The sequence below is a fragment of the Delphinus delphis genome, chromosome 12 (genome assembly GCF_949987515.2).
Source record: "Delphinus delphis chromosome 12, mDelDel1.2, whole genome shotgun sequence".
NCBI classification, from domain to species: domain Eukaryota; kingdom Metazoa; phylum Chordata; class Mammalia; order Artiodactyla; family Delphinidae; genus Delphinus; species Delphinus delphis.
In genome coordinates, this window is record NC_082694.2 from 35,648,430 (window position 1) to 35,792,608 (window position 144,179).

At 46.0% G+C, this 144,179-nt stretch overlaps 1 protein-coding gene and 1 long non-coding RNA gene across 4 annotated transcripts; both read right to left on the reverse strand.

Moving 5' to 3' along the window:
- Window positions 1-7,459: 7,459 nt before the first annotated feature.
- LOC132434854 (uncharacterized) lies at window positions 7,460-11,837 on the reverse strand. The gene is made up of 3 exons (XR_009521434.1): window positions 11,160-11,837; window positions 9,325-10,365; window positions 7,460-7,932 (listed from the first exon to the last, which is right to left on the reverse strand). It is a non-coding gene; the product is annotated as an uncharacterized lncRNA (long non-coding RNA).
- Window positions 11,838-14,933: 3,096 nt separating this feature from the next.
- Window positions 14,934-105,128, reverse strand: SLC1A4 (solute carrier family 1 member 4). 3 transcript variants are annotated; one of them, XM_060026487.1, is made up of 9 exons: window positions 104,983-105,128; window positions 42,483-42,588; window positions 28,010-28,052; window positions 25,990-26,052; window positions 24,228-24,394; window positions 21,746-21,979; window positions 20,021-20,215; window positions 19,584-19,718; window positions 14,934-17,768 (listed from the first exon to the last, which is right to left on the reverse strand). In XM_060026487.1, exons 5-9 carry the CDS (start codon window positions 24,365-24,367, stop codon window positions 17,540-17,542), a joined length of 933 nt encoding a protein of 310 aa, XP_059882470.1. In that variant the 5' UTR covers window positions 24,368-24,394; window positions 25,990-26,052; window positions 28,010-28,052; window positions 42,483-42,588; window positions 104,983-105,128; the 3' UTR covers window positions 14,934-17,539. The 3 variants fall into 3 exon arrangements, with proteins under 3 accessions (XP_059882470.1, XP_059882469.1, XP_059882468.1); XM_060026486.1 differs by lacking the exon at window positions 104,983-105,128 and adding an exon at window positions 103,090-103,419; XM_060026485.1 differs by lacking the exons at window positions 42,483-42,588; window positions 104,983-105,128 and adding an exon at window positions 38,135-38,946.
- Window positions 105,129-144,179: the final 39,051 nt, after the last annotated feature.

The following is a 144,179-nucleotide window of genomic DNA, read 5'->3' on the forward strand; positions in this document are numbered from 1 at the left end:
TTCCATTCTGGGTGCAGAGAGGAGCCACCGAAGGATTTGAAGCAGGGGTGGGCCTTACTCCAATTCACATCTTAAGATCACTCGAGAAAAAGGGGCACTAATTTGGAACTTGCTGCAATTGTCCAGGTGAAAGATGGCAGAGACCCAGACAGGTGCCAACCGTGGGATGGAGAAACCGAGCAAATCTGAGACCTATTTTAGAGGTAGAATCAGCAATGATCGATTTACCGATGGGTGGGAAGCGGGTGAGTAGGAGGTGAGAGAAGAAGAAAAGTAGAGGGACTCCTCAGTTGCTGGCCTGAATACTGAGTTGTGGTGATGGGGGTGAGAATCAGGAGTGTCCAGCAAAGGCCGCTCCACATCTCAGGTCCTAACCACAAAGTCTGGCAAGAGTCTGATTGGCTCCCTTTGGGTCAAGTGCCCCGCCCTGGTCCACTAGCTACGCTGAGATGGGGGAAGGTATACGGGAATGAGTGTATGAGGGACTGCTTAAATTTGCTAACAATTTTTCCAAAAGGTGAAAATAAGCATACAAATAACTAGGATACAAAGCATTGTAAGGCCTGAGACAGATACCATGTGGGGTATCTTTGCACCCCACCAGCCATTCATTCCCCTTTCTCTACAGTCTGGCCCACCTGCCCTTGGGTAGAGGCCAACTACAGCTGATGGCAGAAAGAGACTCTCCTATGAGAAAACAAAGAACAACAGTAAAATGAAGAACGAGGTGCAGCATGTCTGTAGACACATCTCTGGTTTTATGTCCAAAGAATTGACAGTTCCAAGATGACTTTTGTCTACTTTGATTTCTCGCTGATTCCAAGTTACCTCATTATTTATATATATATTAATCTACACAGTAGGCTGCTCTTTTTCACATGCCAGGATAACTTTAAAAAATGATTTTCAAGTTATTTTATGGGTCTATTTAAATTTTCTGCCTGCTTTCTGCTCTGCATCCATGGAAACTTCTCCATGAATCCTTGTTTACAAACGATTCAGGACTCCTGAGTATTCTGGGGCACTGATGTCTACCAATTCACTGGTATAAATGGTTTCTCTAACTCTATGTTTTACTAGAGAGAAAGAAATACATGTATAATGTAGGCCTAAAATTTACCCATTTCCTGTTTCTATCTTAAAAGATTATTCACCGCTTTTCAGCTGGGTGACCTTGGACAAATCACTTAACCTTCAATTTTTTGTTTGTAAAATGGCAATAGTGCCAAACTCACTGGGCTGTTCTGAGGATTAAATGGGATAATCTCTGTAAGCCACTTAGCACAGTGCCTGGCACATGGTAAACTAAGCACTCAGTCACAGTTGACAGCTCTCCACATGAAAGGAATAAAGAATATCTCTAAATGCTACCATGGTGTGGTCTCCAGCATGTATTGTGAAGTGAGAAAAGCAAGGTGGAGAAAAGTGTACAACCGTATTAAATATATAAAATATTAAATATATATACCTATAATTATGCATATACTTATATTTAAAAACCAAATAATGGGAGAATAATCAATAAAATTAAAAAATGGTTACCTATGGGGACAGAGGGAACAGGGTCATGTGGGAGGAGAAAGAGAAGCCAGGCTTCTCTGAACATAACTTCATTTGTAGATATGACTTTGGAGCCATGTAAATAACTTACATAAATATAAAATAACATTCTAGGGCTTCCCTGGTGGCGCAGTGGTTGAGAGTCCGCCTGCCGATGCAGGGGACATGGGTTCGTGCCCCGGTCCAGGAAGATCCCACATGCCGCGGAGCGGCTGGGCCCGTGAGCCATGGCCGATGAGCCTGTGCATCCGGAGCCTGTGCTCCACAACGGGAGAGGCCACAACAGTGAGAGGCCCGCGTACAGCAAAAAAAAAACCAAAAAAAAAACAAAAAAAAACCAAAATAACATTCTAAAATTTTAAAGTCATCCCTAAAAGTAAAAACTAAATCAGTTTTGGGGATAACTACCCAGAGAAGGAACTCTACTAAGTGTAAAACACAGTAACCTTAAGTGTATATCCCCGGTCCAATATACCCTGAGGACAAAAAAGAACGGCCAAAATGAAAGTATAAGATGTGTAAAGTAATCATGTTTTTGCTAGCAGAAGTATTATTCTCAGATTGTTGTGTTTGTTGCGGTATGATAAAGCAATACAATATGTGACATTGCAACTCTGTCACTCCCAGAGTAAATGAGAGCCAGAATTCTCCGTGTGGGAGAAAGGTGATATGGGTATAAGGCAGAAGAGGTCAAGTAAAATCCCTGTGGTCCTGAATTTGAATAGGAACTATTGGGATGAATTCAGAATGTATTTCTTAGCTCTGTCCATGGAAAAGACCTAGAAATAATGACCAACCCATACCAATAATGAGCACTCCTAGCCTCCAGATTGTGGCATCATGTGTTAAAAGGTACCCATTTTATATTAATATTATGATATTATATTAATATTAGGATATTAATTTATGGAGGTGACTGAGCGATGACACAGAGAGGTAATGCCATTAAAAGAATTTATTACTAACATTTTCCAAGAGCAGAGCATGCCACACCACACTGGGCCATATGGGGAAGCACCAGGTTTCGACAGAAGGCATAAGGAGTGAGGAGACAGCATGGTCCAGAGCCTTTACTGTGTTTTCTGTGTGAAAGGCAGGGCAGAGCAGGATAAACAGTTTAGGACTGAATAGTCTGCATAATGTTGGTGGGCTCTGGGATGGTCTCTAGCTGTCCAGTACCTGGCCCTGGGTTGATTTGGGGCCAGGGAAATATTGGCTTGGTGTGTGAGAGTTAGATAAAGGCTGTGGTTGGGAGTATGGACTAAGGGTTTGTTGGTTTGCGTATGAAAGGTGCAGTGCAGGTGAGTTGTTTATTATTTTAGGAATTAGCTAGCTCTGCGAGAGGCAGTGTCCTTCCAGTCAGCAAGGCTCCCCAAGATGTCAAAACATCATAGGGGCTTCCCTGGTGGCACAGTGGTTGAGAATCTGCCTGCCTAATGCAGGGGACACGGGTTCGTGCCCTGGTCTGGGAGGATCCCACATGCTGCGGAGCAACTAGGCCCGTGAGCCACAACTACTGAGCCTGCACGTCTGGAGCCTGTGCTCCGCAACAAGAGAGGCCGTGATAGTGAGAGACTCACGCACCGCGATGAAGAGTAGCCCCCGCTTGCCACAACTAGAGAAAGCCCTCGCACAGAAACGAAGACCCAACACAGCAAAAAATAAGTAAATAAATAAATAAATAAGATTAAAAAAAAAACAAACATCATAAATTTAAAACATGATTAATACATCTCAAAATACCATTTCCCCCGAAAAGAACCAGTCGTCCTTGGAGAAATTGTTGGCTCCAGGAAATATATGAGATGAGCCTGGAAGGTCTTGTCATACCAGAAAGTAAGGAAGCTTTCAAAGATGACTTGAGTCATCCCAAAAGGACTCAATAGCCAACTTGAGATGCCTCCCACTGGCCAAAGATGGGATGATTTCAGCCTCAATAAAGATAAAAACTGCAATGGATTAAAAAACGGCACATATATTTAAAGCTACAAGTTAACAATGCTACTAAAAAGAAGTGTATTGTTCCTGATTGGAGGATGCTAGGAAGTCAACTCAGTGTTTTGAAACCAGTAAATAAAGAAAAAGAATCAAGCATTTATCCTGTTTTTCTGAACTGTGCCACTGGGTAACCAAATAGTAAATGAAGGGTGTTTTCTTTGTTTCAGTGCTATATAAGGAATGGTGGAATTAGACTATCACCATTTGATAAGCCCTAATATATTAAAGGATCTAAGTATTGAGTGTCAACACCTCTTGTCAGAACAAAAAGAGACAGCCAGACAGCCTCCTGCTAGAGTATACTACTACTTAGGAAGCCGTTTTACAAAAACATTGAACCTGAATCTGAACGAGCCTACAACCAATTTATAAGAAATTCAAAGGCGAGGTGAAACACAATATATGATGCCACCTCAGAGTTGTAATCAGCAAAATCCAGACTATGGGAAATTCTCCAGGCCAAAAGCCCTGTTGTATTCAACAAATTCATTTCAATGAAAAAGTATTAAATGGGGCAGAGGCGAGGGGGGTGAGGATACCTATCAATCGGTATCAGTGCAGACCTGATACAGATCCTAATTCAAATAAACCTTTTAAAAGTTATAATTTTATAAAGTGATTGGAAATTTGATCTCTGACTAGAAATTTGATTACATTAAAGAATTATTGTTAATTTTTTAGATACAGTAATAGAATTTGGGGGACTTTTTTCAGAGTCCTTACTTGCTAGAAATGTATACTGAAACATTTATGGCTAATTATATAATGTCTGGTATTTGCTTCAAAATAATGCAGGAGGGAGATGTGGATGGGTATAGATAAAATGGAATTGGTCAGTGGGTAATGAGCACATGAAGGTTCTTTATGCTATTCTGTTACTTTTGTGTGTATTTAAAATTTTCCATAATAAAAAGGCTTTAAAGGAAAGAACACAAGGTGACAACAACAAGTTAGTGATTACCCTCTCTATTCCCAGACCTACACCTCTGGCTAGCCTGTAGCCCATTAATGTGAAAAGATCCAAAGACTAGACATCTATTGATATTTGGCCAGTCAAGATCTCAGTTTTCAAATTTTTCCTTAATAGAACTTTACAGGCACATTTGTAATAACATCTTATTAATTCTTTTTTTTTGGTAATAAATTTATTTATTTATTTATTTATTTTTGGCTGCGTTGGGTCTTTGCTGCTGCGCTCGGGCTTTTCTCTAGTTGCGGTGAGGGGGGGTTACTCTTCGTTGTGCTGCACGGGCTTCTCATTGGGGTAGTTTCTCTCGTTGCAGAGCACGGGCTCTAGGTGTGTGGGCTTCAGTAGTTGCAGCATGTGGGCTCAGCAGTTGCGGTGCACGGGCTTAGTTGCTCTGCGGCATGTGGGATCTTCCTGGACCAGGGCTCAAACCCTTGTCCCCTGCATTGGCAGGTGGATTCTTTTTTTTTTTTTTTTTTTTTTGCAGTATGGGGGCCTCTCACTGTTGTGGCCTCTCCCGTTGCGGAGCACAGGCTCCGGACACTAAGGCTCAGCGGCCATGGCTCACGGGCCCAGCCGCTCCGCAGCATGTGGGATCTTCCTGGACCGGGGCACGAACCCGTGTCCTCTGCATCGGCAGGCGGACTCTCAACCACTGTACCACCAGGGAAGCCCCCCTATTGATTCTTATGAAAGCTAGATAGATTTAATTAATCATTCAGGCGACTAAAAAATAACTCCTTTATGTTAAATGCTAATTATTTTGATTATACTTTTTTAATGTCTTGTATCACTGCCTGTCACAGGAAATTGAGTCACTAACAACTTTTTAAAAAACATTTTATGACTCAGAATCATTGTTAGGAAACCTCAGGCACTGAGCTTAGCTGGCTGTAATCTAGCCTAAGGGGCTATGTAATTACCTGCTGTTATTAGTGTTAATTCAAAAGCCCTGAGACTTTGCTTCTCTTCTAGATGGTGATCTTCCGTTTCCTCCTCCTTGCTGCAGTCAGCATATCTGCTCCCCACGTCCCCACCTTGTAACTGTAGTCTGTTCTCTATCCCTCTTACACTCCTCATAGCAGCCGAATAGGGGCCCTGCTCACAGTAAGCACCCAATAACCATTTACTGAATTGGATTAAACCTGGGAAGAATGGAAGTCTGCCAAAGGAAATCAAATGATTAAGCTTACTAAATCATTAACTTTAATTTTAGACACATCCCTTAAGCCGCTGAGTGAGGTTTGGGAATTCATACCTGAGTTCCAAATGGCTGAGGTAGCCAGGAGTCTGGCTACGGAATTAAATGGGGGATGCGGCTCTAGTATGCATCAAAATGTATGTTTGCGGATACACGTAACTGCTGCTGATTTGTACCGCAGGAAGAACAACAGTAGCAAATTGATAAAGGAGTTCTAGTTCCACTTCTAATATGAAGAACAGCCCTTGATTACCTTAAGTACAGCCCCTACCTTCATTGTAGATACCAGTGTACGAAAGTATTGTCTGAAATTCCAGGCTACTTGTTGAAATTAAAACACTTTTTTATAAAAGATGATGAAATATTTTGACTAAAACAAAGAATTAGGTAAATTGTGTGGAAGGAAAAACCATAATCTCCAGTTTGTCTTTCCTCCTAAAACGTTTGATCTTTAACTATGAGATATACCTTAAGTGTATCTTTAGTAGGCACCTTATTTCTCACTAAACATAGTTTTGTTCAGGCACAAAACCTTAGAGTCATCCTAGATTTCCCTTGGTCTCATCTCACATCCAATCCATCTGTAAATCCTGCTGACCCTACCTTCAAAATCCATCCAGGATTGAGCTGACACCTCTGCCACTACACCCCAGTCCAGGTCACCTCCTCTCTCCCTCTCCTGAGTTTTGTTTTAGCTCCTTATCTGTCCCCTACTTCCACCACTGTCTGTTCTCTATCTATACCTGGAGTGATTGTTTATGAGAAGACAGTCTTATCCTGTCTCTTCCCGGCTCTGTACTCTCCAGTGGCTCCCATGACACACCACGTCTCATCATGGTCGACTGTCTACACAGCCAGCCCCTGCCTGCCTCTCCAAACTCATTTCTTCCACTCTCCCTGTTGGCGGCTCTGCTCCCATCACATGAGCTTTCTTGCTGCTCTTTAAACATGTCATAAATCTGTGTTGAATGAATGAAATCCAATAGTTGCTGAATGCATGAATTAGTGAATTAAATTCTATAATAATTGTAATCAATATAACAATTAGTACAAGCTGTTACGCTAGCCCGGCCCAGGGAGATGCTTTTTTTTAATCCAACTGGTCTAAACTGGTGGTTCTCAGACTTTACCTGGCATCAGAATCACCTGAAGGGCTTGTTAAAACTCAGGGGATTGGCTCCACCCCTAGAGGGGTTTCAGATTCAGTAGATCTGGGGTGGGTCTAAAAATCTGCATTTCTAATAACTTCCCAGGTGATGCTGATGATTCCGACCCAGGCACATACTTGGGCTTAAATATTCCAGCCTGGAAGGTCAATTGAACATTCTGAGCAGGATTTTGGCAAATTTTGTCCTGGTGTTTGGGCGTGGGGAAAAAAAAAAACCCGGACCTCATTTTTTTTAATACTAAGCCACAAGGTGGCCCCCTAGCTCCGGTAATGACTCCACTGGCCCCCAATTAAACCAGCTTTTGTTATCTGGAGAAGTTCCCAACCATTTCTTTTGTTTCTTTTCCTTCCTTCCTTCCTCCCTCCCTCCCTCCCTTCCTTCCTCCCTTCCTTCCTTTTTTTTTGGTGAATTTAGCTGTAGGGCCAGTCGTTTGCTGTTCACAAAAGGCTGTCTCATGGGGGGGCATGCTGGTGGCCTCCTCAGCAATGTAAGCTTCTGTGCTCTGTTAGAAATCACCACTGTCCTTCACATGGAAATGACACAGGGGAAAATAGGTGTGTAAGTGTGAGAAGACACTGTATCAGAAAATGAAAGGAGATTTCACTGGAGCCTACAAGGAAGGAAACACACACAGGACAGGCATCCAGCTCTGTGTAGCCCAAGGCGCCCTGCACGCAGTAGACGCCGCATAGGCTGATCAGCCTCTCAACCCCTCACACCCCTCCACCTACCTCCTTACTGTGGGTGAGGATGGGCGCCTTTCCTTCAGCGGCCACCTGCCCTTCCCCGGCGTCTTCACTTCACTCCCAGCCAGCCAACGGGGCCCTGGACCAGCAGGAGTCGGAGAAAAGGACGGAGGATTGAGAACAGGGCTTATCGCTTTCCTGGGCGAGGTCTTGGTACCAGCGGAGGGGCTGGGCTGGCAGCTGATGGGCCAAAGTGGAGAGTGCTGGGCGGGGCAGCATGCAAGGACTCAGTGTACGGCTCTCCCTCTTCTCCCGTGCACACCTGTTCTCTTGCTTCTCTTTCTTTGTAGACTGAAACATACATACATTTCATACATTCATGGAGCCTGGAAAATGCAGCCAAGTGATAATGTGCAAAAGTTAAAAACAGCCTTCCTGACATATATACACTAATATGTATAAAATGGGTAACTAATAAGAATCTGCTGTATAAACAAATAAAATTCAAAAAATTAAATTACAAAAACTTATAATTAAATAACTTATATTTTTATAAATTAATTTTTATGTATAATATATAATTTAGAATTATACAGTATTATCTAAATAAATACTCAGAACTCCAAAAAAACCCCGCAAAACCAAAAAACAGCCTTCCACATTACAAGGGGGTTTCCATTCCCAGAAAGGATGTGTTCTTTATATGTTGATCTTTTTGTCACATAAAAGGGTCTCACTGAGGCTATAGGTGGACCTCTTTGGGGACTCCTGGTAATCTTTAGTCTTTGTTTCAGTTTTACTAAATTTATGAGAACTTTGTTTCTTACCACAAATATCATGACTCTCATATCTCTGTTTTCTACTCATTTGAGAGAAAAAAGAACAAGGGGAAGTAAAGTTTCAAATAGCTGTAAAACAGATATTGCTGAACGAAGATGGTGACACCACAGAGACAGACCCACTGGCTAGTGGGCAGCAGCATCACGAGAGGGTTTGCGGTATTTGTTCACTTATGGAGATCTGCAGGCGTCATAATGCAGGCATTTAGGGGAATCCAGACCTTGTCTGGAGTAGCGAGATATATCCTGTAAATGGGAGCTGTAGCAGACCCAGCCCACTGGCCCCTCAAGTCTCAATGTAACTCCCTCAGGAGTAAAGCCTGAAAACCTAGAAACCCCTTTCCCAGACTCCTTCGAAGCTCTTCCGAGCAGAGGCCCCTGTGTGAAACTTAAAAGGTGCACCTGGGAAGGTGCAAGTGAGGAATACAGGGTAGAGCTATACGGGGACGTCGAGATGCAGTAGCTGGGGACGGGGTTCTACTGCCTGGTTCCTTGTATCCAAGGTGTGGGGCAGTGGGCAGTGCCAGCAATGGAACTTCTGTTAGAACAGTTCTTCTAGAACTCAGAACTCTTAGCTGCATTGTTCCTGGCTACTGGCTATTAGTAACCTGTTTCCCTATTATTCTCAGAAATTCTGCTTCTTACTAATACCCGGTAATCAATGCTTCTTATAACGAGAATGGATTCTGTTGTCTGTAACTCGGAACTCTTACCAATAGGTTCCTCTGTCTAAATCAAAGCTATTCAGACTGGCTCAAGGAAATGTGACATCATTCTCTTTAAATCCCCTGAAGTTGTAACAAATCTCCTGTTACCCTTTCTTCTGGTTCCTGTTCACAGTTTGGATCTCTTCCTCCCATGCGCTCTGATGCGTATCAGTCAGGGAGGTTCTAGCACTCCCTACCTGACTGCAGATTCTGCTGTTTCCTCATCCAGTTCCCTGAAGGTGTTCGTTTTGAAAACCAGCTGACACTCTTCCTTGGCACTTTCGTGGCACCTCCAGTACTGTCACTTGGATGTTTTTTGACAGCTGTTACCATGAGAACATAAACACCACGGAGAAGTGAACACATTGACTTTCATGACTCAAAATGAAGAAACACAGCAAAGTGCTCATTGATCAGGGCTTACAGTACAGGATGCCATGACAGCTCTCGGCCGAGGGCGTATAATACTCCATCTACTTGCTAATGGGTATTGTTAACAAATATATAGATGTTAACCCTAGTCTTCAAAACTGTAATTCCTCATGTGAATGGCACTATCAGCTTTGCATAGAACAATGCTAAACGTAGTATACTTTTATTGTACAAAGACACACGGCAGGAAAATCGAATATAGGGACTGAAGGCCGCCTAGAGACGTTTCATGTCAATAGCACTGACTAGACACTGAGAGAAGGCACCTGTGCTAAGAAAGGACTAAAGTGGCTAGCTCCAACTCTAACAACAAATCCCAGTGTGCAGGTGGGAGGGGGGCTGGGTTTCTCACACCACCAATCAATTCTCCAACACCATCTGGGCGTCCTAAAATTCAGCTCAATTCTGACACTAGCCACCAGGAGAGAACATCAGATTCCACAGGTTAAGGGCTCACTCCCACAAGACTGCCCCCACTTCAGATGCCAATCGCAAGTCCAGGTTGTCACCTGTGCTTCTGACTGATTGGTTATAAATCAGGGGTCCCCTTTGTCCCCTCCTTGGGTTTGATTAATTTGCTAGGGCTCACAGAAAGTACTTACCAGATTACAGGTTTATTATAAAAGGATATAATTCAGGAACAGCCAGATGAAAGATGCATAGAGCAAGATATGTGGGAAGGGGCGTGGAGCTTCTGTGCTCTCTGAACGTGCCATTCTCCCCCAAAATCTCCATGTGTTCACCAATCCGGAGGCTCTCCGAACCCTGTCCTTTTGGGTTTTCATAGAGGCTTCATCACAGACTACCTAGCCAGATATGATTTTTGTAGAGGAAGACGTTTAGATTTCATTAACACCTTTACTGTGATACTGACATACAACAAATGGCATTTATTTAAAGAAAAATGATTAAATCATTGGCCACTGGTGATCAATTCAACCTCCAGCCCATCTCCCCTCCTTGAAGTTAGGGGGTGGGATTGAAATTTCCAACCTCTAATACCGGTTGATTCCCCTGGCAACCAGCTCCCATCCTTAGGTGCTTTCCAAAAGTCACCTCATTAACATAAACCAAGTTGTAGAAAGGGGCTGGTTATGAACAACAGGACGTTCATTTCCCCCTTATGGCTCTGAAGCAACTTCAGGAACTGAGCACAAGAGATCAAATACTGTGACAAAATATGCTGCCGTGCTCCTAGCACTCAGGGAATTCCAAGCATTTGGGGAGCTGTGAGCCAGGAACTGCGGATGAAGACCAACTCTGTATGAGAAGTAGATTTTGGTCACCTGAATGACCAAATCTATATTTATTATAAATCACTAGCTCAGCAGTTCACAGCCTTGGCTGCACATTAGAATCACCTGGGACTTAAAAAATGAAAATTATTCAGGTCCAAACCTAGACCAATCGAATCAGACTCTTTGAGGGTGGGGCTTAAGCAGTTATCAAGCTCAGGTGATTCTAATGAGAACCCCTGGGTAGGACTTTCTACTTCGCCTCATTTATCCTCATGAATGTGGCTTTTTTCTCCTCTCACTATAGGCATCTGAGGATTTAAGTTTTTCTAGTAAGTAGCATTTGTGGCTGGAGGCCAACTTACGGTTAGAAGACTCGTTCGCAGATGAGGCCTACTTGGTGTGGATGGGAGCTCCACCAGGGCATGAATACTCGCAGACAGGGATTGCTGGGGGCCGTCTTGGAGTGTCCCGGAGATACGTGCCTTTGTTTGTCTTCCAGCTAGTAAAACCTGCAACCAGCCAACCAACAAGCCTCAGGCCATTGTCCTAGGGTTGGGGTGGCTGGGCCCTCTTTCCTGGGCTGAACACTACAGCACAGTTTACATGACTTTCCAATTTCCACCAAACCATACCAGTGGCAAATCGGTCAGGAGAGAGGGAACATATTTTCCTCAGAGCAGGGGTTGACAAACTTTTTCCATAAAGGACCAGATGGTAAGTTATTTAGGCTTTCTGGGAGAAAAGCCAAATAGAGGATATAGTGTAGGTTCTTATATAACAGAAGAGAAAATTCCTGCCCTGCTCCATCCTACGCCATTTGCCTGGGGTGGGCCATTCCCAGGAGTGGATACCTTGACGCCCAGGTGGCATCATCTTGGAGACGTTTTCAGGACAGAGAGCCACTGGCCTGATGGGGAGAGGCTTGATAGATGGGGCGGGAGGCTGGGCTGCCACAGTCTGTTTCATTCTGCCAGTGTCACCTGAGCCTTAGAGCATAAGTCCAGTCATCTCAGCTTGGGCCACTGGCCAGAGGGAGGCAGTTTGCCAAGCTGCCAACACCTGGACTGGGCTTCTACTGCCTGGTCCCCAGCATTTGCCAACAGTGAAGTCCCCAACATGCAGGTGGTGACCAGTGTGGACCCTGGGCAGGGGTAAGATGCAGCCACCAACCAGGGATGCTGGTGCTGGGAGTGGAGGGAGGAACGGGGAGCAGGGCCACACATGCCTTTCTGTCACATGGACCCTTCCACCATAAGCACGTATTAAAGATTATATTTTAGAGCTGTGATTATATTTTATAAACACAAATATAATCCAGGATGGGCTATATGCTTTCCTTCTGATTTTAAAATAAATTATCTTTGTGGGCTCCTACACATATTGTGGGTCCTAGGCCCTGTGTGTACTGTGCCTAATGGGTGAGTTGGCCCCGACCCAGTGGATGGGGCCACTCAAGCTTGGTCTCCACGGCTCACAATGCTTGTCTGTTGGAGCAGTGCCTGAGGGCCACGCGAAAGCAAGAAGCAGGCTGGATTTGACGTGGGGGCCGGTTGGCTGAACCCCTGCTCTAGATGACCAAGATGCAATTAGCTGAGAGCATTTCCCGTGGGCCACAGGACAGCTAAGAAAAGACATGGTCACCCAAAGTAACTGGGACCCCCTACAGAGAGCTGGATCTCCTGTTGGGTCCTGCTACCCACCCCTATTCTTTTTCCTAATGAAGTATTACTCACTTATGGAAAAGTATATAAAATATATGGGGTCAACTTAATTCATTATCACAGAGCAAACACCCGTCCAGGTCAAGAACATAGCCAGCACTTCTGGAGGCCTCTCTAGTCCCCCTCTAATCACCACCCCCTCTCTCCACATGAACAGGCTACTCAACTGACTTCTAACTCTGTAGGTCAGTTTTGTTGGTGTAAATGGAATAACACCACACAGAGCATTGCACGCTTTGGTGTCTGGCCTCTTTCAGTCCTGGCCATTGTTGCTCTTGTGTCTCTGGAAGGACGGAGTGGAGTGGGCCACCACTCACAAGATCCTTTTGTCATGAGATTGCTTCTCTTACATGGGCTTGGCTGGAGGTCAGGAGGGCCTGTGAGCAGCCCAGCCAGCTCAGGGTGCTCTGTGGCCTAGAGATAAAATGTACATTCATGCTACAAAGTAGCTGGCAACAAACCCTTATGACAGGCACGCTAACAGGAAAACCAACCTGACCAGGGAAGTTGATTAAGGATGTTCCTCTTAACTTCAGCCTCATTGCCTCTGAGACTCATTAACCACTACTTATTAAAAGGAAAAAAAAATATTTTTACAGGGCAGACATATTCCACATGCTTTATGTTTGAGCGTGAGTCAAATCTTTTAACTGCAACTCACCTCCCGAGTTCAGGGCTGCCATGTATAACCATGAAGTCTGCACACTCCCTAACTCCAGGGGGCATCGTTGACAAAGAATATGATGTGCCTGGTGCTGGGCACGGAACCACACAGTGCAGGGAGCAGAATGTTAGCAGACTCAGTTGCCTGGATCCAGACCACATCGTAACTTAACATGTGGTCTGGGTACCTAGACCTTTATCAGTTATACATTTGGGGAAAAGTTCTTCAAATTAGTTGTGTTCTGGTTAATCCATTATTATTAATTAATTAATTACTTTATTTATTTTTGGCTGTGTTGGGTCTTCTTTGCTGTGTGCAGGTTTTCTCTAGTTGTGGCGAGCAGGGGCTACTCTTTGTTGTGGTGCACGGGCTTCTCATTGCGGTGGCTTCTCTTGTTGCAGAGCACGGGCTCTAGGCGCACGGGCTCAGCAGTTGTGGCGCGCGGGCTCAGTAGTTGCGGCGCACGGGCTTAGTGGCTCCGCGGCATGGGGGATCTTCCCAGACCAGGGCTTGAACCCATGTCGAGCATTGGCAGGCTGATTCTTAACGACTGTGCCACCAGGGAAGTCCGTTAATCCATTATTAATCCAGGAATCCAACCCCCCCCTTTTTTTTGCCCCAATAGGCTAAAATGATTGAATCTGTATTTGATGATTAACAAGATCTTACAGGCTCTCCTGTGGGTGTGTGGGGGGAGAATGGAAGTAGTGGGAAGGTGGGCAGTGTTTACATTTTGAACACCAATTCTCTTTATCTGGGATGTATCTATAAAAGAAGCATTTTGTATCTACATATACAAAACGTCCAGAATAGGCAAATCCAGAGACAGAAAGTAGGTAAGTGGTTGTCAGAGGTCCTGGGTTTATTTTCTGGGCTGATGAAAATCTGGAATTAGATTGTTGATGGTTATACAGCTCTGTGAATATACTAAAAACCACTGAATTGTATACTTTGAAGGGGTGAATTTTATGGTGTGTGGATTATATCTCAATAAAGGTATTATTTTTTTCAAAAGTGAAGAGACACTGAATCTCTACTGACCTCAGGACACTAGCTGAAAAAATTTTTTCAAAGAAGGAACACTTCTGAGATTGATGTATGGTTTTCTTTTCCCTCTAAAGGTGGAGCTATATTATAGGAAGGGCTGCAAATGTCCAGGTAAGACCAGAGATCTCTTCCTTCAGAGGCCCCAGGGTCTGGAAACTAAGGCTGCTAGTGGGAGCTTGTAGGATAATCGTATTATAAGAGGTTTCTAAGTTCCCTAATTGTGCTGGAATGCGGTGTCACTGAAAATGAGATGATATAAAAGAATGGGCTGGGTGTGGTGGCAAGGATGGTAGGCATGGGCAACTGTTTTAGGCAGGGACTTTCTCAGTAATTCTACAGATGGGGCATTCTTTCAGCTTGGCTCTAGGTTTACAGTAGATGGTCAATTAAGGCCTGTTGACCTACTTGTCCTAACGAGACTTGACTATGGAGGTATGCCGCAAAACCACTCACTGTTTCAAGATCCCTGCTAGTGCTGAGTGGGAGGTGCCCAGGAGCCTGGACGCTCACCACCGCAAGTCACATCAGTGACTGTCCTGCAGCAGCTCTGACACCTGAGTGGCCTGCCAGGCTTCAGGGGGTCGTGCTGGCTAAACGCTACTAGAAAAAATAATCAATTCAGTCACCCCCAGGCCCTCCCCTAGAAGAGCTCCAGCAGTAAATACCACTTCAAAACACAAGGAGGGAATAAAGGAACATGCAGATCCTAGTAGAAAGCCTGTATTCATTTCTGAGGACTGCTATGTTTTAAGGCAAGTGTCACACATACAAAACAGTCAGAGATGAACAGTATTTACGACAACATGTTAGAAGCGCAGCGGAGACATCTTCAGACAATGAGAAAGTGGCATTTTCCCCAGCCGGGTCACTCCTGGTCTGATTCTTGTTGCAGACAGAAAAACAGGGAGAAAGCCAAGGGAAGGGGAGCAATCACCATCTGGATTTTACAAGGAAGCACCCTGCCCCAGGCACGGCGCTCCCCTCACCGCAATCCCAGGTCCAGGATAGAGGATGCGCAGTCCCTGAGTCTGATTGTCCAGCTCTACTGTCCATGTTTTGTAAAATTCACCTTTAGAAACAGGAAAATCAGGATGCCAAAGACATGCAACTTGCAGTTAGTCCACCTCTGTCCAAATTCAAACTTGCCCGGACTGGAGCTAAAATATACACACACACATACATATAGATGTTACCCGCATGTATACCTCCCACATACATGCTGCATATATGTATGTGTACGTACATAGCCATGTATATATGTGGAAGAAGGAAAGATGAGATCTAATGACACCTGAAAAATAGTGAATGTTTGGGATTTGCAGTTTGGGATCCATCAGTGTGATTGTTTCCCCTTTGAAAACAGAAGGCATCAGCAACAAGCCAGAGGGTTGAGGCTTCCAGGCTCCTCTCAGCCCAGCTCCTGGTCACTCCTGCTTCACAGGAGACGGGAGTGACTTAGCTGGTTTAAAGAGGGCTGAAGGGAAAAGGGCCAGGTCTGCTCCGTGCCCCTTGGTTCTTCCCCGCCCATTCCGCTCAGGCCCATGCCCCACAGTCTTAATACAGGGGAGCTTCACTCTCTGTCCCCCCTTCCCCCCATTCCAGTTGTGACAAGGGAATGAGCGAGGCTGAAAGTTTGGGAGTTTTAATGGCCAGTGTGCGGTGGCAGAAATGGTGCCTGGGTCTGGGAGTCGCGGGGAGCTCAGGTACCCAGAAGTGTGCTGGGAGGTGGGGTAGTTAATTCACAAAAAGATGAAGGACATCAGGAAGAGGCTGCATTTGATGCTAACAAGAAACTACTAAGAGAACAAGTGACGTGATAACAGTTGCTCCTGCACACAGAACAAAGCCCTGCTCGTAAAAGCTGTCCTCCCCAGAAGAAGGAGCCTCCTGGAGAACTTCGGTATCACTTAGGTAACGGTAAGGAGGGTACGAGGGTGTTCGCACTTGCTATCCAAGAAGCAAAATGTGAAATGGTCGTTTTTCGCGGATTCACTCAGTTTGCCTCACCAAATCCCTCTGAGGTAGGTAAGAGGCAGGTGACATCAGCCCCATTGTACTAATGGGGTAAAGTGAGGCTCCAGGACTTGCTGCAGGTTACCCCACAGATACACACCAACAGCCACAGAGAAATAGCAGTCTAGTGCCTTTTAGGTTTTCCTTCCCTATCCCGGGCAATGCTTGTTCTCTCCGTAAAGCCCCCTCCCCTAGGTTCAGCTCAAGTCAGTAAGTAGCAGGTGGACCATTTAGCTTATAATTTTAAACTGATGTCCTGGAGGGAAAGGAAACCAAGTCTATGGAAATCAGCCAAAGCTAGGGCATCTGGGAACAGTGGTACCTCACTCCAATAAAGGGGTGGGTTTGTGGGGTTTTTAAAATTTTGTTTTTGCTGCAATGCAGCATTTTAGGGAGGGTCTAGTTGGATTAAAATCTGTTGCTAGACCAGCCAGGGTCCTGAATGTGATGACCACATGACACCTCCCCAGAGGAGGGGGGCCCCTCTCTGGCCTGTTGCCAAATCAGAGTAGATGGGTATAGAGCCACAGTGTTGACATAGGCCCAGGTCATGAAAACAGAAAACCTCCCCAGGGCTGGGGCCAGAATGGGGACATTAGTGTGTGTGTGTCCTGGCCTGATCAGGCTGCTTCCCTTCCCCCTGCAGCCTGTACTCCCCCTCCTTTCTTTGACTTCAGAATATAATTGTTTACTTAGTGCCACTGACCAGAGACCCTAGCAGTGCTAACACCATGGAGTATTTCTAACTCGACAACGTGCAGCGCCTCCAGCCTAGTGACCCAGAAGCCAGTCAGGCCGATGTGTAGACTCTCGACACCTGAGGCCCAGCTCAGTGAATTCCAGCCGCGGCTATGAATTTGGGAATTCTTCCAATTACTATGGCTCACGAGGCAATGCGACAGATGGCTGCCACCCGTCCAGGTCTGCCCGGAAAGCACCCAAGGCTGAGCTTTCCTGGGTGCAGTGAAGCAACATGTGCATTTTCCAAGCTTTAACCACCAGGTCCTGTGAGCCTGTTACTCCCCCCGCCCGGCAGCTCGAGGGTGTGTTTCCAAACAGAGCTGGGGTGTACACAGTTGCACCTAGACATGGTAAGCCAAATGGCAGAGTGTCCTGGTCCTTGGGAACCAGGTCCCGCTGGGAAGCCCAATGCCTGTGCTGAGAAGTAATCCTCAAACCAGTGACTGGGCCAAAGCATTGCACGGGAGGCTAGAAGTCAGTGAAGGCGGTGCCCGGGTCTGCCGACCGGACCGATGGGGCGGGCATCCCCCGCAGGCAAGCTGGAAGCCCAGCCCCCTCACAGAACTGACTCCTTGGACTCGGGGGTGCTGGCCGCAAGGCCGGTGGGGTTTGGGTGTGTCACCAGGGGTGACGTCTCCTCCTCCGACTTGCAGTTGGGGACGGCCTCCACTTTGACCTCACTCAGCTCCTGCTCGCCTCTCTTCGTCGCCTTCTGATTCAGGTGGTGGAGGATGCCTGCACCCAGGGCATCGCCCTCCACGTTCACCACGGTGGTGGTGCGGTCCCTGGGGGGAAGAGAACAGGCAGGCATTACAGCCACCAGGGGGCGGATGTCACCTTGGGCTGAGCCACCAGGAAGCTGTGACACTGAGGGAGAGCAAGCTAGTAAGGGCACAGGGCCTCACTTGATGCTAAAGTGATTTTCTCCAAATACTTTTTATGAAACTAACAGATCCTCAAGAAAACTTGGGAAAAAGAAAAGTACAAAGGAGAAAACAAAAGTCACCCCGCCCCCCCATACTCCGCAACCCTGAGTGAACCAGTATTGACCTCTGGATCTGTTTCCTTCCAGAAATCTTTCAATGTACGCATTTCACGTGTGAGACACCATCGTATAAAAGTTACAGACAGCTGGGATGATCGCACAGATTCCGTCCTGGGTCCAGCTTCTCTCCCACTCACGGTTGCGCTGTGGGAACCTGCCTTCTTGCTCTCACTTTGACACTGCATCTCTACTGAATTGTAACCTCCACATGCTTTCCCTGGCTGGTGGCAAACACCATCTCACAGAGAACAGCGCTGTCCCTTCCAGAAGCTTGTCTTCCCAGACCCCCATAACCATCCCCCATCCCTGGGGCTCAGAGGAAGTATTGTGCCCATTCTGAAGAAAGGGGGAAAATGTGATCTTGCCTGCGGCATTGGAGAAGCTGAGGGCTGTGGAATCAGAGGTCACGGTGGTACAGGGCTCCTGTGACTGCAGGTCTCGCCTGGGCAGCCCGCTTGGCGCCCTGCGTCTCTCGTCCTGGCTAAGTGCCCCTTCGTGCCTGCACTCCCCACGTAGAGGAAACAGCGGGGTGAGGAAGGAGGCAGGGCCTCTGACACGCAGCTCTGGTCCCGTCCAGCTCACCGCAACGTACCATCGCAGGGACTGAGTTCCCTCCCAAGTGCTCTCTAGACAAGGCGGGTCTCCAAGGCACATGTCACATTTCACCCCCGAGGAGCTGTAGGGATTCTGAGAAGCCCCTTCAAGTCTCCAGGGCTTGAAGATTTCCAAACACAAAATTTCCAACCACCATGGGTTGAGCCACGAGCCCAGGGCCAGGCTCCAGTGTTTAGGGTATCCCATGCCCAGCTCTGACTAGCCTGGCCAGGGGCGTCTTTCTTCCCCAGTGTTGACCGAATGCTCTTCCTGCATGTGCCTGGAACCCTTCTACGTGCTGTGCACGTGTTAACGCATTTAGTCTCCACCATAACTCTGGTGTAGGTTCTGTTCTTATCCCCATTTGACGGATGGGCAGACCAAAGCACAGATGGTTCATATCATACAACTAGTAAATGGCAAAGCTGGGATTTGAGCCCAGGTACCTGGGCTCCAGTGTTCATTTTCTTATTCACATGCTCTACTGTCCAACATCAGTACCTCAGCGGACCTTCCCTATAAAACAGGTATTGTTTGTATCTGAGAAAGGTATCATGGGACTCAAGGAAGCAACACTCAGAAACTGTTCTGTGTCTTTATGGGAGCCCAGGTAATGGTCATCTGGATCACAGCTCCTTCCGAACTCCGCTCCTGAGCCCAAGCCATGACATTCGCATTAGCTGGGCTCATCTTTCCTCCCCTTGCAGAAATCACTCCTTGGACATTCCAGGCCAAGGATGATCATTCCCGAAGGCTCGCTGCTCCAATGGCTATGACCCCTATGCAGCCACCAATCTCCATAGACCCTTGGGCCCCTGGCTTTCCTGAATGTTCTGAGCAAGTTCTCAGTAATGACATGTTTTAAGTTTCTCTGCATGCCCCAGGCCAGAGTAGTGCCAAGCTTCTAGGGAGCTCATTACAGACCTTCTTTTATTCGGTGCCCTTAGGACTTGCTACTTACACAATCCAGTCCACAGCCAGGATCAGAGAGAGGTCATGAGTGGGCAGCCCGATGGCCTCCAGGATAATGGCGATGGTGAGGACCCCTCCAGCTGGCACGCCTGCTGCTCCCACACTGGATGCTGTGGCTGTCACTCTAGGGGATGGGACAGCAGGATCAGCCATTAGCCCAGAGGATGAGGGGGCACAGAAACATGCAGAACATGGCAGCCATGGCTTGGAAACTGAAGACCACACAACCCTAGAGTCTGTCAGCTGTGCCCTTCACAGAGGTTCCACTCTCTTCAAGTAATGAATTCACGCTGTTCTCAGTTTACAAATGAGACACCCGAACCATGGTGAGATTGGTATTCATGAAGTTTTTCAAAGGAAATCACAAGAAAAAGACCTCACGTTTTGTACCAGACCTGATGATGAAGGAAAGACTACAGAACTTACAGAATGGTGAAAATCTGGCCTGCTTTCAGCTCCACATTGTTGAGCTGGGCAATGAACACTGCGGCCACACACTGGAAGATGGCTGCGCCGTCCATGTTCACCGTGGCCCCGATGGGGAGGATGAACCTGCCGATCCTCTTGTCTACACCGTTGTTTTCTTCGATGCACTTAATCATAGAGGGAAGGGTTGCAGAGCTGGAAACGCAAACAACCAACCATGAGAATAGTCCTTGCTGCCCAGGCTAACACAGTACTCAGCTCAGACCTGGGAACAGAGCAGTTGGCACCATCCTAGTTTATGGCACTCTCCCCTTGAAATAAGAGAAATATCAGAATTGTTGCAAAGTTTCTGTCACACGTGGGGTTTTGTTAACTCCCAAAGTATTCAAAATTGGACTTCTTAGATTTACCTGTTTTTTTTTTTTTTACCTGGATACCCCTGTTCCAAATTTCTCAAGAACCACACCTTGTCTCATGGCACAAAATGTGCGTCTCCTCTCTTGAATATTTTTCCTCCCAAAAAGTAAAAGGCAAACTATGATTTTTTTTTTTTTTTTTCTCTTAGACCAAGAAGCCGAGATGGCTCTGAGAGTTTGGAAAGAGTAACTGTATTCCTAGATTACAAAGAATAAGACCCGCTCTCTCCAGTGGGCTCTGCAGCTTCTGCAGGGTGTGGCTGGCACAGCCAAGAGTAGGCTTGTTTCTGCCTAAGCTGGAGAAACTTACCTCCTTCATTCTTTCCCCCCACGACCTTGTCATATACATAGCCAGTCAGGATGGAGGAAACATGCAGTAGGGAGGCAAAAACTAAATGTGTGAGTGAAACGATGTGCTGCCATCCTTTGAAAGTTTCCTTTAGTGTATTTGGAAAGCCCAATTTTTTTGTGAAGGATTTCTAATAATGACAAGGTGAGATAATCCCACAATACTGTGGACTCCTAGAGAGCTGAGCATGCATCCCTCACCAAGATGACTTGGTCTTATTTAGGAAATAATTCACCCATCCAAAGGGAGAAAGAATTGGGCAGGTATCATTCTAGAAACTTCCCTGCAATGATTTTTTCTTTTTTTAAACATCTTTATTGTAGTATAATTGCTTTACAATGGTGTGTTAGTTTCTGCTTTATAACAAAGTGCATCAGTTATACATATACATATGTCCCCATATCTCTTCCCTCTTGCATCTCCCTCCCTCCCACCCTGCCTATCCCACCCCTCTAGGTGGTCACAAAGCATCGAGCTGATCTCCCTGTGCTATGCGGCTGCTTCCCACTAGCTATCTATTTTACGTTTGGTAGTGTATATATGTCCATGCCACTCTCTCTCACTTTGTCACAGCTTACCCTTCCCACTCCCCGTGTCCTCAAGTCCATTCTCTAGTAGGTCTGCATCTTTATTCCCATGCAATGTGTTTTAAGTAGCTGCTTTCTTTCACTTAGGCAGAGGTCTAATTAGGGTGAAGACCCACAGTTGGACTAAGTAATGGTCCAGTTGACCTCTAAGCAGCAAGAAGAAGGGAACGAGGCAATCCCTCATTCTGGCAATCCTAAAAATCCACTTCCAAAGAGCTGTGGGGCTGGTAGTACAAAAAAATCAGATGACACCAATTTAGAGTCTTCAAGAAATTAAAATATGTCAAGGTGATGGTTGTGCATCCACCACAGGCTCATCTGGTTCCATATTAATACAGCTCAGGGCAGCCAAGGGCACCTGAAACCCACTCACCTGGAGCAGGTGGCAAATGCTGTTGCAAATGGTGTGAGGAGGCCCAGGAGGAACCTGAATGGGTTTTTTCTCGTGAAGACAAAATAAATAAGTGGCAGAACAATTCCTCCGTGAATAAAATGGCCCAATATGGATGTGAAGATATATTTCCCCAGGCTGGTCACCAGCACGATGATGTCCTTCATTTCCACAATCTTGCTTCCAACCAGGAACATGATGCCCACAGGTACGTACCTAGGACATGAGCAAAGGGCACTGGTCAGTAAGGGTGGTGATGCTGGGGCTGAGAGATGTAGGCCTTTCCTGTCACAGAACGCAGGGACTCTCAACTAGGTGGTCTTCACCTCTCCCTAGGATGACCCTAAGGAACAGAAAAGGATGGGGGTATACCGTGCCCATTTTACAGGCCGTGAAACTGAGTAAAATTAACATGATTGCTCATTGTGGGTGACGGAGTCAGGACTAGGACACAGACTTCTTTCCCCTTGGATATTGTATGTTCTTAACAGCTGGATGCAACCAACCATATGGGCTCCCAAGTGGAAAGGCAAGGAACTCTTCAAGAGCAAAGCCTCTGGGGCTGTGAGCTTGACTTTCAGCTTTGCTCAGGATTGTTCTCAGAACTTAGAAACACAAAAGACACCTATTTTGCAGAATTGCTGTGATACAGAATTGAGCCAAAGCTGGGCCTTTTGTGAAGTTTTAAATTCTTTGTGGTTTGGAAAACATGATTCTGTGGGAAAAAGTCATTAACAATGACCCTCTGGGAACACTCTTGGAGCGTGAAGATTTTTTTAATGGCAGGATGGCAGGAAGAAGGAAGGGAAGAAATGAACTATGGGCGCTACAAAGAACAAAAGTCTGCTGTTTTGCATTTAATATAAATTGAGGAAGAATTTTTATAACTATCAACTTTGTTTGTAAATTTTAATTATATACATAATAATGTCACATGGTTCAAATTTTAAAGGGTACAAAAGGGTGAAGTCTGCCTCCCACCTCTGTACCCAAGCACCCATCTTCCTTCCAAGGAGACAGCCAATGTCACTGGTTTCTTGAGTTTTCTTCCCAGAGATATTCTAAGCAGTATTATTATTTTAAAATCCCATAGTAATACATGAAAACATTCTCCTTTCAAAAGAATTAAAACATTATAGATTAGGCCAAAATCTTTAGGGACCATCCTCAAGCCAGCCCCATCCTCTGATAACCACTCCTACTTCCTATGCCTGCATAGGCACTTTTCAGGCAACAGATCTCTCACTGCGGTTAAGACACTCAGCTGGGTCTGCCCTTCCAAATATCTGCTTCTGTAACTAATACATCACATTGAAGGAATGACTGTAAATTGGTTTCCAGATTGAAAACAAATGTCTTAACATACGAACGTCACTTTCTTCCACAGTTTCCTTTAATCCAACCTTTGGGAGGATTTTAGACTAAAAAAATAAGCCAGGAAAAGAACTCGATGTGATGAAAACATGTTTTCCTTTCTGAAAATATTTTTCTCCCTTGAACAACAGCAGTCATATGAAGTGTCATGTTTACAATATAGAGTCAGACTCTGGAATTTTGGGGTGAGCAAGAAAATTTGGTTAAGCAAGATAAACATCACCAGGGGAGGCTCCGAACTTGGCTTCCCACCGAATCTCAAACTTTCTTACCAAATGCCAGGCTTCTCTCCTAAAATCAGTGCAGCTGCCATCCCAATGCCATCTAAGAGAGAGACGTTCTGGGATATTTAAGGGTTGACAATAAGGAAGATGCTTTGTGCACAAAAGGAGAAACTAGTTTCTCAGCAACGAATGGGTAGAAGCTAAAACCCACAAAGTTTGGCTTGAGTAAAACAGCAGGATAAAGCTTACGAGGCATTGGCACTGAAATCGGTATGATTTCTGAGAAGTTACTTTGAGAGATCTTGTCAACTTTCCCCTTGTTAGCCAGAAATCAATCTGATGGTTTTTATTAAACAATTGCCCTTGCATTGATATTACATAAAGAAACATTCACATAAAGGAGAGACCATTCCAAGTTCACATATATGTATGGAGTGAAGATGGATTTTCCCTCCATGTTGTAAAATACTATAGGAAGGGGCCCTTCTGAAGCTTGAAGTCTATCCTTCAAAGTGAAATGAGCCTTATTTTATACAGCAGATAGCAAATTTATGGAATCCGTTGCCCCACAAGATGATATGGGCATCTCATGGGATATGGGATGGTGGTGGGACTCATAGATAAATCCCCAATGATAAAACCCAGGGGTCATTGTGGGTGATGAGGAAGTGATTGGTAACCATGACACATGCCTGTTTCTCTGAGGTCCTTCACCCCTTGTACCAAGACTGGCCTGTGGTACATCAACCACATGCAGAGCACGGGTCCAGGTGGTCCCATAGGGGTGACCTAGAACAGCTAAGTCAGGTTCTTTTCTGGATGGCAGGAGAAATGAGAGAGAGAGCAGGTGGCAGGGTGACACTCACCACATAATCCACGACACCAGCACCATCGTCGCCTCATTGAGGGCATTGAAAAAACGAATGAGCTCTTCTCCTTCAGAGCCGAGTTTCTTCAGGGCCACTCCTAACACCAGGGCAAAAAGGACCAATCCTAAAATGTTCATACCTTCAATTTCGGTGCCAATGGGGATCTGTAGGATCAGAGGGGACAAAGGGTCTAAGTTTACAACAGATGAGTGAGAATTAAAGAATGCATTTGCTCCTTTGTCTCTGCCAGACTGAAACACTGTGCCCGGAAGGAGGAAAGGCTCAGATTTTCTTTAACCCGCAGTGATTTCACAAATCAAGGGGCAGGAAACTCAAGGGGAGATGGAGTCTGAGGATATGGAAGTCAACAAACAAAATCTTCACCTAGTTGTTAACTCTGAAAGCTGTTCAAAACGGGCATAGGTTGAAGCAGAAAGTAGCGAGCTCATCATCACTGGATAAATTCAGCTAGAGGTTGGACAATCACTTCAAAGGGTTGCTTTTAGAAGAAGAGCTGATTGGTGAAAAGGTCCTTCAGATCAAGAGTCAGTGATTGGAACTCTGCCTCCTAAATGTCAACAAATTCTTTGTTGCTAGGCTCTTACCATAGTCTCCTCACTGACGAATTTCAAAAAAGATGTTCAGAATCAACGTGGGTATTTTCAGGATATTCTTTCTTAAATCACTGACTTAAAATGTACAGGTATAATGTATTCTTTTTTTCCAGCAGTGCTGAATCTCACTACTCTAAGCATATGTTAGAGGAACATTTTATTCCATCACAACACATTATGAAACTCTGAACAGGAAACATGTCAGCGTGGTAAAAACCGAAAGAGCATTTTTACCACTGTTCTAGTCTGAACCCTAGTCCCAGCTCTGATACTGAATAACTTCTCTGAGCTTCAGGTGCTTCATCTGCAAGATGAAGTGAAATAGACTAAACTAATAGCTTTTGACTTTTTTTTAAAAAGTAGAACTTTTCCTTCAATCAAAGAAAGGCTGGTAGGGCTTCCCTGGTGGTGCAGTGGTTGAGAGTCCGCCTGCCGATGCAAGGGACACGGGTTCGTGCCCCGGTCTGGGAAGATCCCATTTGCCGCGGGGCGGCTGGGCCCGTGAGCCATGGCTGCCGAGCCTGCGCGTCCAGAGCCTGTGCTCCGCAACGGGAGAGGCCACAACAGTGAGAGGCCCGTGTGCCGCAAAAAAAAAAAAAAGAAAGGCTGGTAGAACTCAGAGCCACTCAAGCCCTAAGGAGGTGTACTATGGGGTGGGGAAGGGCAAAGTCCCTCCTTCTCCCCATGGCAGCTCCATGGCTGGACTGAATAATTCTTGAGGTCCCTTGTCCCTTCCAGCTACATAGCATGAAGGCTGGGACCTAGCTCAGTGTCTGGTAAACAACAGGTACTCAAAAATACTTGTGAATGAATGATGGTTATAGTGAATTAAACCCCCAAGACCAATTCTATGTGCAGGGGTAGGTTAAATCACCTATTAATTATATTTCAGAATAGCAGAAGGGGTGTTATAAAATTATTTTTTCTAAGAAAGGGGGCAGTAGTTCCAATTCAATGAAATGGATCCACTAAACATGGTAAATGGCCAAAGGAGCAAACCTAACCCGTGTGTTTCAAACAGCCCATTCAAACCCCAAAGTCTTCAGTCCGGCTGAGAAAAACACGCATCGTGTATGCTCCCTCAGTTATGAAGCATTATTTGTGTTATAAGTATTTGCCACAAGTGATCTCACAAGAAGTTTTACCTTTTCACGGGTTATGTTTCCAGTGCTTGTGTTGTGGGTCACCTCTCTATAGTCGGTTGCATACTGTGAACAAGAGAAAGCAAAACTCCCGTCAGTTCACAGCTGAAGACCACCTGGAGGAACCGAGAGGACTGCTGGGCCTCTGGCTACTCTGTCCTTCTTCATTCCAGGTCTTCTGGGCACTCCTCACTTGGCTGGCCCGACAAGGGCCTCTGAGGACTGTACAAAAGTTACTTAAGACCAAGGCAGCATGCACTCCAGACTTCTGGTTTTTTAGGAAGCCAAGGAAATGGGGAGAATTTCCTATGTCCCCTGGTCGCTGGTTTGGAGAAGGTCTGCACACTTTCAAGCTGATGGTTTGATATCTCCAACAGCTCAGAGTTCACCTTATTTGGGGAAACTTGGAATTCGTTCCACGATGCCGAAGTACACTTTTCGATGTGTTATTTTATGTTCATTCATTTATTTATGCTCCACTATGTTCCAGAACTTATTTGAGCCTGACTGCTTTTCAGCATCTGTTTCTAATCTGCCTTCAGCCTCCACTCCCCAGAGCAAAGGCTGGAAGGCAAGACAGCATTTTCGGGCTGAGTCTTCTGGGAGACCACTCATCAGAGGTGAAACGTCCCTCCAACTTTGGTCCTGCCAGTTGACTTCACACACTTCTGCCCAACGCACACAGTTGTCTCCCTGGGGCAGTATGCATTATCGTTGAGGGGACTCTGTTATAAGACACCCTTCCTGACCCTTCTAAGGACACCTGGCTTCTGAACTGTTAAGAGGAGCCCCTTAGAGGGTTCAGACCCAGAGGCTTGCTTTGAACCGGCCTTTAAAGAGCTCTGGTCTCTCTCAGCTTTGATTATCAAGCTTTCAGACGGGCAGAGATGTTCAGCTGTCCCATGATTAAGGATGGCAGGGCAAACAAAACCCACCCCACACCTTCTGTGCCAGGCACTGAAAGCCCCGCAAACCTTGTATTTTTCTCCTAGCTCACGTTATACATACAAGCCACAGCTATGTTTATATGCAGGGTTTTTTGTTGTTGTTGTTTGTTTGTTTGTATGTTTGTTTTAAAGAGAGGCTGTAAGTAGAAACAGAATAGTCTTGGCTTGAAAAAGGCAATCAGTTTAGTCCATCTATCTAGACCTTTATATTCTTTCTCTATATAAAGCATGGCTGCAGGGGAGTTACTTGAAGAATTGCTAAAATTAGGGAAAAACTGGAAACCACCATCAACAAGGGACTGGTTGAGTAAAATTATGATACTCTCATACAGTGGAATACAGCCAATAACTTATGCAGAAGGATATTTACCAACATGAGAAAATGTTAACAATAAGAGCAGGTTACAGAACAATATGTGTAGCACGGGTACATACTAACAATGTTATGTAGTATAATTATTTTAAAATCATGTGAGTGTGCACATGTATAGAAAAAACATACTGGAAGGATGTATACCAAAATGTTAATGGGTAGCTCTAGGTAGTGATTATGGGTGATTTTTATTTTCTTCTACTTTTTTCCACTTTATTTTTATTTTTTGCAAGGAGCATACGTTATCCTTATAATCAGAAAAAAAGATTAAAATGTATTTTTTAAAAATTCTAGGGAATTCCTTGGTAGTCCAGTGGTTAGGATTTGGTGCTTCCACTGCAGGGGGCACAAGTTCAATCCCTGGTCAAGGATCTAAGGTCCCACAAGCCACACAGTACAGCCAAAAAAAAAAAAAAAAAAAAAAACCTAAAATATTTAAAAGCTCCCAAAAATGTGATTTGAGGGTATTAGGTGATATGAAAAGATACTGGAACTAGTGGGATATTTCGGAAAAATTTTTGGTTTCTTGTTGTTTTGTTTGTTTTCGCTCCAGGGGTATATCTATAAATTTTAGGCCAATGATACTAAGTGTTGTTAACAACACAACCCTCCCTGTTCCACCTTACCTAACTCTATAGCAGTAATTTATACGTAACCCACCCCTCCCCAAAGTTTCATATTTTTAGCAAAGCATCAAGCTTACCGTACGGAAAGCTGCAACCACAAGATTTGAGGGAAACAGGTTTCTGTTGGAAAAGAAAGCATTTTGTCAGTATTCTTAAAATTCAGCATTCAAAGTGTCCACTTTAAGATGCCCATTCCTGACAGCCTGACACACAGGGTTCCCTCTTTCCCCACGTCCAGCATTTACTGCCATCTTCTGCTTGATCCAAGCACCCAACTGTGCTTCAGCTGCGGGGCCCCAATAGATACTTTGAGTGCACTGATCTTTATCCTCATCTCCCTCGTGGTGCCCCTGGATATTGAGGTAAGCTGTGTCCAAGGAAACCGGAATAATTGCATCACTTTCCTTTCCCCTAGAGGCTAAGCCCTAGTGCAGTGGTTTTCAACGGGGAGTGGCACTGCCCCCTAGTGAAATCCAAAGGAGTGTTTTGTTGTTGTAATAACTGGGGGGCATTCCTGGAACTGGGGGAGTGTGTTCAGGGAGAAGTGCCAGGGCCCAGCCATTTGTTCTGCTAAATGTCTGAATGTAAAGCTGTCCCATTAATGGTGACTCTAAACCCGGAAGCAAGCACCTAACCATTTTGGTTTAGAGCATTCACATCCTGACATTATTTTTATTATAAATTACTCTCCTTTAGTATTTTTTCTTTTTTAAAATCTTATAGAATACTTACATTTTTATTTCTAATTTTAAAAATATATAATATCCCCTTCTACTTATTTCTCCCACTCTCCACCCCCGCCTCTGGCAACCACCAAGCTGGTGGGTTTTTTTATATTACAGTCAATTCATATTGATGTTTGAAATTATGTGTGTAGGTAAATTCTATTTATGGATTTCATTTCAGGATGAAGGATAGTACAAAATATTTGTTATAAAAGGAGAGCAGTAGAACTGATCCAGTTAAGCTAGATTTTGAAAGCAAAATCTATTCACGCACACAGTTTTTATTGAGGGCCTCCTTTGGGTCATATATTGTACAGATGCTAGTCATGATATACAAGAAAATCCCACTGATAATCCGTTTGTTCTACCCACTTCCTATAAGAATAAGTCTAGAAGAGTAAAAGACCATCTTTTACAATTTGTGCCAATCTTATCCACTCATTCTTACTTCTGTGGTTGAGTTGTTCATAGCACTAGAATCTCTAGGCAACTATTTGCATGCATTCGGTTTCAGAGGTAGGCAGGTCTGACTGTAGCCCAGCTTGGCGAGCAGAGTCTAAGAGGCCTCCTGGTAGTCACACCTTTGTGTAATACCCTCCCCTTCAGTGTGTGTGTCATGGGGGTGGGGGATGGGTATGACTTGCTTCTAGCCAACAGAATACACCAAAGGTGATGGGATGTCACTTTTGTGATTTGGTTCCATAAACTTGTGGCTTCCATCTTGCTAGAAGACACTCTTTATTGCTTTCTGGGCTTGCATATTTGATGAAACAAGCTGCCATATTGGAAAGCCCCGTATGACAAGACATGGAGGGTGGCCTCTGGCCAACAGCCAACTAGGAACTGAGGCTCCCAGTCTGAACCTCAAGGAACCGAATTCTGCCAACAACCACGAGTCCTCAGAAGTGACTCCTTCCCCAGTCAAGCCTTCAGATGAGACCCTAGCTGCAGCCAACACTTTGATTGCAGCCTGATAAGAGACTCTGAAGCAGAAGACCCAGCTAAGCCGTGCCAGGATTCCTGATACCACAGATACTATGGGATAATAAATATGTGTGATTTTAAGCTGCTAAATTGGTGGTAATTTGTTAAACAACAATAGATAATGAACACACCCACCAAAAGGGTTAATGAGACACAAAAATGACTTCATTAGAACACTCAGGAAGCTTCCATAGACAGCCAGCATCTAGAGACTGCAACTCAGCCTTTCCCACCTTGCTTGTCTATGAAACCTGAATTGCTTTTAACATACTTAGAGAATACCCAAAAGTACACGTCTGTATTTAAACAGACAAAATGTGATCTTCTGTTGAATTAACCATTGCAAAACGGTGATCTGAAGTTTGATTCCTATTACAAGCATATTTACATTAAAAGAAAGGCAGAAACAGACTAGGCATTTGTATTGACTATTCTTTAGTGTGTAGATGAATAGCAACTTACATTTGCCTCTTATTTCCATTACAAAGCACCCTTCTCAGTCTTGTAGGAGTACGTTTGGTATCTCATTTCCATTTGCTACACTAGTTAGAAGCAGAAACAGGCCCTGAGCCAAGGTTTCGCCCATTCTGCATCTACCACAGTAGTTCTCAGACTGAGCTGGCCACCTGCTTCTCCCCCTAAGAAGACAGGGAAGTTAAGGAAAGAGCTGGGTTAGAAGCCCTCTGTCTTCTCCATGGGTGACGATTTCCCCTGCAAATACTTCGTATCCTTCAGGAATGAGCTGTTGACCTGCCTGGTGTCTTTAGCATAAGCAATAACCCAATACTGTCTCACCCAGAACGGACCCTAACCCAGAACTTCTAGACCAAACGGCCACCGTTTGGTCAACCTGTTTTCAGACAGTCTACAATATCTAGTCTACAAAATCCAATGGGAACAGAGGGGTATATTCAATACTAGAGTCAAAACAGTGACTCCTGCCAAAAAATCAAGTTCCTAAGATCATGATGTGTTCTGACAGTTTCTTATAAAGTTAAACATACACTTACCATATGAACCAGCAATTCTACTCCTAGACATTTACCCAAGAGAAATGAAAATATATGTCTGCAAAAAGGACCTGTATGAATAACAGCATTATTCATAATAGCTCAAAACTGAATTGTCCATCAACTGATGAGTGGACAAATAACATTATGATAAATCCATACAATGGAATCCTACCTGGCAATAAAAAGGAATCAACCGCTAATATACACAACGTGGATTATCTCAACACCATCGTGCTGAGCAAAAGAAGCCAGACAAAGAAAAGTACATGCTGAGTGATTCCATCACTATGAAACTCTAGAAAAAGCAAAACTAATCCATAGTGATAGAAAGCAAAACTTTCTATCCAAAACCGCCTGAGGCCAGGGATGAAGAGTGGGAATTGCTGAGAAGGGTCATGGGAGACAAAAATGTTCAGTGTCTGGATTGTGGTAGTGATTAAATGGTTTATCTATTTGTCAGAACTCATTGAACTGTACCCCTGAAATGGATGCATCTTTTGTATGTAAATCATATCTCAAAATTGCTTAAAAAGTTAGGACAAAAGATACAGTGCTAACTGCAAAGGAGATCTGACAACCAAAAAAAATACGTACATTCAATGGGATGACTGAACTCTTTTTAGATTACATAACTCAGCTCTCAAATATTGATCCTTTGGAAGGAATCGCCTGCAGGCAGTGAGTTGAACCCACAGAATCATACTCCTTTCCTTCAGTTCCCCTGGTTGCCACAGGCCAGGAGCAGGGGCAGGAGCATGCCCCTGCCCCCACCAAGGGGCAAGGATGCGAGGCTGCAGGAGTAAGGCAAAACATTTTTCTCTACTCTTCATAGTTTGTGCCTTTGGTGTTGTATTTAAAAAGTCATTGCCATACCAGAGGTCATTTTATGTTATCTTTCAGGAGTTTTACAGTTTCGTGTTTTACATTTAGATCTTTGATCCACTTTTTTTTCTTTTTGAAGAAGTATTTTTTTTTAATTTATTATTTTTGGCTGCATTGGGTCTTCGTTGCTGCGCGGGGGCTTTCTCTAGTTGCGGCAAGCGGGCTTTCTGAGTTGCGGTGCACAGGCTTCTCATTGCCGTGGCTTCTCTTGTTGTGGAGCACGGGCTCTAGGCGTGTGGGCTTCAGTAGTTGTGGCACACGGGCTCAGCGGTTGTGGCTCTTGGGCTCTAGAGCGCAGGCTCAGTAGTTGTGGCACATGGGCTTCGTTGCTCCGTGGCATGTGGCGTTTTCCCAGACCAGGGATCCAACCCATGCCCCCTGCACTGGCAGGCGGATTCTCATCCACTGCACCACCGGGGAAGTCCCTGAATTTTTAATTTTATTTACATTTAAACTAGTTAAATTTAAACAGCCACTTGTGGCTTGTGTCTATCATATTAGATAGTAGAGATCTGGAGTTGTGAGATCCACAGTCTGGAAATCAGAAGGATCAAATGGTCTTCTCAAGCTTACCTCTGCACAGCACTCAATTTCACTGGGTATTAGGCTGCTTCTAACCATTGAGGCTCTTCATTTTATTTAAATTCTCAAATATGTCATTTTTCTGTTATTTGACCCCGAGAAATTTCCTTGAATTACATAATACCAGGCATACATTAGACCAAAGTTTTTCAAACATTAGTTGGCCATGGAATCAATTTCCTGGCTCTAACCAGCATTTTATAAAAGATGTAATACATTAGACAGAGTAGAAAAGATCAGCATGTATCACACTTAAAATGTTGTTTTGTAGGACTTGTGTTTCAGATTGTATATGTGGGAGTGAAGGTGTCTGTATGTGGATATGCCATTATTTAAAATGTATTTCTCATAGTGGGTCTAAGTCAAAAACGTTTGCAAAAAATGCCAAGACTGTACTACTAAATCCAGAGACCCAAGTCAGACCAAATTGGGAGAGAATGAATGGACGAGCCTTTCCGGTGCTTTAGGAACCTTTGGACACATTACTTAAAGCAAGCAGAAAAACTGGTATGACAGAGTGAAGTAAGTCAGAAAGAGAGAGACAAATACCGTATGCTAACACATATATATGGAATTTAAGAAAAAAAAATGTCATGAAAAACCTAGGGGTGAAACAGGAATAAAGACACAGACTTACTAGAGAATGGACTTGAGGCTATGGGGAGGGGGAAGGGTAAACGGTGACAAAGCGATAAAGAGGCATGGACATATATACACTACCAAATGTAAGGTAGATAGCTAGTGGGAAGCAGCCGCATAGCACAGGGAGATCAGCTCGGTGCTTTGTGACCGCCTGGAGGGGTGGGATAGGGAGGGTGGGAGGGAGGGAGACGCAAGCGGGAAGAGATATGGGAACATATGTATATATATAACTGATAAAAAAATAAATTAAAAAAAAAACTGGTATGAGCTCAGGCTGAAGTTTTGAAAGCAGAACTTCTGTTAGTAGTACTGTACAGACTCGTGCAGCTCACACCATGAAAAACTTCAGAAATGTTCCTTCTTCATACATCTGGTGCTATTTGTTCTTCTGATCCTATTGTCAAGGGTGGTATGCATTTCCCTGTTCCATATGAGAAGACTGTAAAACAATTTACTTTGGCTTGGTATATTTTTTCTGTTCCAAAAGTATTTCCTTTCATTTAAGTTCAAAAATTCTTTACCGAATTTATGAAAATTTCAAAGACCCTTCGGAACAGGATACGACACTCTACGTACACCTGATAAATATTTATTATCCCTAGTGCTTATTGTTACAGGTTCAGTTAACAGGGATGTGCCCCTTCAGATCTTGGTACCCCCTACAAGGCTGGGAGCGGAGGAAGGGCTGGGGGTGACGGGCTCACACTATGGAGACAGTGGGGGGTAGGGGAGTAACCTATCCTCTTTCTGAGGCCCACATCCAGTTTTAGATTCCAGCCTGAAAGGCTAAGGCTGGGACCCTGGGGTGGGGGACGTTTGAGGAAATAAGGCTACGAGCAGTACTCATTCTCTGTATCAAGTAGCCCTCAGCTGTCCCTGAGAGGCTGGGACACACTAGAATATCAGCAACACACTCAAATATTAACTCATTTAATCCTCGTAACAAGTCTAGGTAGTAGCTAAACTATTATTAACCTCATTTTACAGATAAGGCAACTGAGGTACAGAGAGGCTACATGACTTGTCCCTACAACTAGTAAGTGGTAGAGCTGGATTCAAAACCGGGTAGCTGATTTCAGTGTCTGTTCTTCATCACTATCCACACTACCTCTCTGGGTTTATGTTCTTTTCCGAACTATTCAGGCATGGTGTCGAGCTAAAGAATTTTTTTTTTAATATCCTAAGCTGTCATTGTTAGTGACTAGTTAGGCTGAGAAACCTCCATTAATTTGGATCCACGTTAGATTCGCTAAGAGTCTTCATCTTGCCTACAGGTTTCTTCGCACCGACTGAAGAAATGTGTTCTTTGCAGCCTGAGACGCGTCATATTCACCCAGTTCTCGGGAAGGAAGGTAAGTCCCTAGCACCACCCTGTGTGAAAGGAAAGGCTCCAAGCACTGTCCACTGTTGAGAAAGTGAGCGCAAGAAAAGCAATAAAGCCTAGAAAACTGGGCGACAGGCAAAATCTCAATTGCCTTTACCAGGCACGTGGTAGCCCCTTCTGTAAGACAGTGGCCCAGGATCATTTTTCTGGCTGCTAGGGCAGACAGTGTCCCGGGCCCAGGAGCTACCTGCCTCGTTGGCAGATAAGCCTCTGGTTTTCCATTTGAAAACCACAAATATTATCACTCAGAGGAATGTCTGAGGTCAGTCGCCTGAATCCTTTCCATTGACAGGTGAAGAAAACCGAGGTCAACTTTGGAGACCAGACACGTGTCATGCAGGGGAAAAAGAAACTGAGATGTTGGGGAGAATATGTGAGGATTTCTGCCCCATTTCAGAATGGAAGGCTCTTCTGTGTTTAGTTTTGATTTTCTCTGTTTTCCAAATCTCCTACAGTGTTGATTATATTAGTCCAAAACATAGTCACTGTTCACCTTTTCTCCAGGCTCCATGTGATTCCCAATATACCTAAAGGCTACACTAGCTTCAAGTCATCTTGAGGTCCCAAACATCCTTTTCTTCCCACTCACTCTCATTTATTTCAGACTATGAAGAGAGAACCATCCCCATTAACTCACGTGAACCAAAAAAACACAGTTGTTCTGTAACCTTGCCCCATTTATAACACGAGCAAGCCTCTATTGGGTCAGCCCTATTCTTAGATCTTTACAGACATAACTCATTTAACGCTCACCACGATCCTGGGAGGCAGGCACTCTCATGATCCCCATTATAAAGATGAGGAAGCCAAGGCACAGAAAGGTATGGACATGTCCTAGGACCCACAGTCAGTAAACATTGTTAGGGACCAAGAAGTTCCACAATGACTGGGTTCCTGAAGACCTGCTTAGAAGTCACTTTGGGTCACACCCAGTACTGAGTCCCGTACTCTTCCAGGTTCCAAAGCATGGCGCTTGGGCTGCTCAAGAGGAGACCATGACTTTCCCACCTGCCAGCTGCTGTCCACTGTCCTTTCTCAGCTCTCAAAGGGCCTGCTCTAGCCTCACCCCCATGCCCCAGTCTGCTATGCTATTTCTAATACATTGTGTTGGGAGATCAAACCACTTGGCAACGGCATTCTGAATTTCCTAAAAGGCATAATCAGTGTCTATTAGCTTCATTTCTCTCTGACTTGTAGTTCCATCTTGAAAAACTAAATTAGAAAACATGGCAGAGAGATGCAGTGGGAGTTTGGGGGCACTCCACGGTCTGGAAAGGTCGTGGACTTGAGCAAAGCCTTGGCGGCAGCTGCAATCACTCACCTGAGACTTTCCCCACTCCTTCCAGGCGTTTAGGTTCTAGGCAGTTACCAGGGGCAGGCCTGCGGGATCATCGAGGTGTTTGCCCACAGAATCTCATATTCACTCACTTGCCCACAGGCAGAAAGGACTGCGCCCTGCCTTTGCCAGGGAACATGCCTGGAGTCACATAAAACTGGCATCCGTAAAATTGAAAATTGGCATCCATAAAATTTTATGAAACCATAAAATTGGTTTCTTTGACGGAAGCAATTTTAAAATGTTTACCCAGAGAGTCCCCAGACTCAGGAAGCATTTCCATGTGGCTCAGGACTCCATTTCCCCTCAAAAGCTGCTCAATGAGAGTCCAATCCAACCTGCACGTTCGCTTTCCTTCACTGAAGAGGCTCGACTCCTCTGCTTACAAGAAGTGAGCGTCTGCCCTGAGCCGACTATACCCTTACCTGGTACACTTATATGCGCATCAGAACAAACACTTCTGAGATGGGACTAGGCCCGCCAGCATGGCCTCATTTCTATGGCATGTTGACTTGGGGAAGGGAAGAGTGGGAGAAATAGAGCCCTGAACCAGGGGGCATGAGACCCATAGTTCTTCTAATCTCTCTTTTGACAAACCACTCTGTGTCCTTGAGCAAATCACTTAATCTCTGTCTCAGTTTCCTCATACCACCTGCCCTACCTTTATCCATGACCTGCTGGATTAAATAAGCTTGGCCTTTGGAAGCATTATGAAACACTACCCCCAACAAGCTACGACAAATGTTCTCTGGGTCCTTCCCTGTATTTGTGGCCCGAGTCACCGAAAGTCTGTACTTACACTGACCGCTAAGCCATAAGGATGGGTCATTCACTTCAGAAGCAGGAGCTGAAGGGGCTTGTATCTAAAACTAGAAAACCATGATCAGGAAATAAGTCCCTTCTGGGGCTGGTGGAATAAGGTAACCCCTCCTTCACCCCCACCCCCTGCCCCCTGTTTCTCGGCCATTGCCTCTCTCGGAGATAAAAGAATGCTACTAGCGTCTCTATGGGGTACCACCAGCAGGTCAGAGCATCCACACTCCGAGCCACTAATCCCTGCAAAAAAGACTCCCTTAACCCCACAACCTCCCTCCCTGACTGATACGCTGAAGGTAATAAGCCAAAGGTACTCTCACCCTCAGTAGACTTTTTCAGTACCCACTTAAAAGTTAGTCCTCCAACCTTAAGGATCTTTAAAGACTCCAAATATCAAGCTGCTAAGACATTAGACAAACGCTGTAGCTCATCAAAGTTCTAATAGGCCACCTTCACCTGCCATTTTGGTAAGAAGTTTTGGTAAGAACTTTTTGGTCCCCCTCATCAGAGAGGTTTGGCTTTTTGATTTTTTCAGTGTAAATTCCTTTGGGTTTTTTGTTGTTGTTGTTGTTGTAATTTTATTTATTTATTTATTTAGCTGCACCACACAGCATGTGGGATCTTAGTTCCCCGACCAGGAATTGAACCTGTGCCCCCTGCAGTGGAAGCGCACAGCCCTAACCACTGGACTGCCAGGGAATTCCTGTTGTAATTAAATGAACACTCGCAATCTTAAGTGGCAGACAGTCATCACATTTTCCAGAAGGAGAAATCGAAACAGCAGGGAGTCAAGTCACTTTGCCCAGAGTTTGCTGTTTTTCACAGCCTCAGCAATGAGGAGCTTTGCTTCGGTGACTCAAGACAAAACATATGTCCAAGGCTCTGAATCCAGAATTATTGGAAATCTGGAGGGGGAGCCAGCTGAGGTCCTCACTCAGCTGAACCTGGCCATGTCAGTAAATACCTCTAGGCTGCAGTTTTCCCACCTGTGAACTCTGGGCTAATGGAGAAACCAAAAGAGGCTGAGGCTTTGGCCAATCCACAAAGACTACACTACAACTCAAGGGATGAAATGCAACTTCTAAGAGTCACAAAAAACAGGCAAAGCTAAGTGAAGATGCTTCTTTCTCTCTCCTCTCTAGAATTCACATCTTCCCACAAATAAAGTCCCTTAAAACTCATAATACTCTACAATGTTCCTGACTATGGGGATTGACAGCAATCCGTCCCAAGTTCCCAGGAGAGGCATGTTTCTGGGCAATGAGCCCTGCACAACTACCTCCAGCCTTGTTATCCTTGGGTCCACTGACAACTCTTCAAAAAACTGCCAGCTTCCTACCAGCCAAAGGGCTGAAACAGAGGCCACAGATTACAGGCGAGAATGGTCCAACAGGCAAAATTTAACCAATGCTCCCAGAAGCTTTTGGGCACCGTTGGCGGAGAAAATTGGGTGAGGATATTGGGGCGTGGTTGGAAAGTTTTCCCTAGTGTGGGCAGCCAGAGAGTGTAAGGAGTAAAGTACAGGTGAGACCGCTGCCTCTTCCCTAACACACTCCCACCTAATGGTAGGACTGGTTCTTCCTAAAAGATGCAGTAACGATCCTTGAGAATGTCAGGTGTGCCCCCGGCTGACGTCTGCAAAGGTGTGGTCAACATGCAAAGCCTCCAGACGTTATTTTGATATTTAAAAAATGTTAAGAGCCACCAGCAGCCAATTAAGAATGAACTCTTAGGAGTATATGAGGGTGTATGAGTATGAACTAGAGTGCATTAGAGAGCTGGAGTCTCCCACTGAGCACTCGGCGAGGTGTTGGCTGGCGGGGAAGGGAGGACGTTACCTGGCCAGGTCGAGGAATGAGTCCACTGTCTCTTTGGGGACCGGTGGGGGCCCCGTCTCCTCCAGACCCAGGTCGCTGGACTGAAGGGTCTGCGCGCCAGATCCAGGCTTGATGATGAACGCCAAAGCGACTGCGAGAGCCGAGGCGCCTAGTGTGGTGAGGCCGAAGTAGGCTATGGCGATGCCGCCCAGGCGCCCGAGAGAGCTGGCATCAAGGGAGGCGGCGCCCGATACCAGGCTGCAGACCACCAGCGGCAGGATGATCATGCGCAGCATGCGGAGCAGCATCTCTCCAGGAAAGGCCAGGTAGATGACCTGTGTGCGGTTCAGCTTGAGCCCACGCAGCGCCGCGCCCAGGCCGGCGCCCGCCACCACTCCGGACACTGTGAGCAGCACCAGCGCGTGGCGCCGTAGGAAGCCAGCGCAGCGCCGCGCGCGTCCGGCCGTGCTCCCCCGCGCGCCAGGCCCCGCTGCAGGCCCCGCCTGGGCGCTGTCTAGGTAGCCGTTGGTCTCGCTGCTCTTCTCCATGGCGCTACCCGCGGCTCCGAGCCGGGGACTGGGGCTCCGGGAAAATACGCGGCTCTCAATGAATGGATCAGGCGGAGCTGCCGAGGTCCGCTAGCTGTGCCTAGCGGGTTCTGGGAGCTAGCCCGCGGGGCTCTCCCGGTCTTGGCCCTGGAGCAGGTGCGGGGAGGGCCAGGAGAGACGCGGGAGAGCGGGCTGGAGCCCCGGGGTGAGTGGATCGCGCCGCGCCCAGTCCTGCACGGCGGCTACGGTCCGAAGATGATGTAATGAGGGAGCTCGCAGTTGCGGAGGAGAGGGGGAGCTCTGAGAGACCTGGGCCGGCCCCCTTCACACCCACCGCCCCGCCCCCTCGGCTCTGGCCAATCAGCGCCCGAGAGTCTCCTCCGCGAGCCCCTCGCCCGGCTCCTGGCCACCGGCGCGGGGGGAGGGGCGGCCCGGCCCGGGACGCCTACTGAGGCCGCTGGGGTGCGGGTGTAGCCGGCCAGTCCCGGCGCCCGCAGCCTAGGAGGCCCCGCTAACCGAGGCCCGCTCCCAGCGACCGCGGGGGTGGCGGGGCCTGAGGGACAGCCAGGGCTCGTTGGCACCTGCCGGGGCCGCTCGGGCCGGCCGGGGTCTGGGCCCTCGGGGTCAGAGGGTCGGGGAGAACGTGGAACGCGGTGACGTTCCTTGTCCTGGGGGTTGGGGGAGGGGAGGGGTTGCCAACAAGGTTGGTGCTGTCGCCCCCGCGCGGCCCGTTTTCCGCCGGAGAGCCTGCCCGCCTCTCCTAGGAAGGGTCCTCGCGTGAGGGGATCCTGGGCGCGCTCCTAGGCGCGTGGCTTCGGGCCGCCGGGATAGGCCCTGGGTCGCCAGGCAGCTGTCAGCTGTATGTGAGCTGAAGACCAAAACTCTTCGAGAAGAAACAGAGCTCTTACCACCACCACTTCCAGTCGCGTTTCTACCTTGTAACCTCAGCTGAAACACACAAGCCACTGGGTTTTAACCTTTTCCATACCCTGGGCCCCAGGATCGTATGAAAATAGTGCAGACAGCAGTTTAGCCAGGCTGAACAGATGGTTCCTTAGAAAATTCCCTGACGGTCCAGCGGTTAGGACTCCGAGCTTTCACTGCTGAGGGCTTGGGTTTGGTCGGGGAGCTAAGATCCCACAAGCCGCGTGTCTTGGCCAAAAAAAGAAAAAAAAAAAGTTCCTTAATGTTCACATTAGATTCGTTTACTTTTTATTTCAAATTTTATTTATTTTAACAGCTGCTCTGGTCACAGCAGATATGAGAAAAACCTCTGCAGAGTCGTTTTACTGTCACATTTATTAGATTTTCATATTTTTTCATTCTGCTTTTGAAAGGAATTGTTCTTTTAAGACTTTTGTGAAAGGGAAGCCTTCTTATGTGTGGCCAACCTGAATTAAGGAGGAAGACAATTTACTATAGATCTCTTGCTGAAAAGGAGTCATCTTAAAACATGCCAGCACAGATATTTATGCAAATCAATACGCCTTAGTAAAGAACTTTAAGGAGATGTCCACATTTTGAGACAGTGAGGATTTCATGGCTTGAAGCCAGCCAGCCAGCTGCTGACTGGAGTTTGTAGGGTTTTTTTTGAGGGAGGGGGGTACAAATCAGGTGAAGAGCTTACATATTTTTATCTGGTTTTGCAGAGCAAAAGTTTATTTCTGTGTGCACTGAAGAAAGAGGAATTTCTACAGACACACTCTCTGTTTTGCCAACCAGCCCCTCCCTTCATTTTGACTACCACTTTTATGCAAAGGATTTGCCATTTCCAACTGCCTGCTTTACATCTCCACCTGGGTATCCTGCAGGCGTCCCAACTCAACATGTGCAAGACTGAACTCCTGGGGGCCTTCCTCATGCCTGCTCATCCTGCTGATTCCCCTATTTTTGTTACCAGCATCATTGACTTCCCAGTCAACTCTGCTTGAAACCTCAGAATGACCTTTGATTCTTCCTGGTGTCTCCTCTCACCTGACCAATTCCCAAGTCCCACAGACACTCCTTGCGCAATATTTATCCCATACTCCCCTCCCATCCGTTCCCAAAGCTGCCATACTGGCTCAGTTCTTATTTCCACACTTCTTACCTCAACTATCAAGATCTTCCCACCTCCAGTGCTCATCCTATATTTTGCCTTGCCCCAGGCCTATCTTCCTAATGAATAATATGCTTGTTAGGATTAGGTTGGGCTTCCATCCAGCAGGGAAAAAAAAAGGCGCAGTGCCTTCTCCCTTTGAGAACACTTCTTAAAAGTGGCACACACTATTTCCTTTCTATCTCATTCACCAGAATTCAGTCACATGACCACACCTAGCTGCAAGAGAAGTTAGGAAAGCTAATCTTAATTTGCACAGGCATGAACCTGGTTAAAAACTGGGGCTTCTGTTACCACAGAAGTAGGAAAGAATGATATTGGAGGACAGCTTCAGATCACTTCTTTTTTTAAAAAATTAATTAATTAATTAATTAATTTTTGGCTGTGTTGGGTCTTTGTTGATTGGCTCGGGCTTTCTTCAGTTGCTGTGAGCGGGGGCTACTGTTTGTTGCGGTGCACGGGCTTCTCATTGCGGTGGCTTCTCTTGTTGCGGAGCTCGGGCTCTAGGTGCATGGGCTTCAGTAGTTGTGGCTCGCAGCCTTTAGTAGTTGTGCCTCGCGGGCTCTAGAGCGCAGGCTCAGTAGTTGTGGCGCACGGGCTTAGTTGCTCTGCGGCATGTGGGATCTTCCAGCACCAGGGCTCGAACCTATGTCCCCTGCACTGGCAAGCGGATTCTCAACCACTGCGCCACCAGGGAAGCCCCAGATCACTTCTTGTTCAAAAGTTCTCAGGGTTCCCACTGAACTAAAAATATGCTCTTCAACCTGGCATTCAACATTTACCATGATCAGCTCACTCTCCAGCCTTGTGCCCTCTATACATGCAACAAAAATGAGACTGTGCTGCTTCCACATTTTCTGGCCTCTGCATCCAGTTCCAGTTCAGATACTACTTCTCTCCCAAAGCCTTTCTTAACGCCTCTTTGCTCTAACTCTGCCTGCTGCCCATAGCTTTTTGGGCTGGTCCCACACACTTCACAGCTGCGTTAATAGTTAACCCTCAACTGGGAGTAGGGAACTCCCTGCACTGCTGGTGCTTTCATTGGCTATAAGTATGGTGCTGAGTGGGAGAGCAGTGTTTGGAGGTGCCTTATGCCATGCCAGATGCATCTGTCATTGAATTAGCAAAACCTCTCCTTAAGGAGGAGCTGGTCTCTTGGGACTTCTTTCAGGGACTGGCTGCCCTGTAGCAGTTCCGCCTACATATGAGGCAAACCAAGAAACAGGTGTCTGCTCCTGGCCTCCCCAACAGCTGGTAAAGGGTTTCATTTTCTGCCTTCTTTTTCTCTTTCTTTTTTTTAATCCCTCTCCTTTTGTTCTATTACATTTTCTTTGTCTTTTCATAATTTTACATGCCTCCTGCTTGTAGGGATTTAGTATCAATAAATCATATAAACTGACAAATAATATTTATATTATTAATAGAAACATTATTTATAACATAATAAATAAAATAAATAATTATTGATTCCTATATTTAGACACCTTCCCCCACTACACTCACAAGTGTTCTCTCTGGGTTCTAGATGTATAAGTACCAAATTACAGAAATACCTTAAAACTGGGCCAGTCTGACACCACTCACTATCACCACCACCATCATCTGATGCTTGAATCTCTCAATAGGTTGGGGTACTGTTCAGCGAGTATCTCCTTTCTTCTTCCTCCCATTTGGATGGGCGTGTACTTACCCCTTTGACTCTGAGCTTGACCATGTGACCTACCTGGCCAATAAAATAAGCAGAGGAGTAAAATGTTTTTGCAGAGTTGCACTTGGATTCCTGAATATCCATCACCCAGCGTGCCCCAGGTAGATGCTCCACCTTCATCCTGGCACCAGAACAGAGAGGAGTGTGTCTCAGACCAGCCCACAGAGGTTTGCCTTGCCCAGCCCCCTCACAGCCCAGACAACGCACAGCCCCATGAGTCAGAAAAATAAATACTGTTGTTGAAACCCACTGAGTTTTGGAGTCATGCATTATTGTGGCAATAGCCAAGTAATACAAGTCCTCTCTTCGACATCTATCCCAGTTATCTATTACCATAACAAACCACTCCAAATGTTGTGGCATAAAATAACAACCAGTTTCTTATGATCATATATATATTTTAAATTTAATTAATTAATTAATTAATTATTTTTTGGGTGTATTGGGTCTTCGTTGCTACGTGCAGGCTTTCTCTAGTTGCGGTGAGTGGGGCCTACTCTTTGTTGCGGTGCGCGGGCTTCTCGTTGCAGTGTCTTCTCTTGTTGCGGAGCACGGGCTCTGGGCGCGCGAGCTTCAGTAGTTGTGGCTTGCGGTCTCTAGAGCGCAGGCTCAGTAGTTGTGGCGCATGGGCTTAGTTGCTCTGTAGCATGTGGGATCTTCCTGGACCAGGGCTTGAACCCATGTCCCCTGCATTGGCAGGTGGATCCCTAACCACGGTGCCACCAGGGAAGCCCTGTGATCGTAATTTTGTAGGCCAGAAATTCAGAGAGAACACAGCAGAGGTTCCCATCTCTGCTGCATGCTGCCTGCAGCCCAGCTGGGGTGGCTTAATGCCTGGAGGTGCCTGGGATGGCTCAGCTGGGGCCATATTCACTGTGATCCTTGGTTCTTTTACACATTGCAACTAATGAGGCTGGACTGTCCAAAATGACTCATTCACACTCCTGACACCTAGGCTAGTGTGGTTAGAACAGCTGGGGCTGGCTGGATATCTCATTCATCGTGAAGAAGAATCAGTTTCCCTCATTAAAGCAATGATATGGATTTTTTACTTACGCGGTGATAAGAATGGTGTTTTTCCTACCTTGTCAAAGTGACTGTTTATCACTCCCAATATACTCGTGTATCGATGGATATTATACATGAAACTGAGCAGGACCCTGTGAGGCTCCTGGGCAAAAAAGCCTTTCTGTGTCCCCCATTTCTTGATAACAGGAAATAGGCTTCCTTCAGCCTCCATGACCTTCCCTGTGTTCCAACGGGCAGGTTTAAACAGTTGCTAATTAGGTAAGGGAGGGGATGTGGAGACAAGGCAGGAATAGTCAAGAAACTATAGAGTAGCCTTGGGGCAGGGTCCCGGTTCCCCCTCAAGGGATACACATAACAATATCTTTGAGCTGCTTTACAGATACTGAAACCTCCACCAGGCGGGAAAAGTTAACAGTATGCTGCCCACAAGCAGGTAGACTCCAGACTGGTTGGAACCAGAAGGTTGATGTTGGCTGACTCCCACTTACCTCACCACCAACCAATCAGAATGTCCACGAGCTGATCACGCCCTCTTTGAGCCATGACTATAAAACTCCTCACTACCCCCTCCAGGTCGGGACTCACAGTTTTGAGGGCATTAGCCTGCTGCGGCCCCCTTTGCCTGGCAAAGTAATAAACCTATTCTTTTCTACTTCACCCAAAACTCTGTCTCCAAGATTTAACTCAGTGTCGGGGTACAGAGGCTGGATTCGGCATCATACACACATGCTGGCTTCTTCTGGTAAAGAGATTATCTCTGTTCTAACTTTATATCTGATGACAGTTTCGTATTTTCCACATTATTTCACTAGAATTGCTAGTGGCATCAAGCATCTGGCAAGAATTATTTTCCGCCAATGAATGGGCTGAAAAAGGAAAATTGTGTCCTTCATCACAGGCAAATTTGGATTCTAGAGTGCTTCTTTACCTTCACTAAGAGACACCAGATATTTTAACTAACGACTATATTAAAAAGGTTAAACTTCAGCTTAACTCTTTCCATGTTAGCAAAACACAGCTTTGCAGAAAATGCAATGTGATTTTCAAAAAAAGAATATTTGCTTTTCACATAGATTACCTAGCAGAGCAAGCAAGGTGAAATTCCAAAATAATAAACAGGTTCTTTTTCTCCCATGATGGACAACTTAGTTCAAAGTGGCATACTGGAATCAAAGTGTGGGTGACTTTACAATCTGTAATCCTCTGGGCTCCCCTCCATATCATCTCTACCCACCAAAAAGAAAAAAGAAAAAAGGGGCCATAAAGATGTCACTAGAACCGAAAGGTCAGGCACAGACTCAGATAAACAATTTGAGTCAACACTAAAAGGGAATTTGGTCAGAGTGGGAGTAAAAGGCAGGGTGAGGCAGAAATAAGATGCCTGTTTCTATGGTTTTAGAGAAAAGCTAAGGCTCTGTGAAGGACATTTTCTACTGAGAGAATTGGTCAAATAGGAGCATTGAAAGAGATGAGTTAAAAGACGGGAAGAAAAGTTCTTTTGCTGTCTGTTTTGTGGGCAAGGGTTCTAAGCATAGAGGTTTATTTCAATGACACAACCAGAGGCTTACTGAGTTGCTTACTAAGAGTAAATCACCCTGAAAGGCCCTTAGAATGAAATACAAAAAAAGGGAGTACGGACTACTTAGGGAGCTGACTAAAATGCACATTCCTGAGCCCAGAGGAGGGCCTAGAAATCTGCATTTCAACAAGCCAATCCTTCCCTCCCACATCCCCCTACCCCCACCCCAGATTATTCAATTCAAAAGTATTTATGAGGTCATTAACAGAATTTGGAATTAAAGAGAAGTCCAAGATAAAGTCTAGGACTGGGCCTTCAAAACCTGCCACTCAAGTTCTTCTGAGTATAATGTTAAGGGGTAAGAAGCAGGTGGGATTAGAGGGGAGGGGCAATGGTTAGGGTACAATTAGAATGAGTTAGAGTTCTCCCAGCAATTTATTACTCCTGGCACAAGAATTCCCTGAAATCTGTTTGGGAAAACAGCCATAGACAGGTGAAAAGATAATTAACCTTCCAGGTAGAACTCAGTGATCCCCAAACGTGACTCTCATCAGAGTCATCAGAAACAGTTTTAAAAGGATAGATTCCTGGGCTCCAACCCTGGAAATTCTGTTTTTTGTAGCTCTAGGGTAAGACCCAGGCATCTATTTTTTATTCTTCCTGTTAATAGATTAATGAGATAGAACAACTAAATGCAATGGGATCTGGATTAAAAGATAATTTTCAGACAGTTAGGCAAATTTCATGTAAACTGTATGTTGAACTTAATGTTGAGTTTGTCAGGTGTGACAACAGTGTTCTCAGTACTAGGACAATGGCCTCCTTCTTGGGAAAGGATGGAGAATTATTTAGGGGTGAAGTGCCAGGGTGCCTGCCCACCACTCTTGGATGGCTTGGTAGAGAGGAAACGTGTATATAAAGAGAGAATGTATCGATAGTGTGGGAGGCAAGAGGTTAACAGCTGGTAAAACTAGGTGAGGAGCACATGGGTGCTCACTGTTTTGTTCCTGAAACTTTTCTATAGGCTCAAATTTTTTTCAAATTTACGAAACGTTAATTTTTTTTTTTTTTTTGCAAGAGAGAATAAACAACGGAAAGGAAAGCCTCCATCCTTCACTTTGTTGCACAACAGATTGAGCAACCTTAGTAGGAAGGCATGGGTTACAGGGGCTTGGAGCAGAGAGGTCACTGTGGGCTAGCACTGTGGTTCTCCACTCATTCTCTGCGGCCATATACATGACAAGTGATGCTTACACACAATGCCCACAGCCACAGGTGCACCTCGACTTTGATGTAGTTCCTGGCTACCAACTTGTAACACAACAGATTTTCCTGCTTAAGAAAGAATGCAAGTAAGTGATATTATCCTAGGGATAATTTTGAATTACTCAAATTTATTTTAAAAATAATGTCTGAACTTCTCTACTTTTGTGTGGAAGGTGTTTGAAAATTCAATAAATCACTCTGAAGTACAAAGAAAATGTAGGTTATTTGCTATCTATAACTGATCTAATCTTTGTCATGGGCAGTCACAGCATTGGGTCATTGCAGGGAGGAGAAAATGGCTTTAACTTGACAATGAATGTAATGGAAACCTTAACCAGTTTAAATAGCCTTGTGTGGATAACTCAGAGTCTTTTGGTAAATACTCAGAAATTTCAGGCTTCCTTTCTACCAGTAAATGACTCTACCATGATGTGATTATTTTAAGAGGGGTTACAATTTTTAAAAAAAACTGAAGAGTGGTACTTCATTAATAAGAAAAATGCACGGACACTGTGGTAGATTACAAAAATAGTCCCATTCTTCACCTCTCCTTGTATCCCGACCCTTTGTCACATTACTTTTCAGGGTCGTACAACTCCATCTGGGCTCAACTACATGATTTTCTTTAACCAGTGGGTATAGCTGACCCTAGGCAAGCACAAATTTGAAATAGGTTTATACATTGGGCTTTTCTCTTGTGCCTGTGCCCTTGCCATCAGAACATACCTGGGCTAGCCTGCTGGAGGATGAGAGATGTGTGGAGTCCAGCTGAGTCCCAAGTCATCATAGGGGAGGTCATCCTAGATCAACTACCAGCCCGTCAACCCCGGATATGGGAGCAAGCCCAGCCAAGGTCAGCAGAGCCGTCTGGTTAGCAGCCCCGAACCCTGCCCCCAGAAGCACAAACAATAAACTCCTACCGTTGTGTGCCATGGGGGTTTTGTGGTTCTTTGTTACTATGTTACTCCAAGTCCTCTAAGAAGCATATGCCAAGCTAGGATAAAATGTACAAGGATTTTATTGTGGAGACACTTCTGAGAGAAAACAGAGAGGGAGCGGAACTAGCAGAGCTGTCAGAGGGCAATGCAAGTCTGACCCCAAGTGAAGGAAAGAGGGAAGGAAGGTTGGGTGGAAACATCCTAGCCTCTCGTGCAGCCAAGAAAGGTCAGCAAGGCTACCAGGGAACCTCAAGGCAAAGTCAGCTGTGAGAGGAGTCTCAAGCCTTCCAGGAACAGGTTGGCCTTAGTATCCCACTGTGCCCAGCCATTGGCTGGAGAAACCTGTGGGACACATGGCCTTGGCATAAACTTGGCAGTGGATTTCAGAGCACACTAATTGGCCAAATAGTCCAATAAGTCTGCAAGGTTTTTTTCCTTGTGCTTGCCACGGTTACACAGCTTTATTGGTTGACTTTAATAGAGACACAGAGACTCTAGTTACTTATAGAGCAGCAGTTCTTTTTTTTTTTTTTAACATCTTTATTGGAGTATAATTGCTTTACAATGGTGTGTTAGTTTCTGCTTTATAACAAAGTGAATCAACTATACATATACATATATCTCCATATCTCCTCCCTCTTGCGTCTCCCTCCCAGCCTCTCAATCCCACCCCTCTAGGTGGTCATAAAGCACGGAGCTGATCTCCCTGTGCTATGCGGCTGCTTCCCACTAGCTATCTATTTTACGTTTGGTAGTGTATATATGTCCATGCCACTCTCTCACTTTGTCCCAGCTTATCCTTCCCCCTCCCCGTGTCCTCAAGTCCATTCTCTATGTCTGCATCTTTATTCCTGTCCTGCCCCTAGGTTCTTCAGAACCCTTTTTTTTTTTAAGATTCCATATATATGTGTTAGCATACGGTATTTGTTTTACTCTTTCTGACTTCACTCTGTATGACAGTCTCTAGGTCCATCCACCTCACTACAAATAACTCAATTTCGTTTCTTTTTATGGCTGAGTAATATTCCATTGTATACATATGCCATATCTTCATTATCCATTCATCTGCTGATGGACACCTAAGTTAGAGCAGCAGTTCTTAATGTGTGTGGTGCTGCCTCCTAGAGGACATTTAGGAAACGTCTAGGGGCATTCCTTGACTGTCCTCATGACTGAGCAGGTACTACTGGCATTTAGTGGCATGGGCTAAAGATGCTAGATGTCTTGCAAATCACTGGACCATCCTGCATGACAAATCATCCCGTGTGTTCTTCACCAATTTCAATGCTCTATATGGGGAATAATCTGTTTAAAATGATCTGAGCCGGGGCTTCCCTGGTGGCGCAGTGGTTGAGAATCCGCCTGCCGATGCAGGGGACACGGGTTCGAGCCCTGGTCCGGGAAGATCCTACATGCCGCAGAGCAACTGGGCCCGTGCGCCACAGCAGCTGAGCCTGCGCTCGAGAGCCCACGAGCCACAACTGCTGGGCCCCGCGCACCTGGAGCCCATACTCTGTAACGGGAGAGGTCACCGCAATGAGAAGCCCGCGTGCTGCAACGAAGAAAAACCCCCGCTCGCTGCAACTAGAGAAAGCCCATGTGCAGCAACAAAGACCCAATGCGGCCAAAAATAAATAAAATAAATTAACACCCCCCCCAAAAAATGAATAAAAGGAAAAATATTTAAAAAAAAAGATCTGAGCCAAGAACCTAATTCTTTTTTACATAGAAACATCAATTATTCTTTGTCCAACATAAATATGCACTGCCTTTCTAAGATTACAATTGCCATGACATTGAAAAAAGTTGCTTTGTTTCAAACTTTACTGTGTTGGTTACCCATATTACGAAATCATGCCACCAAGCAACGCTGCTTGTGGTACTCAAATCTCCAATGCCATGCTCCTGAGACATTGAACGTTCGTGGCTGTGTCCACCGCGAGCAACGTGCAAGCATATGACTATTTTGTTATGTGCTCTGTGTGATTGTTCTCAGGTATTTACTCACAATGAAATAGATACTTTATTATATTGATTTTCCTTAAATTATCTGGTAGACAGGCTATATTACTTACAAACTTCATTTTAGAATGAGAGAAAGTGCTAGGTCTGACATGTTAAGAGCCACTCCTATAGAATGAGGGTCTATAAAAAGATTACGAAAGAGGAGGGAAACGTACCCCCATGTTCATAGCAGTATTACTCACAATAGCCAAAAAGGAGGAAGCGACCGATGTCCACTGACAAATGAATGGATAAACAAAATGCTGTGGGTGTGTATACATATATATATAACAGAATATTAGAAAGCCTTAAAAAGGAAGGAAATTCTGACCTGTGCTATGACATGGATGAACGCTGAAGACATTATGCTAAGTGAAATAAGCCGTTCACAAAAGGACAAATATTGTATGATTCCACTTCTATGAGGCACCTACGGTAGGCAAATTTGGAAAGACAGAAAGTAGAAGGGTGGTTTCCAGGGGCTGGGAGGAGGGGGGATTGTGAATTATTGTTTAGAGAGTACAGAGTTTCAGTTTTGCAAGCTGAAAAGAGTTCTGGAGATTGGTTGCACAACAGTGCGAATATACCTAACACTATTGAAGTGTACACTTAAAAATGGTTAAGACGGTAAATTTTATTTATTTTTTAAATTAATTAATTAATTTATTTATTTTGGCTGCGCCGGGTCTTAGTTGTGGCATGCGGACTCTTAGTTGCGTCATGCATGCGGGATCTAGTTCTCCCACCAGGGATAGAACCTGGGGCCCCTGCATTGGGAGCACGGAGTCTTACCCACTGGACCGCCAGGGAAGTCCCAACATGGTAAATTTTATATTATGTACATTTTATCATAATAAAAGAGAGAGAGAGAGAGAGAGAGAGAGGAAGGGAATGTAATTCCAGCCTAGGTCAGACTCTGAGTAAAATATAAATGGATACTAGTAAGTAATAGTGTCCATTAATGTTATATTGATATTTAAGTACATAGGTTTATATGACAGTATGTATATATTTGATATATTAAAATTGATAAGAAATGATATGAAATTTGAAGAAACTAGTAACTCAGAAAATATTTTATACTAAAACAAGACTCTTTTTTGAGAAAAGAGGACTTAAAGAAGTTGGAGTTTACACAGATATAGAAAACAAACTTATGGTTACCAAAGGGGAAAGGGGTGAGTGGGAGGGATAAATTAGGAGCTTGGGATTAACAGATACACATTACTATATATAAAATAGATTATAGCACAAGGAACTATATTCAATATCTTGTAATAAAGCATAATGTAAAAGAATATGAAAAAGAATATATCTGAATCACTTTGCTATATGCCAGAAACTAACACAACATTGTAAATCAACTATAATTCAATTTAAAAAAAAAGAAGTTGGAGTTTAATTGGAAGGTCCGGGTGACCTCATGACCTTTGTGCTGGTTATCCACTATTGTGCCCCAGTCCAGGCCACCGTCCTCTCTGTGATGTTCGGGCTGAGCCACCCTTCCCAGTTTCCCTGGCCAGCCGGCTTCCTGTGGTTCTAGTGGGGACTGGGAGGGTGGAAGAAAGGAAAAGAAGGCTGTTTTCTTGTTCCTGCCTCCTGTCGGGAGATGGCTAGCGGTCCTGGACAGCTCCAGCTCCGCTTCTAGCTTCCTTCCGCCGTCCCAGCCCCAGTCTCGCGCAGCCCCTTGGAGGTGCCCCCGTCAGCGGGGCCACGTCTTCCTCATCACTCGGAGTCCCACCCACCTGCCTCTTCATCCAGGACCCAGCGCACACCTGTGGGCAGAGGCCTGGGTGTCAGGCCTGCCCAGCCCTCCTCTGCAATTCTGGTTTCTGGTAACACCACCCCTTCCCTTCTGATCCCCAGCCCAGTGGCAGTTGTGCCCTCAGTTATTAATCTCTGGTTTACCTCAGCATGCCTTGTTTGCTTTTTCCCCCCAGCTACCTAACACTTTTGTAATTAATCGTCTATCTTATGTCTCTCCTACTGGAAATTCCTAGTGTGATTTCTGTTTTCCTGACTGGATGCTGACTAATGAAATCTTTTAAAGATACACCAAATCTACCTGTCAATAAAGTGGTCTAGTAGTGATGCTGTCTCCACCTGTGTTCCTAGGGAGCAATCTGGTATCCATCCCTAAAGCACCCAGATTATGGTCTCTAGTATGACTTTCTGCTAAAAGGAACCAGGGCTCCTTGGAGAGCAGCTGAGTCTATTATTCTATGTTTGGGGCAGAGAAAGCAGAAGTGGGTTAGAAAATCCTACTGTTTTGAAAAAGCACAAATGCTTGCAAAGATCTCTGGGACTCCCATCGGTCAGATTGTGACAACCTGAACATTGAAAAGGAAAAACAAAATTCTATGCAAAACATGAGTACATAATGACACTTAAAAGGAGCAACTAAAGTATAGTACATTCAAAGAAAGGCAGTTAGGAGTTTCAGGTAGTGTTTGCAGAAAAAGCTCTTTATGCTAATGCAAACATACACACGCCACAGTCAGATTTAGTTAGCACCTAAGTAGTACCAGTAAAATCCAGGAAGTTAACAATTTAGCTCAGCCAAAAAATGCTTGGACAAGATTATCCTGGAAAAAGAACTCTGATCCTGTGTTCCAGTCCCAAACAGTAATTCATATATTTAGTATTTGACCGATTATTTTAATAAACATTTATTGGGTGCCTGTTATGTGCACCATGCCAGGAACCTGGGGTACAGCAGTGAAAACAACACAAAAATATCTGTCCTCAGGAAGTTTTACGTTTTAGGTGAGCGAGATCCGTATGCAATAAGCCTAATAAAAAAATAGACTACATAATAGGTTAGAGGGTGGGAAATGCTACGGATAAAAGAAAAAGAACAGGGTAAAAAGAATGAGGAGACCCTGAGGTGGGCAGTTTGCAGGATGAAACAGGTAGGCCTCACTGTGAAAGTGAGATATGATAAAAACTTGGAGGAGATGAGATGGGGAAAGAATATTCTGGGCCAGGAGAATAGCTAGAGCAGAAGCCCTAACTTGGAAATTTACCTAGTGTGTTCAAGGAACAGCAAGGAGGCCAGTGTGGCTGGAGTGAAATGAATAAAGGGGAGACTGATGGAAGCTGTGTTCAGAGAGGTGTGGAAAGAATCACACTGAGTAGGGCCCGGCAGGTCATTATAAAGACCCCGGCTTTTATCTTGAGTGAAATGGAGCGCTGCTGCAGGGTCTGGGGCATGATTTGAATCGTTTAAAATGATCTGCTGCGTTAAGAATAAGACTGTAAGGTGGACTTCCCTGGTGGTCCAGTGGTAAAGAATCTGCCTTCCAATGCAAGGGACGCGGGTGCGATACCTGGTCGGGGAACTAAGATCCCACATGCCACGGGGCAACAAAGCCCACGCGTCATAACTACTGAGCTCACGCTCCTCAACTAGAGAGTCGTGTGCCGCAAACTACAGAGCCCACGCACCCCGGAACCCACGCCACAACTAGAGAAGAGAAAACCCGCATGCCACAACTAGAGAGAAGGCCGTGCACCGCAACGAAAAGCCTGCGTGCCGCAACGAATAATCCCACATGCCGCAACGAAGATCCTGCGTGCTGCAACAAAAGACCCAATGCAGCCAAATAAATAAATAAATATTAAAAAAAAGAAAAGAAAAGACTGTAAGGACGCGCTAGAATAGAAGAGGCGAGACCTGTTGGGAGGCTGTTGTAATTATCCAAGTTGAGAGGTGATGGTGACTTAGGTCAGGGTGGTGGCACAGGAGGTGATGAGAAATGGTTCAGTTCTGAATATACTTTGAAGGTAGGGCCGAAGGTGTTTGCTAATGAATTGGACATAGGATGTGAGAGAAAGAGAAGAGACAAGGATAGCTCTGAGGTTTCTGGCCTAAGCAACTAGAAGGACAGAACTGACCTCCCCCTGAGGTGGGGAACGCTGAGTGCAGCACGGTTTTTAGGGGGGAAGTTAAGAAATTCAGTTGTGGGCTTATTAGGTTTGAAATATCTGTCTTGACATCCCAGTGGAGCTGTTGAGTCAGTATCTGGAATCTGTGTCTGGCATTCAGGAGACAGGTGTGGGCTGATAAATATTAGGATGGGCAAGGCTAGGCTGCAGTAACAAAACTCCAAAATCTCACTGGATCAACTCAACAAAAGTTGATGTCTTATGTGTAGGGCTCTGCCCCATGTCATTTTCACTCTGAAAGTCAGACTGATAGAGGCTCTACTTCCTCTTGCTGTGGCAAGAGGAAGAAAAGAGCTGCAGAGTCTCACAGCAGCAATGAAATGCTTCTGCCTTGAAGTGGCCCATAACTCCACTCACATTTCCTTGGCCAAGGCAAGTCCCATAGCCACAGTTAACCTCAAGTTGAGGGTAAGGAAGTACAATTTTCCTGTGTTTCTAGAAAGAGAAGAACCAGAAATAATGAGTGAGCAACATTAATGCCTACCAGAGCTCGAGAAGTACAATAGGGAGTCATCAGCATGTAGATGGCAGTCAAAGCCACAGGACTGGATGAGATGACAAGTAAGTGAGTGCAGAGAGAGAAAATGAGAAGTCCCAGCGCTGAGCCCTGGGGACCTCCAACATCCAGAGTCCATGACCTCAGTTGCTATAACAAGTCTAAGATGGCAATTGTTTTCGCCTTCGTTATGTGAGTAATCTGTAACTCCAGGGTGAAGTAATGAATCAACAGCATTGATACCTTAGTGTCCAACTGTGCTTAAGTACAGCAGCAAGTTTTAAAGATCTTGTGCTGCTTGTTCTTTACGATGCTCTAAGTGATTAAGTTAATCTGATTTATTTATTAAATTTGTAAATCTATTTTGATTTACAAGAGTAACTTGAGTCATTATGAAGATTTTACTTTTAAAATGTATAAGTCTGCCGCTTGATGTTTGAAGTTGTTGAGAGAATCAGATATGTCATGTTGGTGACTGTGGTTTGAAATCTGTAAATGAATTTAATTAGTCAAGTTTGTAAATGTTTAGGGAGAAAGTAATGTCAAACGTATAAGCTTACTGAGATTAAATCAAACAGAAAGAGAAAGTAAGTGTTCCTGGGCATATCCAGAGAAAACTCTAATTTGAAAAGATACATGCACCCCAATATTCATAGCAGCACTATTTACAATAGCCAAAACATGGAAGCAACCTAAATGTCCATCATCAGATGAATGGATAAAGAAGATGTGGGGTATATATATGTGATGATTAGCCATAAAAAAAGGATGAAATAATGCCATATTCGACAACATAGGTGGACCTAGAGATTATCATATTAAGTGAAGTATTAATGAGTCAGGGAAAGGCAAATAGCACATGATACCACTTATATATGGAATCTAAGATACGACACAAATGAATTTATTTACAAAACAGAAGCAGACTCACAGACAGAAAGCCAATTTACGGTTACCAAAGGGGAAAGGAGGGGAGGGATAAATTAGGAGTTTGGGATTAGCAGATACAAAGTACTATATATAAAATAGATAAATAACGAAGATTGTATAGCACAGAGAACTATATTCAATATCTTGTAATAAACTATAATGAAAAAGAATATATATATATACACATATGTGTATGTATACATACATATATATAACTGAATCATCTTGCTGTACACTAATGCAACATTGTAAATAATAAAAAATTTTAAAGAGAGTATTTTTATTTCAACACAAAAATTGCTAGATTTGTAAATAAATAAAATCTGTATGTTGAGCTTAGAGGCTTTAGGAAAAATACAGGCTCACAGGTTTATAAGCTAAAACAATATTAATGAAAACATGAGTAACAGCTGGTGTTCTTTTCCACACACAATAATACTCTGGGGATGCTGAAAACCTAATCAACCCTCCTCCTCCTTCTAGCGTTCCTCATGATGGCACTGAGGGGCTCCTAGGTGACTGAGAGCACCCAAAGGGCCCCTGCTTCTCCGTCTCTGGGGGTTGTCTCAAGGCTAATGTCCAGCCCATCCCAGCCCCTCCACAACTGACAGTGTTCTGTCTGGCCTGTCCTCCATCATGATGGGTGTATGTATTTTCTGATGGGCTGGCACTGAACTAATTTTCGACATTTTGAATACTGTTAGTTATTTGGGATCATGGTCATGTTCCATGCCATTTCCTTTGGTCCCCAAATCATCACATGCTGAAATTCTGTATCCTGATTTGAGGTCTCCTCTAGATAGCCAACTCTTCTAGTACTACAGAGTTGGCTCGTGGGCATGTGGGAACTTCTGGATCCCCTGCACTTCTGGGGATAAGTGGACCAACAGTGAGATCCTTTTGGCCAGGACCCTGTTTTATTCATCTTCCTACTCTTGGCACTTCGCAAGTTGCTGGGAGCATTGTAGACACTACTGTATAGTATAGGGGCTTGCTGAGCAGGGTAGCGGTAGAGTGGGTGGTTAGTTGAACAGTATAGCAGTGGTGTAGCTGTTTTTGAATAGTATAGTAATATCGTGTAGTGATTTGTTCAACTGTGTAGCAGTACGGAGTGAGAAGTCAGGCTGTATTTATAACCTTCCTGGTCACTTATTAGCTGTGTGATCTTGGGCAAGTTACTTAACTTTTCTGTGTCTCATTTTATCCTCTAGAAAATAGGGCTAACAAACTCATCAGGTTGCTGAGAATTAAATGAGGTATGTACATAAAATAATTAGCACAATTCCTGATGCATTGTAAAATGCTTAATAAACATTAACTAAAATAATAGTTATATAACATACTTTTATTATTTTGTAAAATAATAGTTATATAACATACTTTTATTATATTTTGTGTGATCTAGTTCAGTTACTTGAACTAGTTAATGTGTCAGAATAAAGAGGGGGAAGACAAACAATGCTCCAAATCCTATCTGTACCAATGAAAAACAATTTGATGATACTATATATCGAAAACCCTAAAGACTCCACACAAAAACTACTAGAACTGATAAAGGTATTCAGCAAGGTAGCAGGATACAAGATTAACATACAGAAATCGGTTGCATTTCTTTACACTAACAATGGAATATCAGAAAGGGAATGTAAACAAACAATCCCTTTTAAAATAAAATAAAATAAAATAAAATAAAATAAAAGTTAGAATAAACCTCACCAAGGAGGTGAAAGAATTATATCCTGAGAACTACAAAACATTAATAAAGGAAATTGAAGAAATGGAAAGATATCCCATGCTCTTGGATTGGAAGAATTAATATTGTTAAAATGGCCATGCTACCCAAAGCAAGAGACAGATTTATGGTGATCCCTATCAAATTACCCATGACATTTTTCACAGAACTAAAACAAATAATCCTAAAATATATATGGAACCGTAAAAGACCCAGAATTGCCAAAGCAATCCTGAGGAAAAAGAACAAAGCAAGAGGCATAACCATCCCAGACTTCAGACAATACTACAAAGCTACAGTATTCAAAACAGCATGGTATTGGCACAAACACAGACATATGGATCAATGGAACAGAATAGAGAGCCCAGAAGTAAACCCACATGATTATGGTCAATTAATCTTCAACAAAGGAGACAAGAATATATGACGGGGAAAAGATAGTCTCTTCAGCAAGTAGTGTTTGGAAAGTTGGACAGCCACATGCAAATCAATGAAGTTAGAACACACCCTCTCACCACACACAAAAGTAAACTCAAAATGGCTTAAAGACTTAAATATAAGACATGACACCATAAAACTCCCAGAAGAGAACATAGGCAAAACATTCTCTGACATAAACAGTACCAATGTTTTCTTAGGTCAGTTTTCCAAGGCAATAGAAATAAAGCAAAAATAAATGAATGGGACCTAATCAAACTTACAAGCTTTTGCACAGCAAAGGAAACCATAAACAAAACAAAAAGACAACCTATGGACTGGGGGAAAATATTTGCAAAAGATGCGACAGACAAGGGCTTAATTTCCAAAATATACAAACAGCTCATACAACTCAGTAACAAAAAAAACCCCAAACAACCCAATCAAAAAATGGGCAGAAGACCTAAATAGACATTTCTCCAAAGAAGACACACAGATGGCCAATAGGCACATAAAAAGTTGCTCAACATCACTAATTATTAGAGACATGCAAATCAAAACTACAATAAGGTACCACCTCACACCAGTCAGAATAGCCATCATTAAAAAGTCTACAAATAACAAATGCTGGAGAGGGTGTAGAGAAGAGGCACCCTCCTACACTGTTGGTGAGAATGTAAATTGGTGCAGCCACTATGGAAAACAGTATGACAGTTCCTCAAAAAACTAAAAATAGAGTCGCCATATGATCCAGCAATCCCACTCCTGGGCACATATCCAGACTCTAATTCAAAAAGATACACACACCCCTATGTTCATAGCAGCACTATTTACAATAGCCAAGACATGAAAACAACCTAAATGTTCATTGACAGATGAATGGATAAAGAAGATGTGGTATCTATATACAATGGAATATTACTCAGCCGTAAAAAAGAATGAAACAATGCCATTTGCAGCAACGTGGATGGACCTAGAGATTATCATACTAAGTGAAGTAAGACAGAGAAAGACAAAATACCATATTGATATCACTTATGTGTGGAATCTAAAAGACAACACAAATGAACATATCTTCAAGGCAGAAACCAACTCACAGACATAGAGAACAGACTTGTGGTTGCCAAGGGGGGTAGGGAGGGAAGAAATGGGAGTTTGGTATTAGCAGATGCACACTATTATATATAGGATAGATAAACAACAAGGTCCTACTGTATAGCACAGGGAACTATATACAATATTCCATGATAAACCATAATGGAAAAAAATATGAAAAAGAGTTTCCGTATAACTGAATCACTCTGCAGTAGAGAAGAAACTAACACATTGTAAATCAACTATACTTCAATAAAATTTTTTAAACAAGAATTTATAAAGTGGGAAAAAAAGAGTTTAAATTCTTGTTCATGTTATGCTTGAATAATGTAAGGAAGAGTCCAGCAAAACTACCCAGTGTAACAGAGGGGCAGGTTAGACATTTTCTGGTGAACTTGTCAGATCTAATTCCTTTTGTTCTTTCCTCTTCCCTTCGCATTCTGGCCCAGCTTTTCTGGCCCCTTACTGCCTCTGAGAGTGCTGGGGGGTGAGTCACCACCCACAGAAGGCACTTGCAGAAGCTGCACCGTGAAAGGTCAACATTGGTGGATAGGAAAAGGACTGGGCACTTGGCGCTACTTGGCAGCTGACCTTGGCCCTTGGCAAGCCTCCCTGGTGGGTTTGGCATGTTGTTGAAGCGGGCAGGTCATCCTGAATCCTCTCCACCCTGCACCCTCCTCCCATACTCAGGGCCAGTGTGAAGGTCACATGTTTCTCTTTTGAATCATTTCAGTGTTTAGGTTGCCCAAGTCCAAGCTAACTGCGGACACTGTTACGAACTGGAATCAGATCCCCATCTTGATGTGAAAGGCAGAGGGATTCCATTTGGCCGTATGTGGGGGATGGTTAAATCTGCAAAGCAGCCAAGGTTAATATCAACAGCAATAAGTCATATGGATGATACATACCCTTAATGTGATGTGATGAGGATGACACTTTACTTCTATGGTTCTCCTCTCAAAAACTCACAAACCTGTCTAGTCATGAGAAGAACGTCAGACAAATTCCAATAGAGGGGTATTCTACAAAACACCTGATCAGCACTCCTCAACACTGCCAAGATCATCAAAAACTAGCAAAGCCTGAGAAATTGTCACTGCCGAGAGGGACCTAAAGAGACAGGATGACTAAATGTTGTGTGGTGTCCTGGATGGGATCCTGACCAGAAAAGGACGTTAGGTAAAAACTAAGGAAATCTGAATAAAGTGTCAATATTGGTTTATTAATTGTGACAAATGTACCATACTAGAGTAAGATGTTAAAAACAGGGGAAAGTGGGTGTGTGTATATAGAAACTCTCTGTATTATCTTCACGATTTTTCTGTAAATCTGAGACTATTCTAAAATTAAAGGTTTATTTTTAAAACTTTGTGTAGGAAAGGTCTGCAGGACAACACCTTAGCCTGTTAACCATGGAAAGGGGTGCTGAACCCCTACTGTGTGCAGGGTTAGGGCCTGGAGAGACTGGGGTAGATGAAACGGGCATGACTCTCCCCACAGAGTCTACAGTCCACCAGGGAAGGACTTTGTGCACTTCCATACAATTAGAATTTCTCTCAACGGATGTGACCTACTTTCATAACCTGCTTTGTTATGAATTAAAAAAATACAACAGGACGCTGAATAAAATTAATAAGTAGTGGGCTCTCTTTACAAGGGTTAACCTGGATTTCCTAGGCCACATCAACTCCTCAACTTCTTGGACTATGATTTTTAAACCTTTTTTTGGTGAGATTAGAGGGATAGTGTTTCCCAAACTTACTTAACTTTGACCATGGAATCCATTAAAAATGATAGTGTATTGACAGAACACTAGCAGGCGTGTATTTGCTACAACGAAAGCTGGTTTGAAAGAAGACGGGGTAAAGGGTCTCACAGATGAACTTCCTTCAGAAAAAAAATTAAAGCAAAACATCTTTTTACTTTACCTGTTCTTATAAAACTTTTAAAGCAGTTTGCACGTATTTCATATCTTTTGTATATTTGTTTTAAAATTTTTGTATATTTTATGTCTTTCAGATATTTGTGTTTTAAATATTTTTGTGTCTTTTAAAAATCCGGGCTTCCCCGGTGGCGCAGTGGTTGAGAGTCCGCCTGCCGATGCAGGGGACACGGGTTCGTGCCCCAGTCCGGGAAGATCCCACGTGCCGCGGAGCGGCTGGGCCCGTGAGCCATGGCCGCTGAGCCTGCGCGTCCGGAGCCTGTGCTCCGCAACGGGAGAGGCCACAACAGTGAGAGGCCCGCGTACCGCAAAAAACAAACAAACAAAAAACCAAGATGTCGCCATTTCATTGAAATATGGGAATAGGATAGAATGGAATGCCAGGGTATTGGTTAAGTTAGAAAATGATAACTGGTGGGTGGCAACAAAGGAGGACACAGTAAAATGATCAGAAGCATAAACAAAGGAAAAGGATGTCTGAACCAACACTGCTCTGGGGCCATTTCATGTATGGGAGATAGTTTAATAATCTCACCTCCTGTATTGATGGCATGGATGTTCAAGGTGATGATGCATCCCCATCAACAAGAAACTGAATAAGTTTCTTGTGGCGTGTTTAAGATGGCAAGGAAATAGGCGAGACATTTTAGGGGGAAAAATTCATCCAAAATGACTGGATCTTCTTTTTAAGCTTTAGGGCTTTGTGGGGAGTAAACGTGATCATCCAAATTGCATCTCACATCACATCCCCCTCCAGATGAGGGGCAAATGAGGTGGTGGTGCTGGGGAGGGGGTTTGGTTCAGCACATCAGTGAATTCAGACTCGTTTGGGGTTCAAGGCTTATCAAGTTCTTGCTTCAGCCCCAGTGCTCTGTGCTCTGTGGGCCTTCCCTATGCGTGTGTGGCTTCCTGGTTCAGGCAAATGAAGCCTGCCCAGTGATGGGGGGCTTTGTGCAGGAATGGAGAGAAACCTTCCTGTTTTGTGCCTTTTACATAGAGCGTTATCATAATATCAGACTCTCAGATGAGGGGATGTGATTCCAAGTGGAGTGTTATGCTGACCAGGACTTACTTATATTTCCTTACTCAGCAGCTGATGGCATTTTTAGCCAATACGTTTCTGAATTCCACCGTTGACGTTTTGGTTCTTAGCCCCTCTGAGGAATCTCTACTGAACCATTTCTTAAATATTTTTCAACTATTATCCAATTAGTATCCATCATAGTTTTAAGAAGATTTGAATAAAGATCCATCTTAACCTATTTTTCTTTGTTACTTAGTTATCTTACCACATTTGTTATTTCATATTGACATGGTATGCCATAAAACAGCAAACCTTTAAACCCTTAACCATTTTTCCAACATGGCCCACATATCGAAGCTATGAATAATGATGACTAGCTTTCACCAGGTCCTTACAATGTACGAGGGATCAAGTTTTATACGACTTAATTTTCTCAACAATCCTATGTGATAGACACCTTTATGATCATCCTGTTACAGGTGAGAAAATTGAGCCTTGAAGAGATTAATTAACTTGCTCAAATCACAGCAAACAAAGCCCATGGGCCAAATCTAGTCCTCACCAGTGGAGACTGCTAGAGCCAGCTAGCACTGCATCCCCATCTGTTCCTCTCCCCCGTCTACTCCCAGAGCCTGCCTCCCTGGCTGGTGGTCATACCTTGCTGCTCTGGGGTCTGCTGATTACCATCTATATATACTGGGGACTCTACTGCTGGTAACCGCTGGACAACAAGCAGTAGAATTTCAGTTCAGAAGGCAGTGGCTCAGCAAGTTGTCTCATCTCCAGTGTGGTGCCCCCAGGGGACACAGCCAGGCTCTCTGGGAGGCAGGGATGGGGTCAGAGTGAAACTGACAGGGCAGCAGCCCTGCACTCCTTGCCCGAGGCCAGCAGCTCTCCTTCCCTAGAATGTCTCTGCTCACCACTGAGATGGCTCACCCCAGGCAAACCAGGAGGGGTGCGACAGGAATTTGCTCTCTTGTTATATAAGTACCTACATAATATACTCAATTTTGCTTCTTCGTCCCCAAAGCTTAAATATTTACTATCTGGCCCTTTACAAAAAAGTGTGCCTATCCCTGCTTTAAATCATATCAAGGAAGTTCTGCCATTTCACCTTATTGATTGTGGGCAACATTTTGGTCCAGGTTTCAGTCAACTAACAAAGCAAACTGTTAAAACTATTTCTAGCCCCTTGAGCTAACATTGAATCTAGAATCTCTATATACTGAGCCCCTATCAATAAATTCAACCACATCCAATTGGCAAAATCATGCAGTTCTGTTGGTGTTTATCACCCCTCCCCATGGATCATAATTTCACCTTCTGGGGCTTTGTTTTGTTTTCTGTTTTTTTTGCGGTACGTGGGCCTCTCACTGCTGTGGCCTCTCCCGTTGTGGAGCACAGCCTCCGGACGCGCAGGCTCAGCGGCCATGGCTCACGGGCCCAGCCGCTCCGCGGCATGTGGGATCTTCTCGGACCGGGGCACGAACCCGTGTCCCCTGCCATGCTGGGGAGAGTCCGCCATCGGCAGGCGAACTCTCAACCACTGCGCCACCAGGGAAGCCTCCTTCTGGGGCTTTGGAGACTTGAGTTTAGTTATAGATCTAAGATGGAGTGGTGATGGGGGTTAGGCCTTTTGGAGGCTCACTACAAGATCTTCAGGCAAGAGGAGAGTAACCTCTCAGATGGTGAAAAGCCTTCTTCTATGGCAAAGAAGGCTCTGCAGAATATGGGGTTCAAGGTCCCCAGCTTCACTGGAATCTGCTCGTATACCCCCATCCCAGTTGTCAGGGCCCCATTCCATCCCAATCAATGCCTAACTTTAACAAAAGAGGTACTACACTATTGGGGATACAATTTGTGTTGTAATTCAGCCACCCACAGGATTAGACCTTGGTTTTAGTTTCCTGGCGATAGGAGATTAGGACTTCTTTAAGGGCAGTCATTGGAGCTTCCAGGTTCTTTAATGTGGACCTTGGAGCTGGGAATTTGAAGTCCAAGCCCATCATTTTCTTTTCCTATGTTCTCCAACCCAATTAGAAGAATTATACTCCTTATTTCATTAAAAATACTCTATGGCATCAGATACTGCATCACCCAGAGCCTTGCCTTCTATAGACACCTTTTTTTTAATTTAATTTTTTTTAATTGAAGTATAGCTGATTTACACCTTCTATGGATATTTGATTGCAGGTATCTAAAGGTAATAATTTTACATAACTGTCTTGCCACTGCAGGCCATGGAGTATCAGTGCCCAGGGTGACTGAGTGTTACCAGGCCTTCTCCCTGTTTACTCTCCTTCCCCAGAACACCCTGAGTTCCTGCTCTAGACTTTGACGAAGTAGTTAAGTCTAAATTCTACCAAATATTGGGTTCTGGGAACATCATTCTTTGTGGGAACATTTTTTAAGCCCAAAGCGTTATAGGTGGTGCTGGAATAATCTCCCATGTCTTATTAACTTCTAAGGTCCATCCTTGGGAGGGACATCTGAGTCTGGAGTGACTAAGGCCCCAACTTTATCCAGGCATCAAAGACCTCTTTGAATGACCCTGAGCAGAATCTAAAAGTGAGGAGGGATTTATCTGAACTTTGGTTTCATTTCAGGATTTTGGACTTTAATTCACAAGGCCATAATGATTTGGTTTTAGACTCTAATTCCTTTAGAATTTAACTTAATTTTGGACTTAGGTTCACTGGACCGAATTAAGTGAATTAATTTTTAAGAGAATTATTTTTACCCAAGAAATTGATAATGCCAGGAATGTTTAGTTCAAATTTGGGCCCTCTCTATTTTTTGGCATGTAATTATTGCAGCATCTTTTTGTGATTATTTAATCTCATTGCAGAAACAAGGATAGACAGTATTAGAGAGCATGGCTGGACATAATTTTAGAGGGGAAATGGAATAAAGAGTGAATTTTCAAGCCGTGGGTACAACTTGACTTTGGAGCATGTAGCAGATTATATTTTATAAAAATGACCCCACAGTGAAGTAAGCCAAATACAAAAGGAAAAATATTGTATGATTCCACCTACACGAGGTACTGAGAATAGTTAAATTTACAGACTAGAGGTTACCAGGGGCTGAAGGAGGAGGGCATGGAGAGTTATTGTTCAAAGTGTGCAGAGTTTCAATTTGGAAAAGATGAAAAAGTTCTGAATATGGATGGTAGTTATGGTTCCACAACAATGTGGATGTACTTAATGCTGCTAACTGGAAACTTGAAAGTGGTCAAAAAGATAAATTTTATGTTATGTATGTTTAACCACAATAAAAATAAAAAAAAAAGGGGGAAAGAAAATGGTCCCGTAACACTATTTCCAGTCCCACGTGCTCTTTCAGAACCTTGCTACTCTCCCATTAAGAGGCGGAGTTTATACGTGCCATGCCCTTGAACTTTTTGTGTTCTGCCTCGTGACTGCTCTTTTGACTGCCTTGGCCAGAGGACAGCAGAAGTGATGCTGTGCAACTGCCGAGACTCAGTCATAAAAGAGGTTACAGCCTCTGCCCAGTTCTCTGTGTATTTCAACCTGCACCTTTGGAGCCCTAAGTGTTGCCGAAGCCACCCTGCAGGGGAGACCACGTTGTGAGTCACACACAGATAGAAAGAGATGCCCAAGAAGCCCCAGCTGTGTGAGTCTTCCCAGCATAGATGCCAGACACATGAGTGAGGAAGGCTTTGAGATGACTCTGGCCCCAACTATTGCCTGAGAGGGACCCCAAATAAGCACTGCCTGCCAAGCCTCATCAACTCAGAACTGTGGGAGAGAATAGTACTAGATTGCTGGGTTTCGACACTAAATTTGGAATGGTTTATCAGGCAGCAACAGATGACTGGAATATGGTTGACTTAACGTATTCATCTGACCCATCCCAGAGCATTTGGGGGTAAAATGTACACTGCCTGTCAGCAGTCCTGGGAGGATGCTCAGAGGACCGTGAAGTATCAGAGGTGGGGCATCTAGCTAGTTTGCTGTTTCTTCTTTCCTGCATAAGAAGGGGGTTGTCGGGCTTCCCTGGTGGCGCAGTGGTTGAGAGTCCGCCTGCCGATGCAGGGGACACGGGTTCGTGCCCCGGTCCGGGAAGATCCCACATGCCGCGGAGCGGCTGGGTCCGTGAGCCCGCTGAGCCTGCGCGTCCAGAGCCTGTGCTCCACAATGGGAGAGGCCACAACAGTGAGAGGCCCGCGTACCGCAAAAAAAAAAAAAGGGGGGTTGTCACATCCCTAGTTGATGGCAGACTTGATAGAGAAACCCAAAGCATTGGCAGAACAGAGAGCCAGATCTTATTATGGGGGCTTCCAAGTTTCCTGTGCAAGCGTCTACCCAGAGCCACACTCCCGGCCTTTCTTCCTCCCACAGTCTTCCTCTCACAAGTGACATCTGGTAGGTGGCTCTGAGAGAAAGCTCTGGGTGTGCTGGCCCCTTCCCTTCCTCTTTTCGGAGACGACTGTGTTCTGGCCGACATCTCTGCTGTGCAGCGTAAAACATTCACCCAGCTGGGTCCCAGACTGGGGAACACGTCTAATTCAGAGGTTAAGCCTTCGTAAACCCACTTGGCCAAAGACCTTAGCCATGTTATCTTAGTGGCTTTATGGATGATAAGAGTGATATTTTCATTTCCATCTGCCAGACTCCTGTGTGTGTATCTCAAATAGTTTAAAACTCAAGTCTAATAGGGAGAAAAGAGGGATATTATTTCTTTGACTTCCTAAAACCCTAATGATCCCTATCTACATGTCAAAGTTTTCTCCATCCTGTAAGGGCCAGACCAAATGCCATCCCTACAACCCCTCCCCCTGAAAGTAGACACGAGCTGACCTTGCTCCAGCCTCTTGCTGTCCTTCCTTGTCTCCCTTTCAGTTACTTGTCAAATTCGGCTTTAGAGTTAGCTGTGTACTTATTATACCTCACTACCTAGCATAGGTTGTTCTCAACATCAATGGTTGGGTTTTAAAATACCTAAACTCTTTTCACATGCTAACTGACACTCCCAAACTGAGGTTTATATGCCAAATTCAGACCCTCCTGCATCAGCTGATAAAAACAAACATTTCCAGCTATCACACGGCAGAGTTGCTTCCCAGCCAATTGTTCTGTTCTGCAGTTTCATCATTTTTGTCAGCATGGCAGTTTGGGGACAATTACTTCAATATTTTATTATATTTGCAGTGTTTATTTTATAAAACTAATATAAAGAGTGGGAAAATGAAAATGTTCATCCTGCTGATAAAAAAATAAAGAGCTCAAACTTGATTCAGTTAAGGCAAAGATGGAGATTGTCAGGTATACTGAATGCTAGGAAGAGTTAACCTTGCTGTAGATATTTGTTATTTCTGGTAGTTGACTGTTGTGTTAAACTATGAAGGAAAAGAGAAAAAATGAAAAAAAAAAGTTTAACATGGTATATTAGTCAGCATTCTCCAGAGAAACAGAACCAATGGGATGTATGCATATACATAAAGAGAGATTTATTTTAAGGAATGGCTCATGAGATTATGGAGACTGGCAAATCCAAAATCTGCCATTCAGATGTGAAGGCCATCTGCTGACAGGATTTATTCTTGCTCAAGGAAGTTCAATCATTTGTTCTATTCAGGTCTTCAACTGATTGGATGAGGCCCACTTATATTAGGAAGAGCAATCTGCTTTACTTAACAACCACAGATTTCAATATTAATCTCATCCAACAATACCCTCACAGAAATATCCAGAATAATGTTGTCCACATATCTGGGCACATGGCCCAGCCAAGTTGACACATAACATTAACTATCACACATGGTGGGTATATATCCTCAAAATTATGTTCGAAAGACAAGGGATATTATACTTCTCAAACCTCTGAGAATATTTAAATATTATTTTTGTATAGTATTTTGAAATTCCTGGAAATATACACATTTTGTATATTTTAGCATAGTTTTAAGGAGAAAAAAATTAAGGAACTGCCTATAAACTCTTTGTTATATAAAATGGGGATCATTTGGGTGTAGATCTAGGTGTAAAACTGTTTGTGATGTTTAGCAAAAGGCTATTAAATCAAAGTGATTGTTAATGAATTTTATCAACAACAAAATTTTTTTAATGAGCACTGGGTTAACCGGAACCTTCAAGTAACCACAATTTTTTTTCTAAACTCTAAAATTATGGGAAAAAGCAAGTCACCTGACAATAAACTCAATTAGGAATATAACTAAAACAAATGAACCCCAAAGCCAACTCACAGTGCTGGTGTACGTCACCACCTCAGCCTGTGCTCCTCAACTGCGATGATCAACACTTACATCATAAGGACCCTGATTAAGAAAAGGCAAGAAGTTCTGGAGACGTATGGTGGAGATGATTGTAGAACAGTGTGAATGCACTTAATGCTATAGAACTGTACACTTAAAAATGGCTAAAATGGGGGCTTCCCTGGTGGCGCAGTGGTTGAGAGTCCGCCTGCCAATGCAGGGGACACGGGTTCGTGCCCCGGTCTGGGAAGATCCCACATGCCGCGGAGCGGCTAGGCCTGTGAGCTATGGCCGCTGAGCCTGCGCGTCCGGAGCCTGTGCTCCGCAACGGGAGAGGCCACAACAGTGAGAGGCCCGCGTACCGCAAAAAAAAAAAAAAAAAAAAAAAAAAGAAAAAAAATGGCTAAAATGATAAATTTTATGTTATGTATATTTGACCACAATTTTAAAAAAAAGAATATGGTGAGTCACTGACTTTCTTGGCTTGGTATGTATTATTCCTGTTTGTTAGTTAAGACTCCTTGGTTGTAAGCTACAGAACCAGTAACAGCTAGCTTGAGGAAAAAAAGGAGAATTGCAAGGATGCAGGGGGTATATCTCAGAACCCAAGGGCAGGAATACTAAGAGATCTTGGAGGACTAGAGTCAGGAACTGGAAGGCCATTGGGACTCTTCCTTGTCTCTGCTTTTCTCCATGATTCTACTTCATCCTCATTCTCTCAATAACCTGGTTTCTCTGTCTCTCTGGCTTATAGGATGGAATATGCTCACTGCCTTCCTCTCTCCATGACTCCCAAGTTGACTTGACCTGTTATACTCCTGTGTTGAGAATACCTTGCAGTCTCTCACTCCTAATTCCCTATTCCCAAGAAAGGGAAGCTGATTGGCACATCCTAGGTCAGGTGACCTCCCCTGGTCCAACCAGCCCTGGTCAAGGGGTGATGTAAACATGGCCAGTTCTGAGAGAGTAGCTGCTGAGCATATACCTCAAACAGTGTCTTAACATTTGGGAATAACCATCCCACTAAACCAGATCAAGCTCTTCCCTCAAGCTCTTGGCACACAGTTACATTCAGTTTAGTGAACATAGAAGAATCTACAGTGGTATGAATTACATGGTTGGGAGATGTGTCAGGGTCACTTCCTCCTCTACAGCCAAATCCTCCATCTTGGGAGAGCCTGTTACCTCACTCACCATGGCCAAAGACATGGATGGTCTTGGGATGTTCTGTTTCCATCCCAGTCTTCTGTCAAGCTCCAGCCCTGAGGGAGCACAGCAGATGCTCCGTGTTTGACCCTCATGTTCTAAGTCATTGGTCCACAGCCCTGACCGCTTGCCCTACTTTCTCTGAATCTCACAGACCACACACGGCACTGACAGACTTTCCTGTGGTAAAGGGCATCCTTTCCATTTTGCCTGTTCCCAGGGTGTGTCCCTCTTTGTTCCCAGCCAAGGAGAGAGTCTCTTTGCCTCCTCTGAGGGGTTTGTTCTCTGAGTCTCTGCAGGCTCCTTCCCTGTGGCCCTTCCCGCAATGCCTCTGAGTTGCCAGGAAGTTACAGGGTCACATTTATCTATGGTCAAGTCTAATAGGTGTATGTATGGATACCAAGGGGGAAAAGGGAAGGTGGGGTGGGAGGAATTGGGAGATTGGGATTGACACATATACACTCTTGATACTACGTATAAAATAGATAACTAATGAGAACATACTGTATAGCACAGGGGACTCTACTTAATGCACCGTAGTGACCTGAATGGGAAGGAAATCCAAAAAAATGGGGATATATGTGTATGTATAGCTGATTCATTTTGCTGTACAGTAGAAACTAACACAACATTGTAAAGCAACTATACTCCAATAAAAATTAATTAAAAAGGGGTTTCCCTGGTGGCGCAGTGGTTGGGAGTCCACCTGCCGATGCAGGGGGCGCGGGTTCGTGCCCCGGTCCGGGAGGATCCCGCATGCAGCGGAGTGGCTGGGCCCGTGAGCCGTGGCCGCTGGGCCTGCGCGTCCGGAGCCTGTGCTCCGTGGCGGGAGAGGCCACAGCAGTGAGAGGCCCACGTACCGCAAAAAACAAACAACAACAGCAAAAGAAATTAATTAAAAAAACAAACAATACTGTATTGCATATTTGAAAGTTGCTAAGAGAGTAGACCTTAAAAGTTCTCACCACAAACATATACAAATGTAACTATGTGAAGTGATAAATGTGTTAACTAACCTTACTGTGGTAATAATTTTGCCATACATATGTATATTAAATCATTACATTGTGCACCTTAAACTTACAAAATGTTATATCTCAATAAAGTTGGGAGAAAAAAAAGTCTCATAGGTATAAATTTTCTTCACAACACTCCAGTGTGAAAACATCATATTTCTTCTTTTTTAAAAAATCCAATTAATCCATCCAGCTGTGAGACCTGCCTGCCAACTGATGAGAAGCCCAATGTAGCCATTACTGGAGCTGGCCCCCGTCTCCATGGGACCAGATGGAGATCCTGGAGCTTATGTGATGCCAAGAAGCTGTGAGGACCCTGATCCTTGGTCCAGGGGAAAGGTCGGCAGTACAGTTACCCACTTTGCTGCAGGACACAGCTGCCAAGCTGGTCCCACCCTTGCTAACCTGAGTAGGCTCAGAGAAACTCTTTAGGACTTAACGGGGCTCACAAGGAACCTCCTGCAGGTCTCAAGGCCCTCAGGGCTTTGGAGAGGGTGTATGCAGGCCTCAGTGCTGTGGCACCCCTACTTCCCCCCTGGTCCTCCATCTCCAGAGCACTTGTCTCTCCTCTGTTCAGGTCAAATCCACCCTGTAAGCTTTGTAGCCTCACCTCACCCCCCTGTGACCCGAACCTGAGCTTTAGAAAACAAAGGCCTATTAATTGTTTCACAAGGCAAGAGAAGCTTCTAGTTTCAGGATGTAGGCATAGGGGTGTGGGCAGGCAGAAATGTGGGTACGATTTATTCTTCGATGAGTCTTGGAAACTGGACACTATTGATTTCTTCATCAAGAGAAGCTACCAAGAAACGTGCCACTCATCTGCACAGCCTCACAGTTCTCCCACCCTAGAAAGGAGAGAAAGGCGTCCACCCAGATCACAGACGGGTGACTGGGAGGAGGAGACCCCCTCACAGAGTACCTCACCTGCAGCAATCACCGGACAGCATCAGTGTCAGGGTGAGGACCCCCTCACCATGCAGCTTCCTACACGAAGTGGTGAGCATGGGAGTTATTTTTGGACAAAGTGTCCTAAGTATGCAGTGCATTCTTTATAATCATTGTCTATGATGGTTAAGTATTAAATCGTAGTTAGTACTTGTTTCAACCCATAATAAATGAGAGGTATTACATGGTGCATACAACCTTCCCCAGGACGCAAAAGACTTGAGTTTTCAAAATTTCTATTCCAACTCCTCTAAACTGTAAGCCCACAAAAGTCAGCATTCCCAGTCTTAATCACCTCTGTCCTCCCACACTCAGACACCACTATAGGACTCTGTAATGACTCAGTGAATTGACTTCTTTCATTTAAGCACCCAAGTGAAGATAAAAGATAAAACCCTTGCCCACCATTTCCCTGTGGACCTGTGGGGAGGATGCACCTGTGATGTTTGTGTCTGAAATGAGGACGGAGGACACACTGCCAGGAGAATTCCATGAACAAGTGGTTGGGGAGTGTCTGTAATCCTTCCAGGGAGTAAAGAGTTAGCTCCTGAAATGAGCCCACTGGACACGGGCAGGTCCAGAATTGAGGCCAGTATCCATCTATCCAATGGAGATGATTTCCTCAAAGAGGGAGACCCATCGTTTCTCTCCACCCTGAGATATCCATCACCATCTGAACTCTCACTCTCCTAGTGTTTGCTATAAAGACTTGGCAACATTTTTACTCAAAATTCACTATCTGAATCAAAAATCATCCCATTATAGAAAAGAATTTGAAAAAGAACATACATAACCGAATGATGAAATATAGACACTCGCTACCCTAAAATCTCCAGCATATTTTTAGAACAGAATACATTCAGATAATCCACGATGCCTGTGCTGCCAACTTGCAGCCTCCTGGGGAATTTGTTGGGAGCTACCTTCTTGCCCAGCAGGCCCACATTTGGGACCGGACACTTTCTGCTGGGTGATCTGGGCTGGGAGAGAACAGCAGCCTGAAAGGGACTCCACAGCCCTGCAAGGAAAAGATTGAAAAGCCACTGCACTCTGCTGCAAGGCTAAGAAGGCCTTTCATTGCTAATGAAAACAATTTGGAGAACTTGGCCAGGAGCCTGGAGCTGGAGGAACCAGAGCCATGGGTAAGTTATTAAGTGCCCTATAAAAGCCCCACTGGGCAATTTAGAGTCCCTGGCTCAGCTATTGGATGAATCCATGGGGCCTGAGGAGGCATCAGTGCCCCAGCCTGGATGTAGGTTGGTGTCACTGGGGTCAACACCAGGCCAGGGAAAAGGAGAGAAAGAAAAGAAAGTTGAGAGAAAGCCATTTTCAGCTTTAGGCTGTCAAATGGGGTTTCAAACATTTTGGAGAAATGGAGCAGGGTAGAGAGCATTTATTTGCTCAAGGAGTCAGGAATCCTCACCTCTCTTACCCAAGTGTCATTTTCCAGAAGTCATCACCTACTTCTTGAGTCACGTCTCGAAACTAAGGTTTCTTCTTGGTATTAGTTAGAAGATGTGCACTTTCAAGCTTTCCCAACCCGTGAGAGGCGCTAGATAGAGGTTCTGGGAAATGAGATGGGGGCCTTTCCACCTGTGTTTCCTTAAAGGCTGTAGTATTCATGCTGACGTTCCTTTCCCCTATTTATTAGTGCTTAGTCTTTCCACTTGAAAAATGGGACTAGGAAGACCTGTCCTATCCACTGGCAGGAGGGTGTTGTGGGAATCAATTCAGTCTGAAGGATGAATGAATGACTTGAATATTGATACAGAGTGGGAGTCTGTGTTGTGAGCTTCTTTGAATGATTAGCTCCCTGAAGGTAGGGGTTTGTTTGATCCTTCACTGATATCCCCAGCTCTTAGAACAATGGCTGACACAGCAGGCACTCAAAAGAATGTATTGAACAAATGAATGGGAAAAAAGAAAAAACATGGAACTATAGAGTTTAACAACTGGAGGGATCCCTAGGGTCAACCTCAAATCTTGGTTGATAAGCCCCAGCAAGGGTTATGCTTCTCTTCAAACTACTGTAGCCTCAAGGGTGGAAAAGTCAAGCAGGCCTCCATGATGGAGATTGATCAAGTCTCACATTCAGGTTCTCTTTCTGCTTTGCTGTGACATGAAACTCATTTTGAAAAACAAAACAAAACAAAAATTAAGCCCTAATTATTAGCTCTTTTTTTGGCACAGGAAAAAAAAATTCCAATCCAGCTCTGAGCATAACATGTCTGGTCATATTCACTCTTAAGTTAAAAAAAAACAACAACAATAAAACCCCCCAACTTTCTTGGCATTCCATGTCCTTATCCCAGGTTCATGGAGCAGTCAGAAGACACATAACATTTGTGAACATCTTCTTGGTCACAGCGAAAGCCAGCTTGGCCTCCCAAATGTTTCTCCAACATCTGGGACTCACAGGCAGGTCAGCTCTTGGCTAGAACAATCTGGGTGACAACTGTCCATCAGAAAAAGCTGCAGAGGTCTTAAGGTCCCTCTATCACACGGCTCGCCACAGTCCTCCCCCCTGATAATGAGAGACCCTCCCCATGTCCCAGCCCAAGAACACCTACTAGAAAGACCCTGCTCATTAACTGACCTTGGACACCCTGCAGACCACAGGGCCTGTTGGGAGATGGTGTGGGTGACGAAACTGGCAGGCTGTGGGCTAATGGCCAGGGAAGTTGCACATCTCCCTCTGCATCTCCCTCTGCAGCCTCTGACTGCCCTTCCCCACGCTCAATAGCACGAGGGTCTGTTCGTGTGGCACCCCTGGCTGCTCCATCCTTCCCCTGGCTCTTCCCTCAGCACTGGAGCCCTTGTGTATGTTGTGTGAGCAGAAGCAAAGGTGCAGAAAGATGGTTGTCACCCGTCAACAGTCGTTACCTCGGGCAGTGCTGTAGGGGGGTGGGGCAGATGGAGATGATTAAACTTTTCTTTTAGCCATGTCTGTGTGGCTCGACTTGTTACAACCAGCATCTATTACACATACAATTTTTTAAATCCAGTAAAATTAGAAAGCAAGTTGCAAAAGGATACCTGTCGTATGATATCATCTATATAAAATCCCAAACTACAAAAACTATGTACTGTTTATAGAGCTATACCTAGGTAGTAAAAGCCCAAAACCTGCCCAAACACTTCAACTGGATCTGTGACATCTTGTTTCCTTAAAACAAACACCAAAACAGAAACCTCAAAACAAATATAGAAGGTTAATGTTCATTGGAGTGGGGGATGGGTACTTGGGTGACTGTTACAGTATTCTTCATAATTTTCCATATGTTTGAAATACTTCAAAGGCTAAAATTTTTTTTTTTTTTTTTTTTTTTTTGCGGTACACGGGCCTCTCACTGTTGTGGCCTCTCCCATTGCGGAGCACAGGCTCCAGACGCGCAGGCTCAGCGGCCATGGCTCACGGGCCCAGCCGCTCCGCGGCATGTGGGATCTTCCCGGACCGGGGCACGAACCCGTGTCCCCTGCATCGGCAGGCGGATTCTCAACCACTGCGCCACCAGGGAAGCCCCAAAGGCTAAAATTTTAACTACAATAAAGGGGAAAAAAAGGACTGAGTTTACTTTATTTGTAACTTATCATCTTAGCAAGTCGCTATGCATCCTCCAGATATAAGAAAGAGGGGAAGGAAAGAGGAAGAAAGGATCACAACAAGTCTGGGAGAGCTAGATTGCTCTTCTGATTTTCCTTATTCTTTGTCTTAGTCAGTTTGAGCTGCTGTAACAAAATACTATAGACTGGGGGGCATAAACAACAAATATTTATTTCTCACAATTCTGGAGGTTGGTTAAGTCCAAAATCAAGGTGCCAGAATAATCTATGTCTGGTAAGGGCCCTCCTCCTGGTTTTCAGATGGCCACCAACCTACTCTAAGCTCTTCTTATAAGGGCACTAATCCCACCATGGGGGCTCCAACCTCACGATCCCATCTAAACCTAATTACTTCCCCAAAGACCCACCTCTGATACCATCATATTGAGGATTAGGGCTTCAACATATGACTTTTGGGGGGACACAAACATTCAGTTTATATTATTCTTCTACAGTGTTTTATTTGGCAACAAACAAAGGAGAGAGCCAAAATTAATGTCCTCTGGCTAAATGGCTGGCTGGCTGGCTGGATGGTGGAATCTTGCCTTCATCATGAAGGCTCACAGAGGCCATCCCCCAAGGCTGTGGAACTGCTCACTGCTCACCTCTGGTTCTAATACAATGCATTCATGAAACTGAGCCCCTTGTGCTTTTGCCTGTCAGACCACAAGAACCTACCTGTGCTAATAAGTAGTTGGAAGACAAAGAGCACTTGCTACCGATTACCCTCCTTGTGCGGTGGGGAGGGGGAGGGGTGAATATTCCTTGTCCTTCCCCCGTCCTGAGTGGAGACCTGTAGCTGTGGCTGTAGGGACCCAAGGGGATGGTGGCTCCCCTGCTCTCAGAGGATAGGAAATAATAATGAACTGTGTGGCCATTCCAAATGCACTACCTCAATTTTTTTCCTCCATAACAAACAAAAAAAGTCCCCGAGAAATAGCTGGCAGGGCAGGTGTTCTACATCCCCTTTTCTTGGGGAGGGGGCGCGTGTAACTTGGATACAGGGAGTTGAGGGCCTGGCTGGGGTCACAGTTAAGAGCGTGTCCCCTGGCTCAGAGAGCAGAGTACCACTGGGCTCTAGAAGCCAGCCTGGAGGGGAAGTGCCCAGCCTACCAGAGCAGCCAATGTTTACTAAGCAGTTCCTATGTTCCAGGTGCCGTGCACATCAGCTGGTGTTTAATTCTTGCAGCAGCTTTGAGTTAGGCGGGCTGTGTGGCTGGGAGGTCAGTTGTGCACATTACGAACGACCCTGCTGAGGGAGGTGGAGACTGGGCTGCAGAGGACCAGACTCCACACTAAGGATCCATCCACTGGGTGAGCCGGAGCTATCCGGGGCTTTTAATAGAGCAGTGGCTTAACCCAACTTGATTTTTGGAGAAGTCTCTCTGGCTTCGGGGTGGAGAGTGGATTGGAGGGGGCAGGAGTGGAGGCCGAAAGGCATCTGTGAGGTTGCTGCTGTGGCTGGGAATGAGCAAAGGTGGGGAAGACTAGAGCTGGGACCTTGGCAAAAGGGGATGGCTCCCAGGTCTGGAGCGGGAAGCAGCGTGGAGAATCACCGGGGAAGGGAGCCGGGTAGGAGGCAGCAGCCAGACAAGGAGGAAGAAACCGCTGACAGAGAGGGGGTCTTGCGTAGGCTCGGCCACCAACTAGTCTTGGGACTTTGGGCGAGTCACAGCACCCCTTTGGGACTCAGTTTCCACTTCTGTAAAATGATGGGGCTGGATGCAGCCTCTCCCACTGCAATGCCTCTGGGTCCTGGTGCCCTGTGCCGTTGGGAGTGCCAGAGAAACTGCCAGGGTGGCAGGGAGTGGTGAGCACCCAGGAGCCAGTTGGCATCCCGGCAAGCAGAATGGCAATGCTAAGGCAAAGGGCAAGCAAACGCTGCCAGGCTCGCCCGTGTGGCCAGGACACTGAAGTCACCACAGCAGGGTTCCAGCCGGGCATGGGCTGGGCCATGAGCTGCATCCTCTCTTTACATAACCGTCTTCACAACAGCTTGTTCTCTCAGTCGGGTGGTGCCAGGCCTCTGATCGAACGGCTTTTGCAGTTCCTCACTGTCAAGTTTGAGGTTGGGCTAGGGAGCAGGAAAGAGCAAACAGCAAGGTGGCCTTGAAATCAACCCAGCCCTCTGGCTCAGTCTCCTTGTGTGCCAGGGGAGGGGTGGATTTTCTAAAGGTCCTTCCTGACCCTACAGTTCTAGGAGCCTCTGGTTAGGACCCCGCCTTGGAAATCACTCCGAGCTGGGGGGGCTCCCTGCCTCTGAGCTGAGTGCCTTGGTGTGTTTTTCCGGGCGCTGCCAGAAATGGGAGAGGCTGTCAGGACTGACAGCTAAACACTCCACTTGACAATACACATTTTACATATTTCCAGCTGTATAGCCATGATAAGTGTCTTAAATTCTCTGTGCCTCAGTTTCCTTGTGCCTGCAGAGATAAACGTGGTGGGGCCCATTATGGCCCTCTACACTGGGGATTGTAATGCTACCTACTTTGCTCTTAGGAATATTAAGTGAGAAAATACTAGTAAACCTTTAGCACAGACCTAGGCATACTGAAGTTTGCAGTTACTGATAGCTATGACCATAATTACAGCTTCGCCGTCAGTACTTATGGAGCGCCTGACACCACGCCAGGCTCAGGGGACACAGTGCTAACCTATTAGCCTGGCACGCAGGGCCCCTGCCCTCAGAGTTACTGTCTGGAGGGGAGGCGGACAAGTTAACCCGTATGCATTAACTAGTACAGGTGCACTCTGCTAGGCATGCAGGGGGTGCTGCGGGAGCACATACGAGAGGCTGAACCCCCAGCACTTACTATGGTCTTTTCACTGTTAAGCTCCACCCAGTGGAGAAACAGATACGTGTCACCCAAGGGTGGGGGGTGAGACAACGGGTTTTAGTCTTAGAAGCATGAGGCTGGGAAATTAGTGTTCCCATGATCAAAGGTGGTGGTCCGGGCCAGGGTAGTGGTGTTGGAGTTGGAGAGAGGAGGACAGGGAGAAGGGACAGGACCTAGTAACTGAGTGGACAGTGGGGACAGGGTGTGTGTGTGCTGGTTCTGTGTGTTCACAGGAAGGTCAAGGATGAGGCCCAGGTTTTTGACTGGCAGGGGAATGGTGAGGCCATTCAGTTCCACTTCCAATCCTCTTCCAGCCCATAAAGTACTATAGTGATTAATTTCATGTGTCAACTTGACGGTGCTCAGATGGGCCATGGTGTGCCTAGATGTTTGATCAAACATTATTCTGGGTGTGTCTGTGAGGGTGTTTTTGGCTGAGATCGACATTTGAACCAGTTGACTGAGTAAATCAGATTGCCCTCCTAATATGGGTGGGCCTTGCCCAATCAGATGAAGACCTGAATAGAACAAAAAGGCGGACCTTCCCACGAGTAAGAGGGAACTCCTCCTGCCTGACTGATGGAGCTGAGACGGGGATCTTTTCCTGCCTTTGGACTCCAGCTGAAACATCAGCTCTTCTTGGGTCTCCAGCCTGCTGACTTTCAGACTAGAACTTACACCAACAGCTCTCCTGGGTCTCCAACTTGCTGACTGCAACTCTTGGGACTTCTCACTCTGCAAAACTGTGTGAGCCAATTCCTTGTAATAAATTTCTTTCTATGTATACATACGCATCCTACTGGTTCTGTTTCTCTGGAGAACACTGACGAATACAGGTACATTTGTGAAATCTAGAAAAAGGGCCCTCTAGGCAGCTGCAGCCACTGACAAGGTGAAGGCCTGTGAGCGGAACAGATGGACCCCGTCTCCCTCACTCCCTCCTGGCTGGGAGCACGGCACAACCTGCACAGACACACACAGTGTTCTGGACACCACGGACTGAAACAGGGGACAGAGAGGCCAGTTGATGTGATGAGTTTTAAACATGTTGGTTTTGAAGTGTCTGAAGGTAATGGTGAGACTGAGAGGCTTTTTTGGTTTCTTTTTTTCCTTTTTTTAAATTGGGGTGCAATTCACACAACATGAAATTAACCATTTTAAAGTGTACAATTCAGTGGCATGGAGTACATTCAGAATGTTGCGCAATCAGTGATGTGACAGACAGGGCTTACTTTCCAAAACATAAAAGCAGCCCATACAGCTCAATAACAAAACAAACAAACCAACAAACAACCCAGTCAAAAAACGTGCAGAAGACCTAAATAAACATTTCTCCAAAGAAGACATACGGATGGCCAATAGGCACATGAAAAGATGCTCAACATCATTAATGAAAATCAAATGCAAATCAAAAGTACAATGAGGTATCACCTCACACCTGTCAGAATGGCCATCGTTAAAAAAAAAAGTCTACAGGGCTCCCCTGGTGGCGCAGTGGTTAAGAATCCACCTGCCAATGCAGGGGACACGGGTTCAAGCCCTGGTGCGGGAAGATCCCACATGCTGCAGAGCAACTAAGCCTGTGTGCCACAACTACTGAGCCCACGCGCCACACACCACAACTACTGAAGCCCATGCACCTAGAGTCCATGCTCCACAATAAGAGAAGCCGCTGCAATAAGGAGCCCACGCACCGCAACGAAGAGTAGCCCCCGCTCTCTGCACCTAGAGAAAAGCCCCCATGCAGCAATGAAGACCCAATGCAGCCAAAAATAAAAAAAGATAAATAATAAAATATTTACTAGAAAGTATGTTTAAGAATAAATAAATAAAATAAAATAAAATGCTGTTATGGAGACAAGATGAAAACAAATTCCAACCCATTCAATAAAATTGCTGTATACTTTAAAAAAAAAAAAAGTCCACAAATAGGGACTTCCCTGGTGGCGCAGTGGTTAAGAATCTGCCTGCCAATGCAGGGGACACGGGTTCAAGCCCTGGTCCGGGAAGATCCCACATACCGCGGAGCAACTGAGGCCGTGCGCCACAACTACTGAGTCTGCGATCTAGAGCCCACGAGCCACAACTACTGAGCCCGCATACCACAACTACTGAAGCCCAAATGCCTAGAGCCCGTACTCCACACAAAAGAAGCCACCACGATGAGAAGCACACGCACCACAACGAAGAGTAGCCCCTGGTCGCCGCAACTAGAGAAAGCCCACGTGAAGCAACGAAGACCTAACATAGCCAAAAAATAGATAAATAAATAAATTTATTTTTTTAAATGTCTACAAATAATAAATGCTGGAGAGGGTGTGGAGAAAAGGGAATCCTCCTACACTATTAGTGGGAATGTAAATTGATGCAGCCACTGTGGAAAACAGTTTGGAAGTTCCTTATAAAACTAAAAATAGAGTTACCATATGATCCAGCAATCCCACTCCTGGGCGTATATCCAAAGAAAACCCTAATTTGAAAAGATACATGCACTCCAATGTTCACAGTAGTACTATTTACAATAGCCAAGACACGGAAGCAAGCTAAATGTCCATCGATAGATGAATGGATAAAGAAAATGTGGGATAGATATACAATGGAATACTACTCAGCCATCTAAAATAATAAAATAATGCCATTTGTAGCAACATGGGTGGACCTAGAGATTATCATACTAAATGAAGTAACTCAGACAAAGACAAATACCATATGATATCACTTATATGTGGGATCTAAAATATGATACAAATGGACTTATTTACAAAACAAACAGACTCACAGACATAGAAAACGAATTTTTGGTTACCAAAGGGGAAAGGGGGGTGTGGGATAAATTAGGAGCTTGGGATTAACAGATACTACTATATATAAAATAAACAATAAGGACCTACTGTATAGCACAGGGAACTATATTCAATATCTTGTAATAACCTATAATGAAAAAGAATATATATATGTGTAAAACTGAATCACTTTGCTGTACACCAGAAACTATCGTAACATTGTAAATCAACTATATTTAAAAAAAAAAAAATGTTGTGCAACCATCACCTCTACCTAGTTCCAAACATTTTCATCACCCACAGAAGTAGTCACTTCCCATTCCCCCCTCTCCTCAGCCCCTGGCATCCATTAATCCACTTTCTGTTTCTATAGATACACCTGTTTTGAATATTTCATGTAAATGGAATCACAGTTTGTGACCTTTTGTGTCTGGTTTCTTTTGTTTAACATCCGTTTGTTTGTTTCTTTTGAAGGCTGAGGAGATGATGGAAAGGGGCCAGCAGAGGTGGGAGATGTTGATAACACAGGAGAGAAAGAGGATATAGCCAATAGAAAGCGACGCTGAGAATGCACTGGAGGGGGTGGGATGAGAGGAGCCCAGCAGGGACTGCCTTCTGCACGAGTGGGGGGACACCTCTGTCATGGAGGGAAGGAGAAGGGCGTGGGGGAAGATGCACACATGGTCATAACTATAGGTTTGGCAGCAGTGGAGGGGATTTCCATCTGATGGTTTCTATCTTCTCTGTGAGAGAAGAGGTTGGCCACCTGCTGAGAGGCAGAGAAGTTGGAAGGTTTGAAGAGAATGAGGATGATTTGAAAATATTTGCTATGGGGAAAGGGGAAGATCTTTCTTGGGAAAAAGAAGGACTTTTCCAGGCAATGTTGAGGGACCGGGTGAGGTTGGGGTTAGTGAATTCATAGTGACATTAATCCGTAGTGTTATCTAATTTTATCTACAGATCTCAGCAACCTGGACATGACAGGTGTCTACATGTAACACTTGGAGCTATGGCAGCTATCCTGTAACCATGAGGACACAAGTTTAAGAGCTAAGCCAATACACTGAGGATGGCAGAGCAAAGGTTGGTTGTATCCTCCAGTGTACTCTGCATACAGTAATTGGGATGTTTCTGTCCATAAGTCAGATCTTATTGTTTCTCTCCTTAAAGTCCTTTAATGACTTTCTGCTTCTCCAAGAAAAATTCCAAGTTTTTACCTTACTTTGTAAAGCCCCACTTGATCTGGCCCCCTGCTGCCTCTCTTGACTTCATCCTTCCACTCGCTCCCACTCCCCCTCCATGCCACCCTCTGGCATCCTTGCGGATCCTTGACTTTTTCCAGCACATTCCAGCCTCAGAGCCTTTGCCCTGGCTGTTCTGCTTTGCCTGGGATGCTCTCAGCCCAGATGCCTGGCTTGTTCCCTCATTTCCTTCAGTCCTGTTTAGATGCCACCTCATCAGAGAGGCATTCTCTGGCCACCCTCTGGCACCTTCATCGCTCTATTCTCTTTTCTTGCTTTATTGTTCTTTGGAGCCCATGTTGGCACCTCACACTGCACAGACTTATTTGTTCACTTGTTTATTCACACACACACACACACACACACACACACACGAATGTGAGCTTCCTGGGAGCAGGCCTCTGTTCAATCCCCCAGCACCTAGAACAGCGCTCGGCACCTAGTAGTTGTTCAACAAATCTTTACTGAATGAATGAATGAATGAAAAGAAAAGGCCAAGGTCCTTGATGATTAGTATTGAGCCACTGCACTGACCCTGGAGCCACCCAGGCCCACACTTCTCATCACACGAGAGAGTTGCCAACTGCCAGGATGTAGGGGAAAGTGGCCAAGGCTGAGGCAGAAGGGACAGGGCACTGGGGACGGGGGTAAAACTTGCCCACTTCACCATGACCTGGTCTGGCTGGCCAGTCCCAGCCCCCATAGAGAAACTGAAACCAGAAATCTAGCTCTTAACCTTGGCACCTCACTTATACAATGATCCGCATACTTGGTTTCAGTAAGAGAGAAGTCTCACACTTCTTCAACCAGGACAAACCCCTGTCCCCAGGTACACCAGTTAGGTTCAGTTGCAAACCACAGGAACATGGAAATTAGTGGCCTACACAAACTGAGGGTTTGAATTTCCTACCATCACAAGTCTAGGCTAGAGAGGCTAGCATGCAGGTCAGGGCGGGTACAGCCACCCTCATGTTCTCAGTGACCCTGGCTCCTTCCGCCTTTCTGTCCCACCATCCTGAGCATGTGGCCCTTAGTCTCATGCTCCCATGATGGCTGCATTCCCTCCAGCATTTGTCCACAGTCCAGGGAGGAAGGGGGAGAAGGGCAATGGAGCAAAGCCACAGGCCAGGAGAGCTTTCCTAGAAACCCCACTCAGTGACTTTAGGTTTGCATCTCACTAGACAGAACTATGTCACATGGTCACCCCAGCTGCAAGACAGTCCACGTACCTGTCACTCCAAACAAAACCAGGATTCTGTCATGAGGAAGAAGATGAGAAGAGATGGTGCGTAAGCTGGTGATTTTCAAACTTGAGTGTGCCTCAGGGTCACCTGGAAGGCTTATTAAAATCCAGATTTTTGGGCTTCCCTGGTGGCGCAGTCGTTGAGAATCTGCCTGCCAATTCAGGGGAGACGAGTTCGAGCCCTGGTCTGGGAGGATCCCACATGCCGCGGAGCAGCTAGGCCCGTGAGCCACAACTACTGAGCCTGCACGTCTGGAGCCTGTGCTCCGCAACAAGAGAGGCCGCGATAGTGAGAGACCCGCGCACCACGATGAAGAGTGGCCCCCGCTTGCCACAACTAGAGAAAGCCCTCGCACAGAAACGAAGACCCAACACAGCAAAAAAAATTAATTAATTAATAATAAAAGAAATCCAGATCTTTGTCCTTCCCCTCGTCCCCAACCAGTTTTCCAGTTGATGCTGGTGACAGGGAACATACTTTGAGAACGGCTGGCACCCCAGCGCATAGCACTGTGAAATACGCAGAGAGCGTAAGTTCACGCTGAACGCTGACTGGCTTAGTCACAGAGTGGTCGCCATGGATTTTCCGGGACAACGTCACTGTGGCTAATGTGTCAGCTGGTTTGGCTTTGCGTTACCTGCCATCCTCCCATTTCCAACAGCCCATCTGCCTTCCCCTGCAGCCCACACAAGAAACTGCCTTCAGAGCCTCCTGGCCAAGCCTGAGTGTGTTTGCAAAGACTTTTAGGTGAGGAGGCACTGAATCCAACTCGCAGGTGCCTGGAGACGTCAGGATGGGCTGCTCCCTGCAGACCTTCCTGAGAGGCTCCAAGCTGCCCTTTTGACAGGCGGGTTCTTCCGGAGAAGTGCCACTGCCCCTGTCATTCACGTCTGCAGAATTCATCGTTACATTTCACCGTCAGCTTCTAGTGACACGGGCCACGTGAATACCTAAACGTCCTGCAGCTAGAAAAGTCTCCCACACAGACGTGCCCACCTCTGCTTTTGAGGATGAGGATTTTTATTTTTAATTGAGAAAAAAAAATCACATACCACGCAATTCACCCTTTTAAAATACGGTCTAGTAGCTTTCAGTACATTCAGAGTTCTGCGGCCATCACCACTAATTCACAGAACATTTTCATCATCCCGTAAAGAAATCCCATTTACTGTCCCCGCCCCCAACTCCTCCCCCCACTCGCCCCCCTAGAGACCTTCTGTCACTAGGGACCTGCCTATTCTGGACATTTCTTTTAAATGAAATCATACAATATGTACTCTTCTGTGCCTGGCTTCTTTCACTTAGCATAATGTTTTCAAGTTTATACATGTTGTAACATGTAGCGGCACTTCATTCTTTTTTTATGGCCAAATAATAATCCATTGTATGGATATACGGCATTTAGTTTATCCATTCATCAGGTGATGGACATTTCAATTTTTTTCTACTTCTTGGCTATTACGACTAATTCTGCCATGAGCATACCTAGGAGTGGAATCGCCGGTTCTCAGAGTAACCTTGTGTTTAACTTATTGAGAAACTGCCTGACTGTTTGCCAAAATTACTGCACTATTTTACATTCGCATAGCAATGTGTGAGGGCTCCAATTTCTCCACATCCTTGCCACCACTTGTTCGTACCTGTCTTTTTGATTACGGACATTCTAGTAGGTGTGAAACCAAGGCCAGATTAAAGTCTCCATTTTTACACAGAAAAACCTAGGCCTGCAAATAAACAGGTCTGTGAACCAGCCACTGACCAGTGAATTGGAATACAAGAACATTATTCATGATTTTATCACCACCAAGTGATGGTGTCCCACATAGGGGACGTGGACTAGCTTGGTTCTTCTTTTCCATGGAAACAGTCATCCATTGAGTTGCATGGTGTTCCTTCCTTGACATGATGTTTTCAGGTGAAAAAGCTCTCGTCTCCTGCAGCGACCCAGAGGTAGGTCTCTTTGATCGGTTTTGCATTGTGTGCTTCCTGTCACACCAGGGTTGAACAAAGACCCAGAAAGCCAGGCTGGGACAAGAGGCTGCCTGCGTCACAGCCCACGTACAGCCCCTCCGGAGGCCAGGCTCCCTTGCAATCTCCAGCCGGCTCTCCTGGTTGACCAGGCTTCTCTGTGAAAAGCTAGTAGAGCACACACAGCCCCGGACAGCATTTGGAGACTAAAGGAAAACACACACAGCGATAGAAATAAAACCTGGCAATAACTGTATGCGGATCTATGTTTCTTAAACTTAAAAAAAGCTATGTCTTCTTTAGAGCAACATAAAAACCTCAAGGCCACTCCCCACCCATGATTCTGATACATTGAGAAGCACCTCTCGTCTGTGTTTCCCCTCTTCCAAGAATATTTTATTGAATTTTATTTTCTGTACTTCGGCTATAAAGATACATTTTCCAAATATAAAATTATGCTCTAAACTTGAATGTTCCTTTAAAAACACCCATGTTTTTGCACGCATTGGAAGTATTCCCCCCAGGGATAGGAACCCTGAGAACCTTGGAGCTCCAGCATAGACGCTGACCAATGGGTGATTTGGCATATTGATTCAGGGTGAAAATTTGGAGCCCAACAAACATAGTTTCAAATCCGAGTGCTGCCATTCAATAAATGTGTGGTCTTGGGCAACTTCCATAACTTTTCCAGATCTTTCTGTTTTTTCTTCATCTATAAAATGGGAACACCAAGTACAGTACTACCTATTCCACATGGGTCACCAGGAGAAGCTAGATCAGATAATGCATACAGAACACTTAGCACCCGGCACATAAGGCACACGCAAGCAAATGGTAGCCACACCAAAACTTGTTGCCCAGCATAGAATATAACCAGTGACCACATGGAACTGAGAATTTTCACAATGTACTATTTTCACATCTTTCTCTGCTTCCTCTTTTAAAAAAAAGGCCTCACACCCACTTGTTTTTCTAGAAGAGGACGACTGTGGGCCAAAAAGAGGTTAAGAAGTTTTGCAGGAGCTCTTCATGGAAACAAGGCCAGGCCAATAAAATACTGTGTCAGCTGAGTCACAGAACCTTGGAATGACAGATCTACAGGACTGGAAGGGACCTCAGAGATCTGTCACTCTCACCTGACTGATGAAGACACTGAGACCCAGAGAGGTGAAGATCCCACCTCCTCAGTCCCAGGGCCAGCAGCCCAGTCTGGGTGAAGAGCTCCTCCCAGAGTTGTGCAGTGCGCGACCACCACCTGTGCAGCCACGTGGCCCTGCACATCCTCCCCGGGGCACAGTGACGGAATAAGGTGGTCCAGTCAGAGGGCATCTCAGGACTTCTGGGAATGTTGGCACAATGACTCCCACGCTTTTCCCACTCCCTGGAATAATGAAGCCCAAGAAGCTGCTGGTACTGTCGTACAGCCACAAGGGGAGAGCCTGCCCGAGGTCATGTGGAGGTCAGAGATGAAAGAAGAGAAGATGGCTTGGTTCAGTCCCTACAATCCAACCATGCCTGAATGTAGATCTGCCTCATAGACTGCTTTCTGCTCAATTGTTTGAGCCAGTTAGTGTCGGTTGTTCTGCCACTTGCTAACTTGCTATGACAAGTTATAACAGAGGGGTTCAAAGTGCTGTAAAGATCTAAGGAGGAAGATTTCAGATCACAAAAGCCTTCCTGAGCCACGTTACATCAAAGGAGGATCTGAAAGGAAGAATGGGATGTGGACATGCTGTGAAGGGAGAGTCAATTCCGGGAAGGAAAAGACCTTGAACAGATGCCTGAGATAGGCAAGCCTGTGGTGCGGAGCGTTCGGGGAATTAGATTAAGTCAATTTGGCTAGAACGTTGGGTACCTGAAGGGAGTAATGGGAATTAGATTAAGTCAATTTGGCGAGAACGTTGGGTACCTGAAGGGAGTAATGGGAATCAGATTGAAGATGTACGTTCCTACCAGTCTGAAGTTTGTTCTTTTGTGTGCAGATAATTAGGAGTAGAGCAATCAGGGTTGGGTTTCAGAATGAATTTAGTAAAGGAGAGAGATGAGAACGAAACGAGAGAACTGTTTGGGAGGCTATTTGTAATTGTCGATGCAAGAGAGTCCATGGCTTCTAGGGTGCCCATGGTCCCAATTTGCCCGGAACTAAGGGATTTCCCAGGATGTGGGACTTTTGGTGCTGAAACTGGGACAGAGTCGGGCAAACTGGGATGCTTAATCACCCTAAACCATAAAGGAAAATGTTGATAGATTTCATTGAGTGAAAATAACATAGGACTAAAAAGATAGGAAACAGTCTACATACATCAAAATTTCAGTATTTTTCTCCAGAAGAAAATTAAAATAAATGAAAATCCCTTTTGAGACTTCCTGATTCCTATCATCCAACCTCCCCGTACCCTGGATACCACCAGCACCAGGAACCTCATCACCTCTGAATTCCCAAATTTCAACATCCTACTTTAACCAAAGCCATTCATATTTTCAGCACTCTCTTGTCCTTTCAGAGCCCTCCAGTACCTTCATTGCTCCCCTTTCTCCTTTCTGTCTTCACCCTCTTCTTTATCTAGCCAAGACTACTGCATCAACCAACTCAGTCAATATTATACCTTTTGGTCCTCTGCCCTTGGCAAAACTTTGGACTCTGGGTCAGTTCCACCATCGATCCCCCTTCTACATAAAGACTGTAGATAAACCTTGGATGAAAGCTCAATGCTGCCCACCAATGCTTCTTTCCCTTCCTCTCTCCCACTTCCCCACTCAACTCTTCAAGCCCTGCCCTACCACTGATGTGGCTGTGTGACCTTGGGCCAGTTGTGAGGGTTAAACACATTTACATGTGGAAAAACACTTAGCACAGTGCTTGGCAGGTGATAAGTACCCTGTAAGTGTTAGCTTTTACTCACACAAGGATTTCAACTGCACACTTAGAAGGGTTGAATCAGTGTCTCAAGCAGTGTAGGTCACACCACTGGGGTGTTTGATAAATCAATCACACGGGGCATGAAATCACTGTGCAAAATTTTACTTTTGCAAAGATTTAACCAGACATTTCATCAAGGAAGACAGAAATAAGCTCATGAGAGGCTGCTCAACACCATTAGTCATTAGGGAAATGAAAATTAAAACTACAGTGATCTCCACTACGCACGTATTAGAATGTCTAACATTTTAGAAACCAATCTTAACCAAGGATTGGCAAAGATGTGGAGGAATTAGAACTCTTACGTGCTGCTGGCGGGAATGTAAAACGTTTGAGAAAACAGGTTTACAGTTTTTTTCATTTTGTGGCAATGTCTTAAAATGTTAAATATACACCTACCATAAGACCTAGCCATTCCCCTCCTAGGTATTTAGCCAAGAGAAAAGAAAGCATACGTCCACACAAGATGTGTACACAGATGATCATAGCAACCTTAACTGTAATAGCCCAAGGCTGGAAACAACCCAAATGTCTCTGGACAGGGACATGGCTGGAGAAACAAATTGGGTACATCCATGCTATGGATATAACCCTCAGCAATAAAAAAGAATAAACTATTGATACGACAACATGGATAATTTGCAAAATTATTATGCTGAGTGAAAGAAGCCAGAAGAAAAAAGAGGACATACTGCATGATTCCATTTGTATAAAATTCTAGAAAATGCAAACTAATCTATAATGACAGAAGGCAAGTCAGTGGTCTCTTGGTAAATAGGAGGGAGGTGAAGAGGGACAGAAGTGAGTAATTACAAATGGGCTTGAGAAAACTTCTGAGGGTGATGGATGCGTTATCCTGATTGTGTTGGTGGTTTCATGGGTGTATACATATGTCAAAACTTATCAAACTGCACACTTTAAATATATGTAGTTTATTGTGTGTGAATTATACCTTAACAAAGCTATTTAAAAATTACTTTTGCAGGTGAAGAGTCTCAGCTTTTAGGAACACCAGTTGCAAAAAAGGGAACCTGGGGCTTCCCTGGTGGCGCAGTGGTTGAGAGTCCGCCTGCCGATGCAGGGGACACGGGTTCATGCCCTGGTCTGGGAAGATCCCACAATGCCACGGAGCGGCTGGGCCCATGAGCCATGACCGCTAAGCCTGTGCATCCGGAGCCTGTGCTCCGCAACGGGAGAGGCCACAGCAGTGAGAGGCCCGCGTACCGCACACACACAAAAAAAGGGAACCTGGCTGACTTAGATGTGAAATGAGTGCCACCTTATTGCTTAAACACCCCAAACTAGTGAAATAAAGAGACTGGACAAAAATCCATAAGAATAAGAATGTACAATTACTGTTTGGAAAATATTTCTTATAAGTTATTTTATAATTGCATCCAGAATAAACCCTTAAGATACATATTTTCCAGTGCTAAAATATTTGCCCTTTGAACAGTCCTGGATGGATTATTAATATTTCCAAACAATGATTATACATTAGTTTAACAATAGGATTAAGAGAAATACATCTCTAAAAGAAAAAAAATGAAACAAGCACATGTTCACAATAGAAATTAGCATTAATTTAGTAAAATTAAGATTAGGATAGTCTATGACTCCTTGAATGGAAGCCATTTCCTGGGGTTTCTGCCCACACTTAAATCTTTGAGTCTGAGGCAAACTCCTCCTTTGATTTAATTCAGCCTTTCACAAAGAGCAGCAGCTGCTAAAGAGCTCCTGGCCACGTGAGACAAATTGTAAGTAGATGGCTGCTAAGAGACTGTTTTTCCCCAAAGGGGAAAGTGTGCCAAACCTGAGTAGGAGAGGGCGGCCAGGAGGAGAGGATGCTCACCACAGAGCAAAACAACGATAAGGGGGAAGTGCCAGGCCTGAGTGTCCTACAGAGCCCCTGGAAACTGGCACCAATGTTTCCTATAGAAGGAGAGTGAGGGGCAGAGATCACAGTCACCAGCCAGCCCTGTGGCGTCGGGTGAGCCACCTGGCCTTTCCATGCCTCGGCTTCCTTGCCTGTCAAATGGGGACGCTGGCACCCATCTCACAGGGTTGCTGAGATGCTCAAAATTGCCAAGAACTCTGAAAGTTTTTAAAAAGCATTTTACAAATTAGCACCATCTGGGTACCTATCAAAACCAGAGGGAACTTGGAGAAATTAAGTCTATATCAAGCTTCTCCAGCTTTTTCAACAATATCCCAGCAACCAAGAAGGCTGAACTTTCATTCTGCCTGTAGCATTATGAAGAGAAATAGGTATTTGTCTTGTTTCCCAATCATACAAACTCCTGCCCCTCTAGAGACCTCAGTCCACTCCTCTGGTCCCACCCCCATTATGTGTTTAAGTAGATTCTGAGACTGTACTCAAGGACTGAATTGTGGTTGGTGTTAAGGTCTGTCTGGAAACTGGCAGTTCGTAAGTTACCCCTCCTCTCTTTCCTCCCCAGAGCCGAAGTCACAGCGCCCACCTCTGGCCCCCCGCTAACCGCAGCCCTCAGGCCGTCCTGCCCCATCTCTGGCATCTGCCTGTACCAGCATCTGGTATTTTGTTAAGTTAGCAAACAAATCCCTACCCAGTCTCATTTCTGAGTCTCAGTCATCAGAACTTGCCCGGGAGCTCCAGACTCTTAGGATGGGGACTTTGCAACACTTTGATTTCCAGACACTGTTCATTTCTCCTGTTCCGGCCAAGGGAGTGGAGTCTGGCCCTGAATCCTGGCCAAGTGCCCAGGCTGTTGTCCTCTGTGAGCAGGCGTGCCTGGTGAGCCGACGTGACGGTTGAGGACCTCGGGATAAAGCAGGTTTCTCAATCTCAGCACTGTTGACATTTGGGTGCAGATAATTCTTTGTCGGGGGTGGAGGGAGCCTTGCGCGCTGCAGGATGTTTAGCAGCATCCCTGGCCTCTACCCACTAGATGCCACTAGATGCTCCCTTCTCCGGAACTGTGACAACCCCAAATGTCCTCAGACATCGCCCAAATTGTCCCTGATTAGGAACCACAGGGACAAAGCTTCTCTGACCTGCCTCCTGGAGCCCCTGTTACTCTGGGTTAGAGCACCCTATGGCCCCTTGAACACCTTCCACCTCCGGCCAGGGAGCACAGCTCCAGAGTCTGATTGGCTGGCCTTCCGCTCTAAAGGACATTTGTTGAAGTTTTGGCCACCCAGCCTCTGAACTCCCTTCCTGGGTGATCCTATCCAACATGAGGCGGAGGCAAAGATCACATTGTGGAATGCAAAGACCACTGCTGAGGTCATGGCCTCTCCCAGCTTCTCTTGTGGTGAGGACAGTGGCTAAGGCTTGCACCTATCCAGGTCTTCAGAGGATGAAAATGCCTTTTTGTTTCAACAATCCTTGTTAAAACCCTTCTAGAACATAGGCAGCTTCCAACTCACAAACAAGGCTTGTAAGGGAGCCTCCGGAGCATAGGCTGCCATGGAAACTTCTGGAGGAGGCATGTGTGTTAGTTTCGCGTGGAGTTTGGAGGACCTGTGGATCCAGAGAGGGAAGAAGGATGGACCTGCTTTACAAGCTCTGACTCCAAAGAAAAACGATTCCTCTCTAGCCCACTGCTTTCTAAGGAGCAATGGAATAAAGGAAGCACAATGGTGGTGGTGGGCAGGGGGATCAGTAGATTTTACTAAACAAAAATGAAGAATGGCTGAACATGAAACAGTGCTTTGAATAAAATGAAACTGTTCATAACCTGAGAAATAGTTGCAAAAAATATAACATGCAAAGGTTTGAAGCCTTAAGGTATATAAAGAATTATTCTAAGAAAAACATCAAAATCTCAATGAAAATAAAGACAAATAACACATCAGCTTATTTGCTGAAACGAACAAACAAAAATACAAATGACTGGTAAACCTAAGAAAAATGCCTAGGTACATGTTGGGCTGCACCCCGCGGGCCTCCAATCCCTGTAGCTCTCTAGCCTCGAGACTGAAGAAAGAGCCCAGTAACAGAGACATCAGTGATCTGTTGGACGGGGGATCTTACACAAAGGGTCTTGGATCAACACCCCACCATGTGCAGCAGAAGGCGGGCAGGACATGGCAGCAATCTTCACTACTTGGAGAAAAAGCTACCATTGATAGGGGGAATTGATGTCACGGGGGCTCACCAGGTACCAGGAGCTAATTAAGCCCTCTAATCTGAGGATTGAATAGTCATGTGAGTGAAGCAGGGCCTGGTGGAGCAGGGGATGTACAGAGAGCAAGAGAACGCCCTTTTTTTATTTTTTTGCTGTACGTGGGCCTCTCACTGTTGTGGCCTCTCCCATTGCGGAGCACAGGCTCCGGACGCACAGGCTCAGCGGCCATGGCTCACGGGCCCAGCCGCTCCGTGGCATGTGGGATCTTCCCGGACCGGGGCACGAACCCATGTCCCCTGCATCGGCAGGCGGACTCTCAACCACTGCGCCACCAGGGAAGCCCAGAACGCCCATTTTGAATGGCGTACCCAGAGGGGGACGACAACAGCATCTCAGTGTAAACTCAGCAATCAGACTCATTTTACAGTGAGGCCACCATTGTCACCCAGTCCACAATCAGATGCCCTTTGCTCAGACTACAGACAAGATGTAAGATGTGTAACAGGCACAACACAGTGAAGATCATGACCATTAAGCAAAATACAAGAAGTAACAGCATTCTGAGATCATACCACCCCTGCCTGTGGTTTACGTCCTGGCCAGCAGTACTATACCACCCATCCACCCTCTGTCCCCACAGCCCGTGCCGGATACTGGAGAGGCGGTATGATATAATGATGCTTTTCTCAAGTAGGGACCTGGATTAATTACCTTAGTAGTCTTAAGTGGGCCTGGGTAGAAGACAGGTGAAATCTGTTAAGTCCCTTTCTAATCTTATTCCCCATGGGACAGCACCCATGGGCAACAGGATTAGAAACCGAAACCACCGGGGACTTACCTGCCAGTTCCAAGGCCATTTATAATACTTTCCCCTGGGAGTAGATCCTAGGGCAAAGGCAAAAGTGAGTTACTGTCCTGACAGATAGTTGGCAATGGTCCTTCGGTGGTCAACAGTTGAACTCGGATGGTATTGACTAGCTGCCTTTGGGTTAACATGGTGTAGGCACTAGGACAATTGCTCCTGGGATGTCCAGTTATAGTTCGTAGGGTTTGAGTTAGCCTCCTGTCCGCATGTTGACAGAGAGTTTCTGTTTCCGTTAGTAGTCCATTCGTCCTTTCCATTAGCCTGGCAGCAGTGGGGTTGGAGGGTAGGTGGAAATGCCCGTGTAGATCATTTTTATCAGCCCATTCCTGAGCTTCACGGCCAGTAAAGCGGGTTCCTTGGTTGCTGTTGACGTCCATGGGGGTCCTGTATGTCTCGCACAGCTCTAGACCCTAAATAGTGTGTGTTTGTTTGTTTGTTTGTTTTAGCATTGCTGGACAACTTGGGTAGGCCTTCTGTAACGTCTTCCACCTGTTGTAACACACTGTAGACTGGACATAGCTGCTGTTCCACTATGTAGTTGCTCTGTCCCCTTCCACAGCTGGGACCAGAAGCCCAAAGTTACTTTATTATTATTTGGCCATTGCCACAGGCCCCAACCAAACCCTTCCAGATAACTGGCCATATCCAATGCACAAGCCTGTCCCTGAGTTAATATACCTAAACCTTGTGTCTGTGATTGTTTAGGGGTGGTGAGTCAGGGGCCTGCCTGTCTTTTGTAGATAATCCAGGTCCTTGCATTTGTCTGTATTCACCAGCAATCTGCGTGCAGTCAGAGGAGCCACGAGCCTAGGGCTGCTACTTTGGAACTGGAGAGTCTCTGAGGTTAATAGCATATCATCGATGTAATGGAAGAGGAAGACACCTCTCACAGTAGACAGCTGCCTCAGGGCCCCACAGGCTAGTGGACAGCCATCTGGGGATCACCCCTACAACTTGCCATTCCCTGTCCTATTTCCCGACATCTCAGCACTCATGGGAGTTTCCTCAGCCTCCTGGCTCGTTCACCAATTTTGGGGCTGCACCCTGCAGGCCTGCAAGCCTTGTAGTTGCCCAGCCTCAAGACTGAAGAAAGAGCCCAGGGACAGTGACAGAGACATTAATGATGTGTTGGACAGGGGGATCTTACACAAAGGGTCCTGGAGCGACACCCCACCGTGCGCAGCAGACGGCAGACAGGACATGGCAGCAGTCTTTACCACTCAGGGGAGAGGAGGCTTCCATCTACAGGGGGAATTGACGTCAGGTGGGTTCGTCACTTATCAGGGACTAATTAAGCCCTATCTCACTTTCCCCCTATCACATAGAAAATAAGAACAAATACAGCGCTAAGTGTGGGCCATGCTGGGATGAGTCTGGCCCGGCAACTGTGCAGGAGGAGGGTGAATTGTGCCACTGCCTGGAGAGAGGCTTGAACACATGCATTATGTGTGGCCAGAAGAATGTTCGTGTTCTTTTCATCTGGAAATTCCTCTTCTAGAAAAGGAGGAATAACCAGCAATGCATTTCAACTTAGCACACTGGATTTGAGCACAGGGGCTGCAGCCAGACTAACTAGTTCAAATCCTGGCTCTGCTCTCTCTAGGCCTCAATTTCCCCATCTGTTTACCCAGGGATTGTAAAATGTTTTAGGGCTGTTATCTAGACTAAATATTTGTTAATACTTGCAGAGTACTTACAACAGTGCCTGGCACGTAGTGGGCACTGGGTAAGTATTAGCTATACATGCGGTGTTATCTATGATAGCAACATACACTCACAAAGGAAATAAATTAAATATCCCATATTAGGAAAACAAATAAACCATGGCACACTTATACACTAGCATTTTATGAAGGCATCGAAATATCAATAGTATTTTAAAAGAGTATTTCAAGACATGGTGATGATGAAAATAAGTAAGCCTCCCCACCATAATGAAAAGAACTTTATGTCGGATATTAGAAAAGTTAAAAAATTTGAATGAACATCATGATCTCCACCCCATCCTTTTTTTTTTTTGCGGTACGCGGGCCTCTCCCTGTTGTGGCCTCTCCCGTTGCGGAGCACAGGCTCCGGACGCGTAGGCTCAGCGGCCATGGCTCACGGGCCCAGCCGCTCCGCGGCATGTGGGATCTTCCCGGACCGGGGCACGAACCCGTGTCCCCTGCATTAGCAGGCAGACTCTCAACCACTGCGCCACCAGGGAAGCCCCCATCATTTTTTTAATAGACTTTATTTTTAGAGCACTTTTAGGTTTACAGCAAAATTGAACAGAAAGTACAGAGATTTCCCATATACTCCCCGCCCCCATTCATGCATGGCCTCCCCCACTATCAACATCCCCCACCAGAGCAGTACATTTGTTACAAACGATGAACCTACATTGACACATCATTATTGCCCAAAGTCCATAGTTGACATTAGGGTTCACTCTTGGTGTTGTACAACCTATGGTTCTTTACAAATGTATGATGACGTGTATCCACCATTACAGTATCACACAGAGTAGTTCTGCCACCCTAAAAACCCTCTGTGCTCCTCCTATTCATCCCTCTCTTCCCCCTGGGATCAGGCAACCATTGATCCTATTACTGTCTCCTTACTTTTCCAAGAACGTCATATCGTTGGAATCTTACACTAAGTAGCGTTTTCCAACTGGCTTCTTTTACTTAATAATATGCATTTAAGATTCCTCCATGTCTCCTCGTGGCTTGATAGCTCAATTTTTTTTAAGTCAAATAATATTCCACTGACTGGAGGCACCACAATTTATTTTATCCATTCACTTACTGAAGGACATCTTGGTTGCTTCCAAGTCTGGGCAATGATGAATAAAGCTGCCATAAATATGTGTGCACTTTTTGTGTAAACCTAAGTTGTCAACTTATTTGGGTAAATACCAAGGAACACAATCACTGGATCAAATGGGAAGAGTATGTTTAGTTTTGTAAGAAACCTCTGAACTGTCTTCCAAAGTGGCTGTACCACTTTGCATTCCCATCAGCAAGGAATGAGAGTTCTTGTTGCTCTACATCCTCACCAATATTTGGTGTTGTCAGCGCTTTGGACTCTAATAGGTGTGTAGTAGTATCTTGTTGTTTTAACTTGCAATTCTCCCATGATCATGATCCTTTTTAAAAATTAAATTTATAATGTATCTCTTAACTTTTTCAGATGTTTGCTTTATTTTGTTTACTGAGATTCTCCTTGTTTTATATAGAATCTCTCTTCAAGAGTATATTTTACCTTGTTTACTATTATTCCACCTGCTTTCAAAATATCTACCTGTCTTTCAAATGTCAAATAAAAGTTTGTTTACTTCTAAGTACAAGACTTCCCTCCTCTGCGAATCCCAACACCATTTCTGGAGGGGTGTCTGTTGAGGGTCTTGGGGGGGACCCTTTATGTAAACGAGGACTCAAAATGTTGGGTTTAAAACTGAGAAAAAGGGGCTTCCCTGGTGGCGCAGTGGCTGAGAGTCAGTCTGCCAATGCAGGGGACACGGGTTCGTGCCCCGGTCCGGGAAGATCCCACATGCTGCGGAGCGGCTGGGCCCGTGAGCCATGGCCGCTGAGCCTGCGCGTCCGGATCCTGTGCTCCGCAATGGGAGAGGCCACAACAGTGAGAGGCCCGCGTATCACACACACAAAAAATAAAACTGAGAAAAAGTAGTTAGCACTTTTAGGTTGCTGGCTCTTCCATTCACTTCTGCCTGCAGAATTTAGTAAACTGCAAAAGTCACATTTCAAAATATTCTGAGATTATGGTCTTATTTCCGTACAAATTAGAAAATGACAAGTGAAAACAGCACAGAGAGGTAAGTGACTTGTTGGAAGGCCACACACCTGGTTGGCGATGAGTTCCCAGCTGGGCCACCTGCCTTGCCTCAATATATTTGTTCTGAGCCCTGATACCTGGGGTTCAGAGATAAACACAAGACTGATCTCAGGGATCTGGGTTTCTTTCCAGAACCTCCTGCCCTACCAGGCCCTCAATGAGCTGTCAGAACTATCAAACAGTTCAGCTACAACAAGAGTTAAATGGTGTGCTAGGCTGGAAGAATTGACCTGGTTTAAATATTGGCAGGAAGGGCAACAGGGGCTCAGCTAAGGTTGTCTTCCCTTTGTTGACCGCTGACCTAGCAAACAAACAGTGCTGGGCTGTAAAAGTCCTGAGAGCAGCGGGTAGGGTTTTGCTCCCCACTTGCCCAGAGCAGGGATGATCAATATTTGTTAGCTGTTTGAAGGAAGGCAAAATTAGGCACAGGTGTCTTGGCCATGCCTCTTAGCCATTATCTGTGGAGCTGTTAAATAAATAACCCAGTGAAAGGGGCTGAGCCCTGAGACCTAGGGGCTTTGAGACAAAGGCAAGGCTGACCCCACTGGCCCAGAGGTCTTGGTTTCTTTCCAGAAGGTCATGAGTCTCCGGCAGTAGTTCAGGGAAGCTGCTGGCTTCTGTAACTGGGCATTATAGGGAGATCACAGAGGCTGTGACCACTTGAAAGGCTTGGACAACAAAATCAAAACGGGCCCTGTTAGCCAAGATTTCCCAGCAAGGTTCAGCTGTTTACTGGTGCTGAACTAGAAAGAGTTGAGAGGAGCCCAGCTGCCCTGCGGGGAGGTGGAGGCTGTTGGAAAAACCCATTTAGTAACCACTCAGGGAAGCCCCCCAAGAGAGGGATTTAATTTTCCTTAGGTCTGAGGTCAATGGCTGCCACAGGAAGTAAGGGACAGGATTTAAACAGTAAAATTACTGACTGTACTAAATGGCTACAGATCACCAGGCATTTGCATCTACAGTAATAACCTCCACAACATGTCTGTGAATCCAACAGGGGAAGGTCGTGACTTGCCCAAGGTCACCCAGATGGTCAAATTGAGAGCTGTGATTCCAGGCCATCTGCTCCACTACAGAGCCCAGCTCTTCACGATGCCAACTTCCAATGATGAGAACATGACTTAGACTCTGTATCAAGACAAAGGGAGCTTTAAAAGATAAATGCATAAGAAGACAAAAGGAACACAGCTTCTCAAAGAACAGATTTGAAATATTCTGCTGTGTTCATAACAATTTTCTTCCCCACCTTGGAAGACTGGCATTGGTTCTATCCTCCCTGACAAGAGTTAGCCCCTGCCATGGCTCATCAGGCTCCCCCAAAGATACTCCCACACCCCCCAGTTCTGGGGGGAGGTTTGTGCCTCCCTCCCTATAGCAGATCGACTAGGGAGAATCTAATGAAGTGGGGAGATGGGTTGTTAATTCTACCTTTTCCTAAGTGTTTCCTGATTTGCCTTAGACACAGACTAACTTCTTCCAAGACCAGTGCCACTGGTATAGCATAATCGTTTATGTAACCTTGAAAATGGTGCAGTGGTTTTAAAGTTATGTCCAGTTGTGTTTTGGAGTTAAGCTTTATTTCTTTAAGACCCTCACAACATTGCACAAAAAAGCAGTTGCTGAACCATATATATGGTATAATACCATTTCTATAAAAAAAAAATCTCTATATAATTTCATGTATTTTCATAGGAAACAATCTGAGAGGATACTTAGTAAACTGCAACCACAGTTAGCTTCAGGGAGCAGGTTCACAGCTCTGCTGTGTTTGTGTAAAGGGCCCTTACACTTCTTCCTCCCCGTACTTCTATATCGTTTGACATTTTTATAACAATATGAATTATTATTTTAAGATTTATATACAGTAAAATGCACTCTTTTTGGTGTACAGTTCTATGAGTTTTGACAAACGTGTAGATTTGTGTAACCACCATCACAATCAGAACCACATGATCCAGCATTTTCACTTCTGGGTATTTACCTGAAGAAAACAAAAACACTAATTTGAAAAGTTATACGCAGGGGCTTCCCTGGCGGTGCAGTGGTTGACAGTCCGCCTGCCGATGCAGGGGACACGGGTTCGAGCCGTGGGAAGATCCCACATGCTGCGGGGCAACTAAGCCCACGCACCACAGCTACTGAACCTGCGCTCTAGAGCCCATGAGCCACAACTACTGAGCCCACGTGCCACAACTACTGAAGCCCGCATGCCTAGAGCCTGCGCTCCGCAACAAGAGAAGCCACTGCAATGAGAAGGCCGCGCACCGCAACAAAGAGTAGCCCCCGCTCGTCACAACTAGAGAAAGCCCGCATGCAGCAACGAAGATCCAACACAGCCAAAAATAAATAAATAAATAAAATGTATTTTTAAAATAAATAAAATAAAAAATAAAAATTTAAAACTAAACAATAAAGAATATAGTCCTATCACCTAAAAAAAAATCCCTTTACAGTCAACCCTCTCTCTATCCCAACCATTGGAACCAGTGAGCAGTTCTTCATCACTCTAGTTGTGCCTTTTCCAGAACGTCACGTCAATGGGATCTTACAGTATGCAGCCTTTTGAGCTTGGCTTCTTTCATTCAACATAATTATTTTGAGGTTCATTCATGCCATTGTGTGTATCACTAGTTCATTCCTTTGACTGCTGAGTAGGATCCCACTGGATGATGTATGCAGCTTGTTTCCCATTCACCTCTTGAAGTATATTAGGCTGGTTCACTGTTTTTGACAATTATGAATAAAGGAGCTATAAACACTCATGTGCAGGTTCTTACATCAACATAATTTATTTTGGGTAAATACCTAGGAGTAGGATTGCTGGGTCATATATTAAGTATATGTTTAATTTGATAAGAAATTGTCAAACCACTTTCCAAAATGGCTGTCCCATTTTACATTATGAAATAAAGAAATGTATGAGGTTCCAGTAGCTCTGCCTCCTCTCCAGAACTTGTACTTGATATGATAAGTGTTTTGGATTGTAACCATTCTAGTAGGTGATAACCTCATTGTGGTTTTAATTTGCATTTCCCCACTGAGTAATGGTATTGAGGATTGTTTCATGTGCTTCATTTTTTTGCTATCTTTCTTGGTAAAGTGTCTATTCAATTTTTGCACATTTTTTTGGATTGTTTGTTTTGTTATAGTTGAGTTGCATTACTATTTTTAAGAGCTCTATTGATACTAATTGACATACAATATACTGCATGTATTTAAAATACATAGTTTGATAAATCTGTCATAAGCATACACCCATGAAACCACTGCCACAACCAAGATAATGGACATATCCATCCCCCCCCAAAGTTTCCTCATGCCACTTGGTAATCCTTTTTCCATTCCTCTTCCTGCCAGCACCCACTCCCCAGGCAACCAGTGATCTGTTTTACGAGGTAGTTTGCATTTTACAGAGTTTTATATAAATGGAATCATACAGTATGCACTTTTAAAAATCTGGCTTCTTTCACTTAGCATAATTGTTCTGCGATTCATCCATGTATGTATCAATAGTTCATGCCTGTTTTATTGCTGAGAGTATTATTTCACTGAATTGGATACACCTCAATTTGCTTATACATTCACCTGCTGATGGACATTTTCAACGGTTACCAAAACAGCTGCTATGAACATTCATGTACAAGTCTTTGGGCATATGTTTTCATTTATCTTGGGTAAATATAATACAATAAATACCCAGGAGTGGGATGACTAGGTCATACAGTAAGTGTATGTTTCACATTTTAAGAAACTACTAAACTGTTTTCAAAATACTTGCATCATTTCACATTACTCTCTTAATAAAAGTTTTTTTTAAATGGTTTTACTGGTATTCACTGATCACTGTGTATAAACTTTCCTCAGTCACAGAATTTAGGGTGAGAGTTGAGAGAGAGCTAAGTTCTTTCTCATAATAAAAGGAAAGAATTGGATGGGTGGTGTAGGGTAGGGCCTCCAGATGGAGCTAGGAATTTGGGCCCTGATGGCAGAAACACAGAAGATTAAAAGACCCAGTGACTGTGTAGCCACAGTCACTTGGGAAGAACACAAATGTCTCCTGTGGGATTTTATGGCTGTGTGAGTTGTAAGCTGTGCTGTATAAAGACCTCTTCAATCATCTGCCATGAAATCTCCAGTGAACTCTGTACTGCTCACCACTGCTTTTGAGTAAGTGAATTCTGTGGGCCAGTGTTTTCCAAACTGCAGATAAACACCTATTCCATGACTATTATTCTTCTCTAAAAGATTCACTTTCACCAATTCATTTCATCTTTGTCTCAATCTTAAACTGATAAAGTTTTTTAAACTACTTAAATTAAAAACATGAGTCCCTGAACTCCTGACTCACCTCACGGGCCACCAGGGGGACTCACTACACACTCTGTGAAAGGCTGTCTTGGGGTACCAGGGAGGTTAAAAAACCCTTCCCTCTACTCTCTTCGGTTCAATACATTGGTCATTTGAATCAAACTGATTAAAGAGAGATTAATAGGAGAAAAGATTATTTTGCATACATATGAGGGCCTTACAGAAAAAAAGTGAAAACCCCAAAGAAGTGGTTAGACCTGAGGACTTAATATACCATTTTAACAAAGAGTAATAAACTGTGGAGAAGTAAGTAGACAAAGGAAGGAATAGGGGTTGGACTTCTAGGGGCATAAGTTGTGGGAAGGTAAATATATGGGGGAAGCTAATGGATTATAATGGATAATAGGGTTATTTAGTAAGGTTTGTTATGTTCAAGTTGGTGCTTTCTCCGCTGAAAAATCTTCTCCTCTCTGGTGATTGAGTCCTTCTCCTCTTTCTGGTATTTCTGGAAGATTTATGTTACCTTAACAAAGGGAAAGTTATGCCCTGCTTTTAGACAGACAGCTAATTGTCTTCAGTTAAAAACAATCCTTGCCAAAGTGGCATATTTTGGGGTGGCATATTCTGATCCCCTTCAAGGGAAACTTGAACAAGGCTCAGAGCCCAGTGGCTGCATGAGGGGTGTCAGCAGCAAGAGATAAGAGGACAACTGCTTACATACACTTCTACTTATGTGTGTTCTATTGTGAGTATGTTACCGAATGCAAGTTCGTGTGCCCGACGCACAGTGAGGCCAAACAAACCAAAACGTCTGTGTTTGGAGCAGAGTGAGGTTTATCTGAAATTCATCAGAAACCTGCACTTGTCAGAAAGTCCCTCCTATGACTCTTCCTGACGGTGAAGCACTTTTGCAAAAGCATCAGAGTACAACGATAACTGTCTATAAACAACCAAAAGACTTTAAAAGACATGGTTAAACACCTGCTTACAATGTAATCGATAAAGAAACGAACTATGACTGTTAGCATTTTATCAGGACATACCAGGTGTTTAGAAATTCCATATCATTTTTAGAACAATCTGTATTAATATCATTTATCCATAGAGTATAACCTGAGAAGGCTTATCATTCATTTGGTAAGGCTTTCCGCGTAATTTAACATTACCAAATAATCCTAGTTAACTTAATCTCTCTCTCTCAGATGCATCAAGGTTCCTCTGAAGCATCTCAAAGTTAGCTTCAGGTCAAAAGAAATTCAGTTAGAATTTGATATTTGGGAAGTTTGTCAAAAATATCAAAGAGGTTTCAAAACACTTGGTCAAATAAGATCACAGGTCACTGTGAAACAGCACTTAAATTCACTTAACCAAAGTGGCAAAAGATTTCAAAAGCAAACACAGATCACTTAAAGGCAAAGAACCTCACACAATCTGTTATTGAAAACAGTATTCCAAGAAAACTTTGCTCTCTTAACAAAGTTCTCTCTCTAGTCTTGCACCAGCCTACTTTATAACAGCCTACTATAACAGCCTATAAACAGCCTACTTTATAAATGAATAACAAAATTCATTTACCTAATTAAATTTAATCCAACCTTGGCTAATCCTGACCATGTACAAAACTCTTTTCTTAAGGTTCCTTTTCCACAAACTTCCCATCACTTTCTGTATCCACATTATATGTCCCCCTCCCCCGCTTTTTTTTTTTTTTTTTAACCATCTAGAAACAACCAGGTCTAGGACAAAATTACTTTCTTTTCCCTTAACAAAATGCAGTTCCATTCCTCACACTCCGTTTTACTGAAAACACACATCTTACTTTCCTAACATATTGAAATGTTTCTCTTGTTTTAGTAGATTTAATCACATATAATTTTAACCCTTAGAAACCTTAATCTCCAGCAAAAAACCAAGGAGCAAGTAACTGTGAGCTATCTGTCACACCAGCATTTCCTGATTAGAAAACGTATGCTTTAGTCTTCCTCTCCTAAGAAGGCAAAGGTGGGTAAACTTACCACCCAGCAATTAATGTTCCAATATTTTATCCTATCTGAAATGACCCAGATAGTCGATGAATTCTCACCACTCAACTTAATTTAGTTTCAAGTTATCAAGTTACTTTCCTTGCTGACAAATTCACAACAGCTAAAATAAGGTCTTATTTGACCTCTAGTAAACCTAGGTACAACAGAAGTACTATACTTAACATGTTGACACTAAAGACATGTCAATATTAGTCAAACCAACAAGCTTAAGCTAGCTTCGATACCAGATGTTGATTCAGCACTGAATATCTCCCAGATCACTTGAACCTAAAATTCATTCTGACAAGTTTCTTTTTTATTTCTGAGAATTTAGATAAGCACTTAATTTCTTTTAAGCCAATTAAACAGAACTCATCCACGAACCAATCTTGGCAACGCCACTTTGGAGCCAGAGACACCTCGTATTTATAAGGTACATACATATATCTATTTAGACAGAGATCTTACAATTGTTCTCTGTTCACTCATACCTAATTATTCATGGACAAACAGCAAACCAATGCAACGCAGAATTGCAGGTCTCTCAGGGTCACAATTCCCTGACTCCAGAAAGGGAAATTCCCAACCAGTCCTCTGCCATAGAAAAAGCCAATGCAATAGGGAAGGATACCCTCGTGTTGTCAGAGACCAGAGACGTCTCAACCAGCCAACACAAGTACTGATATACACACATAGACAAACAACAAATATCGTCCCACAAACAAAAGATAACACAAGGTGTAGCCCCCAAATTCCACTTCAACTCCGAGATGGAGGCTGCCAGAGTGTCCTGGCTCCCGAAAGAGAATGGGCCCAGAGTGGCTTGTAATGAGCCCTGGATGGCTCACTCCCTGAAAGTGAAGTGAGCCCTAGATGGAGCAAGTAGAATTTTCCCATCCTGCACAAGCCAGGATGATACACACAAAAACACAAACTACAAATAAGGTATGGTCACACAGAAAATCAGAGGAGGTGTAGTCTAAAAATTCCACTTCCACTCCCAGACAGAGGCCTCCAGATTGGCCCAGCTCTTGAAAGAGAATGAACCCAGAGTGGCTAGCCCAGAGTGGCTCACTTTCCACAAGAGTGGAAGGAGTGGAGAGAATTCCCAGCCTGCATGCATACTGGAGCTACTCACCCCAAAGCCACACCGAAAGTGAACTGTAGCTTAGGACGTTCCTTGGCTCCAAACGGACTTGGGCTGAGGCGGCCAGTGCCTGCCACGGAGAGTCTCTCTGAGTTCCCCAGAGCAAAATGAGCTCCGGCAGCTGCTGGGGATTCGGGGAAAGGGCTGCTCCTGGCCAGGGTCGACTTGCCACAGGCATGAACTCCTGGGCTGGCTCACCAAAACTGTTACCGAATGCAGGTTTGTATGCCCACCCCACGGTGAGGCCAAACAAACGGAAACGTTGAAATTTGGAGCAGAGAAAGGTTTACTGCAGGGCCAGGCAAGGAGAATGGGTGGCTCATGCTAAAAACCGTGAACTCCCTGATGGTTTTCAGGGAGAAGTTTTTATAGACAAAATTTGGGATGAGGGTTGGCAGGGTGTGTGACTTTCTTCTGATTGGTTGGTGGTGAGGTAACAGGGTAATGCTCAGCCTGAAGTTGCCATCCTCCACCTCAGTGGAGGCCTTAGTTCCTACAGAAGAGCTCAAAGGTATTGTTATGTGTATCCCTTCAGGAGGAACCAGGATCCTGCCCCAGGGTTGCACTATTGTTTCTCGACTGCTCCTTCTTTGTTTCTGCACCCCTCCCATTCCCTGATTAGCAACTGTTTGAATCTGCCCTTTGGAACTCAGGGAAGGTCCAGGAGGCTGAATGAAGCCTATTTCCTACAAACAAGAAAAGGGGGACATGGAAAGGCTTTTGTGTCCAGGAGGGCCCCACAGGGACCTGCTCAGTTTTCAGGATGTGGCCTCCTAGTGGGCACAAGCCCATGACGTTGGACCTTCGGCTTTCCAGCCCATCAAACCTTGGTGCTGAGCTTGGTACATCACGCGTGCTCTATACACCCTTTTCCAATAAATAGCAGAGCTCACAATTCGTAACCAGGCAGTAAGTGGTCAGTGCCACCTCTGCAGAAGCCCTGGCGCTGGAGGAACTCAGAGGAGGGACCCAGGCTTTTTTCCTATGACTCCTTCTCGTGACATGCACTCCAGTCAGCCCATATCAACCACTGGAGGGGCCCATACGATTTGTCTGCACTTCCTCTGTGATATCCAACACTCCCACCAAATCCAGGCCCCTGCTATTTCCACCTATTTCTGGGGGGGGAGTGACTCTGCCTTGAACTGGTGGCACCAGGCAAGGAGCGTGGTCTCTGCAGGTTTTGTGCTCAAAGTGGGGCTAAGTTTGCTCTGAGCGTCTTAATCACCCTTCTTGGGCCAGCAAGGATTATGAGTTATGGCAAAGGAGGGAGGGGGCCTATCACCTGCGAAGAAACTCTGGCTCCCAGCTAGCCTTCCAGACCACGTTCCGACTAGCAAGTACCTGCCACGGCCTGAGGGTACTTTGAAAGGTTTCTGAGACAGCTGAGGCCTCATCGCGGGAAGGGGTGAGGGCAGTGAAGAAGGCAATGGGGGGTGGGGGGTGGCGATTTGGACTAAGTTCCTTTGGAGTCACGTCTTTCTCTAGAACTGGGCTTATATAATTTGTTGCTTGAGAGCTTTTCGAGAGTTTAGAGTCGTGGTTCTCAAAGGGCAGTCAGTCTCTGGGTCAGCAGTCTCCGCGCCACCTGGGAACTTGTTTGAAATGCAAATTATCAGGCCACCCCAGACCTCTGGAGGTGGAAGCCAGCCCTCTGCGTTTTAAAAAGCCCTCTGGGTGATGGTGATGTAGGCTGAAGTTTGAGAAACTGTAGAAAGTGACTCCTTAAAAACATTCCCCACCAACCCACTCCTGATCACCTCGTCTCTCTCTCACACACACGCACGCACGGACGCACTTGACTCGGAAAGAGCCAGAGCGTACATCTGTGAGATGTGGAGCCCGGGTCGCTCCGAAGCTGACTTAAAGAATCGCAAGGCGTACCTCCCCCTGCTTGCCAACAGGAGCCCTTTGCTTCCGCCACGACTTTCACACAGTCCGTATTCAACTCGCTGTGCCGACCTTGCTTTTGCATTCCAGCGGGGCACAAAGCTGAGGCCTGTTTTCCCATTGTCTGTCAGATGAATGCTTGGATTGGTGTCCGGCTGCCCGCTCGTGCTTGGTAATCCGAAACAGAGACCTGGAAGTCTCGGGGCCAATTCAGGCTTCCTGCCGGGGAGCCAGCTGGAAGCCTGTTGGAGAAGAAAGGACGTTGGTGTCACAGCGCCACCCTGTGGCGGGGAGGGAAAGAGCCACTCTGCACGGCGGTCTGCATTGGGCTTGGAGTCTGCAGAGACCTTAAACCTCATCAAATCCAAACATAACAAAACGCCCATTTAAAGAGCATTTACTGTGTGTTAAGCACGGTAATCATTGCCTCAGAGTTTCCTACGCGGTAGATAAGGTCACACAGCTGCTAAAAGTGAGCCAGGCTATGAGTCCCCAAAAGTCTGTAGAGAGGTGACACAACTAAGTACCAATCTGTCCTTTCATGCTCTTCCAAGTTCCAGTGGGGAATGCTCTTTATAGCCCTGCTTCTCAAACCCACAAGTGCAGGCAACACCTGGAGATCCTGTTACAATGCAGATCCTGATTCAGCAGATCTGGGCAGGCACCCAAGATCCTGCATTTCTAAGGGCTCCCAAGTGATGCTGATGCTGGATCATGGACCACACTAAGAGGCAAGACCCAGAGCAGTGCTGTCCGGTAGAACACGGAAGGCTCTAACCCCACGCTGTCCAACACATTGGCCACTAGCCACCTGTGGCCATCGAGCACTTGAAATATGGCTACTGCAACTGAGAAACTAAAATTTTCATTAATTTCAACTACTTTAAAAGTAAATAGCCCCTCCGTGGCTAGTGTATCCCATACTGGACAGAGCAGGGTCCCTCATGAGGGGGGGCTTAGGCTAGCTTGTTATAGAAGAGCCAAAATTCCATGGCAGGTTAAAGCAGGATTATTGATTAACAGATTTTTAGAGCCATGGGAGATTAATAGACTCCAACCTTGAAGATGTGGTATATATATACAATGGAATATTATTCAATCAAAAAAAAGTGAAATAAAAAAAACAGTGAAATAATGCCATGTGCAGCAACATGGATGGACCTAGAGATTATCATACTAAGTAAAGTAAGCCAGACAAAGACAAATATCATATGCTATCGCTTATATGTGGAACCTAAAAAAATGGCACAAATGAACTTATTTATAAAACAGAAATAGATTCACAGACAGAGAAAACAAACTTATGGTTACCAAAGGAGAAAGGGGGGGAGGCATAAATTAGGACTTTGGTATTCAAATATACATACCACTATATATAAAATAGATAACCAACAAGGACTTACTGTATAGTACAGGGAACTATACTCAATATCTTGTAATAACCTATAAGGGGAAAGATTCTGACAAAGAATATATATACTCTTCTTCAACATGGCTGTTGCCAGGAGGCCACAGGTGGGCCTCCCGATAGGGCTGCTCATGACAACTTCGCCCCCCCCAAGAGCAAATGATGAGAGAGCAAGAGAGAGGGCCTAGGATGGAAGCTGCAGCCTTTCGTAACCTCAACATGATGTGCTGTACCATCAATCCTGCTGCATTCTGTTGACCACAGAGTAACCCTGTTGCATTGTGGGAAAGGACTGCACAGGTGTGAGTACCCAGAGGTGGGGGCCACTGGGGGTCATTTTGGAGGCTGCTCATCACAAATATGAAAAAGAAGATAAAATTCACCTGAACCCTCGCTCTCCATAAACGATCACTGTAGCACTGAGAGGTAATTCCTGTATGTGACACGTATATTTGTATGTGTGTGTATGGCAGATTTTTTTTCTGACTCTTAACTCATATATTAGTCTCTGTATTTTTCCTCCATTTCCCTTTCAGCTGGAAATCCAGGCTTTGTTTAACCTCCTTCCTGCATGGAAGATATGCACTCAATTTTTATTATTCTACTGGATACCCTAAATTGCAAACATGCTTATTTGATGCAACAAAATATAAAGTGAATCAATGTCTTTATTCTCCTCCTAAACAATTCAATGATATTAAAACATTAAATCAGATCATTAAGCTCCCATTTTATAATTACTGTTGTCTAGTGTTTTAGTCCTATCTCATTTTTACATATCCTAAATTAGTTTTATAAATCATTATTATTGTTTTTAGATTTACCCCCTGGTTTACCTGTTTCTTTACTCACCAATGCTTCTTTCATCCCAAAGCAAGATGAAGTCTTGGCACCTGAAGGTTTCTTTCTTTCTTCCTTTCTTTTTTTTTTCTTGAAAGCTCAGCATTTCTAGGAGTTTGTAACAGGAGAATTTTCAAATCATCTAATTCCCATGTTGCTGGTAATCCCTTTATTCAAGTATTGTCGCAGGGCTAGTATACTTCTTCCTTTTGAAAAACTTAAACCCATTGAAGAGATTATGCGTCTGAAGGGGGCAGGCTGGAGAGAGGTCTTGAGGCAGCAGGGAGTTAGGGATGAAGGGAAAAAGGAAAGGCAGGTATTTGAGGAGGGAGGTGGCAAGACCTCAGAGGTGATACTTCAGAGGGTGGGTCTGAGGAAGCCAGTCTCCAGGATTTCCAAGATTCCTGCACCCAGGCCAGGCACTAAAGCCCACAGGGACCGAGTGGACAGGGGATGGGGAGGGCTGCAGTGGGATCTGTGTGTATATATGGTCAAAAATCACAGAAGCATACTGGTGTTTTGCTGCTGTGGACCACGGATCCCAGCACAACTGTGGTGATGGGGACACCTGAGAATCACTGAAGGCAAATTCCCATCAGGACAAGTGAGGGTTAGGAGGCAGAATTAAATTGAGTAAAAGGAAATAAAGGACTTAAATATTTCTTGCTCATATAGTTTGCAGGCTGAGATTCATACGTGCTACACACACACACACACACACACACACACACACACACACACACATTTAAACTGTAGTCTAGTTGTACTTTTGTATCCTGCTTTTTCACCTAGCTTATATTACGGACATGATGCAATGTGATTATCTACACTCCCCAACCATGTCCACAAAGTTTCCATGGAGAGAGCCATACATCAGGGGATGCCCTGCTTCACTGGCTGTGAGGGCAAAGTGCAAGGTCACATTCCTTTCACTCTTCAAAGACCCAACGCCCCAGAGAATCTATCAGGAGAAGCCCTTTCTTCGATCCCCGGGAGTCCTCGGCCCTATTATAACCTACTATAACCCCGTGCGTCTCAGCCCAGCAGGAGAGGCCTGTTCTGGTGACTCTCATCTGGAGGCTGGGACACCTTCTCCTCCCCGGCTAGTAGGTGGCTGCTTCTTGGCTGTCACAAGATGTCACCAGCGACTTAGCAGGTGGATGCATTTCCTGTCCTTAAGGATGGCAGCGACCCAGGCTATTTCCTCAACCCTGAAATGAAGCTATTAGTTACCATTACAGGTTTTCTGTGAATTCAATGTAAAAAAAAAGGTTAAAAGTATTGTGATGATCACTAAGTCTGACACCCATGTTCTCATTCTCCCCCTTCTGGAAATGTGGTGGAATTGCACTTCCTTACCCTCTCAAGGCCTCTTTGAGTTTTGGGAGCCCAAGAAAAGTGGGTGAAAGTGACCCATGTCACTTTGACCCTATGAGCCAATCCATAACTTGTCACATTTTCCATCTTCCTACCACTGCTGCCGTCGCCATTCCACATGGTGGCTACTGCATCAGCTGTGGTCCCTGAATGAGGCCCATGGAAGTGAGGCCCCAGCCACCTCAAGATAGGCAGGTGGAATGAATATAAAATAAATCTTTGTTGTTCTGAGCACTGAGATCTGGACATCATTTGTTACCACCTACCCTAACTGGTTAAATTTTTTTTAAAGGATGAACCTACTCAAGGTTACAGAGGCTTAATATTAAAGCAGAAGAGAGGAGAGGATGCAGACTATTTTAGGGTTCTTCCCCATTCCTCACTCATTGACAGGGGGTTACAGCTGCCTTGAGACAGAACAGCTTCAATGCCTGGACATTGCGTAGAACACTCTCCTTTCCACCCCTGGGTGAGTCCAGCTAATTATTTTGAGGACATCTCTGCCAGGCCTCCATCTTGCCTGTGAAATCTATGGCCCTGGTGGAGATCTGGATTCCCATTCTGCCCTTGGGCTTTACGAGGGTCTTGACAGCCTGGGCACCATGCCCGTGGCCTTGGTGGTGTTGACCTGCATCTTCTTTTGATCCCTCTTGCTGTGCTTCTTGGCAAAGTGCATGTTTCTGAGGAACTTGGGTCCATGCCCTTACGAGATTCAGATCTTTTTGATCAGGGTTTCTTGATGCCATTTCTGTGCTATATGGGGAAGGGTTGTACATGGTGTGGTTCTTGGCCTCAGCCATGTCTGCAAGGAAGCCAAAGGCTCCTGAAGCACCTTGAACCAGAGGAGAAATGTAACTTCTTTTTTAAATTAGGAGGAAAAAAGTGAACTTTTAAGTTGGACAAAATATTTTCATATATAATATTAAAATGATCACTTTTGGGGACTTCCCTGGTGGTCCAGAGGGTAATACTCCGTACTCCCAATGCAGGGAGTCTGGGTTCCATCCCTGGTTGGGGAACTAGATCCAGCATGAAACTAAGAGCCCACATGCTGCAACTAAAAAAAAAAAAAAGATCCCACATGCCACAACTAAGACAGGGCGCAGCCAAAATAAATAAATAAATATTTTAAAATAAATAAATAAATAAAATGATCACCTTTATACCAACCCAGTAACCTCCTTCTTCTATAGTAATAGAACCTCTGCGCAGGCTCAGCGGCCATGGCTCACGGGTCCAGCTGCTCCGCGGCATGTGGGATCTTCCCAGACCAGGGTTTGAACCCATGTCCCCTGCATCGGCAGGCAGATTCTTAGCCACCGCACCACCAGGGAAGCCCCAAGCCTACTTTCTAATAATAAAGGGGGAAGAAGGTTCTTCACTTTTTTGTGTGTAATGAATTATGAATGCGTTCCAAGGTCAATCGGAAGAAACCAGGAGAAGGAGAGGTTGAAAGCAAAGAGTGACCCAGGACGATGGTTAAGTGCAAGGGCACTGAGAAGGCAGGACGAAAGGGAGTGCAGAGCCCAGGTGGAGGGGCCTGGCCCTGATGGTGGGAGGGACACCACTCCACTCGGATTAAGGGGAATGGCAGATGAGGGGATCTGCGAGCAGGAGACTTGAGATTTGGGAGCAGGAAGTTGAGGCAGTCCCTTCCTTTTCTCAGGGAAGCAGGAGGGGAGAGAGAAGTAAGAAAGTCAAGCCGGGGGGCTTCCCTGGTGGCGCAGTGGTTGAAAGTCCGCCTGCCGATGCAGGGGACGCGGGTTCGTGCCCCGGTCCGGGAGGATCCCACATGCCGCGGAGCGGCTGGGCCCCTGAGCCATGGCCGCTGAGCCTGCGCGTCCGGAGCCTGTGCTCTGCAACAGGAGAGGCCGCAACAGTGAGAGGACCGCGTACCGCAAAAAAAAAAGAAAAAAAAAAAAAAAAAAAGAAAGTCAAGCCGGGAGAGTTTATGTAAGTGTTCAGGGGTGGGAGAGTGGGCCCTGCATCCTCCCCATCGCTGTCGTGTTGCGTTGTCTAAAAGTACAAGAACTAAAAACCAGACACAATTTAACTCAGTCTGTCAAGTACCACACAAGGCCATCCCTGAATAGGACTGGAGAAGAAGAAGTTTTTTCTATGATTCGATCATTAAAAACAGGAATATAGAACAGGTTGGTGGCCTATCCAAAAGTTTCAAGCCAAAATGTATTCATTGTCTGTAGTTATCAAATTAAAATAGATCCTTGTGATAAAAATATCAGGATAACTGAGACCCAAATAAAACACACAAGTGTGGCCATTTCAGCTGTGAATCAGGCACGGCCAGACACCACGCTAAGCTTCTCACATGGCTTAGCTCTCGATCCTGTGAAACAGGTATTTTCATCCTTGTTTTATAGATGAGAAAACTGAAGCCAGGAAAGATTAAATAACCACCCTAAACCATACAGCTACCAAAAGAGGAGGCCAGAATTTGAACCAAGATGGATCTGACTCCAAAACTCCGCTCTTAACCACTGCCCACTGCCTTCTCTTATCCCAGGAGGAGTGTGCCAGGACCTGTCAGTCCCAAAGTCTTGCTGGCCTTCTAGAAAGCTATGGAGACTTTATGGAAACAGAACTTCTGGAGGTTGGCCTGATATCTCAGAGTGGCTAGTTGAGAAATCAGGTTAGACACACCCTCTACTCCCTCACCAGCCCAGCGATTGTTCTACAGTAAAAGTCACCTAGCTGGTCGGCGGCCTTGCACTTTCTTCTAGTGGATGTCATACCTGGTGGCCAAATGAACATCAATAAGTCACGGCTTTTGTCATGTCACTCTGCTACTCCCCACTGACCCACAGGATAAAGTCCAGACTCCTTGACCTGGGACTCAGGGATCCCCCCCTTCCCCAATAATCTAGGCAGGCTACTGCAGTTAGGAACAAATTCAGCTGTATGTGATAGAAAACCCAAAATAACCATGACGTAAACAAGAAAGAAGTTTCTCCCTAGTACCTAAATGAAAGTCGACAGATTGGCAGTCCAGGGATAGTACAGCAGCTCCACAGTTACAGGGGTTACAGTTTCATCACTACATCATTTCTAAAGTGTGGCCCTTGTAGTCGTTGTCTCAGATAATGCTAGAGGACCAGTCATCACATATATTTCCCAGACATCAAGATGGAGGAAGGGAGGAAGAAGGGTTAAGGAGGAACTTGTTCTATTTTAAGAGGTTTTCCCAGAAGTTTCTACAAAACATTTCTGCTTACATTTCATTGGCCCACACCAAGTCACATGAAAACACATAGCTGAAAGGGAGACTGGGGCAAGTAAGCATTGTTGCAGGAAGGCTTTAACTAAGGAATAGGGTAGAACCGATATAGGGGTTGACCATAGCAGCCTCTGGCATTTCTAGAGCTGCCCCATCACTAGGTGCTTCCTTGGGAACCCTCTCCAGCTGTCTGGTCCATTCCTGTCTCCTAAATATGAGCCATGCAGGGACTCCCTACCCCGGTCCCCTGGGAGCGTCCCTATCCCTATTTCTGTGTGCAGGTCAAGACTTGATCTCTTTCTTAAGCCTTTCCTGGCCACCCTGACTTCCGGTGACCTTCCTTCTTCCTTCTACAGGATCTCTTGGGAAAGGAAGCAGAGCAGTGGAAAGTGCCTAGACTTCAGAGTCTTGTCGTGGCTCTTCTCCCACCCCCTGTGTGATCCTGGGCAGTTTATTTAGCTTCCATGAGTCTCAACTATCTCTTCTTAACTTCAACAACCTGGAATAGGGTGCATAGTGAGGTAAGGTCTGAATTAATTTTTAAGTCACTGACTCCTTCTCAGTACAGTTAGGAGAGAGTCATGTTGGAGCAAGGCTTTTTTTTTTTTTTATGAGAGGAGCTGCTATTTGCCCCTTTTAGTTAAAAATTTTTTTTTGGCAAACACAGCCTCCCCTGCCCTGGGTGTAAGATCTTTGTCTTTGACAATTAAAAGGAATAACAGGACCTTTGCTTGATTTAGCAAGGCAACCCTTCGCTAAGACCCCTTGTTAGGCAGAGTTCTGAAAAGGGAGGGACGCATTTGCAAAACCATCTCAGAGTCTTAAAGGAGGGAAGGAACGAAGACCCCTTTACCCCAAGCTCTCTGAGATTTAAACTTACAAAAGCTCGTTGGGATGTCATCGACCAAAGTCTGAGAGCAGGAAAGGACACCCGGGGCCACAAAAGGGGAAGTTTGAGGGAGGTTATGGGGATTCTGGGATGGTGACCTTCATACAAATACATAATGGCAATCCAGAGGCAGCCACCCTGGCACGGGGTCAGGCTTTGGGAATACATATGTGTACTTTTTTTTTTTTTTCCTTTGGCTGCACTGTGCAGCATGGGGGATCTTAATTCCCAGACCAGGGATTGAACCCACCCCGTGTGCAATGGAAGCACAGAGTCTTAACCACCGGACCACCAGGGAAGTCCCACATATGTGTACTAAGAAAAAGTATTGCCACCTTAAAAGCTGGAATGTGGCACTACGGTGGCTGGCAAGGGACCTGTACGGGCAAGGGCATCGCCAAAATCTAGAGCAAGTGCTGTGCTGACCTACGCAAAACCAGTCTTCAACAGCGACACCTTGTGGCGGAAATCGAAACAACAGCGCTGGTGAGCTGGTATGGCTCATAGTACTGACCTCTTCCGACTAAAAATATAGGATTCTTGGAAAGTTTAAAGGGATGGCTCAATAGGTAGATGATTAGATTTTCCACTAATAAAAGTAAATGGGAGTTATTAATGGTAAAAATAAGAAATGTGACTACATTTGTACCCCAAAGGAGACATACATCATACTTGTAGAGTGTCGCCCCTGGGTCTGTCTGCAGAACAGGAAACAGAACTTGGAGAGAAGGGTTTCAGCTGGCTGTCTCTCCTGGGCTGCCTGCCTTGTTGTGTGCTGTCTCCCAGAACTTCTTCAGCTCCACTTACAGCCTGGCTTCTGGACCTTGTGATCCCAGCAGTGACAGGGCAGGGAGCATAGGACGGCCCCAGAAGGAGGAATCAGCCCCAGAAGCAGTCACTAAGTCTCCAACTAATGGAATCCTTTTCAGGGTAATGAAATTGCAGTTAATGCAACTTGTGGCTAGTTCCTCTCAAACTGTGGCGTGGTCCGTTTGTGGCTTCTTGTCATACCCCTGGCAGGAAAGGCCGCTTCTCTGTAATCAGATTGTAGAGCCATGGGGCCTCTTCTAAAACAGGAAGCAAGCTCTTTTTAGAGCGTTCATTTTATTTGTTGTACATTTTAGCAGATTAAGCACTTAGGCTTGGGATTTTTTAAATATTTATTCTTTGGGCCAAAGGAGCATTTTAATAAAGCTAAGTTCTTTGTATAAAGCTTCTCCAAACCATGACTTATTAATTCCTAAAGAAGCAGCACGTGGTCCTCGATTACTGGCAGCCCCTCCTTCTACAGGAGGATACCAGGGAGAGCGCCAACAACAGCAAAGGGGCCCCGAACAGTGACCCTTGCACTGAACTGGCCCACCAGATGTGTTTTGTTCGGGACATTTCACGTGAAAATCCAGATTTATTACTCCTTTTGGACAAATGGGCTTGAATTCTCAGAAGGCAACAAAGGGCAGCTGCAGCCTTCCGAGGGGCGTGGTGGGTGTCCTGTTCTGCCAAAGCTGCCGACACCCCGATTGTCTCATGCTTGCCCATGTACACGAACCTGCCTGGCTGCCGTGGGGATTTGCATTTGCTCCCCCTTGGCTGGCGTGAGCTGTACACGAGCTTCTGAGCTTCTCTTGTACTGCTCAGCAGACAGCAAGAGCCTGGAAGACAGGAGGCGTGTCCCCTTCTTTTCCTGCTCTATCACTAGCGCTGAGCATGGATTCTCGGTAAATGTTGGATAAAAGAATAATGGAGTAAATGGGCAGATATCCCCTGTGTGCCTACTGTGTGCCAGGTATGGAGCTAGGCACCAAAGGGCCACAAAGGTGTTATAAGCCATGATATCAAGGAGTTTAGAGCATAAAGCGATAACAAGATTGTGTAGGGGGTGCGTGTGTGTGTCTGGTATTTTAAACAAACACAGTGCATAAGCAATCAGAAGGACAGCTTTGCCAGCCCCTGATGGAAACTCCAGCAGGGCTCTGGACTGTCCCCCCACTCTAGGGAATGGCAGTGTTACAGCCCCTAGCCCCTTTAAGGCCCAACCACAGTCACCTGTGGATAGAATGTTCCTCCTATATAATCAAAACTCTGAACTTGATGTGGCCTTACCTTTTCTTCCATCTCCCCGGCGACCTGAGCAGGGAGGTGGTGTAGCTTTTCTCCTCCCCACCCCCTTTCCCACCAGCAGGCCAACAGGGTTCCTGCCCACAGGGAGAAAGGGCAGAATCCAAGATGGTACCCTTGTCTCCAGACCCCAGGGTCCTCTGAATGGCAGGTGGGTTAAGGTAACTCTTGAGCTCGTGGGCACTCTGGGGGTTCCTCAAAGATCCCCCAAACTGGGGGCTTACCCCCAGTTCCCAGGACTCTGTCACTGCAGAACATGGAATCTGGAGGTTCCCACTTCTTTTTGGCTGCCCCCCTACCATCCTGACCATATTGGATGGGATTTAAGATGTTCCCACAGTGGCTTCCTTGGACACTTTTCTTGGTCTACAAGGAAAGCAACACTCCCCTTGCTGTGCCCTGGGTGGAGGGCAGTTCCTTCCCTCTCTCTCCCTGGCCCCAGGCTGCTTCAGCTCTCTCAGGCAAGCATTGATCTGGCCCTGGTCCATAGAGGCCCCCAGCTGCAAAGACCCCACATTAAGCTCTCAAGCAACCACTGAAGCCCAATTTCTCTGGGCTTGAGGGGAAAGAAGTGACACTCCCATTTGGTCTCACCTTTCTCTCTCCAGGTTTACAGCACAGCCCACTCCTAAGAAATTCTAAAAAAATCCTATCAACCATTTTATGACCAGGGAAAGTCCAAAGGTCTGGAAACCTAAATTCTGCATTTAATGATCTCTTAAACTCACCTTAGGGTCTGATATCTCTTTAACAAAATTGTAAAAACCAAAGAAGAAAGAGTTCCATTTAACATCCCATTCTCATAAATAACAGGTGCCCTTAGAAGGCTCAGACAAACACTCCTATGAGAGCCTAAAGGAGCAGAAGGTTCCTTCCATATAGGGAAAGAACCAAGAAAGACTGCCTGGAGGAAGCAGACATTGAACTGGGCCTTGGATAAACAGAGGTCAGGGAGGAGAGTAGCCCAGGGGAAGAAACCAGCATAGGGAAGGGCCATCAATGGTGTCCTAAGGGATATGTCCATTGCCAGGAACAGATGCTCAAATTACTTCAGAAAAAAGGGGTAAGTGTTAAATGTTCCCATGAATACCTTCAGAAAAGTGGTTCTCAGAGTGTTGTCCCTGGACCAGCAAGCCGCATCAGCATCAGAGAGAACTTGTAAGAAATGCAGATTCTCAGACAGCACTCAGAGCCTCTGAATCAGAAAAGAAACTCAGGGGTCAGTTAGCATTCTTTGTTTGAACATACCTTCCAGGTGATTCTCATCCACAGGGAAGTTTGAAAACCTCTGCCATGGAGAATTTCTGGAAGGATATGCAAAGAACTAATAAGAGGGGTTATTTCTAGGGAAAATAACGGGGTGCTGGAGCCCAAAGGTAGAGGGTGGGGGAGATTTCGTAATTGGGTCCCTTGTGCATGTATGTCTATTCAAATAACCCAAGAATCATGAGACTCCCGGCCCTCCCATCTACTTCCCTCACCCCATAGCTGTCCTAGCACCCCGCTCCTCACACTGCCTCTCCCCCAGGCAACTTGGCTTGCTTTTCTCCTCTCCCCATTCTTCTCTTGTCTGGTCTTTATTACTATGTCTTCTAACCCTCATAAGGAGAGTTGAGGGAAGGAGTAGAGAAACCAGGCTAGCACTTACAGAATTCTCCTTGAGGAGCTGGAGGGGCAGGAAGTCTATGCACCCGAGCGTGCTAATAATGTCTGTTGGGTTCCCCTCTACTAAGGAATTAAGAGAAAGCCCGTCTCCATCCTCTTTCCAGTAGTCAAACAGGCATTGTTTTCTTCTTCCGTTGTGCTTTTGTTTCTGTTCCACTCTCCTCCTGACTCAGCCCTCAGAAGCCTGAGCTCTCAGCCTAATTCCAGCCACACAGAAACCGTGGAGAGGGCTGCTCAGCGTCTGGAAGATGTTTTGCAGCTGAAACATGTCGACCAAGAAACACAGAAGGCTGCGAATTAGAAGAGAGCTTCTGTGGAATTAGGAATTGCAATTCAGGAGATACCGGTTCAGGTAAAACCAAAAGAGTGTTCCAGGGAAGAGAAAGAGTCAGGGGCTTATAAAGGTAAAAGGCACCGGGTTGTTGAGTTTTAAGAACTAGGATTGACCCTGACGCAAGAAAGGAAATATTTGTCCTTAAGGGATAGGTTGTCATGGGTTATTTTAGGGTGAGGGTCTGATAAGTATCTTGAGTTTCTGGAACATGGGGCAGATGTTCTGGATGCCTGCGTTAAGACAATAAATGGTCAGAGCTCAGATTCCATCCAGGCCGAGGCGTGTGTAAATCATACTTCTTCCACGGTCTCTCAGCTCCATTTTAGAGAACGCTCTTAGCGACGCTGACTCTACGTTGACTTTCGTCACACAAACAGGAGCAAGAAGAACCTTCTAACAGGTCACCCACACCCCAAAGACAGCCACATGGAAGTGGACGATGTGGCAAGAATATGTATCCAGGGAAGTAGGGCGAATGCCCATGGTGCCCAAACATCCCTGCTGATCCAGTGAGTGGCCCTTGGCTTGTGGTGTGGGACTGAGTTTACAGATACCACCTCCACCCCAGGAACTCAGTACCTTCGATGCAGTGATAAGCTAGTAAGTTAACTTTTTTTTTTTTTTTTGCGGTACGCGGGCCTCTCACTGTTGTGGCCTCTCCCGTTGTGGAGCACAGGCTCCGGACGCGCAGGCTCAGCGACCATGGCTCACGGGCCCAGCCGCTCCACGGCATGTGGGATCTTCCCGGACCGGGGCACGAACCCGTGTCCCCTGCATTGGCAGGCGGACTCTCAACCACTGCGCCACCAGGGAAGCCCTAGTAAGTTAACTTTTAAAAAAGTCCTGATTAATGGTGTTTGCCAATTCCCGTTGTGTAAATACTCATGCCTCAGCCAATTTCAAGTTACCGGTGTGAAGCGCTGGGAAGAGATCCACACAACAGAGGGCAGAGTTAGCGGGCTTCCCAGAGGGAGTGGCTGAACCACATGCACCCCTGGGGGCACAGAACTCCACTGCTGGACAGGACTGATGTGTATGGTGCCCAGTGCGTGTCCCCTAGGAAGAGGCCAACATCTCTGTGTTACCTTCCAGTGTTGCAGAGAGCACACAGCAAGCCTTAAGAGTCCCTGACTAACATTGTTGAAATGTTATATTCATTAGCACAGCTGATTTTATTGATTTTTTTCTGAGATCTATTATTTAAAAAAAAGCATTAGTTATGGTTTTTCCCTTCTCCAGGATTAGTCATGCAGTGAAGGATCAGAAGAGGTGTCACTCATTACACATGTCCTAATATGAGTCGAGTGGGTACATTGTTATTAACAACACTCTTAACCATCAGTGTTGATAACAGGACTGCTCCCTGCCAGGCCCGGTGGTAAGTGTTTCACTCACGGTGTCCCAGCCGGTTCTCTCAACAGCTTCTCCCCGTGGGAAGTAGGTATCTGTATTTCACCAGCAATTGTAACCTGTGTCATAATTTTATGCTTGCCTAAAAAAGAAAAAGAAAAAGCCAATTAATCGACACAAGAGTTTCTTAGTACTTACAAGTTTTATTTTGTACTTACTGAAAGAGCGAGCTCTTTGAGATTTATTTAAAGATATTTGCCATACATCACTCCTGTGCATAGATAAAAAGCAAAATACCAGTGAAATAAATTGGTTATGGTATTTCCAAACTTCCTCACACTTGGGGTCCACTCTTCTCGTCACGCTTTGACTCAGAGTCATGGTGGACTGTGTTTTTCCCCACATTGTTGTCCCGGGTCCCAAGAGCTTGTGACACAGCCTCATTAAAAGGAGGCTCCACTACTGTCTCTGGGGTTTCCTCCCTGGCAGCTGACAGCTGGTCAGCAAGTTTTGACGTCCAGGCAGTGACAACAAGGTCCCGACTTCAGCCTGCCTGACATACACGTTAAGACACATCATGGGCTTCCCTGGTGGGGCAGTGGTTAAGAATCCGCCTGCCAACGCAGGGGACACGGGTTTGAGCCCCGGTCCGGGAAGATCCCACATGCCGTGGAGCAACTAAGCCCGTGCGCCGCAACTACTGAAGCCCATGTGTCACAACTACTGAAGCCTGTGTGCCTAGAGCCCGTGCTCCGCAACAAGAGACGCCACCTCAATGAGAAGCCCGCGCACCGCAACGAAGAGTAGCTCCCCCTCACCGCAACTAGAGAAAGCCCGGGGAAAGCAACGAAGACCCAACGCAGCCAAAAATAAATAAATAAATTCATTAAAAAAGAAAAAAAAAAAACTAACGGACGATAGCAAGCGTTGGTGAGGATGTGGGAAAATTGAAAACCTCATACATTGCTTCTGGGAATATAAAATAGTTGCTGCTGCTGTGAAGAATACCCTGGCAGCTCCTAAAATGTTAAGCAAAGATCTACCATATGACCCAGCGATTCCACTACCTGAAAGAACTGAAAACATAGATTCACACAAAACCTTGTACGTGAACGTTCCTAGCAGCATTATTAATTACGGTTAAAAAATGGAAACAACCCAAATGTTCATCAGCGGATGAATGGATAAACCAAAGTGGTATATCCAGACAACAGAGTATGATTTAGCCACAAAAAGGAATGAAGTCCTGATACGTACTGTAACACAGATGAATCTTGAAGGTATTCTAAGTAAAAGAAGCCTGTCACAAAAGGCCACATACTGTACGATGCCCTTTATATGAAATGTTCAGAATAGGCAAATCTATAGAGGCAGAACGCAGGTGAGTGGTTTCCAGGGGCTGGATCGGGGCTGCGTGGGTGGGAACGGGAACGGATCGCTCACAGGCACGGGGTTTCTTTTGGGGATGATGAAAATGTCCTGGAATTAGACAGTGGTAATGGTTGTACGTTATAAATATACTAAAAACCACTCATTTATACGCTTTAAAGTGGTAATTTTATGTTATGAGAATTATATCACAATAAAAAATCATTTTAATAAAAGAACTGATTTACTTCTCCACCTACACTCCTGTGGGATAATAAAAATGTAACTGGTTGCCCATCAAATGGAAAACACTGATGTGGACAAGACCCCTTGGGCAGGGGCGGTACAGAGGCCGAGCTTTTAAAATTCACACTCTGTGTGATCTCCAAGGACCTTATGAAAGTGGTGTTTGTTTCTATTTCCTTACCTCCAGTCACTTGCCCTATTTTGATAATGCTCTAAATTACAGGACCCAGAACTGGTCTTTAATTACAGAGTGCTTTAATAGGGCTTTGCTGGCAAATACCATAGAATTAAAGGAGCCACTAATGAAATACAGCATCGTTTTATCTGTGCTCCGGTGGCAGCCTTTAAGACGCAATTAGTACCATGCAAGGTATTTATTTAGGATTTTATCTCATTTATTCATTCCATCTCCGAAGGAGTGTTGTGCTTGCAGCTGTTTTTTACTCCTTCACACGGCAATTTTCTCACTTTCAATCGACTCCTTTCTTCCCTCTTAGACTCCAGGGAACCAGAATGTCAGCGGCCTAAGGGGCTGATTAAGGGAAGCCAACATCTTAAAGATTTTCACCCATTCCGCCCCCTGCTCTTCCCTGGCATGGAGCGAGGGGAATCAAGGTAAAACACTTGCTGGGCGCCCAAACATCACCTCCAGGAAAGCAGCACATCTCCTGGGCGAAGCATGACAAGGCCTGTCCAGCCTGGTCCCTCCCCTGCATCCCAGCTCCAGGCACACTCGTCATGCCGACTACTCCCCACTCTCAGAGGGGACCAGGCACTTCCTCGCATCTCAGTTATGCCTCAAGTGCCCACGATAGTGTCATATCCCCTGTAAAGCCCTCTTGACTCACCCTCCCACCCTAATCACTCAACCTACCTTCCCACCCCAGACAGAATCCATTCCTTCTGGGTCCTATAGTCCATATCCAGTAATTCCCATTTTGGTCCCCTGATAGGCTGTCAGCAGTGTGTGTGTCTTCCCCTCCATGGTGGGACCCTCGAGGGCAGAGGAACGATTTCATCTTTGTATGCCCCAGTGCCACAGGCCACTGCATGCTGCACACAGGAAATGCCCAACAAATATTTGCTCTATGAAATCATTTCAGGCCTTTCCTGTGCACAGGAGCCCTCAATCAATCAGTGTCTCTTAAACATCCTCCTGAAGACACTGGGTTTATTTGGCTATGGCCTGCGTCTAGGCTGCTTTGGAACAAGCAGGGTTTGACCAGTTGCACAAGTGCCCACAGCGCTAGGTGCAGTGGACATCACAGAGACCAGGACAACATGGTCCGGCTTGCAAGGAGTTCGTAATCCAGCCGTGGGAGACAAGTATCCGTACTGAGAATGACAACGGGGGAAAGCTGGCTATTTTGAACTCACCTGCCTTGTAAGGCGAGCAGACTGTGCCCGATGGGGGCCCTTGGTTCTTCCCAGCTCCCTGAAGAGGCCAGATGTGCAAGTTTGAGGGAAGGAGCTGGGAAAGCTGAATTTTTTCCACCATGAAGAGAGAAAAAATGGAGCTCCCCAAGGAACCCATGAGGGAGGGGATCAAGAACAGAGTTGGGAGGAGGGAAAGGAAAGCAATGAGACAAAGTGGCGGAAGACTGCAGCGTGAGCCCGCCTCACCAGGACTGTCTACGTGAAGGGCTGTAGAAACCAACGACGGACTGAGCTTCACACCAGCCATGACTTGGCAGAACAACTAAACCGCTCTTAGAGGTGGGAGCCCGTGAGGCAGAAATGTCCATGAGAAATGAAAACCTCTTCCCTGCTTCCCCAAATTTGTAGAAATGGGGCGGGAGCTTTGGATAGCCATTGACGTTGGAATCCATGTGTCTGTGTGTGTTTGGTGTTTCGGGGGGATCAACGTGATTTCATATAGAAAACTTCTTTAAAATCTCCCAGATCTGCTCCCCCATAACCTCTCACCAGAACTGGTCCAGTAGCACCTCCAACTGCAACCACTAACCCAGCTCCCCACTAACCCATTTCCACCTTGCAGCTAGAGCTCAGGGCAACCATGTGATGCAGATCTGATCATGTCACCCTCTTCCTGGACTCTCCCTGCTTATACCTTGTAATGACTTTCCACTCTTCTTGGGGTAAATTTGGTCCTGAGGGTCAGAAAGCCCCACCAAATCAGGCTTAAAATACAAGGCAATTTATTGGCTCCCTAACAGGTAACTGGAGTAGAGTAAGCTTCAGGCACTGCACGATCAGGACACTAGCACCATATTCTGCTATTCTCTTAGCTCGGCCTTCCTCCATAGGTGTCAGCTTTATCCACAGCCCAGCTTCCTTTCAAACAGCATCAAGTGGAACACCCCCAGGGAAAAAAAAAAAAAGAACATCTTGCCCAGCCACGAAATAAAATTCCTTCCCTTCAGCCTGAGTGAGCCAACTGAGACCATGTACTCATTCCCGACCAAAAAAATTCCTAGTGATATGCCTCTCCGCTGAATCCTTTCCTTCCCTGCTCCTGGTGGGAAATGGGTCCTTTTGTATAAAAACACATTGAGGGCTTCCCTGGTGGCGCAGTGGTTGAGGGTCCGCCTGCCGATGCAGAGGACACGGGTTCGTGCCCCGGTCCAGGAAGATCCCACATGCCGCGGAGCGGCTGGGCCCATGAGCCATGGCCGCTGAGCCTGTGCGTCTGAAGCCTGTGCTCCACAACGGGCAAGGCCACAACAGTGAGAGGCCCGCGTACCGCAAAAAAACCAAAACAAAAAACAAAAAAAAAAACCCACATTGAAATGATGCTAAAATATACAATTGGCATTAAACCTAGAAAGTTTTACTTTAATGATGCTCAACTATGAAAAAAATGAAAGAACTAACTATCAACCTTAAAGTTCTCCGCTGTCCTTGATGAAGGATCTGAGACCGCAAGTCCCCAGGACCTTGAACTCAAGGTAGTGAGGAGTAAGGGCAGAGGGCTAGAGCCTGGAGAAGGGAAGACAGCAGGGGACCAGGGGCTGCTGGCCTCATAAGAGATGGATTTTGAATGGATGGGATAGAAGAGATAAGAAAATGTTGCTGTAGCGTCTTCTGCACCCTGGGTGGGATCTCATTCGGCTTAGTTTTTTTCTTTCTGAAAATGAACTTAGCCAAAAAAAGAATTGAAATGAGGGACTCAAACAGCCGCCGAAGTTCAGAACAACATTATCCACGGTAGGCAAAAGGTAGAAACAAACCAAATTTCCACTGATGGATGAACGGATACACAGAATGTGTATATACATACAATGGAATATTATTCAGCCTTTAAAAGGAATGGAATTCTGACACATGGAGGAACCTTAAAGATGTGCTAAGTGAAATAAGCCAGATACAAAAGAAAATACTGATTCCACTTACATGAGATTCCTAGAATAGCCAAATTCATAGAGACAGAAAGTAGAATAGTGGTTGCTAGGGGATGGGGGGACAGGTACAGAATGGGGAGTTACGTGTAGAGTTTCAGAATATGGGAAGATGAACAAATTCTGAAGATGGACGGTGGTGACAGTTGCACAACAATGTGAATGTATTTAATGCTACTGAGTTGTGCAGTTAAAAATTGGTTAAAATGGGGCTTCCCTGGTGGCACAGTGGTTGAGAGTCCGCCTGCCAATGCAGGGGACGCGGGTTCGTGCCCTGGTCCGGGAAGATCCCACATGCCGCGGAGCTGCTGGGCCCGTGAGCCATGGCCGTTGAGCCTGCACGTCCGGAGCCTGTGCTCCTCAACGGGAGAGGCCACAACAGTGAGAGGCCTGCATACCGCAAAAAAAAAAAAAAAAAAAGTTGGTTAAAATGGCAAATTTTATGTTATGTATATTTTACCACAGTTAAGAAAAAGAACTTAGTTCATCTTTCCAGGCATTGGGGGCACAACAAAGGGGTGACAGGAGATTCTCAAAGAATGACTGTTGGTTGATTGGGCTATCTGGATAAAAGACACATTGATAGGGATACACTTCCCTTTCGGTTCCATGACGCTGATCAGGATGACCAAGATGATGAAGAGACGCGGGCCTCCCACAGAGGAAGCCTTGAGGCAGCCCAGAGTGAGAATGGACGCCTCCCACCCCTGCACAGACGAATCCCCAGCACACCCAGTCCCTCCGAATCAGGGCAGGCTCTTTTTGAGATGGGTGTGTTTCCCCCTTCTGTTCTCTGCAGGGAAGAGGCTGCAGGGTAGCGGAGGGGAGGAGAGGAGGTAGGGGGAATTTCCTTCTGTCGGGCAGGAAAATAACGCAAGGAAACAGAGCTATCCCTACTCTGTGAATGGAAAAGGTCTCTTTCAGACCTCCTTTTAGAGAGTCCCCTCCTGCCGTCTTCCCAGAGGGATGATGGAACACCTGTCACCAGTTGGGTCTGACTCATTCGTTTATCATCTCTCCCCACCCCTCTCTCTAACCCCCTCCCTCCAAACCCACCCACCCCGAAAATGCCTGAGCGCAGTTGACTATTTTAAGAACTGAATTCCCTGTCGGCATGGCAACTTCGGCTGTACCTCTTGTCACTGCTGCCTGGATGGAAGAAAAGCCACCTTTCACCAGGATTCCTGCAGCCAACAGAAGAGATGGTTCACAGCTCACACATGGCCACAGGGTGGACATCTAGTTTCTGTCGCATATTCTCCTTTGTGTGTTTGCTTGTTTTATAGCCCTTTAAGAATGTAAAAAAACATTCTTAGCTGACTGGCCATACAAAAACAGGCCCTGGGCCAGAAATGGCCCAAGGACCGTAATTTACCCAACCTTTGTTTAGGACAAGAGCAGCAGGTGTTCTCACTGCCTGGGTTTCTCATTGTGGAAGTTTTAAAGGTTGTGAAGGGTGAGGGGGCTGCTGGGGAAAAGATGGGAAGGCGTTGTGGAAGGACAGCGTGATTAATTGATTTTTAAAAATTTCCCCCTACTATCTATACTTTATTATACTTTAAAGGTTTATTTATATTCTTCTTGTGCTTCAAAGCTAAAATGTTAGGCTATGCCATTTTCACCATAGCCCTAATAAGGATTAAGGCTTACAATCTATGAGTTCCTCTTGTAGATAATGGTGTTTATTTCATAACCTCTTACATTCTTCACAAAGACCAGATTTTCTTCAAAAATGTTGAAAGAACATTTTGAATGTTTCTTTTCTGTTTGAAAATTTTTTAGAAAAAATTTTTTAATTTTAATTTAAAATGAATTATTACACAAATAGGAATACTAAAATAAACTCCCATGTACCTGAAGGGCGTTTCTGTGTAAATTAAAGAAACAGTTTCTACTTTCTAAAACATGGATTGAAAGGGGGAAATGATACATTTGCAAATAGTATTTGTATGGAATCCAGTTCTAGGTCATATCTGAAAATGACTATTGGGGGCAGGGGTGGGAGAAACATCTGTGGGAATGAAAAGGGGATCATTCTTTGATGGTTACCATGGAAACCACTAGGTTAAGATGGTTGAGTTTGCTTATGGGGCAGTGAGGTTCCTGCTAACGGACTCTGGGTCAGAACTGTAGGAGAGCCCTTAGGCTGGTCCCCAAGGATGCCTTGCTGTCTCTGAAGCTCTCTCCCAACCCCCAATACTGTTTGAGGGTACTCTCATTCTGAATTTCTAGGGTTTGATGAAAAGAAAGACACTGTAGTGTTTCGTTCCTCAATTTTAGAGCTTTGTTTTGTATTGAGTAAGCTAGGGTCAACGTGTTCATCTGCATACCCACTTTGAGGTGTTCTGGGATTTTATGGTAGACCACTCCTGTCCTGTTTATAATAGGAGGGCCCCTATGTCCCTGGAGAAAAGCCCTAGGACTGGTGGGGGTCTTGTGGTATTGATGCCCACCTCAGAATGCGGAAAGTACGACCATGAGCCCCGGAGGAGCAAGGAATCCAACTTAAGCCAATGAGATTCAGAGGGTCCAGACGCATTTGCCCTCTCCTGAGAGAACTTGACCCCAACGTAGAATATCCCTCAGTCGCCAATATCCAGAGCTGCTTTAGACATCAGATAATTTGCTCTTAGGCATATCAGTAAGAAGTGGAACTTTGTCATCGGACTCCTTGAACTCGGATCCATTATCTCTACCATGGCGTACTCTGTCACCTAATGGCATCGGTGGTGGGGAAGGAATCCACAAGACGCCTAGCATCCACAAAGGGCAGGCACAGAGGCAGAAGCGGGCTGGAATTAGTCACCAAGGGATAAACGTGCGCAGAGTGACAAACAAGAGGCCGCGGAGGACCGACGTAGATCCTAAGCGATGGGGCCACAGCGCATCGATCCCCAAACTTGAGGATCCCTAGGGCGCTCCCGCAGCTCCAGAAGGAAGAGCCTGCACAGACGAGGCACGGCCACCAGGGGGCGCGCGGGCCCCGGGATCTCGGGAATCTGGGGCAGCGGGAGGGAAAGAAACTGGAAGGCTGGCGCAATACCTGCTTTCTCCCCAGGATGTAACTGGCAAACAGCAATGACAGGTATCTCCTGGGCAGCTGCTTGCCCGTCCGTATCTCCCACAAAATCAGAAGCCCCTCGAGGGCAGTGACTGTGTTTTCATTCCCTTGCTTCCCCCGACTGCACATGAGTTCCCTTGTCCCCATCCTAGGTTTGCTGAGTGTTAAAGGAACACGTTCTTACCCTGCAAGGTGGGAAGGGGGCACCTGGAGGAGGGATGCTTTGAGGCAGCTGTTTGAGACATGTCAGATGGTCACCACGGTGAACTCCAACAGTTGGCGCGGAAGGCGAGCTTGTACACTTGAAAATTTGGGGGCGGAGCCTAGGGGACGGGCAAGAAATAAGACAGTGGTTCTCAAACTTCTTAATCTCAGGACCCCTATATACTCTTAACATTACTGAGGGCCTCGAACAATGTTCTATTTACCATATTAGAAATTAAACTGAAAAATTTTAAATATTTACTTAAAATTACAATAATAAATCCACTACATTAACATATATATATATTTTTAAACCTATATTTTCCGAAACAAAAAAAGTTAGTGAGAAGTGTGGTTCCATTTTACATTCCTGCAATTTAAAAAAATGTTTAGCTTAATAAAAGACAGATGGATTCTCTTATCTGCTTCTGGACTCACTCACTATCGGACTGAGTTTTTGCAAAGCACATAGCTTCATACATTCACGAGAAAATGAGAGTGAAAAAGGCAAATAACATCTTATTATGAAAACAGTTTTCATCTTGCAGACTTCCTCCCCATTTTGATGTTAAATAGAATATAACTTACATACAGTGTAATTTTTGGATAAGAATTGAGAGGCTTTTTGTAAAAGGAAGTTTGCCTGAGGTGAAGGTTGAGGGCTGAAGGCCAGATTGCCTTCAAGTTCACCCACTGGAAAGATGTGGCCTCCGTGGCCAGTAGTAACAGAAAACAGAGCCTCAGCCAGCATAGACACACGTGTATTGTGTGAGCGTCAGAACCCTGTTATAGCTGACTTTTCACTGTCTGCTGTTCTGAATTGCAGAGGGCAGAATTGTGGCCGGACTCCCTCTCTTGAGGCCAAAAGCATATTAGAAAGTTGTTTCTCCTTGGGGACGGGCTTGTTTTCCTAATTCAGATACTCTGCTAACTTTGAACCCACTGGGGGGTTCTTATCAATTCAAAAATGTTTCAAAACAATGGTCCCCCCTCACCTCACCTGTTAGAACTGCTATCATCAAAAAGACAAGAGATAACAAGTGTTGGAAAGGATGTGGGGAAAAGGGAACCCTTGTGCACTGTAGGTGGGAATGTATTGAATAAATTGATAGAGCCACTATGGAAAACAGCATGGAGGTTCCTGAAAAAATTAACAATACAACTACCATATGATCCAGCAATCCCACTTCTGGGTATATATCTAAAGAAAGTGAAAACAGGATCCTGAAGAAATGCCTACACTGCCATGTTCATTGTAGCATTGTTCACAACAGCCAAGATATGGAAAGAACCTATGTGTTTGTCAACAGACAAATGAATAAAGAAGATGTGGCATATATATACACAATGGAATATTATGCAGCCATGAGAAAGAAGGAAATCCTATCATTTGCAGCAAGATGGATGGACCTGGAGGGCATTATGCTAAGTGAAATAAGTCAGACAGAGAAAGACAAACACTGGATGTTATCACTTCTATATGTGGAATCTAAAAAAGCCAAATGCATAGAAACAAAGAGTAGAATGGTGGTTACCAGGGGCTGGGGTGGGAGGGTTGGGGGAAGATGGGGAGATATTGATCAAAGGGGACAAACTTCCAGTTATAAGATGGATTAGTTCTGGGGAATCTAATATACAGCATGTTGATTATAGTTAATGATACCATATTGTATACTTGAAAATTGCTAAGAGAGTAGATCTTAAACGTTCTCACCACAAAAAACAAATACTAATTATGAGATGTGATGGAAGTATTAGCTAATGCTTTGATGGCTAATCATTTTGCAATATGTAAGTATCAAATCAACGTGTCAAACACCTTAAACTTTCACGATGTTATATGTCAATTATATCTCAGTAAAGCTGGAGGGGGCAGTGTGGAACGCCACCACAATGGCCCCAACATCTCCATGCCCTAGGCCTGCCCTGGGGTCTGTGCAGAATGCCCCAGTCTCAATGAAGAGGCAATGTGGGGAGACTTCCAGAGTCAAGTAACAGATCAGGAAAGCTTCTTCCCAGTTAATTCCCTCCTGGGACACCTAACCTGAGTGATGATCACAGTCATCCTAGGAATGTCACAGGTCCCACCTCACATCCAGCAGGGGCGGAGGCTGGCTCTTAAAGCGCCAGGTGTATTCTTGAACCCCCAGGTTTGGGAGCCGCTGGCCTCCTCTATCCCCATCTACCTATTCTACAAGGGCCCTCAGTCCTTAGGCACCTTGGGGTCGCTAGGGGCATATATTTAAAATTTGGCGTTCCCTGGCCCAATCTCTAGAGAGCCCAATAGCTGGAGATTAGATAGACCTGGGATGGGCCCTAGAACAAGTTCTAAACAAGCAGCCCACTTCATGCTGCTATAAGTGGCCCAGGACCACTCTGTGCCTCAAGGGTTTTTGTAGCCTGTGTGTTACAGTCTGAGTGTCACAAAGAGACTTGAGGGCCCAACTCAGAATCAGTGCAACCTTCGCCTTACGTCCCTTATCCTTTGAACAATCAGACCCCTTCTTGGGAACTGAAATTTAATATCCAGCGTTTAAAATTCTCATTTGATGAAGGTGACAGTCTTCCCCCAATATCCCAGGATGATGTGTTCCAAGAAGATCCTAGCCTTCTCAGACTCCAACCGGGCTGCGAGCACTGCCTACTCACCTTCTCCACACTTTACTACCACCCTTCTACTACGGCATGAGTCGATGTGTTTGTGGATGCATATACATCCATCTTTCAAAAGAGCCAGGTTAGGGCTTCCCTGGTGGTGCAGTGGTTGAGAGTCTGCCTGCCGATGCAGGGGACGCGGGTTCGTGCCCCAGTCCAGGAAGATCCCACATGCTGCGGAGCGGCTGGGCCCGTGAGCCATGGCCACTGGGCCTGCGCGTCCGGAGCCTGTGCTCTGCAACTGGAGAGGCCACAGCAGTGAGAGGCCTGCATACCGGAAAAAAAAAAAAAAAAGCCAGGTTAAAGGTGCAGCAGGCAGGAAAAAAAGGGGGGGGCAGATTTATGAACTCAGCTTTCTTCATACCAGGAGCCCCACTCCCACCTTCTCCTCCAATTCGGTAGAGGATATTTCAGTTCCGTCATCACAGAAGGAGCTGCTGCTCCCTCTCTGCCCACCCCCTGACCGGGCCACTGGTTAGAAGGGCCACCTGCCTGACTGGCTCACGGATTTCCTAACGGGGCTCCTGGACTCTGGCTCCCTCAGGACAGTCCATGGCCCCGGATCTACTCTGCAGCCAGCCTTATCCTCATTTTCATCCTCATTCTCTGCCTTTGTCCCTGGCTTTCACATTTACTCTGCCTGGCACACATTAGTGAATATTAACTCATTACATGAATCGCTTAAAGCGTCAAGTTGCAGAAAGTAGCTTTATTTTCCCCTCAATTGTGTCTAGGCACACACAAACACACACTTAGGAATGGAATTGGGTTTATGGTGACCTCTTTTTTTTTTTTTTTTTTGCGGTACGCGGGCCCCTCACTGTTGCGGCCTCTCCCGTTGCGGAGCACAGGCTCCAGACGCGCAGGCCCAGTGGCCATGGCTCACGGGCCCAGCCGCTCCGCGGCATGTGGAATCTTCCTGGACCGGGGCGCGAACCCGTGTCCCCTGCATTGGCAGGTGGGCTTTCAACCACTGCGTCACCAGGGAAGCCCTGTGGTGTCCTCTTTAACCTCTGGGCAGCCTAATTCATTTTCTGCTGTGGTCTGAACTCTGTGGGAACCCTCAGCGGAATCTGGGGCTCTTCACCATCAGCTTGGGGAGACTCGATCCTGGGGGAGACTTGATGGAAATGATGAACGTGCACAGATCAGGGCTAACTCCCAATTCTGGACACCAAGGCAGGTCCCATGCCAATTACACCTGCGTCCCTGGGTGGGCCTGGGCTTCCCCAGTGATTGCAACTGGCAGCCAGGTTGAGGGACGCCACCCAACCCAATTCTTGGGAACATCTTCCCTTCTGCCCTAGTGGCCTGGAAGTCATCCCCCCAACAGATGGCTTCACCAAGGAAAAGAGAAACTATCAGAAGTCCTTGAAGTGACATTCCCACAGGAGTTCAGGACACCCCAAAATATGCCACTTTGTTATTCTGATTATTTTGAGCTGAGGGCAGTTAAAAACCAGCAAAGGTGGACAGAGGTTTTCTCCAAACTCCCCTCATCTGCCTAAGACAGATCCTCTGAAAGGAATTCAATTGTCATAAAACCTCCTCGCTGGGAGTTTCACCAATCAGGGAAGATTGTCACAGGAGAGGACACTAGGAGTCCACACAACACCCTGACAAACTTTGTCACAAACTATCGTATCTCCCATCTGTTCTTCAAAGGGCCCATTCATCTTGCCCCTGAATTGCCCCTTCCCTATAAAGACGGTATATAAGCTCTCAAATGTCATCACCTTTCTGGGTACTCACGTCTTTTCCTGTGATGTCCCTGTCCGTGTAACGTTAGAAATCCACAAGTGTGTATACCTTTTCTCCTGTTAATCTGCCTGTTGTAAGTTTATTTCAGAGACCCAGCTATCGAACCTAGGGAGGTAGAGGAAAAGTCTTTCCTCTCCTACATCCTCATCCATTCCTTCTTTTTTTTCATCAGATATTTATTGAGCACCTACCATGCTAAGTTGTCTGCTAGGTATTAGAGATACTAAGTTGAAAACGGAACATGGGTCAGGCCTCAGGAGGTAGAGTGGAGGGACCGGACACTAAGCCAGCAGGGAAAGTTCAGCCCGCTCCCCAGGGTCCTGGCCCATCGCAGAGGGAGGGAGGACGCTAGGAGTGACTAAGGATATTTCTGGGAAACAGGGCTCATCCGTGGCAACTTCTCAGCACCTACGGGAGGGGCGACTTCAGGCACAACACGGTTCTGTGTCCTGGGAGCGCCAGCATCTTTTAAACACAGGCTCTTAACGTTATTCATATTATGCCTCCTATGCTCTGTAGGAGGTGGTGCTGTTGCCTCCATTGTACAGATGAAGAAACTGAGACTCCGCGAGATGAATCAGCTTGTCTGAGCTTGTCACCTCCAGTCTAACTTCAGAGCCCTTTTTGTAACAGCTCTAGAGAGACGGGCTTCACTGAAGGAGCTGGTAAAAACGGACAGGGCCATTTCCCTGGCATCTCAGTGAGGCCCTGGAAACACCAGGTGTCGTCGGCAGAGCTGGCAGCTGGGGGTGCCGGTGTCAGCAGTGTTGGGAGAGGGCTTTGGGGCAGCTGTGGAAGGTGGCGCTGGCGGCCTCAGCAATCCTGGTGGGCGGGCAGCCAGCCGTCCCCCCGCGGCACGATATCTGATATTTATTGAACATTTACGGTGTGCCAGACACTGCGTAAGTACTTAACGTGGATTAACGTTTTTAATATTTACAACAACTCCCACTTTCACGGATTAGGAAACCGAGGCCCCAGGAGGCAAGGTAACTTTCCCTGGTCAGCATCTGATAAGTGAGAAGCCAAGGTCCGAACCCAGGCACGCTGACGGCTGGGCTGGTGCGCTTCGGCGCTGCGCTCTGAACATCCTAGGGGAGGCTCAGGGATCTAATATCTTGACGTGTTTACTTATCAGTAGCGTGCCCGAGGGATAGGAGGGCCAGTGTGTGGATCGCAAAAATGGCTACAGTACTTTGCAGCTCCTTCCACCAGGAGCTGAAGTCCGTTTCCCACCTCTTGAGTTTGGCCCGGCCTGGCGACTGGCTTTGACCAAGAGAGTGTGGCGGGAGCGAGGGCGGCCGGTTTCCAGCCCAGGCCTCAAGAAGCCTTGTGGCTCTGCTCTCCCCATCCTTGGAAGCCCGCTGCTACAGCACGCAGCCTGGGGTCGGCTGTCCTACCTCATGAGAGGGACGTGGCCCGGTCGCCCTTTCACCCTAGCTGACAGCCTGCTGACCATGAGATATGTGGGTGAAGCGGTCCTAACCCATCCAACGACCTGCCGGCTCACCACGGACACACACGCAGGCCCCGCAAAGCCAGGCTAGCTAGACGCTGCCCCACTGACACCCACAGAGTCAGGAGCCAATAAATACACGTTTCTTGCTTTAGGCCGCCGGGTGGCTTGTTGTGTAGCAATAAACACAGTAGAAGACACCTCAGAGAGAAGGAAGGTATGAAGTTGGAGGAATTCCCACCAGACAGTATGAGTAAGTGGAAACCCTTCAGGCAGGGAAAAGAGATTCAGAGGAAAACAGTGAGGGCCGGGGGAGCACCTGCCTGTTTCCTCAGAAACCCAGCACGCTCACCCCTTCCAGCTTCCACCAGGTGGAGGAGAAGCCATTCTCTTCCGAAGAGAAACTCCAGAGAGAGAAGAAGCTGAAGCAGGAGTACTCTGCTCCTGTAGGGAGGGTGTCCACAGTCAGCCCAAGGCGGCTGCCTCTTGGCAGACACGCTGGCGCTGCATGTCGAGCAGACGGAGAGAACCCAAGACAGTCCTGTGGACCTGGGATCCCGGGTGTCATGCAAGGGTTCCAGCTGCTCCACTGGAGGAGCCCCGATCCAGACAATGAGCTGTGTGAGCCTAAACTCAAGCAGCGGCCGTAAGAATGAGAAGAAGCGGGGAAAGGGGAGAAACGTTTAGGATGTACAAGGAACAAGAAAACTGGGGGCGAATTGAAATAGGGGGAAAGGTCAGTGGGAGTGGGGCAGCCTAAAATAACACTGCTGTTCAGAGTACAAAAGGATGCCCCGGGAGATAACAATAGGGGGAAAAAAGATTCGATGATACTTACTAAATGTCATCATCATATAAAATTTACATATTATGGTATAATCATGCCTTTTGGTGATGACAGTGGTGATTTTTGGACATAGCCTGCCACCGGCCCTTGTTTTAAGGATTACCCCTCCTTGAGGCATTTGAATTTTAAAGAGAATCAAAGCCTTCGGGTAAGGGATGACGCTGTATTCACAGGATTTCAGGCAGCCATTGAGAGTAGAACAAGGGTTTTTCTTTTATGTTGGCCCCTTCCCGGGGCTCTTGGCCTGGGCACTAGTCCCGGAACCACAAATATCATTTCCCAGGACCTTGGCGTCGCAACACCTTAAACTCCCTTCCTCCCAAGTTTTCCCAGTGTTTCTCAGACTTGGGGAAGCGACTCTCCCCGCTCCGGAGCCTGGGGGTGGGGGCGGCCGATACCCCGCACGGCCGCCAGAGGGCGCTGCTCCGTCGCCGGGAGCGCCGCGGCCGCCTGGGCGTGTGGCCTGGGGTGGGCATTTTTGTGTTGTTTAAATGCCAGCATTGATTGCTCACTCCTTTCCCAAACATGTTTCTAATTTACCCGGTATCTCGTCTACGTGAAAGCCTCAAGAACAACAACAACCAAAGAATGCACACTTAACTTTAGTTACCGGGTGAGCAAAAGGGGTTTGACACCAAATGCAGTTTCGTTCCAGAAACCTCTGGGACTGGGGCAGAGCAGCCAGCAAGGGATCTCCAGAGGCTACTCACCGGTTAGGACAGAGGCACGTGGAAACAAACACACCGAACCTCGACCCTGGATAGGTTCTTGCTAGCACCCAACAAGCCAGCAGCTTTCCGCTCCAGAGGACGGGTTCGTTTCCGGCTAAGTTCAGGAGCTGGTGCCCGAAGAGGGTGCCGCGCGGGACCGCGGAGAAGCCACCCGCGGCCCTGGGCAGGCGGCGGGCTCCGGCTTCCCGCCTGGCCCTTGGTTGCGTTCGGCGTCCTGGGGAGCAGAGGCGCTCGGATGCGGATGAGGGGGAGGGACGGGGGGCGATCCGGGAGCTCGGGGCAGCAGTACCCGCACAGGGTGAAGGCGGGGAGGCAGGGGCAGGGGGACGAAGAGGGGAGCAGAGGGAGAGTCCTGTCTGATGGGGGTGGCAGGGACGGCCCCTCGGGCTTGGGTGAAAGCCTGACCGCCACAAATAGAAGTTATCAGCGAAGAGACCTAAGGATGCGTTTGGCTGCAGGGAGGTCTCTAGGAGACAAAGCTCCTAATCCCGGGGTGGGGGCTGGGATGGGAACCCGGGGCGGGGGGTGGGCTGGGGGGGGAGGAGTGTCTGATTGACAGCTGTTTTTCGGACCAGAAAAAAAAAAAATCCCCTGGCCCCTGGGGAGATTGCTCAGTCACTTTTCTCCTGCAGGAAGCTGCTTCTTGTTGGAGCCTCCTGGGATTGGCAGAGTTAAAATCCTTTAACCCAAGATGCCTTGGGCCTTTTGTTCAGCTCTGACAATGGAATTGGCTGGGAGAGGCTGGGAAGGCAAGGAGCTAGGTCTGGGGTGTATCCGTGGGGTGGGCGTCTGGTGAAGCTGTGTTCAGTCACAGGGTGAAAAAAAGCGATTTGGTCGCGTGTGTGTGTGTGTGTGTGTGTGTGTGTGCGTGTGTGTGTGGTGTGTGTACGTGCGTGTGCGCGCGCGCGCGCGCGTTGGGGGAAGGTGTAAGGAGGCCCAAGGCACGGGCACCAGCTCATTAACACGTGTGTATGAGTACCTGCTGTGCAGCTCAGCAAACCTTTAATTACCCAGGGAGAACTTCCAAAACTGAGAACTCAATATTGGTCCCTAAAAGGTTGGATAATGGGTTTTTCTTGCATCTCAATCCCAAGGGACAGATCTCCGACTCCCCTGGGCTCCCAGATTCTTCTAGATGTTTTGTCTTCTAAAATTCTGTGCTCCCATGGGACAGCACTTAGTTAAGGACACTCAGAAATGTAAACCTTTCTATCATGTTAATCATCTTTAAATCTTTGCTTTGAACCTATCACGTCCTTGAGTCCTAATCGTCAGCAGCAGCCACTCCAATTCAAAGGACTTGGAGTGACAGTCTGCAAGCCCTCTCACTATGCAGAATCTTCTCCTCCCATTCCCCATGTGCATCTTCCCCTGTAGCCAGCCTGGCCCCTCAGGGTCCCTTGGTATATCTTGAATTCTCCAGCCTCCCTATCTCTGGCCCTGCAGTTGCCTTCCTGGCCATCTAGCTGGTCACTTCCTTCTCCATTCAGTTCTGGCCTCAGTCGATCAACATGCATTCACTGAGAGCCCCCTAGGTGCAAGGCATCTATCCCCTGGAATATATCAGAGACTAAGACAAATGCCTGCCCTTAAAAGATTTTTTTTGCCTTAATGGGAGGGAATAAAGCCAAACAATTTCACGTGTTGATAAGTAGCTAATCAATGTGATAGAGTTGTGGTGGGGTGGGGTTAGTGGGTGCTGCTTTATTTGGGTAGGAAAGGCCTCTTTGAGACCTTCTGGGCAGGAAGAATGCTCCAAGCAGAAGGGATAGCAAGTGCAAAAGCCCTGAGGCAGGAATGCACTCCGTTACATTCAGGAGGCACCATGAAGGCCATTGTCCCTGGAGCAATGTGAACAAGGAGATTTCAAGGGCTCTTGAGACATAGGCAAGGACTAGACCATCATGTCCTCACGGGTCAAAATAAGGAGTGTGGGTTTTATTTTGGTTGCAGTGGGAAACCTTTGGAGGATTTTATGCCAGGAGAGAAGAGATTCCACTTACCCTTTAGAAAGATCACTCTGGCTGCTTGGCAGAGCAAGGAGTAGGAGAGAGGAGAAGAGTGAAGCTGCAGTTGCAGACGTCCTGGCAAGAGGAGGTAAAGGCAGGGTTGCGGCTATGCAGATGGTCCTATGACAGAAGAGAAGAGTCAAGGATGACACCTCCATTTTTAGGATAACTGGGTGGACAGGATGCCCATGTTAATCGGGAAGGGTAGATCAGCCGTTCCGTTTTGGCCATACCAAGACCTATCAGACATCAGGTGGATATGTGTAGACAGGTTTGAGTCTGGAGTTCAGGGGCATCTGTCCTTCAGATTTAAATTTGAGATCTAGCATATATATGGTATTCAAAGCCATGGGCCGTGGGACAATTCCACTTCGGGAAAAAGTAAAGCTAGAAGAGAGAGGGATGAGACTGAAGCCGCTCTAATATTTAGAGGTCTGGTAGCGGAAAAGTGAGCAGGCGATGCTGAGACAAACAACCTGTGACGTTGGAAGAAAACCAGAAGATGGTGATTCTAAGGAAACTAAGCAAAGGAAGTATTTCAGGAAGGAGGATGCATCAATTAGCTAGGTAAAAAACAACCATAAAAATCTCCATGGCATGTAACAGTAAATATTTATTTTACTTATGCATCTGGGAGTCGACTGGAGGTCAGCTGCATGAGGCTGACCTTGGCTGGGTCTGAGTCTTCTCTAGATACATGTTCCTCATCATCCTTGCACGGGTAGGCCAGTTAGGGCAGGTTATCCCCTGGTGATAACACTGGCACAAATAGGCAGGTGGAAATGCCTCCTAAGGCCTAGGCTTAGAACTGTACCATGTCACTCCTCCCACGTTCCATTGGCCAAAATGGGTCACGTAGCCATGTCCAAAGTCAAGAAGCAAGAACATATACTCCACCTCTAGTGCAAAGAGGGACTGCAAACTCACATAGGATAAGAACACAGAGAGGAGTGACAAGAATTAGGACCAATAATTCAATCTACCATGGAGTGGTCCAACATGTTCGATGCCATTGGGAGACCAGATGAAATTGGGACTGTAAACTGGCCATTAATCTAGTCGAGATGTCAGTCACTGGCATCCTCCTGAGAGCTATTACAAGGGAATGGTAAGGACAAAAGCCCAGCTGGAGTGGGTGGAGGTGAGAGGAAGGTGAGGTGGGGAAGTGTGAGTATATAGACAACTCTCCCAGGACCATCTGCCCAGCAGAGGGGCAGAAAAATGGTGCAGGAGGAAACGGGCTAAGGCTAATATGTTTTTAGATTGAGGGATATTAAGTCCTGTTTGACTTCAGTGGGAAGGATAGAGTAAAGAGCCAGAAATTGATGGTGCCTGAAAGGAAGGGAATACTTGCGCTGGTGAAAGGGGAAGGGGCCCAGGGCACAGATGGAGGGATTGGCCACAGCTGGGTGGAGGGAATGCAGAGCTGCAGGCATTCTGGTGGCTTTGGTGGGAGGAAGAGCAGGAAGTTGGTCTGTTTATACCTTTTCTCTATGAAGGATAGTCCCAGGCCAGGCTGAGAGTGAAAGAGGAAGGGGCGTTGAAAATATGAGGAAGAGGAAAAAGTGTGAAATTGTTGCATGGTGGAGAGAGAAAAGGACTTTTCTAAGAAACAGTAGTGGGATTGTCCAGCAGTTCAAATGCCCATTGGAAATTTATGGTCATAAATTTGATGTGAGTACATCCACAGTAGCTGGGTAATTTTCTTTTCTTTTTTTTTTTTATAAATTTACTTATTTATGGCTGCGTTGGGTCTTCGTCGCTGCGCACAGGCCCTCTCCAGCTGCGGCGAGCAGGGGTCACTCCTCACTGCGGCACGCAGGCTTCTCATTGTGGTGACCTCTCCTGTTGCAGAGGGCTTCAGTGGTTGTGGCACGCAGGCTCCAGTAGTTGTGGTTCGCGGATTCCAGAGCGCAGGCTCAGCAGTCGTGGCCCATGGGCCCAGCTGCTCTGCAGCATGTGGGATCCTCCGGCCCCAGGGCTCGAACCCGTCTCCCCTGCATTGGCAGGCGGATTCTCAACCACTGCGCCACCAGGGAAGCCCTAGCTGGGTAATTTTCTTCAGCGGTGTTCAACTAATCGGTTGCAGGTGTGAAGTAACCAGGTTGATTTAACCACAGCTGGGCGTTCACCAGGTGAATACAACGGAGAGAAACTGGTGTAAGGCGTTAAGAGTGTTTGCAAGGGAGATTTCTCATGCCGGATCATGGAATCTCAGCTGGCTGATAAGTGAAGACCTGAGGGGAGACAAATAGTGAAAAAACAGTAGAGCGATGGACTGGAGGTCTCAGGTGGGAGAGCCAGTAGACTGGAAGGACCAGAGTGAGTGAGCTGGTGGGCTGGCAGGTAGTGGGATCTTTGAATCTGAGATTTTAGAGATGGTGTAGATATTCACGGTTCCCAGGTCTAGGGTATGACCAGGAGACGAGGATGGGGCAAGAGATGTATTGCTAGGGCTAAGGTAGTCAAGCGACTTAGGGACTAGGGTGTTGGGCGAGTCATCAGAATTGATGCTGAGGTCACCAAGAATGATGACAGTGGAGGAGAAAGAGCCCAGTGCTGAAATCATCAAGGGACAGAGGAAGTAACCAGAAGGATAATAAGGTGACACTAATGAGAAGTGGTGGGTAGCAAGCTCTGTTGCCATGTATTCCATAGGAGCTGGGTTTTTGAAGGAAGAATAAGAATCAGATTGGAAGCTTCAATGGTGAGTGAGGAGACATCTCCAGGCCCTGAAGCATGGCCTGAGGAGCAAAGAGCCTCTGTTGGAGAGGGCTGTGGAGCAGCAGTCTAGTCAGGGGTCAGACAGCCTTCAGGAGGAAGGAAGTGAGGGTCCCAGCCTTGGAGGGGATGGAGAGTAGAGGCTGGGGAGGGCGTGGGAAGGCAGGGAGGGCTGGGGATGGGGCCGAGGCCAGTGGCCCTGAGGCATGATAGGATGGCTCTCCCTGGCCATTGGTGGCCCCCCGGGGAAGGTGTCGGGGCAGCCACAACTGGCCCCTTTGGGGAAGCTTCCCAGATTACCCTGCCTGGAGGGGGACTTCCTTTTCCAGGAACCCCCATAACTTTGGTTGCTCATGTTTCTCCGTTAGGCCATATCATCTACTTCCTGGTGTCTTCATCGTTCTTCTTCCGTGTGGATTTCTTATTTCCTCAATTAGAGGCAAGTTTGGGCAGAACCCCAGCTATGCCATTTTTGCACGCGCTCCAGGCCAGCACAGCACCTGATACATAATGGGCCTTCAGAAATGTTTGTTGCAGGAGTTGGATACAAATGCGGTAATGGTTTCCCTTTAAGGCCAAGAAAGGGGCCTGTCCCGGGGGTGGGGGGGAGGGTCCTTCTGCCCGGGGCCCCGCCCCCTCCCCGCCCCCACCCCACCCCCACCAGGGCCAGCTGCAGCTGCCGCCCCTCCCCCCTCCCGCAGCCGCAGCCGCAGCCGCAGTCGCTGATCCGAGTAACCGGACGCCTGGGCCCGCTCCCCCTCCCGACCCAGGGCTCGGCGGCCAATGGCAGTGGCCCGAGCCTCCTCCGGGAGCCGCGGGGGCCCTCCCGGCGCCACCCGGCCAGGCTGGGGCACCCGGAGCGAAGGCCTGCCCGGCTGCGAGCCCGGCCTCCAGCTCCCGCTCGCGGCCTGTGTTCTCCGTGCCCTGCGTGCTCTGCCGTACGCCCGGCCCAGCCCAGACACACCCGATCTCTGCCCCGACCCGAAACGGGGAGGTCAAGGCTGTGAAAGGGGATTGGGCAATAGGCGCAGAGCCGGCACCCAGAGGGCCAAGCCGGGACCCATCCCCAGCCCGGGGAGTCTGGACACTCAGGTTCTTGGGCGTTTGACAGGCTGAGAGACCTTGGGCAGTGGTGGAATCTCTGAGCCTCAATTTCCTCATCTGTGGCTGAGGCTAGTCCCTGTCCACCTCTTAGTGGGGCGGTGTGAGGACCTATCCAGGCGAAGGGTGTGCAAGTCCTTCTGTATTAGCCAGAGGACAGGCCGAACCCAAATCATTGGGACCTGTCGCCACCGGCCCTGCAGCGGATGAAGACTGCAGCCCCGCCTCCCCACCATCCGGGTCTCACCCACCATCCAGGGAATTCCTGGGTTCAAGGGAAGGGCCTGACACAACTTTCCTTAACACCCCAGTCTGGGCGTTTTCTGCAGCTCTTCACTCCCAAGGCAGAAGTTGGCTGGTGGAGTTTAGCAACCCCCAGGGAAGGGAGTGGGAAATAAATGCTGGGCTGGAAGGATGGAGCACAGGCACCTTTCCAACTACCTATTTTATCGCCTGTGCTTACTAGAGTGGAAGACGTGTAAAGAGGAAGCTCTCACCAACAATGCCTTTTTCCTCCTCCAGTGATTACGACTACACACTCGTGCCTGTTACCTGCCACAGGCTACAAATACTCAAGTATTTATCTGTATACCTTTGCTCCTGGTACCTTAAACAAAGCTAAGGAGAGCTCAGAAAATGCATTATAGTCCGAAAGCAAAGAAAGAGAGGAAGTCTTTGTCAAGGATGCATTATTTTAACATTCCTAGCTTTCCCACATCATGGCAGGGCGTGGGTCACCTATGGTGATGAGGACACAACGGGGGTGCCCTGAATCTTTGCTTCCATGTCCAGTTCCTGAACAGGCTCCCAAGTAGGTTCTGGAACCTGCAGCCTTAGCTCACACCATTTCCCGCACTGGGCTGGCAACCCTCGGGCACCTTGCCAGGGCACAGTGTCACGTGGCAAACTGCTCTCTCTTCCCTGGCACTTGGACTCCAGGGCCCTGCACCCCATCAGGCCCGCTGCCCCAGGCGAATCCAAAGGCAGGATGTGGTCAGGGAGTCTGGGGGGGGGGTCCTTAAGTGGGGAGGGGTAGAGGCGCTCACCAGCCCAGGCCTGATGTTCTGCGGGTTTCCTGAATTCATTCGCTTCCAGACCTTTTCAGCCTTGCCAAGCCCTGTGTGAAAGATCAGAACAGCTGGAAATTTCTAGCAGGAGAGTGCCAGGTGCTGAACATGTCCCGGTCTGACTTAGAAACAGTTAGGGGCCGGGGCTGTTTGGGGTTGGCATTCTTGCCTTTGCCAGACAGGCAGGAACTGCTCTCTCTTGGAAGGAACTGCCACCCCCGAGCCTGGGCTGGAGCTGCAATAAACCCAGGACACCGGGCTGGGGACGGAAACCAGGAGCCTCCAACCTCCCAAGCCCCAGGAGGACACAAAGGGCCTCCTCTCCGGGCAAAGCAGAAGGGGACGGGCTGACCAGGGAGGGCCGGACCGTCACCCAGTCAAAGCCAGGCGGCTGCAAATGAAACACAGGCCTAGAAGGCTCCAACAGGCACTCTGTCTTTCCCAGAGCCAAGAAATCCTGGCTAGAAACTTGACTATGGAGTAAGGCAAGGCACCGGGAAATACTTGAAACCAGGCGAGACCCCTGGTAATGTTGGACTCCGGACAAACAAGGGCTGAGCCAAGTGCTTTTCCCCCACCTGGCCCAGACACAAAAGCTGAGCTGGCCAGCGAAGACCCAGGGGAGGTGGCAGAGGAGCAGGGGAGGGACCCAGCAGGAAGAGGAAACCTGGCAGCAGGGTCATTTTTACCCTGCTCAGACAGCAGAGCTCTCGCACAGCAAGTCTGCAGAGGGGAGAGTTCCCACTTGGCTTCACACAAGGCCAAGGTCACCCAGGCCTTCTGGAGGCTCTCACGAGGGGCTCTGGAAACTGCAACGCAACACGCGGCGACCAGGACCAGGCTGCAGGAGCCAGCTCCCGTGTGAAGGAGGGGAGTTGGTAGGGGCAGCTGCTGAGGAAGCCCAGCACCCCGCCCCCAGCCCCAGGCTGTGGCAGGACTGAGCTTCGCCTTCAGGACTAGCTCAATCCTTACATTGCAGGCTCAGCCTGCTTCATTTTATTTTATTTTGAAAATTTTATTTATTTATTGTTATTTTTAAGAATAGATTTACTTATTTATTTGGCCGCACCGGGTCTTAGTTGCTGCACGCGGGATCTTCACTGCCCCATGCGGGATCTTTAGTTGTGGCATGTGGGCTCTTAGTTGCGGCATGCAGGATCTAGTTCCCCGACCAGAGATCGAACCCGGGCCCCCTGCATTGGGAGCACGGAGCCTTAACCACTGGAGCACCAGGGAAGTCCCAGCCTGCTTTATTTTAAATGCATCTACATAGTAGCACATGTTATGGGTAAACTTTATAAACCTACTAAGGAATGTTCTTTTATTCACATTTCTCGTAATATGTGAAGGGAGGGTTACTTTTTAGAAGTTCCAAAATTAAAGAGAAAAAGAGAAATCATCCTGTGTTGAGGATGGACTCGGGGTCTCAATCTCCTTTATCCTTTGCTGGATCTTGAAAAAAAAAAAAAGAATAAAAAGAAGTGGTCCACAGCACGAAATCTTCTTGAAAAAAAAAAAAAAGCTAGAACATGCTCTATAAAAAGAAATTCAGACAAAAAGTATAAAGAAAAGAGCAAAAAATCACCTATTAATCCCCCCCCCAGTGATAGCCCTGATATCATTTTTGCGTATTTTTCCCAGACTATTTTCTATGCAGGCTGATACGTATTTTTATATGAGGCACAATTACTAACATCAGAGTGTCTTCTCCTTCTTCCTCCCCGTGCCCACTGCAGAAAATCCTGAATATGCCTATCTGGTTTCCCCTCACTTGTCTCTTCCAGAGAGAGGAAGAATTATCACTTGCTGAGAAGAGCTAAATTGATCTACATAATAAAGGAATGCAGTGGGACAGACCGAGTTCCAGAGTAGGGAAAAGCCTTCTGGACTAGGGTTCAGCAGAGTGTTCAGATTGTAGCACATTCGAGGCTCTGGAGCAGCTACAGGGTGCAGAGAATTGGGCTTGGAGGATGGGGCTTCTGAGATGGGCTGATATGGTTCTGACCTGGAGCCCTTTTAATGTTCTTCCAGAAATGTAATTAAATAATGGAATTTATTTTGTATTAATTTTGGCTATTAAGCTATGCATTAAGTCCATATAGAGACTGAAACTTATGGTCTCCCCTCTCATTTACAAGGGTTATGTTTTTTAAATATGGGGACGCACTATATTTCCTTTTTTTTTTTTTCCGGCAGTACACGGGCCTCTCACTGTTGTGGCCTCTCCCATTGCAGAGCACAGGCTCCGGACACGCAGGCTCAGCGGCCATGGCTCACGGGCCCAGCCGCTCCGCGGCATGTGGGATCTTCCCGGACCGGGGCACGAACCCGTGTCCCCTGCATCAGCAGGCGGACTCTCAACCACTGCGCCACCAGGGAAGCCCCCTATATGCTTTTTTTAAAAATTAAGTTTCGTGGTCAAGTCAATAAATGGAGATATTTGTTATCCTCTTAAACAGCTGTATGGCTGTCCTTCATTCATCTTCACCATAATTTATTTAACCCGTCCCCTGTTGATGATCATTTATGTTATTCCATGTTCATTGTTATCAATAATTACCCAGAGACTATCCCTATGTGTATACATCTTGGCACTCTTGCTGAATTCTTCCTTAGGATGTATTCCTGAAAGTATAACTGCAGGGTCAAAAGAAAAGAACATTCAAATTTTAGTGCACAGTGCCAAGTTGCTCTCTGTAAAGACTGAACAAATTAAAACAACCACTTACAGGGACGGATTCTGCTCTTGAGTGTAGTGCTGTTGGCAAGGGAAGTCCCAGTGGGCCAAGCAGCCAGAGATGCTCTGGGAAAGAGCTGAGCTGTGGCGCAGGGTAGGGCGACAAAGAAGGGTCTTCCAGGGAACATGGTAAGAAAGCCAGTGAAGGCACTATGTAAATTACTTTTGCTACCCAGCATCCCTTCCCTGGGGGAATCACCTTCCCCTCCACAGTACCCCATTCAGCCTATGAGCTTTGGATGGCGCTGACTTCCCACCTTCTCCAAGACCCCTATCCTGGGCTGGCCACAGAGGTGACCATGACTGGAGCCAGATCAGTCAGAAGTCTCCATACCCTGATGGGGGTGATGGGTCCAAGCCAGGAAGAAGTCTTTCTTGCTCACTGAGCATGATGTGACACCAGAACTGGCAGTGACCCTCTCCTCCCATCCCATGCAGATCTGAGAGATGGAGACAAAACCTTGACAGCCTTGCAGAGCCGCAGGACCTAGCCATGTTTGAAGGCATGAGGCCCATCCCGGGCTTTTTGTGTACCACCAAAAGTCCTTTCTCCCCCTCAAATTATCATGAGATTTTATTTTTTAAGCATTGGCTTTTTTTTTTTTAAATAAGGTACATTTCACATAATATCAACCATTAACCATTTTAAAAT

Excerpts from the sequence above, each read along its gene's own strand:
- SLC1A4 (XM_060026485.1), bottom strand. The coding sequence starts at position 38,661 with ATGGAGAAGAGCAGCGAGACCAACGGCTACCTAGACAGCGCCCAGGCG. Across the intron at positions 26,053-28,009 it reads TGGTTGCAGCTTTCCGTACG|TATGCAACCGACTATAGAGA; the intron begins GTAAGCTTGATG and ends TCTTGTTCACAG. Across the intron at positions 20,216-21,745 it reads GCATTTGCCACCTGCTCCAG|CTCTGCAACCCTTCCCTCTA; the intron begins GTGAGTGGGTTT and ends TTGCGTTTCCAG.